Source organism: Gadus morhua, chromosome 20, assembly GCF_902167405.1.
Source record: "Gadus morhua chromosome 20, gadMor3.0, whole genome shotgun sequence".
Taxonomy (NCBI): domain Eukaryota; kingdom Metazoa; phylum Chordata; class Actinopteri; order Gadiformes; family Gadidae; genus Gadus; species Gadus morhua.
In genome coordinates this window covers 4139206-4242954 of record NC_044067.1, presented here as the reverse complement: position 1 = coordinate 4242954, position 103749 = coordinate 4139206, and the positions used below count along the sequence as shown (strand labels likewise).

The 103749-nt window shown below is 49.2% G+C and overlaps 6 protein-coding genes across 6 annotated transcripts in view; 3 read left to right on the top strand and 3 right to left on the bottom strand.

The window, feature by feature from the left end:
• Window positions 1–6243: 6243 nt before the first annotated feature.
• Window positions 6244–9181, bottom strand: tmem41aa (transmembrane protein 41aa). Its single transcript, XM_030342700.1, has 5 exons — window positions 8885–9181; window positions 8437–8587; window positions 7933–8094; window positions 7305–7443; window positions 6244–7134 (listed from the first exon to the last, which is right to left on the bottom strand). Exons 1-5 carry the CDS (start codon window positions 9145–9147, stop codon window positions 6914–6916), a joined length of 936 nt encoding a protein of 311 aa, XP_030198560.1. The 5' UTR covers window positions 9148–9181; the 3' UTR covers window positions 6244–6913.
• A 1176-nt stretch (window positions 9182–10357) lies between these two features.
• rdh1 (retinol dehydrogenase 1) lies at window positions 10358–14888 on the top strand. Its single transcript, XM_030342699.1, has 6 exons — window positions 10358–10625; window positions 11067–11099; window positions 11349–11664; window positions 12601–12859; window positions 13303–13466; window positions 14292–14888. The coding sequence occupies exons 1-6, from the start codon at window positions 10623–10625 to the stop codon at window positions 14507–14509; spliced, it is 993 nt and encodes a 330-aa protein (XP_030198559.1). The 5' UTR covers window positions 10358–10622; the 3' UTR covers window positions 14510–14888.
• lrp2a (low density lipoprotein receptor-related protein 2a) lies at window positions 14889–89611 on the bottom strand. The gene is made up of 78 exons (XM_030342698.1): window positions 89456–89611; window positions 82112–82219; window positions 81618–81740; window positions 81080–81196; window positions 79615–79725; window positions 79344–79457; window positions 78762–78878; window positions 77621–77764; window positions 76993–77112; window positions 76402–76530; window positions 75290–75459; window positions 73513–73736; window positions 72839–73045; window positions 71979–72181; window positions 71470–71610; window positions 70588–70791; window positions 69210–69402; window positions 68217–68342; window positions 67434–67564; window positions 67058–67195; window positions 66313–66594; window positions 65214–65453; window positions 64755–64874; window positions 64475–64591; window positions 63744–64124; window positions 62669–62917; window positions 61359–61570; window positions 60811–60995; window positions 60074–60302; window positions 59285–59462; window positions 58405–58533; window positions 57037–57203; window positions 56360–56503; window positions 55627–55736; window positions 54804–54981; window positions 53411–53624; window positions 51061–51300; window positions 50456–50644; window positions 49104–50024; window positions 47590–47755; window positions 46943–47101; window positions 46146–46435; window positions 45254–45454; window positions 44214–44456; window positions 43636–43761; window positions 43040–43159; window positions 40690–40821; window positions 40018–40219; window positions 39241–39536; window positions 38086–38752; window positions 37538–37708; window positions 36519–36742; window positions 35730–35907; window positions 34372–34568; window positions 33324–33569; window positions 32368–32496; window positions 29634–29753; window positions 28218–28334; window positions 27494–27610; window positions 27072–27209; window positions 26337–26459; window positions 25651–25779; window positions 25004–25135; window positions 24330–24461; window positions 23778–23921; window positions 23118–23283; window positions 22297–22425; window positions 21606–21826; window positions 20885–21064; window positions 20370–20489; window positions 19431–19521; window positions 18482–18549; window positions 18012–18129; window positions 17119–17239; window positions 16838–16948; window positions 16261–16377; window positions 16087–16158; window positions 14889–15483 (listed from the first exon to the last, which is right to left on the bottom strand). The coding sequence occupies exons 1-78, from the start codon at window positions 89523–89525 to the stop codon at window positions 15307–15309; spliced, it is 13965 nt and encodes a 4654-aa protein (XP_030198558.1). The 5' UTR covers window positions 89526–89611; the 3' UTR covers window positions 14889–15306.
• A 569-nt stretch (window positions 89612–90180) lies between these two features.
• Window positions 90181–92772, top strand: zgc:172182 (coiled-coil domain-containing protein 89). The gene is made up of 6 exons (XM_030343802.1): window positions 90181–90377; window positions 90644–91263; window positions 91347–91477; window positions 91558–91694; window positions 92199–92275; window positions 92401–92772. Exons 1-6 carry the CDS (start codon window positions 90312–90314, stop codon window positions 92582–92584), a joined length of 1215 nt encoding a protein of 404 aa, XP_030199662.1. The 5' UTR covers window positions 90181–90311; the 3' UTR covers window positions 92585–92772.
• On the bottom strand, window positions 92502–98267 carry LOC115533330 (ATP synthase subunit beta, mitochondrial). Its single transcript, XM_030343801.1, has 10 exons — window positions 98072–98267; window positions 97321–97494; window positions 97031–97205; window positions 96347–96468; window positions 95689–95873; window positions 95130–95288; window positions 94895–95017; window positions 94008–94220; window positions 93223–93424; window positions 92502–92986 (listed from the first exon to the last, which is right to left on the bottom strand). The coding sequence occupies exons 1-10, from the start codon at window positions 98175–98177 to the stop codon at window positions 92886–92888; spliced, it is 1560 nt and encodes a 519-aa protein (XP_030199661.1). The 5' UTR covers window positions 98178–98267; the 3' UTR covers window positions 92502–92885.
• A 2350-nt stretch (window positions 98268–100617) lies between these two features.
• Window positions 100618–103749, top strand: part of col28a2a (collagen, type XXVIII, alpha 2a) — a 20526-nt gene continuing 17394 nt past the window's right edge. Inside the window, exons 1-5 of the mRNA XM_030343126.1 lie at window positions 100618–100835; window positions 101169–101315; window positions 102121–102698; window positions 103572–103592; window positions 103683–103742. Of these exons, the coding sequence (XP_030198986.1) occupies window positions 101180–101315; window positions 102121–102698; window positions 103572–103592; window positions 103683–103742 (795 nt within the window). The 5' untranslated portion in view covers window positions 100618–100835; window positions 101169–101179. The remainder of the gene's footprint in view (window positions 100836–101168; window positions 101316–102120; window positions 102699–103571; window positions 103593–103682; window positions 103743–103749) is intronic.

Sequence of the window (103749 nt, the reverse complement as noted above, 5' to 3'; positions counted from 1 at the left end):
CCCCCCCCCCCCCCCCCCCCCTCCCCCCCCCCTCCCCCTCCCCCCTCCCTCCCCCCCCCCCCCCCCCCCCCTCCCCCCCTCTCCCCCTCCCCCCTCCCCCCTCCCCCTCCCCCTCCCTCCCCCCCCCTCCCCCCCCCCAACCCCACCCCCTCCAAGGACTGCCCAGAGGAAGATCCGGGAGATCATCCAGCAGGTGAAGCAGCAGGAGCAGAAGCACCAACAGCAGGGAGTCCCCGCGCCGCCCGCTCACCCCACCAAGTGACCCGGCCTCTGGGGGGCGCTCCAGGGGGCGACCAGCCAATGAATGTAGCCCTCCCGACACACGGACACGGAGACGATCCAATCGAAAGAGAGAGCAACCAGGAAGGAGGAAGGAAGGCCGTGGGGGACACGGCGGGCAGACCAGCAGCACGGGAACAAAACCAAAGAACTTCATTGTGAGGGGACGGACGTGAGCAGAATGCTGAGGGCCGTAGTGTGCACTGCCAGCCAGGGGGGGCGCTGATATATACTTATACGTTAAAAAAAAAAAAATACAAAAAAAAACAGAAAGGATAATAAAAAATAAGAATAATAGTAATAATAATGTTGATGATGATGGGGGGTGATAATATGGAGAATTGGACATCTTTACAGTTAAATTCATTAAAAGAGGAAAAAAAAACGACAAAAACAATCAAAGAAACTTTGAAAAGAAAATTGACTTCGCCCTATTTAACGTTATTCCCGTTAGTCGGACTAACATAGGCCTAACAGACAGCCGAGAGCAGTGCAGACCGCATTAACACGAGCACGCTGTGATGGACGTGTTTGGGTGTAGGGAGAGCCGGTGGTAGCAGCAGACGCTTAACTCACAGGCTGTGTGATGCTCAGATCGCAAGAGCGAGCAAGTCATCTTTGTGGTATCATCGCAGCGTAGGGACGTATACTGATACACATGGACGGTGTGCACTGTCGTTTTCTCTCGTGGAATAACCCAACGGATGACAGGTCCGTACTTTCATTTGCGTTTCCAGAGACGAGGTGGCAGCAGAGCTCACCGTCACACTGGTTGAGATTTTTTTTAGACATCAAATTTAACTGAAACCGGAGATTGGTTCTAAGTCTTTTGAAAACAAGCCTGTGTGTGTGTGTGTGCCAACGCAAAGGATAACATCCCTTGGAAATGTTTCTTACAGTTTATATCAGATGACTTCACTTATAATAAGCTCTCTCATTTCTTCCATTTCCTTACTTTTTCTATGCTTTCACTTTCTCATCACTCTCTCACCTCTTTCTCTCTCTCTTCCTCACTCTCTCTCTCTCTCTCTCTCTCTCTCTCTCTCTCTCTCTCTCTCTCTCTCTCTCTCTCTCTCTCCCCCCCCCTCTCTCTCTCTCTCTCTCTCTCTCTCTCTCTCTCTCTCTCTCACTCTCTCTTTCTCTATCACCTGGCATGTTGTTTTTGACTCAAACAAATGGAGTTCATGAATAATCTTATCTGCAGCCTTTTGGAGTTGAACCGACTGCCACGTTTACCAGAGAGGTTTTAAACACACAAGAGGAATTTTTATTATTTTAATTTTTATTGTACTATTTACCAATGAACTAGTCTCCCTTTCCGTGTGCATTAGACTGTATATACATTCATGCTTGATGTCCTGGACTAAAAAAGAAAAAGAAAAAGAAAGACAATTATTATTATTATTAAGAAAAAATGTGGTTCTAAGTAACATTCAAAAAAGAAACCGATGGATAAAAAATACTGACGTCTTAAAAAAAAAAAAAAAACACGCGTGACACCCGTGTTCTGGAATGTGCACCCACCATACGTTCTGCCTTAAGTGAGCGTTCGGACCAGCTCGGGGGGGGGGGGTTGGGGGGGGGGGGGGGGGGGGGGGGGGTTACATCCAGGCTCACCCTGCTCTGAGCGAGAGCGAGGAAGAGGAGCACAACAAAAACAAAGGGTCGGGTGGGGGGGGCTGGGTATCACGAGGGGGGCACTCGATAACCTGTGGCACACACACACACACACACACACACACGATGGCATCTGTGTATGGCTCTGACCCTCCCTCGGAGTAGGGAGCGTTCTGACAGGCGTGACAGCTGTGAATGTACAATATGCAGCCTTTTAGAAAATCACCACCATGCCCTGTCCCTGGTGCTGGGTCGGGGGCACACCCGAATGTTCTCACTCTCGCTCTCGCTCTCTAAGTTTCTCTTGCTCTCTCTCTCTCTATATATATATATATATATCACTATATCACTATATCTCTCTCTCCTTCTCTCATTCTCTCTCTCTCTCTCTCTCTCTCCCCCTCTCCCTCTCTCCCTCTCTCCCTCTCTCCCTCTCTCCCTCTCTCCGTCTCCTTCTCCCTCTCTCTCTCCCTCTCCCTCTCCCTCTCCCTCTCCCTCTCTCTCTCTCTCTCTCTCTCTCTCTCTCTCCCTCTCTCTCTCTCTCTCTCTCTCTCTCTCTCTCTCTCTCTCTCTCCCCCCCTCTCTCTCTCTCTCTCTCTCTCGATCTCCCTCTCGCTCGCTCTGCCTCGGTGCTCTCCGTAGCCCACTGACCCGCTGCTGTGCACCTGTGGCCCTGCCGGGGGCGAGTCCCTGCTCGCCCCCCCCTGGAGAGCACGGAAGCTTGTTGCCTTATTTGACCCCCGCCGCTCCGCCGCCGCCGCCACCTAGCTCACCTTCCAGACGCTAAAGGTTAAACCGCCAACACGCACAGCTTCCTCCCGAGTGTGTATGTGTGTGTGTGTGTGTGTGTGTGTGCGCGTGTGTGTGCGCGCGTGCATGCATGTATGTCTGTGTGTGTGTGTATATATATAAAAAAAAAAAAGAGAGAGTAATATTTATGAATCTATTTTTTTCCTATTTTGTGATGAGAGCTATTGATAAGAAACTTTATTTCTCAGTGGGACACTGCCATATTACTTTGAAGGGAAGTGTTTTATTCTTGAAAAACTAGACTATGAATAATAATGTCATGAAACCTGAAAAAGAAAAGGAATAGGCGATCAATAAGTGAACCAAGGCGTTACTTTGGTCCGGATGTGAGCAGTGTGCACGTCAGTATTATGATCTACCTCAGGCCTCAGGGCACCTCAGTCCAATCTTTCATTTCCCCTTTTACCAACATTTTGTATGCCTTGTAAACCTACCGTTTTTTATTTTTTATTTTTAAATAAAAAGAAGAACAAGAGAAAAAAGATTTACAGCAAACTTTTACGCTCTTCAGGTCCAGCTCAAAGCGAGAGGGGGCAAAAAACAACAACAACAGGTCTTTAAACTTCTGTACACCGCAGCGAAGGTCTGGACGCCATTCCACCTCCTGCAGACCAGGTCTGAGAAGATTCAGATTTCTTAGTCAAATTCAATAACGAATGAAAAAGGAATGAAGACAGGATCGAAGGGGTCAACTTGCCCGAAGTGGTTATGAATTTGAATGTTGTGTGCTGATTTCATCATCGACAAAGAAAAGGACATTACAAACAGAACCAAACATAAATACGATTGAAACGGTATTAAATCTGTACCTCCAGTATTCCTAATTGTGCATCCAGGTTTTTTTTTTTTGTGTTAAAAAAGAAAGAAAGTGTATTCACTTGTTTTAAAAAAAAAAAGAAGGAATTTTGTAAAACGCCCGAATCAATCTTACCAGCTCTGTTTTATATCAACATACTCGGGGTGGAATTCAAAACAAACGATTTTAAATTTGTAAAAATACAAAAACGACAGGACTCTTGAACATGAAGTTATACCTTAGTCTTCTGTGTAGAATGTAGATCAACTAGTCATTGAAATGTCACTGTGTACGACAAGTTAATGTATATGTGAAAACATGTATCACACATGTATGTATGTGTCGTTTTCTTGTCTCTCTCTCTCTCTCTCTCTCTCTCTCTCTCTCTCTCTCTCTCTCTCTCTCTCTCTCTCTCTCTCTTATTACCTAACACTTAACCAATCAAACCCGCGTTGTGAGAGATGGCTGGAGGCCCTTTTTAGCGCGTCTCGGCTTCTTTCAAGAATGGGGACTTTCCCGCCGTTTTCATTTCTTTTGTGCTGTACATTTCTTTTTTTTGTGGAATTACCTCTGAGAAACCAAGGCTGACTTTAGTGACTAAAAACTAAAACAAATGTAGGGGAGGGGGGTTTAAATAAATGAACAATAGTGAAAGTTAGTGTTTTGTCTTTGACGTCTTTTTAACTATTACGCTTGTGTTGATTTAAGAAGGCGGACATCATGTTTTCTCCGCTGTCAGCAGAAGAGTTGGAATGCTTGTCCATGTGACCACAGGAAGAGTAGTTCATGAAAACAAAACAACAAAATCGCAAAACACAACGGACCCCAGCGTGAGGCCATTTTGGCGACCCCCCCTCCCCAACACACACACTGCGACTAGAGGTGTTCACTGGACCCCGGACAGAACACTCGTAGCCCTATCTTTTCAGTAACACTATTGCAGTACACTGCCACCGTACTGCAGCGTGCGTCGGGGCAGATCACTGCTTTGAACGCACCGTTGTGACCTTGTGACTCACACTTAGTCACTGTGATAGTGAGACACCCGCTCCACCGTTTTGTACACAATTGGACATGTTTTTGAGGCAAGAGGAAGGACACGTTGTTCTTGTTTTCTGTTCTTTCTTCTCCAGACCTCGGACTTATCCGCGTTCGTGCCGCTGTGTCTAGGGCTTGAGGTTTGCTTTGCTATGACTCCAGGGATTTGGGGTGGTGGATCACTGCGGTTCGGTGAACAGCGCATCCAGTCTTAACCAGAACTGCCCGTCTGTCACTGTAGGCAGAGGTACTGCAGAGAAATCTGTACCAGTATTGTGTAGATGGAACTTGATAAGAATCTCCGAGGATAGGCGTTGATAAGTTTCATAAAGTGTCCTAGATTATGTGTCTAAGTAGCATAATACCTGACTGCAGCAATTTGACGTCGCTTGGGAGTTTAACTATACATTTTGCCATATACCTTCGTGGTTGGCCAGTTTGTTTCTCACTTATTCTTATTCATCTGGTAATTTAGTTCTGTCGTCATCCACATAAACCAGATAGAGTGGTTGTGTGGAGAAATAGCTTGAAAACTTTGCTTTTATATCCATTCCCTTAAAATCATCTATCCTAATAGTGAAGTTGTGAAAGCATAGCTTGCATTTCTAACATTCGCAGAGGAAGCAGTATGGCATAAAAAAAAGAAAAAAAAGAATGAGTGACATTAAAACAGTAGATGACGCCACAGTTGACAAACTATATAGACTAGCCAGGGTCTGACAAAGGCTGGAAAAGCTTGTGTGTGGGTGTGTGTGTGTTTGTCTTAGAATGTTAACAGGAAGCAAGGGCATTAAACAACAGTCTAAAACGATCGAGGCATGGATTTGCTGAAAACCGATACAGTACATTCTAGTCAGATGTTTGCAGAACTTCAACAGTGTTTTCAATTCTATGTTGTTTGCTCATCAATAAATAAAAAAAAACACAAACTCCAGCAACATATTGATAATCCTAGTTTCACATTCTGTGAATTCTGGTTGAGTCATTTCGAAACTGCATTCCACCAATGGAAATCTTCCTTTGTTCTGTGGATGGGTGAAGGAAACACCCTCCGGGCCTGCATTTCCCATAAGTCAGCAGGTCTAGAAACACCTTGACGTGATTGGTGATTTTTGTGTTGGGCAGAACCTTAAAGCTCCATGTTATCCAGCTTCATGGTCCCGTGTATTTCTGCTCACTGTCATGCTGTTTTTGAGTTGAGTGCACTGTATCGCTGACCAACCTGCATCTGAGCAATAAAGAGTATTTAAAAAAGACAAAAGCAAAAAAAAAAAAACTTGACTCCTCTTGATTGCTTTTGAAGTTTTCTGAAGTCTTTTTCAAACCAGAAAAACTGCCGGGGAGTAGAAGCCGACCGTTTGGTCCTGTGATTAACCTCGACGGCATGCGTGTCTCCGGAAGAATCCACACATGACTCACCGTCTTCAGACAGGTTGTAGCCTGCTCAGTGTGACAGCATCCACATTGGACGCAACCTACTCACTACGTTGCTTCATCAAATAATTTATAAGTGTCGAAACATACCCCTCCAACCACAACTCAATCAACCAAGGGATTATTTCTCTCTAAATCAATTCTGTCTGAACTTTTTGGTTTCAAGCATTGGCCGCAGTGAAGATATTTATGTATTGCATTCTAACTTTAGATACACGAATCGTGGAGCAACGCAAACAAATTTAGACCAATAGTATTTTTTCATAAGGTTGGCAGTTTGAATAATTTATTGCAAAAACAAACAAGTTGAACAGAAGTACTTAGAAAATCTGTGAAATTTATTTGTGGATTAACAGTTGCAAGAGTGTTACCTGATATGCAAAACTGTAAAGCTCTTGAAATCCTTTACACAAACTAATTAAAACCAACTTAAACATAATCATCATCAATAATATGTACAATACATAAATACATCGATGTACATACCTGAGGTAGTGATTTAAACATTTGTTAAATTTGTACAGGCACTTGAAATGTTAGCCTGTAGGATTTTACAGCTTGGCATGACAAATAATTGGCAGTTTATTACAGCTTTGCTGTAGCAGCTTCCTCTTTTGCATTCACATTTAACCTTACATTCATACATGAACCTAATCAAACCTTCAAATAGACAAAAACATTTTTTGATTCACCCGAGAATATTCCATACAGACACATTCATCCCTCACCAGAATATGATAAAAGTCCCTGGGATTTAATCAGACTTTCAAAAATTCTAAATAGAAAATTAAATCCCTTCCTAAAACCAAATGTTCCAGACCCTCCCATAAGCCCAAGCCCCTCCACCACGGTGTTCCACCAGGCCGTAGACTCACCTCGATTAACACTCCCTCATTCTGATGAGGTAACGACAGTTCTTATCCCCGCCCCCTTCCGGCCTCACTGGGCCTTCTTATTGGCCGGGAGGTCTTGGGGCCCAGCGGGCTCTGCTTTGAGCCGACTCTGGCTGTATCGGCGGATCAGGGCTCCGGGGAGCAGGGCCATGCAGGCGATCGCCAGCAGTTGGAGCAGACGCTGCCAGGAGAAGAGGTCGTCCAGGGAGGACACCTCGGACAGCATGGCGCCCGTCTGCACGCAGATGAAGTTGTACGGCAGGAGGCCTGCGGACGCCGAGGGGAAACACGGCAACGCCGCGGGGACGGTGTTTAGAGTCGGACCACAACAAACACGCTAGACGTGGAACACGAGGACCCGGGGGCCTCATCTCATGGGGAGGGACCGGGCGGATCTGTGTGAGCGACGTTGAAGTGACTAGTAACGGGGATCTCACCGATGAAGACGGAGCAGAAGAAGTAGACCACGGGGATGTTGACGATGGGGGCGCACATGTTTAGAAACCAGTTGGGCGTCATGGGGAAGAACCTCAGGAAGAGCAGGAAGAAGAACAGGCAGTCCTTGTTCTCCTCCACCTGGGGAATTTCAAAAATACGATTACGAACCATAAACCTGTTTTACAGGGAGCAAGTCACAACAAATTTGTCGGTTGCCCAATAAACTGACAGTCGCAACAGGGCACTAGAGGGATCAGATAGAGGTGTGCAATGTAATCGTGTCTCTAGACAATGGGCTAGTTCGCATTTTAGACAGTAGATGGTGGCATATGGCTCAGGAGGTAGAGAGGGTCGGCTGGTGACCAGAAGATTGCTAGTTTAATCCTCAGCTCCTAGCTGTCGAGGTGTCCCTGTGCAAGACACCACACCTTAACTGCTCCCGACGGGCTGGCTGTCGCCCTGCATGGCTGAGACAGCCGTCGGTATGGGAATGGGTGTGAATGTGTGCATGGATGGGTGAATGTAAGGTTACGTCGTAAAGCGCTTTGAGTGGCCACTGGTTAGAAAAGCTGCTACATAAATGTGCTCAGTTTCCATTTGCGGCAGAGGACCCCCGACCCAACCTACCTTCTTCTGGAGCAGGGACACCTTGTCAGGGAACAGGCCGATGATGTGCTGCTTCCCGAAGGCTTGGGAGAGCAGATAGCACACGGTTGAGCCCGCAGTGGTCAGGACACAGGCCAGCAGCAGGCCCTGATACGGTCCAAATATAGCCCCCGCGAGAATGTTCTGCACGGCGACACAAGAGAAGGTGTGAGCGTGCGCGTCAGCGAGCATCCATCTGATTGTCCCCGTTTAATGGATCTATGAGATTAGTTATTAATAAGTCAAGCAGAGGTACGATATAATAGACACACAATTTTTGAAAGTTGACAATTCCACAATGCCTACACACAATATTTACACTTATTTTAAACCCTATGTCATGACGAAATTATCCAATGCCTTGCTTGATACGATAGCAGAATGAAAGAAATAAAACAACATTATAGGACGTTGATGCGGTCTTGCCTGTACTGCGTCCACAACACTACTCAGTTATAAAACACAAGGCCACAACAGCCTCCTCACCAGGAACGATGATCCTGGGATGGCAAAGGACTGCTTGTACAGGTAGGCACTGGAAAACAGAAGGACAAGGTACCCCGTATGCTCCTTCTTGTAGTACTGAAGAAGCTCAGCCATCTCCCTCAGTTCCTTCAAGTCTGAAGGGAACTTCAACCTGTCAAGACAGGCATACCTTTGTACTCGACGTGTTATCACTGCATATGTTTATTTTCAGTCTATTCTACATTAATGTAGCCTGGTTATATGTCTATGAACGGCTCACAGTTTAGGATATTAGATCCACCATGTATTTACATGGCTGATGGCTTGTAATATGCCTGGTGGCAGGCCAATATTACACATTTTATGATTGTCGATTAAGAATCTGGCAATAGTCTACGAATGGCACACACATAACTTGTCATGCCCACTTGCATCTGCGGAATAGTGAGCATGAGGATGCTTCTTCTACCTGCTGTGCTCCTCTTCGCTGACAGATGACAGCTCAGGGTCTCCTGTTGTCTTCACACTCTCCCCTCGGACATCGGAAGAAGTTACACGTCGGGGCCCGACGGGAAGATACGTGGACAACAAATACAGATATAACGTAGCTGCACCAATGACGAAGACCAATCCAACTATGGACCGCATAGTTGGTTCTTTCGCGCACAACAAAGAGAGATACTTCGGGGTAGTCGAAATGCTAGACGGCGGAACGAAGTGTTGTTGTATCATGCGAAGGGGGGGTGGGAATGGTGGTCGTACCAAGCGGTTGCACGGAAGTGACGTAAGGGCACAACGGGGTTTCGTTAGGGGTTGAAACTTCTAGGTCCACAGTAAAAACATAACCTGCGTTTCAATATCCATGCTACCATACTATTAATTCTGACAGATTTTTTTTTAGTATGTCGCAATAATGCATAGTATGGAAAAGTATGCTTAAAAAACACTCCAGGATGTACCATATTCGGGGTTACATTTTGCAGTATGCAAGCCAGCAGGTTCTTTAGGCTGTTCTGCCCATAGATGGTTCTGCCCCATAATCCTATGCGCATGCGCACTAGAAGATGCGCGCGTGCTAATCAGTGGAATCACCTGAAGTACTGGTATGTCCTATTTGTGTGCAACCTGTCTGCAACAGTGCAGACTTTGTAAGGGTAGCTGCAGTATATACTAGTAAAAAGATAAACTACGCGATTTTGGAAAGACCAAATCAAAACAATCAGATCTAGGCCTATTACTTAATAAAACATGTAATTTTATATTTAATGTTTGATTAACATTGAACCTTAAATAGATTCAATACCTTAACACGTTCTTACTTTTCATTATCTCCATCATAATAACTTTCCCTCCGCTTTTTACCAACAACGTAAACGCAAACCTGCAGTGTCATACATAACGTAACGATTTTAAACTTGAAATGAATTCTCCTGTAGGCCTACAGGGACTTTAGGCATAGGCCTACCTTCTACAAATATATTGAATACCACAAATAACCTGTTTATACTCTTCAAAAATGACTTCTCTTGCGGGTTTTGGCATTGTTGTATTAAACCAACATGTTCTTGAAATTTAATTCAAGTCAATCTATTTCAGTCCCCTATAGGCCTACGTGTTGACGTCTATGGAATCAAAACAAGGCAAGAAAACATTGATAAGGTAAGGTAAATATTTTAAATACAAATAACGAAGTTGAAATAGCTGCACTTACTTAATTTGCAATTGTAAAACGTTTGTGTTAAAAATATTTTTTTTCCTCTCACTTTGGCAATTTTGTAAATCGGGCAGGACTAGCGGAGGTGGTGTTACGGTATCGTATTTCTCAAACTTTGGAAATAATTCCGGTAATGGCTTGTACTGAACTTCACAGGCAAGACGCATATCCGCTACTTAGCCAGGCAATAACTACCACGCCCACTCCGCTAACCCCACCCCCACGTCAAAAGAGGCGACAGAGTGAAAAAGCCTGTCATACCTGTCTAAAGTGTGAGTCCTGCCTTCATTGCTTGCAGCCATTGTAAAATCCAGTGAATGTCTTTGATTGGACGTGCCAAAACCACGTCCTCAGTATACTGCGCAATCTTGGAAGTATTTCACAAATGTTTGATGGCTTACTGTAGAGTCGGCAAGAGCTGAGTGAAGTTTGAATAAGTAAGCATCATATATGATTTTCCTTCTCTTACGGGACGCTACCATCGAGCCCAGCTATGGTATGTATCAATACAAACAGTGGTTGGATTTTTGCTTGTTATTGGTGAAACAAAATGCCATCTAAAAATCTCTGATCTCTGTTTCTGCGTGTAAGCCTACTTGAATGCAATTTAATGTATTTAATGTACAACTATTTAGCAAATGCATTGTCGGATAACATTAGGGCGAATTTGTATTGTAAAGAGTTTATCATTAAACTTTTCACAAATGGAAACTATTTTTGCAGATAATCGTTTTTTAAGTTTATTTATATTATATCATTTTGATCTATAGGTTTTAAGTGTACATAAGATTGGCTTAATGTTTGACCCATATTGATAAGTTGATTAAAAGGAAAATGATGAAGATTTACTTTCTGAATGCGTTGAACCAAATTGAATACTCTGCAGTGCAAGTATCAAAGGCCTTGTTCATTAATGTATCAAGTTTTTTCTCAACAGGATGCTTCCAATGTATTCATGCCTTGTTGTGAGGTAAGCCATCCAAATTTGAATCTCTTGACATATTTCAGTGTTGAGGCTACATCGGTCTATACTGTCTGCTATTATCATTATAAAGCAGGTTTATAGAAATAGCTCGACATTGGTCTATACCGTAAATAGCCAGTAGATGTCGCCATCTTACAGCTGTGTTAAAAAACGTTCATGGTTATTGAATTTTTTTTTTTTTTTTTAAATGAGCGCAACAAACACACTAAATATCCTTATCTTTCTGTCCTATAGGGATATTTGGCCTTAATATGCGCTGTAATTTCTATCGTTTTTATCGGCTGGTTCATCCGAGACTCCCTCAAGCTCGACAGCTTCCATACCAAGCATGTGTTCATCACCGGCTGCGACAGCGGCTTCGGGAACCTGCTGGCCAAAAGTCTGGACCGTAAGGGCTTCAACGTGATAGCCGCGTGTCTGACGGAGCAGGGCGCCTCGCAGCTCTCCTCCGGGGCCTCCCGCAGACTCAAGACGGTGCTGCTCGACGTCACCAACGCCGAGAGTGTCCGCCGCGCCGGGGAGTTTGTGAGCGCCGAGGTCGGCGAGCGAGGTGAGGACGGGACCCCCGGTTGGCACCAGTCTGTGTAGCCAGATTGGGTCAGACTTATAAAGTGAACCAGCGTGATGAGTGATGGGAGGAGGTAGACGGGGCACCAAGTACTAAGCATGTCTCCCCCTGGTCTCTACCCCTCCCTGGCACACTGGCAGTGTTGCCAGATTGGGTGGGACATCTGGCCCAATCTGGCAACACTGTCACCAGTACCAGAATCAGTGCCCATGCCAGTCAGAGTTGGGCACTGGGAGGAACATGCTTACCACTGGGTGCCCTGATTACCTCCTCCTATCACACAACATGCTGGTTTACTTTATAAAAGTCCCCTAGTTGCTCTACAACCACTGTTAACCAAGGCCTGCAGCAGGTTATTGCTTTTATAGAACCGTTAGGACAGATACAGTCAACTACTAGATTGAATAAAAAAGGTTGCCAAGCAACAGAGGCTGGCCTGATTGGGTCACGCTTAATACAAAAAAATTGTGTGCGTGTGTGTTAATAGGGCACTTTACAACAGCTTCGAGCCCAAGCACAACCATCTAGTTTTATAGCTTTCTTCTTCTTTTACAAGGCTGCTGGGAGAATCTAGTTCCCCACAGATGGAGAGTGTACAAACCTTCTTCAGTGCGCCTTAAATGAGAAGCTTTCATCCTCTAGTCGGCCTACTACTGAACAAGACTTCACTGTAGGGAAACCGTCAAATCTTTAAAGATAAAACAACGATTTGAAGGATAACAGGGCTAATATTAGGCCTATAGATTTGAAAATTGCCGATGTGTTTCTACCCCACTAAGGTAGAACATTGTACAATTTAAATCACAACTAGAACGAAGCGACAGAGCGTGGCTAATAGGAGCCTATGATGTTGTCCACTCGATGGGAGTATATCACCGTTTGAACCGTGATGATGGTGGGGGCCCGCCTCCCCGCTAGGTCTGTGGGGGCTGGTGAACAACGCGGGGCGGTCGCTGCCCCTCGGGCCCACGGACTGGCTGCAGCTGGCGGACTTCACTAAGGTGCTGGACGTCAACCTGACGGCCGTGATCGGCGTGACGCTGGAGCTCCTGCCCCTGCTGAAGAGGGCCCGCGGCAGGGTGGTGAACGTGGCCAGCGTCCTGGGGAGAGTGGCCATCCTGGGAGGGGGCTACTCCATCTCCAAGTACGGAGTGGAGTGCTTCTCCGACATCCTCAGGTATGGGTCAAGAAGGATCTTTTTTTTTTTTGGGGGGGGTTTCTGATCGGGCACTTTATTCATTCATGCAAATTAATTGTTTAGTTAATTAAAAAAAAACGGCTTTGAACTTTAATTCTTAGACCCAATCCCATTTCTACCCCTTACCCCTTCAAAACAAGGGGGAGGGGTAAGGGGAAGGGGTAGAAATGGGATTGGGCCTTAGTCTCCAAGTAGTACAGCGTAGAGACCTGGGTTTTATATTTGAGCATGTACACCACCTTGCATCATGGAGGTGTTTTGGTCAATGTGTTTTGTTCTATCGTGTCTATAATCAAATTAATACATGTGACTTAAAATTGCCGATACCGCAGCAAGCATCTCACTAAAATTTGTCTCTTTTTTTTGGTACGTATTCTTAAATATTGCACGCTAAAATATCTTAAATACTCTGCTCCTCCCAGAATGGAGATGTCCCACTTTGGCATCAAAGTGTCGATCCTGGAGCCAGGCTTCTTCCAGACCGCCGTCACCCGCCACGACCTCATGGAGGAGAACCTCCGAGCTCTGTGGGACCGCCTTCCCCAGGACGTCCGGGAAGCCTACGGGCCCAAATACGTTGAACAATGTAAGGACGTGTTGTTTCTGCCCCAAAGGTTACGATGCTTCAGAGACTTCATTCGTTTCTTTCCTCTCTGCTATTATGATTTATTTATTTTTTAAAGCAAAAAAAAGTACCGGCACTATAAAAGACTCAGTTCTGATTCCTGGAGCACAGTACCAAGTACACAGTACCCCAACATGTACAGAATCAGAATTCATGCCAACATTTTTGTTGGTATGAACACTTGTTTTATCATAAGAGTCATCCTGATGTATTTTTATTTGGGGGGTTGCCCCGGGCCGGGTCAGTAGTCTGCAGACAGGTGTCCCCTGTCCCGAGACCGTTCCCCTGGCCCGGGACCGTTCCCCTGTCCCGGGACCGTTCCCCTGTCCCGGGACCGTTCCCCTCTGTCCCGGCAGCGTTCCCCTGTCCCGGGACCGTTCTCCTGTCCCGAGACCGTTACCCTGGCCCGGGACCGTTCCCCTGTCCCGAGACCGTTCCCCTGTCCCGGGACCGTTCCCCTGTCCCGAGACCGTTCCCCTGTCCCGGGAGCGTTCCCCTCTGTCCCGGGAGCGTGTTCCCCTGTCCCGGCAGCGTTCCCCTGTCCCGGGAGCGTTCCTTATCGGCCTTCCTGGGGTCGTTTGATAAAGACCAATCTCCTTCAACCTGACCTGCATGTCGGGCCCAAGGGGGAGCAGTCCTTCATCGGCTCAAACACATTTATATTTTTTCTCACACTTGCTTGTGCAGCACTTAGAATTTATGACTGTTCACCAACTCGCTTGTAAGCCCCTTTTGGACGAGTGCGTCTGCTAAACGACTGGGCTGCTTCCCTCCGATGTGCTTCAGATCTGAAGTACCAGAAGTTCAACCTGTGGCTGATGTGCAGCCCAGACCTCACCAAGGTGACCAGCCGCATGGAGCACGCCCTGACGGCTCGATATCCCCGGACCCGCTACGCCGTGGGCTGGGACGCGCGGACCTTCTGGCTCCCGCTGTCCTACTGTCCGACCGTGGTGGCAGACTTCTTCCTCGTCCGGCTGTTCCCGACCCCGAGAGCTGTCTGAGTGGGTACACCCCTTCCTGCGCGGAAGGCTTCTGAATAACGCAATCAAAGCACGGATAAACATTGTCTAGGAGTTAGCCATTGTTTCATGATTTATTACTGAAAAACAACCTCCCCGGCTGAAATATCAAAGTCAGCAAAGAAGAAATGAGTTTGATCATGCTCAAGTTTCCTCAAAGTAGGCCTACCATACTCTGTTATGAAGACCTATGGTGGTAGGTCGCTCGAAATGGACAACCTTTTGTCATATTTCGTACTGTCTATTAACTAAAATGAGGTATATTATACGTGAAAGATTAAGGAATGATACTTTTTGTTCAATGAAAAATATATAATAATGCAATTTTAATAAGCTATCATGATTAAACTATACAACACAATATTGTTTCATTTTGCTGGTGTAGCTTTATTCAGAAGATCATCTATTTCAAAATGCCAGATATTGACAGAATCTTACTTTTTCAAATTTACAAATATACAACATATTCAAAAACATTTCTATAAGCAGCGTCAGTGCAAAGATATACATATAGTACATCAAAATTAAAAAATAATCACTCAAACAATTGGCGTGAGAGACTTTCGGAAGGCATTGTCAAAAAAAAACGACTCCTTTGATGTATGCTATAGATCGCGTGTGTGTGTATAGATCTCTTAAACAATCTATATCGTAGATCGTATATATATCCGAAACGATCCATCGTACGTCTCTTAATCTCTACATATCGGAGGTTTGTACACAGGCTGCATAAAAAAATAAATTCTGTGCAAAGTGTGTGTTTGTAATCTCGAAGGGGTCTAGGCTTCGCTGTCCTCTTTGACGAGGTTTGCCGTGTCTTTGAAAGTGTCTTCTGTTGGGGAGAAGGCGGTGGAACGATCCTTCTTCTGGGGCTTGACCGGAGGAGCGAACGGGGACGGCTCTGATGTACTGGCTTCGCCCACACTGCTGTCTGAAGGCCCTTTATCATCCTTCATCTGAAAAACATTGAAACGTTCATTTACATATCAGTATGGAGATTTTTAGTATGGTATATATATTTTGCATCAAATTGAAAGTATATGGCTGTAATACTCGTAAAAATATATTGGTTTGTGATCATGTCAAAAGTAGGGATCGACCGATACAGATTTTTTAGGGCCGATACGATACCGATATTTTTTCATCAGCCATAGCCGATACGCCGATACGCCGATACCGATATTTAGAGCCGATACTACTTTTTTTTTTTTTTTTTTTTTTTGCTCCCTCAATCATAAAAATTACACTGATAACAAATGTTACAAGTCTCAATTAAAAAAAAGGAACATTTATTGAACTTCAATATAAAAAACTATATTTAACAAATAGTAAAAACAGGTGAGGTAGAACTAGTAAAAAAAAAAAAAAAAAAAAATTGGCGAAAAAAATATCGGCGAAAATCGGCCGCATATCGGCCGATACCGATACCCGTAAAGACCGCGAATATCGGCCGATAATATCGGCCGACCGATATATCGGTCGATCCCTAGTCAAAAGGTGCACAAAAAATAATTTTATTTTATCTTTTTCTCCAAAGGATGTATATACTTTCTCTTTACCTCGGAATAGCCTGGATTTTCAAAAGTCGTGCTTGGCTTCAACTTTCTTTTGAAGAAGCTCCACTTGGACTCCTGGGGGAAAAAAAAAGAATCCCAGATTTAGACCCTGAGCTCCGGCTGGTGGTTGTCTCGTTAATAACCAAGGTGCTTGTAGATGGGGATGGAGGGTCTAACCGGAGCCGATGGGTCGCTTGCAGGGGTGGTCTTCACCACCGCTGCCCCCTGGTCTATGTTGAAGGCGGGGTTCGCAAAGTTGTTTGCCAGCTGCTCTCCGCTTATGTTGACGGTCACCTGGGAAACCAAAGAACGCACCGTGAGCCACGATGACATTGGTCCAGTGGTCGAGATGCTGGACCCTCACACCAAAAGGTTCCGGGTACAAACCCTGACGTTGGAATCCGAAAGGTTCTGGTTTCAAACCTCGATGTCGGCGTCCAAAAGGTTCTAATCCTGACTTTGGTGTCAAAAAGGTTCTGGGTTCTGAACCTGAGGTTCACATCAACAAGGTTCTGGGTTCTGAACCTGAGGTTCACATCAATTAGGTTCTGGGTTCTAAACCTGAGGTTTGCATTGAAACGGTCTTCTTTGTTTTTAGGGTACATATCCAACACTAGGGTTCACGTACCCCTGGTTGGGCCTCAGCAGTGGCTTGGAGGCTTACCCGTGTGAGACCCTCCTGTGTGAGGCCCTCCTGTGTGAGGCACTCTTGTGTGAGACCCTCCTGTGTGAGGCCTGCCCGTGTGACGCGTACCTGTGTGGCGTGTATGACGGCGGGATCCCCGGCCAGTCCAGGGGGCGTGGCGTACAGGGGGTTCTCGAACGTGATTGGCTTCCCCCCCGCCTCCATGGCGAAGTTCTCATCCTGCGTAGGGATCACACACGACGAGGAGAGGGGGGTCAGCCGGGAGGTTCAGCCAATCACAGAGGGGACGTGTGTGTGTGTGTGTGTGTGTGTGTGTGTGTGTGTGTGTGTGTGTGTGTGTGTGTGTGTGTGTGTGTGTGTGTGTGTGTGTGTGTGTGTGTGTGTGTCACCATCTGCATGGCGGTGTCGATGAAGGACACTCCCAGGTTGGAGGGCCCCAGGTTCACGTTGTCGCCCGACCGGAACGTCACGCCGTTGCCCGTGTCGCCGGACTTCACCAGGCTGCTCAGGCTGTTGCAACGCGGCCAGGGAGGAGGAGGAGGATGGTCAGGTGGACGATTGGGAGGAGGAAGAGCATGATGAGGAGGCAGAGGATGATATTAGCCGGGGTGTACCCATGCTGCCTTGCGCGCGATTTCATTTCACGCTGCTAGGCAGCCTGGATTCCATGGACCCGATTTTCGCCTGAGATAGGGAACCAATCACAGAACGGGGAGGGACGGCAAGACGATGACGACGTCTATGCGACACACCGAAGCTTGTAGTTTACGGATCCAAAATGGCAGCAGACGCGTTACCCTCGATGCAGCCATAGATGGTGTTCTAAGTAGTTTAGAACGCAAGTTTATTTTGAAAAAATAGCAACTTTCGGTGTTAAACTCTTTCATTACCAAGAAGGATGTCTTTGCCCTGCTACCAACAGGCTTTGATTGGCTATGAGCTACGTAAAGACTCATATGATAGACATTCGTAGCGCCCAATAAATGGCTCTGGGCAATCGTAAACCACGCCTCAAATACGAGAAAATGAATGTGTGGTTCCCAGACCTCATCTCAATGTAGCTTGAGATGAGCCAGGCTAGGATGATATGCTTGGATGAGGCAGAAATTCCTAATTCCTACCCTAAAAGCCTCTTACTGTTGCGTAAGGTTGATGGCTTAATAAGAGCTAGGGCAGGCAGAGTATCATAAATAATACAATGAAATGACCATTTGTATTTAAATAAAAAAAGGAAAAGGAAGTGAGTTTGAGAGGACAAGGAAGTGAACAGGAAGTTGCTTACCTTGGTAACTTGGGCATGGGGGGCATGAGGGAGCCGGTTCGCTTGTAGTTGAGGAAGAGTCCTGCGACCAAGCCACCAGACGCCACGATGACGATGACAGTCAGCAGCACTGCTGTAGCTGGGAGGAAATGCTTCACTGTGAGGTGGTGATGATGACTCAACATTACTCTGTGTTCCTGCTGGAGGAGCCAATTCATTCACTTCATGACCTCTGGATCACCCATTAACTTTCTGAAGCATTAATAAAGAAAATTGCCGCTTCAGATGCTTAGTGGAGCATGCTTGCACAAAAACCCTATTGCTGAGTGTCTCCCTAAGGTCAAGAGTTCAATAACATAGGCTATAAATACTAACTAGTTATACTGCTAACAGTCAGTCATTCACATGTCCCACCAGAGATCCAGCAGGACTTCCTGCCTTTTGTACTATAACATTATATCGTGTGCGTGAGTCAGACTAAAGAGCAGTACCTGTTCCGGCAGGGGCCACCCGAGACTTCCCCAGGTCACAGTTGTTGCCGGTGTAGCCAGGCGGACATCTAGACGACAGAACAAAAACAATACAGTATCTTTTACACCGATGGTTGAGAAGTCCCACATTATGACCGCGTCTCTCTCCTCCGGACCAGGGAGAAGTGGAGCTACGTGTAGAAGCGTTTGTCTTTAACGAACCGCACCATGTATCTCTGGGTACATTTATTAACGCGGTGAACGTACATCTGTAAAGGACGCTGGTGAACTCGTGTTCCCGTCCTCCCTTTCATCTTTATTCACTATGAACTAGATTTCACTCCTGTTTCGGGCCTCTCACATTATAAGTACTGAATAACGACTATTATTCAGCGCACAGATAATGCAGCAGTCCATCATCCAAGTACACCGTCCAAGCATCGACATAACTTGACAATTAAGGACATGCTGCAAGACGTAGTACAGGTATACAAGTTATACAAGTTATATTGGTTTAAATGTGATGACTCCCCTCTGGTGGTTAACACCTGCTATTGCATGCATAACCTCTGATTGGCTGACCCTGGTTACCCGGGGTCACCTGCTGATTGAGCTTCGATGTGACACACCTGCGCTCCGCTAATTGAACTCTGACACACCTTTCACAAAGGGATCGTCCTAAGATTAACACAGCTGTCCCTCACAATACTAAATATGCATCTGCACATTTTTTTGATCCAGGGTGTGGGCAACAGACTGAAAGCAGTGAGGTCGTACCACGAAAGCGGCAGATCCATAATAAGTGTTATGAGTGACAGCTGTGTTTATCCTATGACGAGGTGCTGATGAAGGGGGCGTGTCCAGTGGAGCCGGCGACCCCAGATTGAACACAAAGGCTGACGGCGTTGTTTTGAAGGCGGGGTCAAAGGTCAGGGGTCGGAGGTCTGGTCACCCCGTGGCTGAGACTCACTTGCACGTGGGTAGCCCCCCCTCGACGGTGTAGCACGTCCCCCCGTTCCTGCAGCGGCAGGCCGGCGGCATCGGGACTGGAGGCACGGTGGCTGGAGGGGGAGGAGCCACGACAACCGTCACACACCGTACAGCACGCACACACACACACACACCGTACAGAGCACACACACACCGTACAGAGCACACACACACACACACCGTACAGAGCACACACACACACACACACACACACACACACACACACACACACACACACACACACACACACACACACACACACACACACACACACACACACACACACACCGCACCGTACAACACACACACACACACCGTACAACACACACACACACACGCACCGTACAACACACACACACCCGCACCGTACAACACACACACACACACACACACACACACACACACACACACACACACACACACACACACACACACACACACACACACACACACACCGCACCGTGACACACACACACACACACACACCGTACAACACACACACACACGCACCGTACAACACACACACACACACACACACACACACACACACACACACACACACACACACACACACACACACACTCATCTGACCACAGCCATGCATCCCGGTCGTCTTGACGCAGGACTGCAGTTACCACGGTTACCTCACCTCACCTTTATTTTCATGTTGATATTATTTTATTTTATTATGATTCTTTCTTATCTACATTTCTGTGCTTTTCTTTTGTAAGCATCGTAATCGTCCAGTTTGCACTTTGTTCGATATAGCGTCTTTTATGTTTCATTTAATATAATATCCAATTTAATATAAAAGAAACATGAGACAATGGGGAAATCAATGTAATAAAACAATCTTTAAATAAAACAAAAAAATTCCCGAGGCATAGGGGAACAGCAAGGCGGTTCCACTCAAGCGTACCTGCGTCGCACTTGGTGGGGTCGGAGACGGACATGGAGGAGCCCTCAGGACAGGCACAGGTGAAGCCGCCCGGACGCAGCAGACACAGGTGGCTGCACGTGTCCCTGCACGGGTTCACCACTGGGGGGAGAGGGCGCGCTGGTCAACACCTGGGACCCCTGATCCAAACCCTGACCCTTAACCCTGACCCTTAACCCTGACCCATCACCATGACCCTTAACCCTGACCCATACTCTGACCCCAAACCCTGAATCCTAACCCAGAAACCCAACCCTAACCCAAACTCTGACCCCTAATCCCTACCCCAAAAAACATAAAAGGATATCATTTTATAAATAAGGGTATTGATCAAAATAAAATGAATCAATCCAAAATGAATGAAAGAAGGGAATAGACGATGGGGTGAGATGGTTGTCATACAACGTGGGCTCGTGCAGTCCTTAGAGACTAACTATGAAGACGGTCCCATCAGTTCTAACCTGACCGGCGTGGTGGCCCAGGACCCGTCCGCTCACCTGAGTGGTTGTGCCGGTGCTCCTGGTAGACGCGGACCTGGGTCAGCCAGGGGTTGATGGTCAGAACCTTGACTTTGTTCCCGCTCCCAAACTTGTCCATCTTCCACACCTCGCCCCTCTCCTTGGTGGTCCAGTAGACGTGGCCCTCGAACACGTCCAGGCTGTACGGGTTCCCGATGTCTGGAGCCAGGGAAACGTTGCGGTCGGCGTGTTAACAGCAGGACGGTTATCCAAAAAACAAAGAAGTGTGCAACACTTGCGTTTCACACACACACGAGGCGCTCGCATGGTTGGGTCTCATTGGCGGGCCAAATTCTCTGGGCTGGCAAGGCAGAGAAGGGGCAGATGGCATCTCCCCTTATGACGTTTTTTCAAAGGCGGAGCAGAATTCCTAGGGCTCGTTTTACACCCAACAAAATATCTAGCTACTGGAGGTAGGTAGGCTAGGGGAACTCATATTAATGTCAGAAAACCTCAGAAAGTGAAATTTTCATGCCATGGGATCTTTAAGAACGGGGAATGGGTTAACCTAGTGATTGTTATGCTTGGCACTTGGTTCTATGAACATCCTTACTGTACCGACAGCGATATATTGTTTCTCTTAAGTCGCTTTGGATAAAAGCGTCTGCTACATGCCCTGAATGTAAACGTAAATGGCGTATATTTAAATAATTTCTGATATCCGCTCTTATTTTGAAACACCGTTAGATCGCCCCCTTACCTCCTGAAACGAGGACCTTCCTGTCGGCGCCGTCCGGCCTCATGGAGCCGATGACGTTCTCCTTGGAGTCGCACCAGTAGAGCCGGTCCCCGTTCAGGTAGTCCACGGTGAGGCCGGTGGGCCAGCCCAGGTCCCCCTCCAGCAGGGTCTGCCGGTGCCGGCCGTCCATCCAGGCAGACTCGATCCGGGGTCTCCGGCCCCAGTCCGTCCAGTACATGGTGCTGTCCGTCCACACACAGAGCCCCTCGTTACACACAGATCAGTCAGACTGGACCGGAGGCAAGGGAACAGGAGCAGGGGGGACTTCTGTGGCTCGGTGTGTGAACCGGAAGGTGCCAGGGATTGAACTACAAGGTTGCCAGCTAGGAGGAGCCGGGGATTGAACTAGCAACCTTCCGGTTACCAGCCAACCCGCTCAGCTAGGAGGAGCCAGGGATTGAACTAGCAACCTTCCGGTTGCTAGTTCAATCCCTGGCTCCTCCTAGCTGAGCGTCGCGGCGTCCCTGACCGAGACACCTCCCCCTAACTGCCTCCAACGAGCTGGCTGTCGCCTTAAACGGTTAACACCGCCGTCGGCGTGTGAATGTGTGCATGAATGCGAGGCAATATTTGTAAAAAACGCTTTTGAGTGGCCACCGGATAGAAAAGCGCTGTATGTAAATGCAGTCCGTTGACCATTGACTCCTCTTACCCGAGTGAAGGATTGACCACGATGGCGGCTGGCTGGTCGAGGTCGGTATAGATCAACCACTTCCTGTATCGGCCGTCTAACTCGGCCACTTCGATCCGATTGGTCCCCGCGTCCGTCCAGTAAATGTGTCTGGGAGGGAACGGGACACAGAGTTGTAGACGATGGACGGAATAGTATTGGACTCATGTATTGTTGTCGCTGTTTCACTCAACTTTATCAGACTATTTTGCACGAAATATATTGTTTGCAATAGTACTTTGTATTTTTATTGTATTTTTTATTATTTTAGGGATATTTTATCCTCTGTTTTTCCACTGCTGCTGAGCTGTTGCAACAGACAGATTTACCCTACCAGGGATTAATAAAGATGCATCTAATCGAATATAAAATGCGTCAGAAATACAATTTGATTCGGGTTTCTAAAATTGCAACATTGTGTCCTGAATCCCGAAGCTTTTCTCTGCACAATGTCCACTTTAATCAACCAGCACTTGTCATGTCCACGTCAGGTTTATTTCTGTCAACATGTTTTTCTGTGTTAAATGCGGGAAGAGGGTTTATCTGTTATCTGTTGTATATGTGGGAAAATAGTTTATTTGTTATCCGTGTGCCGCACAGTGTTGCTACACTGTGTTGTGTATTCTGCCCTGAAACCAACTTGACTGTGTGAAATCAATTATCCCCTTTGGGACAATAAAGAAACTAACTAACTAACTAACTAACTAACTTGGGACTGTTCCTGCAGCGACTCTAACTGGGATGCATTTGGCTCCTGCCCGGGTGGTCTCAGGTCCGGGAGCAGTTCTCCCGGGGGGTCTTACCCAGTGATCCAGTCCACGGCCAGGCCCTCGGGGTCGGTCACGTAGCGCAGGTTCAGGTCCACCTCCTTCACGGGGTTGTTCCCGTCGTCGCTGAGGGTGGTCATGGACGCCCGCTTGATGGAGCCAAACTGGGTGCCGCGGCCCCGGACCGTCCAGTACACCACGCCTGGAGGACACGCGACGAATGGATGGATGAAGGAACATTTGAATGAAATACTACAAATACTTTACAAAATACACATACCAAATATCTATTTTCATGATTCTCCTTTGCAGTGAAAATCTATGAGGAGATGATAGCATATGATGATGATATCAATTAAAAATAGTACTTGGCATTGTGTAGCGTCTTATCCAAGCTATCTTTGTTGTATACGGGGAATGGGTTAATCTAGAGATTGTAAGTGCTTGGCCCTTGTTTCTATTAACATCCTTACTCTACAGACAGCGATATATAACCTTGGCCGAAGGGAGATGTGCACGCAAAGTTTGGCGCTTGTATCACAATTTGAACGATTTTTTCACCTATCTGCTGCACTAATATTGTTTCTCTTTCTTCTGAAGCATTCACTTATTTTTCGTCGCTTTAAAATGAAGGCGTCTTATCAACTCCCTAAATGTGATTGTTAATGTTATTGCGGGAGGGGGGAGGGGCCTTACTCAGTCCCTCCCCCTGGGGGTCCCACAGGTAGTCCAGGGCCTGGATGTGCTCTGCGTGGTCCAGGTAGTCCGAGTACTGCTCCGAGGACAGGTTGAAGCGCCGGATGCGGACGTTGTCGGGCAGCAGCAGCACCGGAGGGTTTCCTACCAACACAAACATTACCAGACAGACTGATTACAAGAGGACTTACCAACAGCTAGAACGACAAACGACAGAAATAAATAGACTCGGGAGTGTGTGTGTGTGCGTGCGTGCGTGTCTTTGTGTGTGTGTGTGTGTGAGTGTGTTTAGTTCAGTGTTTGTGTGTGTGTGCATGCGTCTGTATGTACGTGTGTGTGTGCGTGCTCGCTCACTTGCGTGCGTGCGTTTTTGAAGGTTCGATTCCGACAGGCTATGCTAAGAATGCATGCGCTCCTTTTTATCAATGTATAATGTTTTATTCACAGCGTACCGGAAAACAACAAAACTGTGTGAAGTTGGTGGAAGTTGGTTGTGTGGGCTGTAGAGTCATACTCTATCATTCTATGATATCTATTGTCTGGTTGTGTTACCTTGAGCGGCGCACTCCTGGCCGCGGGGCTGCCCCACCGAGGTGAACCCCGGGGCACAGAAGCAGCCGTAGCTCCCCTTGGTGTTGCTGCAGGCCTGGGGGCACGTCCCGAACACCGCACACTCATCCACGTCTGGGGAGTGGGGGGCCGAGGGGAGAGGACGCAAGGAGAGAGGAGGCCAGGAGAGAGGAGACAAGCAGAGAGGACACAAGGAGAGAGGACAGAAGCAGAGAGAGCACAAGAAGAGAGGAAACAAGGACACAAGTTCACACGAGGACGATAACATTAGGAATGTTGCTTTGGCCTACAAAGTAACCCTATATCACACATCAACATGCACACACACACGCACAGGATGCTATCTAGCATTGATAGACACACACACACACACAGAGGATGCTATCTCGCCAAGCCAGCCAGACAAATACAGACGCACACACATTCACACACACCGACACACACATAAACACACCGACACGACACACAAACACACACACACACACACACACACACGAATCGATACTATCTCACAGAGCCAGCCAGCCAGCCAGACACAGCTCACACACACAGACAAAGACAAAGACAAAGACAAAGATAAAGACAAAGACACACACACACACACACACACACACACACACACATACACACACACACACACACACACAGGTGTGTACCTTGGCAGGTGTTCCGGTCGGAGGGGGAGGATTGGTACCCGGGTCTGCAGGAGCACAGGAAGCCCCCGCCCGTCACGTCGGTGCAGTTGTGCTCACAGAGGTCCTCAGAGCAGGAGCGGGCGCTGCCGTTGACTGAGGAGGTGCAGCAATGCATTGTGGGTTACACAATGGTAGTAGACGATGTCATGTATTTCTCACATATCAATCCGATTTTATATTCACATTCGTATATTATTTATTAAGTTTTCTTACGTTGTTAGTTGTATTCATTTTTAGTAAGTACGTCATCCCATTAGCAGCCTCTAGTGCCTGGAGTTGTTACTACAGGTAAAGCTTTAAACGTTTCCGACAGCTGTCTGAATTTAAGTAATATGAATATATAATAGCTGCAGTAAAATAGCTCCATAATTCAGGTTAAACAAAAAAGAAATATTAAAATATGTTTTTATTGCATTATGAATAATGGTATAATTCCCCAAGACCCCATTATCCATTTACACAAGCAGCATGACTTTGTGATTCTACTCCCAGTTAATTATGTAAATCAGCAATTCAAGAAGAATAAATCATAAAAAATAAAAACACAAATGCACCCCCATGGACACGCTTCCTATTTTGTTGTTAAAATCATCTCCTCATCATCTTACCGCAGCCCAGCTCGTCTGATTGGTCACCACAGTCATCGTAGTCATCACACACGTACTGCTGGGGGACGCACTGGCCGTTCCCGCACTTATACTGGTCCTCCGAGCACGGCCCGGGGGTGGGCTCCCGGCCTGGGGGGGGGGGGGGTGGGGGGGAGAGAGGGGAACCGATGAGACACGTGTTGCCGTGGTGACGGTCATGACAGAATAGATGGGGGGGTTGTATGAACCCATCCCAGGCAGAGAGGAAAAGGGATGGAGAGGAGAGTGAATGCCGACCTGGATGGATGTGGCAGTGTCTCGGAGTACGTGTTAACAGGTACTGATCTTTAAAGATGTCTGAATACATATTTATACATCAGCAAATTGTAATATGGTCTTAGATCTAAGAGGGTCTAAGATGGTTGTTCACTCAACACCCTCCCTGTGCCATGCTTTCAGAACACACTCAATGCTTGTATACTCTTTACTGTACCGACAGCGATATATTGTGTCTCTTTCTGCTGACAAATGTACTAAGTGTAAGTCGCTTTGGATAAAAGACTCATTAAATGCCCTAAATGTAACTGTCTAAATGTAAATGCTTGTCACACGTATATTGACCATGGAGTAATGACGGCTGTTGAGTATTAATGAGTATGTAATGAGTGAGTTTGGGTATTGAGCATTGGGAGAGTGCATCTGCTCACAGTTCTCCGGCTTCTCGTCGCTGCCGTCGCCGCAGTCGTCCACTGTGTTGCAGAGCTCGTGGCTGTACACGCAGCGGTTGTTGTCGCAGCGGAACCGGAAGGCCCCTTCACACGGGATGTCCACTGGGGGTGGGGGGGGGGGATCGCTAGGGTTACCCTGTGCAATGTGGCCTGGTCGCCAAGACTTAATCTTGTTGCTTGCTTCAGTTGACAATGAGTGGATCAATTAAAAATCCCAAATTCATGCAGCAGTACTGGTTGTTTTTTATAAACTGTGGTGTGTGTTTATGTGTGTGTGAGTGTGTGCGTGTGTGTGTCTTTGTGTGCGTGTGTGTGCATGCACGTGTGTTTGTGTGTGTGTGTTTGTGCGTGCATGGGTTCTTATATATGTGTGTGTGAATGTGTGTGTGCGTGCGTGTTTGTGTGTCTCTTCGTATGTGCTTGTATGTGTGTGCGTGTGTGTGCGTGTACATGTATGTGCGTGTGTGTGTGTCTCTTCGTATGTGCGGGTTGTGCGTGTGTGTGTGCGTGTGTGTGTGTGTCTCTTCGTATGTGCGTATGTGTGCGTGTGCGTGTGTGTGTGTGTGTCTCTTCGTATGTTTGTATGTGTGTGAGTTTGTGTGCGTGCCTGCGTGTGCAGGCATGAGCGTGCGTGCGTGCGTGTGTGCGTGTCTGCATGCATGTGTGTGTGTATGTGCATTTATATGTGTGTGTGTGTGCAAGTGTGTATCTTACAGCACAGGTGGAGCTCCTCGTCTGAGTTGTCTCCACAGTCATCGTCTCCGTCACACTTCCAGTGGTTCTGGACGCACACGTGGTTCTGGCACTCGAACAGGAAGGGCGGGCAGTAGGTGCCGTTGGGGAAGCGTGTCGCTGGGGAGACACACACGCAGGAATATTGTCCGTCATCTTCATCACAACAGTGTGTGTGAATGAATAACTCAGGGAGGTTTTTTTCTGGCCCTTTAGGGGGGCTAGGGTGCGGGGGGTCTTATAAATATATGGCCTGTTAAGCCCTTTCAGAATGTACCCTTTGATTAAGGGCTAAACAAATACAATGTAATTGTATTTTATTGAATGTGATCAGAAGTCCATCCATGTTTGAATCGTGCGGCGACAGAAACAGAAAGCTGCTTGGGCTCCGGTCCTCGACTTACGACAGCCGCTCTCGTCGGTGTAGTCCACGCAGTCCGCGTTCCCGTCGCACTTGAAGCGCTCGGCAACGCAGTGGCCGCTGCCGCACTGGAAGTAGCCGGGCTGGCAGGTCCTCAGCTCTGTTACCATGACGACACGAGGACACAAACACAAACGACACTCGATGAGCGGCGAGCGGCCCCCTGATGTTCCACCGGTTAATACTGGAATCAATTCCTATCCGAAGCTTTGTCCATTACGCTTTGGTACCAAAACAAACATACATAGTGATCCTGTTGGTCTATACCGGGTTCTTATTCATTTCATTTCATTGATTTATTGTAAGGACAGTACATTTCTGTAAATGTGCCAGTTTTAGCCAGCAGGCTAATTTTCGACTGAAGTCCTTTGGCAAGATATTAAGCTAGGCACAGGATGGCTGAAAAGTAAACATATTAAAGAAAACACACAGCAACAGATAGCAACAGTATAACATGAGGCCAATAGACTCCTTTAAAACACATTAAATACAATCATTATTCAAACCACCATGGGTTAGACATGAGAGCTACAAAAATACATAGCAGTTCAGTTCAGTTCAGTTGTTTACACTCATAGTATTGTAGTAGTGTTGTGTTGTTGGTTACTTCTTGGCTCAGCGAGGCCTTGGAGTAGCTGACACGGGGCCAGACCCCCCCGGGGGGAGGGGGGGGGGGGGGGGCCGACACACAGAGAGCCAACACTCACCGCAGTCCCTTTCATCCGAGTTGTCCTTGCAGTCGTTGTCATGGTCGCAGACCCAGCGGTTGGGAATGCAGTGCAGATTATCACAACGGAACTCGCTCTCCGTGCACACGCGCGGGGCTGGGCGCGGGAAACACGGGAGGAGGAGGAGGAGGAGGAGGAGGAGGAGGAGGAGAAGAAGAAGAAGAAGAAGAAGAAGAAGAAGAAGAAGAAGAAGAAGAAGAAGAAGAAGAAGAAGAAGAAGAAGAAGAAGAAGAAGAAGAAGAAGAAGAAGAAGAAGAAGAAGAAGAAGAAGAAGAAGAAGAAGAAGCTCACGTTAGTTAACTTTTTTTGTTTGGAGTAAGAGTTAGGGAGGGAGGTTAAACATCTGTCTATCGGTTTTGGGGAAAACCTAATAAAAATATAACAGGTAAAAACATTGGCAAGACTTTTCTAAACATATCCGGTAAAAAAACGATCTATAGGGCTGGAAAAAAATCCAGTATTTATTTATTGATGTCGAGTCCCTACGCAACCGTGCTATTGACAATACGTAGCCTCACTAGAACGGAGGTTTACAGCTTTAAAATGACATCATCCTCAGGGCACACACACACACACACACACACAAACACAGACGGCAATTTATTGGCCCCGCGGTATCTTGGCAGGCCCCGAGGCCGTAACCACGGAAACGGCGTCAGCGTTCCCGACGGAGCAGCGCTGTGATTTAGTCCCGGGGCCCTCAGACGGGTTTAAGCTCTCCTGGAGGGCAGCGGGGTGACCCCCCCCTCCCCCCCCCCCTAGACTCCCCCGAGGACGGAGGCCCGGCTCCTGATAACACCGCCCGTCACCGGCCCGCACCGCCGCGAACGGCTGATGGCTCTCTCTAACGCTATCGGACCAGGCGATAGCCGGCCTCTTCTCCTGCACATCAGAGCAGCTCATTCATCTAAGGGGGGGGGGGGGGGGGGGGCTGAGATCCCATCCCATCATTCTGCCTGACCGCACGAGGAAAACTATTAGGGCCACTGAGTTTGAAGTCAGTATTCAGAGAATAATGGCTAAATTCAGACTTTAATCTCACAGGCTAAAGAAGGGTCATTCCTGTAGAGAACCAGGGTCAGTGAGTCACTTTGCGTCGCACAGGACGGGAACCAAACGCTGACCGAAGAAGTCGGATGTTACCACCGTTTCCTTGTTTGTTCGAGGGGGCTGCATGTGGTTCTTCTAGTTATGAATTTAAAGTCAGAATTCTGAGACTAAAGTCAGGATTTTTTTTTTGCATTTCTGGACGTTGAAGACGGACTGGAAAGCAGGTTAAAGGAGAGAACTGACTTATATACCAAAGGAAAATATTCCAGCACCGACGATGTGCAACTAGTTTGTGGTTCTCAGGAACCAGGTAGGATTATGCGGGATGGAGGGCTTCAGACTCACTGCAGCCATGCTCGTCCGAGTTGTCCCCGCAGTCATCGGCTCCGTCACACCTCCACCGGAGAGGCAAGCACTGGTGGTTGTCACAGCGGAAGTCTCCGAGAGGGTCACAGGTCATCTCGTCTGGAGAGAGACAGAGACAGAGACAGGGAGACCGAGAGAGGGAGAGGGAGAGAAAGAGAAAGAGAAAGAGAGAAAGAGAAAAAGGACAGTTAGCATGAAAGGATGCCATGGCTGGTCTGAGGAGCTGTATTTGCAGAATGAACTGTATTATCACTGAATTGAAATCGGTAAGATACCATTACCACATCATCAATAACTGCATCGTTTCAAAGTTTCTTGTATTTAAGGGTTAAAGCAGTAAAACATTTTTATAGGGAGGCATTTTAGAATGAAGTATCAATCTGATTACAAAGTTGAATACAGCAGACATTACACATGTAAACGTAATCTGAAGTGAACCTGTTTCTCCTCTTCTCATTCAAACATTTAGTCATCTCACAGGAGATGAAGAGGGAGGAGGAGGAGAAGGAGAAGGAGGGAGAGTGAGAGACACCCCGGCATGTCTCTGATGGATGGCCAAACAAGTGGTGTGACTCCATGGGATAAGACCGCTGAGCGGGGATGAGGTTGAAGTGAGGGAGTGGAAGTGTGAGGAGGGGAGGAGAGGGGATGAGACGGGAGGAGAGCTGTCTCCACCACCCGATGCCGGGGTCGTGAGGAGGAGGAGGAGAGGGGAAGAGAGGAGAGGAGAAGAGGAGAGGGGCAGAGAGGAGAGGAGAGGGGAAGAGAGGAGAGGAGAAGAGGAGAGGGGAAGAGAGGAGAGGAGAGGGGAAGAGACGGGAGGAGAGCTGTCTCCACCACCCGATGCCGGGGTCGTGAGGAGGAGGAGGAGAGGGGAAGAGAGGAGAGGAGAAGAGGAGAGGGGCAGAGAGGAGAGGAGAGCCGTCTCCACCCACCAGTGCTGTGTGCGTGAGGAGGAGAGAGAAAAGAAGAGAAGAGGGTAAGAGAGGAGAGGGTAAGAGGGGAGAGAAGAGGAGAGGAGATGAGAGGAGAGGGTAAGAGGGGAGAGGAGAGGAGAGGAGAGAGGGTAAGAGAGGAGAGGGTAAGAGAGGAGAGGAGAGGAGAGGAGAGAGGGTAAGAGAGGAGAGGGTAAGAGAGGAGAGGAGAGAGGGTAAGAGAGGAGAGGGTAAGAGGGGAGAGGAGAGGAGAGGAGAGGGTAAGAGGGGAGAGGAGAGGAGAGGAGAGGAGAGGATAGGATAGGAGAGGAGAGGCGAGGAGAGGAGAGGAGAGAGGGTAAGAGAGGAGAGGGCAAGAGGGGAGAGGAGAGGAGAGGAGAGGAGAGGAGAGGAGAGAGGGGAAGAGAGATAGAACCAGCGGCCCCTCTGGCCCCGCGGGCTACATTCTGAAACAACCAGACCAGCTCCCATCTCCCCTCCTGTACAGAGCGGAGTCTGATGGAGCTGATAAGACTTGGGGGAGGACGAGTTGGTGTGTATGTGTGTGTGTGTGTGTGTGTGTGTGTTTGGTGTGTGTGTTTGGTGTGTGTGTGTGTGTGTGTGTGTGTGTGTGTGTGTGTGTGTGTGTGTGTGTGTGTGCGTGTGCGTGTGCGTGTGAGAAAGAGAGTCTGTGAGTGTGTGACGTGTATGTGTGTGTCTGTGACGTGTTTGATTTCCGATTTTTTTTTGTCTGAATAAACATGGTAAACACACACACAGACACGCGCACACACACGCGCACACACACACACACACACACACACACACACACACACACACACACACACACACACACACACACACACACACACACACCGTGACCCATGCACCCGGACAGCCCATAAATCTGCAGAGCTCTCAGGGAGAGTGCAGCGGGGGAAGGGTAATGAGGGCACCTCCCTGACCGACAGCGTAACCCCCCCTTGAGGAGGAGACAGGGGGGAGATAATGACCCTTCACTCAGGTCAGCACGAGACACAGCACGGAGATATAGGCCGAGGTTCCCATGTTTTTAACTCTAACCCGTCCAGTGTGTGATAGTTTGATAGTTCCAAATTGAGAGTCATTTAGCAGACTTTTAATTTGATTAAAAAAAGATTGCATGTAGATAAACTTTTTTTTTGTGTTTTGTTTGGTTCAACATGTTTTCTTTGAAACCCTTTCAGCTCATCCCTTTGTCCTGCGTTTTGGTCGGTTTCCCGTTGTGTTCTCTGCGAGAGTTAATTGGATAATTGGTTAATCAGTTGGGTGTCGTTAGGGGGTTGGCCTCAGCAGATGGCGGCTGGTCCATCTCAGCGACGTTCTGTGTGTCTGTTCGAGGTAGTGCGAGCTGAGGCTGAACTGCGGCGCTCTGAGGGGTGGCCGTTCTAGGCGGTCAGCTCAGACCCGTCCTGCTCAAGACCTGCAGGAACACTGCAGAGCTTAACGATGGAGAACCAACCCCCAAACGATCACTAGAGCCGCCGCCCTCGGGATCCAGCCACAGAACCACGCACACACACACACACACACACACGCACGCACGCACGCACGCACGCACGCTCACTGTGTGTGTGTGTGTGTGTGCTCAGTACATTTGTGCGCGTGTGAGTGTGTGTACATGTGTGCGTGTGTTTGTGCTCTGTACCTGTGTGTGTGTGTGCTCTGTACATTTGTGTGTGTGCATGTGTGTGTGTGCTCTGTACATTTGTGCGTGTGTGTGAGTGTGTGTGCATGTGTGTGTGTGCGTGTGCGCTCACCACAGCCCTGCTCGTCGCTGGCGTCCCGGCAGTCGTCGTGCCCGTTGCACACGGCCCACAGCGGCACACAGCGGTAGTTGGTCCGGCAGTCGAACTCCGTGTGGTTGTCACAGCGATAGGCGGGACCCACTGGGGGGGGGGGGGGGGGGGGGGGGGGGGGGGGGGGGGGGGGGGGGGGGGGGGGGTGGGGGGGGGGGGGGGGGGACACAACGTCAATACAGGAGGACGTCACGGCTCAAAGGGGATGTTACTGCCTCATCAATGTTTAATGTGTGTGTGTGTGAGTAAATGTGAAAGCTCTCTGTGGATCATGGGTATGTCTCATCCTATACTCTACACTCTCTATACTATATAATGTGTGTTATGTGCCTGTGTGTTGTCTGTGTGTATGTGTGTGTTTTTTTGTGCCCTGTAATTGTTCCTGTGTGTGTGTTTGCTCTGTGTGTGCGTGTGTGTGCTCTTTATGTGTGTCTTTGTGTGTGCTCCCTATATATGTGTGTGTGTGTGTGTGTGTGTGTTCTCTGTGTGTGTGTGTGTGTGTGTGTGTGTGTGTGTGTGTGTGTGTGTGTGTGTGTGGGTGTGGGTGTGTGTGTGTGTGTGTGTGTTTGTGTGTGTGTGTGTTCTCTGTATGTGTGTGTGTGTGTGTTCTCTCCGTGTGTGTGTGTGTGTGTGTGTTCTCTGTGTGTGGTTGTGTGTGTGTGTGTGTGTGTGTGTGTGTTCTCTGTGTGTGTGTGTGTGTGTGTGTGTGTGTGTGTGTGTGTGTGTTCTCTGTGTGTGTGTGTGTGTGTGTGTGTGTGTTCTCTGTGTGTGTGTGTGTGTGTGTTCTCTGTGTGTGTGTGTGTGTGTGTGTGTGTGTGTGTGTGTGTGTGTGTGTGTGTGTGTGTGTGTGTGTTCTCTGTGGGTGTGTGTGTGTGTGTTCTCTGTGTGTGTGTGTGCTCAGCCCCCCCGGTCCTTACTGCACTCCTCCAGCGGCTCGTCCGAGTTGTCCCCGCAGTCGTCGTCGGCGTCGCAGCGCCAGCTCTGCGGGACGCAGCGCCCGTTGAGGCACTTGAACTGCCCGGGCCGGCAGGTCCTGCTGGCGCAGTGGGCGGGCTCCTCGTCCGACCCGTCGCCGCAGTCGTCCTCGCCGTCGCACTGCCACGCCTCCGGGACGCAGCGCTTGTTACCGCACTGCCACTGGTGGCCCTCGCACTGGTGGGTGGCTGGTGGGAGGGACATTCACGGAGGTCCATATTTATCTCCATATATATGTTTGCTTATAAAAAACTGACATATATGTTTTAGGGCTGTCAAGCGATTAAAATATTTAATCACGATTAATCGCATTAATGCCATAGTTAACTCACGATTAATCGCGATTAATCTTATTTATTTTTTCTATGCTAAATATCCCTTGAATTCTTCGTCCCATTAATTTTTCTCATTTTAATGCTCTTATCAACATGGAGAAGTGCATACGGCTTGCCTTGTGCAAATGTTTTTTTATTGATAACAACATTGGCATATACTGATCAAAACAGGACGGTACAAAAAAAAAGCCTATGATGCAATTAAACGATGAACATACAAAGATATGCCTTGAACATAGCAGTCAGGCTCCTGCTTCTTTGTTTTGAGCCCAAAAAAAATAAATAAAAAAAAGGTTTTTTTTAAAAAATAATATCTGCGTTAATCGCGCGTTAAAAAAAATAACGCCGATAAAGTTGTTTTGCGTTAACGTCGTTAATAACGCGTTTAACTGACAGCTCTAAAATATATATGTTCATAGATATTCATCTATATGTTGTATATGAACGAACATGCTTAGGAAAGCCAATTTCCCATTCTGAAAGAGTTGCTATTTAGTACCAGGTGATCTCTATTCTGAGAGAGGCCGTGCCAATAGACGTCTATCGCCGTTCATCTGTACCAATCAGAAGCAGCCAATTGCATACGTTGAGTGTGGTGCTGTGGTTGTGGTTGGATTAAAAATAAAAGAACAACTGTATCCCAACGGTCACCCACCACACAACACGGGGTCCTCGTCAGAGCCGTCGGGGCAGTCCTGGTTGGTGTTGCACAGGTAGTGGGAGCTGGTGCAGTTCCCGTCGCTGCACTGGAACTGCCCCAGTCTGCAGTGGCGGCTGGGGCAGGTGGACGGCTCGTCGGACCCGTCCCTGCAGTCCCTCTGGCCGTCACACCGCCACCAGATGGGGACACACCTGAGACACACACAGGTACAGTCACACCTGCACCAGATGGGACACACCTGAGACACACACAGATACAGTCACACCTCATCCAGATGGGGACACACCTGAGACACACACAGGTACAGTCACACCTGCGCCAGATGGGATACACCTGAGACACACACAGGTACAGTCACACCTCATCCAGATGGGGACACACCTGAGACACACACAGGTACAGTCACACCGCCACCAGATGGGGACACACCTGAGACACACACAGGTACAGTCACACCTGCACCAGATGGGGACACACCTAAGACACACACAGGTACAGTCACACCTGCACCAGATGGGGACACACCTGAGACACACACAGGTACAGTCACACCTCATCCAGATGGGGACACACCTGAGACACACACAGGTACAGTCACACCTGCACCAGATGGGATACACCTGAGACACACACAGGTACAGTCACACCTCATCCAGATGGGGACACACCTGAGACACACACAGGTACAGTCACACCTCCACCAGATGGGATCACACCTGAGACACACACAGGTACAGTCACACCTGCGCCAGATGGGATGCACCTGAGACACACACAGGTACAGTCACACCTCATCCAGATGGGGACACACCTGAGACACACACAGGTACAGTCACACCTGCGCCAGATGGGACACACCTGAGACACACACAGATACAGTCACACCTGCACCAGATGGGACACACCTGAGACACACACAGATACAGTCACACCTGCACCAGATGGGACACACCTGAGACACACACAGATACAGTCACACCTGCACCAGATGGGACACACCTGAGACAGACACAGATACAGTCACACCTCATCCAGATGGAATACACCTGAGAGATACACAAGGAGATACAGTCCAGCCTCCGCCAGATGGGATACACCTGACAGACACACAGCGTAGATAACGAGGGCATTCCGGGGCTTGTGTCACAATGAGAATTGTGGGTCAAGATTGTGCATTCAGTCTGCAACAAAGACTAAATAAAAAGACATATATTTAAATCAAACGTGTTCAGTGTGTGTGCTACACTGTCCACACAACCAAGGCACTGGTGACTCACAACAACACACTTTAAAACCCCCGGAGAGAACTCCACAGAGAGAGCTCTGCCAGGAGACTTCAGCGTAAAACCCACCGCTCGTTGTCAGCACATCTGTACTGGGTGCTGCTGCACATGGGCAGACAGCGGGCCACGCCCCCTATCTGCATGGCCAGGAAGTGGTCCGGGCACTCGCAGGTGTGGCTCCGCCCCCCGCTGCCGATCAGACACAGGTGCGAACAGCCGCCGTTGTTTACCGCGCAGGGATTGGTCACTGTGAGAGAGAGGGGGTGTCACACTCGTCACTCAAATAACAAGGCAGCCATTGTCCGGCAGGAGAGAGAGACACTTCAGGGAGATGGAGGAGGCAGGAAGGACCAGGATATAAGCGGCAGATAAGCATCTCACTACCGCTGGTGTTGAACAGATAAGCATCTCACTACCGCTGGTGTTGAACAGATAAGCATCTCACTACCGCTGGTGTTGAACAGATAAGGGGAATTCTTTCCTGGTTGTCTCTGAAGTTTGCACGGGATGACGCCGCTATACATAGAGACTGTGTTTAGTTTACTGACATGTCAAGACCTGGTGCGAATAAGGAGAAGCCTCTCTGAATTACCTCACACTAAACCTAAAGACCAAAAAATGCTTGAGGTACTGGCAAAATGGTCTGTGTTTGTGTCGTCATAAGTTGCTCTGCCGTGAAATAACATGCCTATCCACTGGGGAAAAATAGGTGTGAAAGACTAGGTGACTATTTATTCCATTGTTATGTACTGTTGTATTTAGATTGTTGTTGCTGTCATTTATAAGTGTGAAAAATAAAGAATAAGCCTGTCTGTGTCAGGACCACAGACCGACGAACCAATAGGAGACGGGTCGTACCAATGGGCTGCCGGTAGGGGTGGCACACGTGGATGTCGAAGGGCCGGTGGGTGGTGTTGACCAGCGTCTGCCGCCCGGAGCCGTCGTACTTGTTGCCCTTCTCCACCGTGCGGGTGTTCCAGTCCGTCCAGTACACCGTCTCCTCGAACACCGTCAGGGCGAAGGGGTGGGGCAGGATGCCGTCGTACACCGTGTGGCGGTGCCGGCCCTGCAGGTCCGAGTACCTGGAGGCGTTTGAGGCGCTTTAGTCACTTCCATTTGGTATGTGGAGCCCATCACAGGGCTATACACATGCAGCACCATATGCTTTCACTATATTTAGAACCCAACTTATTCCAGCTTAATTATTAGTTAGACACAAATTTGTCTTACAATTTCAAAAAATGCAACACATTCGCTCAATATGTGTTAAAAAACGTAGTACACCACAGAGGATCCATTGATTATTTAAATAATTAAATAAATACTAATAATCAGATCACACAGGGCATCACAGAGCACGTGTTATGACCTCCTCTGAACCTTAACCCTCCAAAAACGAAGGAAATACTCACGTCCTATCGAGGAAGACTCAGGACTCACTTGTTCAGAGTTCACCCATACTCATAGCATAGCTTCCCCCCTTAAACCCCTACCCCCCCCACCACAACCCTCTGACACACTTATTGTATGTTGTACATCCTGGCACTTAAATATAGGACTTAGCATCTTATAGCATCTTATCCTATCTCTGTTGTATAAGGGTAATGGGTTAGCCTTGCGATTGTTAGTGCTTGCCACTTGGTTCTATGAACATCCTTACTGTACCAAAAGCGATATATTGTTTCTATTCCTTCTGATAAATGTTCTTATTGTACATCGCTTCGGATCAAAGCGTCTGCTAAATGCCTGAAATGTCAATGTGAATGTAAGGAAGGAAGGAGGAAGGAACGCAGAGTGAGGGGGAGAAGGGTCATGGCTGCTCTGATGAGGTTAAGGGGGTTCGGCCTGACTGCAGGGGCGGAGAGAGAGGGACTCACTCGATGTAGTTGAGGTGAGCGTCGGACCAGTACAGCATGTCGTTGGTGTAGTCGATGGTCAGGCCGTTGGGCCACTCGATCTTAGTGGTGATGACGGCCGCCTTGTCCGTGCCGTCCATCCCCACGCGACCGATGAACGCCTTTCTGCCCCAGTCGGTCCAGAACACGTAGCTGACACACACATACACAGATAATAGATACAGTTTCATTGGGACAATCAATGATCATGTGTCTCGAGGGAACATTATGAACTCTAATGTAGGTACATTTACTGAATAAAATTTGAATAAATAAAATTAACATTTTCTTCTGACAAACATACTTTTTGGGATAAAAGCGTCTGCAAAACCCCCAAAATGTAAACGTGAATGTAAATTAAATTACACAAAAATTAAATTACATTTGATCTTCTGCTCAATTTGACTGAATGTTACTAATCTCTCCTGAATTGAATTAAATTGATCCTAATCCAACCTCTCTCCCCCATCCCCTCTCCAACCCTCACCCCCTCCAGGCGCCCTCCCCCCCCCTCCCAGCGCCCCACTCACCCGTAGCGGGGGTGCAGTGCGATGGCGCGCGGGTTCTCGAAGCACCACGTGTTGTTGTCGTCCACGCAGTGCTCCGCCAGCCGCTTCACGAAGCGTCCGTCCAGCTCCGACACCTGCAGGCAGTCCAGCACGCTGTCCAGCCAGTACAGCTTCCGGCCCGCCCAGTCCACCGCCAGCCCCTCCCCGTGCACCACCCCGCTGACCACCGCCTCGCGCCCGCTGCCGTCGAAGTGCATCCTCTCGATCACCCTGCGGCTCACGTCCACCCAGTACAGCCGGCGCTCCACGCGGTCGTAGTCCAGCGCCACCGCGCTGCTCAGCCCCTGCAGGATCAGGGAGTAGGCGCCCCCGTCCGTCGACAGGTTCCTCAGGTAGTAGCGGTTGCTGAAGACCAGGTAGGGGGCGACGTCGCTGTTCTGGCGGCAGGTGCGGCCGTCGGGCTCGCGCAGGTAGCCCGGCGCGCACTTGCACACGTAGGCGCCCAGCGTGTTCTCGCACCGCTGGCCGCACACGCCCGGCGTCTCGGCGCACTCGTCCACGTCGTCGCACGACCGGCGGTCCGACATGAGGCGGTAGCCATGGCGGCAGGCGCACAGGAAGCTGGTGGGCGTGTCGGTGCAGTTGTGGTCGCAGTGGTGGACGCCGGGGTCGGTGCACTCGTCGACGCCTGTGGAAGGGGGGGGGGGCAGGGAAATGAGCGTCAGAGGAGACGAGTTGAGGACTTTCAGCTGTAGATATGAACCGTAACAATGAGGGATGTAATGTCCCTTCAAAAGAGAAGCACCAACTTATTCATGTTTAATCGTGAATTAGTCCCAGATTTGTCTGAAAACGGATACAGATGCAACACATCAAGCTAAACATATGTTCAAAACTCAAAATACAACAGAGTATCCGATTTATATTTAAATATATCAAAACAGAGTCCTCCCTGCATTCCCCCGGCCAACCTGTAGGGGGCGCATGGCGCTCAGGCGATCACAGAGAGCCAGACTCAGCTGGTGTCAGGGGAGGCTAGACAGAGACATACTCTTGATAAAGTCCCACTCTTTCAAGGAATCTATCCCCACAACCACCACCTCCACCTCCAGCACCATCATCTCCAACTCCACCACCACCTCCACCCCCTCCACCTCCTCCCCCTCCACCACTCACCGCAGCCCTTCTCGTCGCTGTTGTCGGAGCAGTCGTCGCGGCGGTCGCACACGGCGCTCAGGGGGACGCAGTGGCCGTTCTCGCAGCCGAAGCGCCCGGGGGCGCAGGTGGGCGCCGGCGTGCGGCACAGGTGCTCCAGCTCGTCCGACGCGTCGCCGCAGTCGTTGTCGCCGTCGCACAGGAAGTCGTGGGCGACGCAGCGTCCGTTCTGGCAGGTGAACTGGCCCTGCTGGCAGGGCTGGTAGGCGCAGGCGCGCTCGTCGCTGCCGTCGCCGCAGTCGTTGCGCCGGTCGCACCTGCGGGACGGAGACGGAGGCGGGGCGGTCATCGTACCGCGGGGTCATGTGACTCAGAGATCACATGACCCCCCCCGAGGGAGTAACGGGTCTTATGGGGACGGTTCGTTGGTCAACGATGCTTATCGCCATGGAGACACCGGCCGTTTTGACTCACGGTGTGTCTCATGAAATAAGGTTTGGATCTTCAGTCAAAGTCAAGTGAAGGTGTTATGTGTGTATTTATATGTATTTATATACATTTAAATGGATATGTATGTTCAGTAAAACGTCATTATTCTGTGAAATTAAATTCTCAAAACAAGGCAAGGGTCATCCATGTAGCAAAACACAAATAGTAGAAAAACTAGTCTGGGTATGAAATGTAATATAATTCATATTTTTTTATAGTTAAAATGGTGCAAATTCTACACTAAGTGTTCGCCTTAAAGCACGCCTCCTCTTATGGCTCGAGAGGATATTATGGTCTGGCCTGTCCGACCTGTAGGAGCTGCGGATGCAGAGGCCGTTGGTGCAGCCGAACTCGTCCTCGCCGCAGTCGCGCCGCGTGCAGTTCTGGTGCTCGTCCAGCGCGTCGCTGCAGTCCGCCTCGCCGTCGCACACCCAGTCCCGCGGCACGCAGGGGCGCTGCGGCGGACGGTTGTTCACGCAGCTGAACTCCGTCTGGGTGCAGCTGCGGTTCACTGCGGACGCACGGGGAGGGGGGGGGGGGGGGGGGGGGGGGTGAATCAGGTGTGTGTTTGCCACTCGGACGATTCTCTCTTTGACGATGCTCGGGGGGGCGGGGGGGCGATGGGGGGACATGACGCAAGGTTCTGGATCCCTGTCCCGGGAGGCAGGAAGCCAAGCAGAGGGGCAGGAGGTGGGTGGGGGAGGGGGCCGGTGGGGGCGGGGGGGGGGGGGGCACCCCACCGGCCCCACAAAGCACCGAGTGATGCAGGAGAAATCAGGAATGTTGGCTGCAAGGCCGGCGTGGAGAACCTTCTGCAGGAACCAAAGATGCTCTCTCTCTCTCTCTCTCTCTCTCTCTCTCTCTCTCTCTCTCTCTCTCTCTCTCTCTCTCTCTCTCTCTCTCTCTCTCTCTCTCTCTCTCTCTCTCTCTCTCTCTCTCTCTCTCTCTCTCTCTCTCTCTCTCTCTCTCTCTCTCTCGTACCACAGTTGTGTCTCTGGTCCTCGTCGCTCAGGTCCCCGCAGTCGTTGTCACCGTCGCAGATCCAGGAGGCGGCGATGCAGCGGCCGTCGTCACAGCGGAACTGCTCCGGGCTGCAGGTCCGCACCAGCGTGGCTGTAGGGGGACACACAACGTCATCAGACCGACGCACAACACAACGTCATCAGACCGACGCACAACACGACGTCATCAGACCAACGCACAACACAACGTCATCAGACCAACGCACAACATGACGTCATCAGACCGACGCACAACATGACGTCATCAGACCAACGCACAACACGACGTCATCAGACCAACGCACAATACGACGACATCAGACCGACGCACAACATGTCGTCATCAGACCAACGCACAACACGATGTCATCAGACCGACGCGCAACACATGACGTCATCAGACCAACGCACAAAATGACGTCATCAGACCAACGCACATCACATGACGTCATCAGACCAACGCACAACACATGACGTCATCAGACCAACGCACAACATACCCACACACAACGCGAGAGAACCCAACGCACAACAGACCCACACACAACGCGAGAGGACACAACGTCATCAGACCAAAGCACAACAGACCCACACACAACGCGAGAGAACACAACGTCATCAGACCAACGCACAACACAACGTCATCAGACCAACGCACCACATGACGTCATCAGACCCGACGCACAACAGACCCACACACAACGCGAGAGAACACAACGTCATCAGACCAACGCACAACATGTCGTCATCAGACCAACGCACAACACGATGTCATCAGACCGACGCGCAACACATGACGTCATCAGACCAACGCACAACACATGACGTCATCAGACCAACGCACAACATACCCACACACAACGCGAGAGAACCCAACGTCATCAGACCAACGCACAACAGACCCACAGACAACGTGAGAAAACACAATGTCATCAGACCGACGCACCACACAGGAGAACACAACGTTATCAGACCAACGCACCACATGACGTCATCAGACCAACGCACAACACGACGTCATCAGACCGACGCGCAACACGAGGTCATCAGACCAACGCACAACACATGACGTCATCAGACCAACGCACAACACGTGGCGTCATCAGACCAAAGCACAACACAACATCATCAGACCAACACACAACACAACGTCATCACACCAACGTACAACATGACGTCATCAGACCAACGCACAACACAACATCATCAGACCAACGCACAACACGACGTCATCACACCAACGTACAACACGCACCCTGGCTCTGACCCGGGGACCATAACGTAAGATCTGCAGACTACAAAGCAGGCCTTCGGAGACCTGGGGTTGGACCCCCCCCCCCCCCCCCCCCTGCCCCCTCAGTGTTTTGATAGTTTCCTGAATGACATCCCAGACCCGGGTTACGTCACCGGCCGGCCTGAGGGATCGTCATGGCAACGCCAGATTCCCCTGCATGGTGAACGGGACAAAGGGAGCGGGGCGAGCCTCACTCACCCCGGGGGGGGGGGGGGGGGGGGGGGGGGGACAAAGGAGAAGGGGGGGAGGGGCTGTTTGGCACAGGAGGAGGAGAGGAGACTCGGGGTGGGGCTGGAGGGGGGAGGGATGAGCTGGGGGCTTGGTGGTGGGGTTGGGGGGTCTGAGGGTGAGGGGGTGAGTACTCTGGGCGGGGCGGGGCTGGGGGTGGGGGGGATGAGGGGGTGAGGGAGCGGGGGTCCGGGGTGGGGGGGGGTTAAGGGCTGGTTGTGATGGGTGTCACCACGGAGGAATGTGGCAGACAATAGGAGGCCTGGCAGACCACCGTACCAACAAAGCCGCTACACCGGCGGACCCCCCATCCTACACCCATCCCCCCCCCCCCCCCATCCTACACCCATCCCCCTCCCCCCATCCTACACCCACCCCCCCCCCCCCCCCCCCCCCCCCCCCCCACCCCACAGACACCCCACCCTCCCAGCAAGACATCACTCATGCTGCTCCAAAGAAGTGGGGAGGTGCACAGATGCAGACGCACACACCCATTTAGAGACCCCCACAGCTGATAATAGAGAAGGGGAGGGGGGGGGGGGTAGTGGTGGACAAAGAGGGACTGTCGTCACCATCATCATCATCACCATCATCATCATCACCATCATCATCAGTGACACAGAGAGAGAGACAATGACAAAGAGAGACAGACAGACAGAGACATAAAGACAGAGACCAATAGAGTGAGAGAGAAACAGAAACACAGAGAGAGAGAGAGAGAGAGAGAGAGAGAGAGAGAGAGAGAGAGAGAGAGAGAGAGAGAGAGAGAGAGAGAGAGAGAGAGAAAGCGGGGGCGTGCGACACTCACTGCAAGAGGAGGGTTCATCAGAGCCGTCTGCACAGTCTCTCCCCCCGTCGCAGTACCAGTGGGACGGGATGCAGCGGCCGCCCTCACACCGGAACTCAGTCCCCGAGCAGGTGGACGTAACTGGAGGGGAGGGAGGGAGGGAGGGAGGGAGGGAGGGAGAGAGGGGGGAGAGAGGGAGGGAGGTAGGAGAGAGGGGGGAGAGAGGGAGGGAGGGAGGAGAGAGGGGGGAGAGAGGGGGGGGAGAGGGAGGGGGGAGGGGAGGGGGAAAGAGGATGGAGAGGGGGAGGGAAGGAGGGAGAGAGAGAGGGAGGGATTGAGAACACATCAGGTCACTTTGCTTTGGTACGGCTACAGAAGTCTCAAAGCAGGCTTGGGGTGGAAAGACTTAACACTATTTATCCTGTTTCAAAAACTCTTTCAAGGTGTATCCTAATTGTTTTAGTACTGAAAAGCTTCTGCTATGGTGAATTGTTTTCACAGATCTTTGATCTGGAATACGGATTAATGGCACTTGTGCTACGGAGACAAGTGTGTAACAGGTGTGTGCGTCCGCGCGTGTGTGCGTGTGTGTGCGTTTGTGTGTGTGTGAGACGTACTACAGTGTGTGGTGCTCTCGTCGCTCATGTCCCCACAGTCGTTGTCCCCGTCGCACAGGTAGGAGCGCGGGATGCAGATGTTGGTGGTCTCACACTTGGTGTGGTCAGGGGGACAGGTCCTATCGGCTGGGGACACAGAGCGCAACACCATGTTACTAACAGGACTAACATGTTTACTCACAGGTTTGTGTTGTTCTGCACGATTGTATGGCCTAACAACAGAAACACACACAACAACAACAACACACATCACAACAACAACAAAAATACACACAACGAAACCACCTCGACCACAATGAACACAACAAAAATACACAACAAAACTAGCTCAACAACAATAAACACAAAAGAAAAAACCACAACAACAAAACTACAACATACGCAACAACAACACAACAATAACAAAACACACACCAACAACACAACAATAACAAAACACACACCAACAACACAACAATACACACAACAACAAAACACACACCAACAACACAAAAATACACACAACAACAAAACACACAACAACAAACATCAACAACAACAGAACAACAACAACAACAACAACAAACAGGGGGACCCACGGCAGTTCTGCTCGTCCGAGCTGCCGTTGTCGTAGCAGTTGTTGACGCCGTTGCACACAAAGTCGTGGGAGACGCAGCGGCCGTTGTTGCAGGCGAACTCGGTGTCGGCGCTGCAGGGCCTGAACTGGCACGCCGTCTCGTCGCTGCCGTCGCCGCAGTCGTCGTAGTGGTCGCAGCGGTAGTGGTACGGCACGCAGCGGCCGTTAGCGCAGGTGAACACCGTGGGCTCGCAGGTGTGGAACGCTGTCGGCCAATCGGAAGGAAGGAGAGAGAAGGTGTTGACACAGGGCGGTTTTGGATGAAAGGCGTGGCGGGGTGTTAGGGTACACCGTCGCACGTTTGATACCGAGGATTCTGGCGTTACCTGATAGGTCGATAAACGCCGCCATTTGTGGGGCTGCGTTTGAAGTATAAAGACAGTGATTGGTTGGTTAGTAACGAGGTCGGTTAACGAGCGGGAAACAGCAGAATGAGAGGAGAGAACATCCGATCAATGAGGAGGAACACACCGAGAACTCGGTAATCACCCTTGGATCCTGCATCCGTGTGTTAGAGCGGGAGAAACGAAAACAGGAGGAAAGGTTAGTGTTGTTAAGGTGGAGAACATGGAATCAGAGGGGAAAAGACAGAACCGTATACTGGCAACCAGAGGATCGATGATCAAGACACAAGGCGAAATGAAAGGGCTGATATTATGCCACCAGGTCTGAGTGTGATAAGTCATCACCAGCCGTTTGAAAATCTGCCTTTTCCTGTGCCTTAGGGACAGGGTTGGGGCAACGGTTGGCATTATATCACCCCTTTAAAGACGGACGGTACATGGAAAGAAAAACACAGGAAGAAGAGAAGAGATAACATCAGTTCGTCAAGTCAAGTCAAGTCATATTTTCTTTTCATAAATATATGGCCTGTCACGCCCTTCGAGACTGTAATTATGATTAAGGGCTATAGAAACTGACTTGACTGGACCAGAGGTGACATGATGGGACTGTGGACACAAGCGGTCCTACGCATGGTGGTCCGGACGCCGGTCCCCCTACCACAGACTCTCTCCAGCTCGTCGCTGCCGTCGCCACAGTCGTTGTCGTTGTCACACTTCCACTGGGCGCGGATGCAGCGGCCGTTCATGCAGGCGAACTGACCGGCCAGGCAGTGCGTCCCGTTGTCAGGGATACAGTGCTTGTTGTCGGCCAGGTACCAGCGGCCCTCGGACGGGCACTGGCACTCGGCGCCGTTGGGCCCTGGGGGAGAGCCGACCGAACGGGGAGAGGGAGAGGGAGGATGAGAGACCGTGAGAGAGACCGAGGGAGACATGGAATGGAATGACACCGACTCAGCTACGCAACAGCATCGCTTTGGCTGTTCCGAGGAAACCTTTTAGACCGGACTTTGGGTTTGAACATTCTACACAACAGGCATCAGTGCCAACCGTGAAGTATCTGAACCACTGTTTTAGATAAAAATTGAAAAAAAAAGCCTAACTGGGGTACTGTAACCTGGAGTATTGAGTGTTGAGCTGTTTGTAGGCTACCTGTGTTACAGATGTGTTAGACTCTATGTAGTGTACCTGGGGTACAGATGTGTTAGACTCTGTGTAGTGTACCTGGGGTACAGATGTGTTAGACTCTGTGTAGTGTACCTGGGGTACAGATGTGTTAGACTCTGTGTAGTGTACCTGGGGTACAGATGTGTTAGACTCTATGTAGTGCACATTGGGTACAGATGTTTTAGACTCTATGTAGTGCACATTGGGTACAGATGTTTTAGACTCTATGTAGTGGACCTGGGGTACAGATGTTTTAGACTCTATGTAGTGCACATTGGGTACAGATGTTTTAGACTCTATGTAGTGCACATTGGGTACAGATGTTTGAGACTCTATGTAGAGTACCTGGGGTCCAGATGTGTACTCTGTTAGGCTGTGTAGCCTACCTGGGGTACAGATGTGGCTGCAGCCCCCGTTGAACTGCTGACAGGGGCTGTCACACCGCTGCTGCTTCCTGCCGGCCAGCACCTGGATGTCCATTGGCCGCGTCGGAAGGTTCTGGACCATCACCGTCTGGCCCGAGCCGTCGTGCTTGTTGGCGCGGTAGACGCTGCGCGTGTTCCAGTCCGTCCAGTAGATGTGCTGGTCAAACATGGTCATGGCGAACGGGTAGATGGCCGTGCTGACGATGACCTCGCGGTTGTCCCCCGTGAGCGATGAGCGCTCGATCTTCTGTCTGATGGGGGAAGAGGAGCGCGTTAAACAGATAGTTAGCTTTAGCGTTAGCATCGGACAAAAGATGCTGCTATTTGGTAGAGCCCAACTGATACTGGAATTTGTGTTTCAAAAAAATACAGATATCTATATGTATGCCGATATTTCAAATGTTGATATATCGGCCGTCTATCGATAAATATTGAAATATCGTCCGCTATTCAATGTATAGAGAACGTGGTATCCTGGGGGTAGAACAGCACTTTGGGATTTGATGCTCACCCTCCAGAAATGCCTCGGGCGACAGCAACATCACATTAAAACCTTTAATGCGAGCTACTAACCTTTATTACGATTTATAATAGGGTAATTACATTATAAATCAACACCATTTCATATCAGTTCATATATTTGCAAAGAAATATCTGAGACCGATATATCCGTGATAGGCAAAAAGCCGATATATACATAGGTCTGCTATTTGGTGTGTTTTTCGTTCGTACAAGGTCCGTCTTCTCTAAGGTCTTACAGGCTGGCGTCGGCCCAGTACAGCCGCTGCTCCTCGTAGTCCAGGGTCAGGCCGTTGGGCCACACCAGGCTGCTGTTCACGATGTCCGTCCGGAAGTTACCGCCCAGCGTCGCCCGCTCGATCTTCGCGTTGGTCCCCCAATCGGTCCAATACATGTACCTGTGAAGGAGCAACAACCTTTAACACCCTGTTTGATAACCATAACGCAAATGGTAAAGGGACTGCATTTATAGAGTGCGTTTCTAACCAGTGGCCACTCAAAGCGCTTTACAATAATGCCTAACTTTCACCCATTCATGCACACATTCACACACCGACGGCGGTGTCAAACATGCAAGGCGACAGCCAGCTCGTCGGGAGCAGTCGGGGTGAGGTGCCTTGCTCAGGGACACATCGACACTCTAGCTAGGAGGAGCCGGTGATTGAACTAGCAACCTTCCGGTTACCAGCTAGGAGGAGCCGGGGATCGAACTAGCGACCTTCCGGTAACCAGCCTTCCCGCTCTACCTCCTGAGCCACATGCCGCCCGTCTATGCTACTCTCACGGCTGAGCTTCATAACACTGGCGGATCAGAGAGACACGTGTTGCCATGTCAACCGAGAAGATGATAGACGGTGGTGTATTGATGACGGTGTGATGGGCTCACCCTCTGCAGGGGTCTAGCATGATGGCGCGAGGGCGGGTCACGCGCGCGACCACCGTCCTCTGGGAGCCGTCCGCCGCCATGGAGCTGATGCTCTGGTTGACGTAGTCGCTGAAGTAGATCCTCCCGTTGATCCAATCGTAGGCAATCCCGTCCGGAGCGCCGAGGTCTGGTCATGGAAATACAAACATAGAATCATTGGCGTTGGGATAACGACTACACTGTGCGTAGAAACGTAAGGGTTGAGGGTGTGTCGTGGATGGCTGGTTCAAGCAGCCTCACCTGGCCCGAGACAGACTGATTAGACTGTGAGGCTGGGTGAGGCTGCACACCTGTTGTGCATTGAGTAATGAGAGAGCACAGGTAAAGCCAGCCGTCACCCTGACACACTCAGGCCACGTTTATACGTAGCAGGGTATTTATGTAAACGAATATTTCCCCCCCTCCGTTTTAAAAAATAACATTGTGCATCGTTTTCAAAAAAGTTGTCTTTTACATCAAAACACATAAATACGCCGTTGAGCGCCATTATAACTATGCCAAACCTATGGGCGGCAGTGTAGGGAGAAGGATAAAGCCATGCAAGCCAATCAGAATCCTCAGAATCAACAACAACGAATAACACGTTTTTAGAAATGATCGTTTTCTGCGATAAAAACAGTGTTTTCGTGTAAATGAGAGGCCAAACCACGTGGAAATATCTGCGTTTTTCCTTCGTGTAAACGGGGCCTCAGGCGATCTCGTGCATGGCAGCATGGATCACCTGCTGAATGTATTCATCGTACTCAAACCCTGCAAGGGTTTGAGTACTACGTTTCAGTACTACGTCTGGGTCTGCGGTATGTTAGTGGGTTTTCTCCGTCCAAATTTTCTGCGTCCAATCAGCGAAAAGAGGGAGTGGCTGAGAACAATGACGTTAAAGTCAGCTCTCGTTGACGGACATCTTCACACACTTCACGGTGTTTGGTTTGTTTACAGCCTGCGCGCAACGTGAATCCCAGCCAAACATTAGCGATTGGTTATGGCAGATCCAGAGTGGCACTGGGCAGATCCAATAGTTTTAAACTTCAACACACACCCGCCTTCAAGTGAGTTAAAGGGGACCTATCATACCACCAGGTGTGAGTGTGATTAGCCATTACAAGGAGTTTTCAAAATGTGCAGCATTGTGACATCACAGGTGGGCGTGTCCACCTAGATGTGTGACGGATAGATGAGCAACGTTTACTTCAGTCCACTGGGTAGGCTGGTAGACTGATCTATCCAGTACACATCTAGGTGGACACGCCCACCTGTGATGTCCCGATGCTGCACATTTTCAAACCTGCTTGTAATGGCTAATCACACCCTGGTGGTATGATATGCCCCCTTTAACGTTTGTCTATTGAGTAGGTCCAGACTCTCTGTGCAAATGAAATGAAGTACGAGAGCCTGGTAGGACCAGGCTAGGGAAGCAACGGACACCGCTACAATAAGCATCTCTTCATGACAACACAACAGCGGACATCGGCGCGTACCTGAGGCCACCACGACGGGCGGGGCGTCGGGGGACGCCAGGCTGACGTAGCTGATCCTGCTGACCCCCACGCCGGAGCTCTGCGTGAAGTAGATCCTGCGGTCCGTGAGGTCGAAGTCCAGCGCCACCGAGGTGCGGGGCACGGCCACGGCGGGGAAGGGCGGGGCGTGGTCGTCGGGGTCCAGCCTCAGGCTCTGCACCGCGGCCTCGGTGGTGAACACCAGGTAGTCGTCCCGGGAGACGGCGCAGCCCCGGCCGTCGGCGCCCAGGTCCCCGAAGGCGCAGCCGCACCTCTTCCCCGGGGACCCCGGCAGGGCGAAGCAGAGGTGGGCGCAGCCGCCGTTGTCCTCCATGCAGGGGTTGTGGCCCAGCTGCTGGGCCGAGGCGGGCTGGGCGCGCCCGTCGAAGACTGCCACGTCCCGCAGCATGTTGACGTTGTCCCGGAGGACGGCGGGCGGGTCGGTGGCGCCGGGCTCCTTGCTGGCACGGAACACCTTCTTGAGGTTGCGGTCCACCCAGATGATGCTGCCCTCGAACACGGCGATGCCGTAGGGCGTGGGGTAGCGGCCGCCGAAGCGGACGACCTCAGCGTCGCCGCCCTGGGGGCTGACGCGGGCGATCATGTCCAGCGAGTCGTCCACCCAGTACACGTAGCCGCTCTGCCGGTCCAGGGCCAGCCCCCGGGGGGTCACGATGCCGGACGACACCAGCACGGTGCGGTTGGTGCCGTCGAGGAGGGCGCGCTCGATCTTGGGGGTCTGGCCGTAGTCGGCCCAGAAGAGGAAGCGGTTCCGGGGGTCCACCACGATGTGGCGCGGCATGTCCACCGTGGTCTTCAGCAGCACCCGGCGGAAGGTGGTGTTGAGGTGGAGCACCTCCACGTAGGTCTCCATCAGGAAGGCGTTGGTGAAGTAAAGGTTCCCTGGAGATGAGGTCTGGTTAGGTTGCTGGGTAAACTCCAAGCTCACGCTTAATGAATCACTAAATGGACTCAATGGCCACCCTGAATTAATCTCTAAATGGACTCTATGGCATGGCCAGAGTTAATTTCGTGATTCATAAGCATGGTGAAAAATAATCATCAAATATATCTAATCTAACATATACGGTGAGCAGAACCATAGGTAATTGAAGGGCAATGATGACTAAAAGTTAAACAATATCATTGATGATTTTAGGCTGAATATGTAAAAGTCGTTGCCATAAACATGTGTATACTGGGAGCATCACTAAAAACATGCAAAATTTGTCTTGACATTAATTACTGTTCCTTTGTCGACATTCCCAGTTGAGGAAAAACGAGCAGAAACCGGTTTCCAGTCCCCATGAGAACATATATATTCCTTCTGTTACCTGAAGCCCAGTCGACGGCGATGCCTCGTATCCCGTTGCGTCCGATCCCCGTGGTGACGACCCCGTCGAACCCGGAGCCGTCGGGCTTGATGCGTCGCACGCCGTTCTGCGACGCCACGGTGCTGCTGAAGTCGCACCAGTAGATGAAGCCCGAGGCCATGTGCACGTCGATGTGCAGGGCGTTGCGACCTGCGAGGCACACGCAGCGCGCTTAGAGACAGTGTAGCATCGCGACAGAGCCACACACAGGGGTCTGGTCTGTTGTGTTCTTTGGGACCGGTGCATGATCTTTGAGGATGACTTCAACTTTTACAAGAACGCTTTTGAACAGGGGAAACCTTAACTCACAAACAACATGTCCCTCACACTTATCTGTCAGGATTCTTTGACAGCAAACCTCCTGAGTGTTATAGCGAGATGATTAAGAGAGTTAGAAGGACTCGGGAGGGGGAGAGAGAGACAGAGAGAGTCGACAGAGAGAGTCGACGGAGATATGGAGAGAGAGAGAGAGAGAGAGAGAGAGAGAGAGAGAGAGAGAGAGAGAGAGAGAGAGAGAGAGAGAGAGAGAGAGAGAGAGAGAGAGAGACACCTCCTACAGCACCCACCTCTCCCGGCTACAGGCACCATGGTCTCTGAGTGGTCCTCCCCTTCCAGGCTGAAGCCCTTGATGGCCGACAGCGTGGAGATGACGGCGTACGACTGGTAGGGGGCGCACGTCCGGTTGTCGGCGTTGAGTTTGAAACCCGTGGCACAGGCGCAGCTGTACAGGCCCCCGGGCCGCGGCAGGCAGAGTTGCTCGCACGCGCCCACGTTGTTGCTGCAGCCGTTGGACGTCCCTGCAGAAGCTGAGCCATGGGAGAGAAAAGTGATGACGCGGAAATAGTTTATTTACATGCATTCTTTTTTGTTTTGGTCTTGGTCTCGATTTTTTGATTTTGTATATTTTAGATTTCGTGACACATGGTTTATTTTCTGAGTTAAATATGTAATGGGTCCAAAAGTACCTACATAGCTGGGTCTGATTGCGTGTGTGTTTGGGAACTCCTGATTTAGCTCATGGACACATTAGCGGACTTACAGTGAATTAGGAGTCATGGCATTAAGGATCAGGTAGGGGTTAGACAGAACAGGGGCAGGTACGGTTCAAGAGAGTACTCTCTCTCTCTAATGTGCGTTACACTCTCCTATGGTACTCACTCTCTATGACGCCTCACTCTCCTGGATACTCACTCTCTATGACGCCTCACTCTCCTGGGTCCTCACTCTCTCTATGACGCCTCACTCTCCTGGGTACTCACTCTCTCTCTATGACGCCTCACTCTCCTGGGTTCTCACTCTCTCTCTATGACGCCTCACTCTCCTGGGTTCTCACTCTCTCTATGACGCCTCACTCTCCTGGGTACTCACTCTCTCTCTATGACGCCTCACTCTCCTGGGTTCTCACTCTCTCTCTATGACACCTCACTCTCCTGGGTCTTCACTCTCTCTCTATGACGCCTCACTCTCCTGGGTTCTCACTCTCTCTCTATGACGCCTCACTCTCCTGGGTCTTCACTCTCTCTCTATGACACCTCACTCTCATGGGTACTCACTCTCCCTATGACGCCTCACTCTCCTGGGTACTCACTCTCTATGGTACTCACTCTCTCTCTATGACACCTCACTCTCCTGGGTACTCACTCTCTCTCTATGACGCCTCACTCTCCTGGGTTCAAACTCTCTCTATGACGCCTCACTCTCCTGGGTACTCACTCTCTCTCTTTGACGCCTCACTCTCCTGGGTTCTCACTCTCTCTCTATGACGCCTCACTCTCCTGGGTCTTCACTCTCTCTCTATGACGCCTCACTCTCCTGGGTTCTCACTCTCTCTATGACGCCTCACTCTCCTGGGTACTCACTCTCTCTCTATGACGCCTCACTCTCCTGGGTTCTCACTCTCTCTCTATGACGCCTCACTCTCCTGGGTCTTCACTCTCTCTCTATGACGCCTCACTCTCCTGGGTTCTCACTCTCTCTCTATGACGCCTCACTCTCCTGGGTCTTCACTCTCTCTCTATGACGCCTCACTCTCCTGGGTTCTCACTCTCTCTATGACGCCTCACTCTCCTGGGTTCTCACTCTCTCTCTATGACGCCTCACTCTCCTGGGTCTTCACTCTCTCTCTATGACGCCTCACTCTCCTGGGTTCTCACTCTCTCTCTATGACGCCTCACTCTCCTGGGTTCTCACTCTCTATGGTTCTCACTCTCTCCCTATGAAGCCTCACTCTCCTGGGTACTCACTCTCTCTCTATGATGCCTCACTCTCCTGGGTTCTCACTCTCTATGGTTCTCACTCTCTCCCTATGAAGCCTCACTCTCCTGGGTACTCACTCTCCCTATGACGCCTCACTCTCCTGGGTACTCACTCTCTCTCTATGACGCCTCACTCTCCTGGGTTCTCACTCTCTCTCTATGACGCCTCACTCTCCTGGGTACTCAGTCTCTATGGTTCTCACTCTCTCCCTATGAAGCCTCACTCTCCTGAGTACTCACTCTCTCTCTATGACGCCTCACTCTCCTGGGTACTCACTCTCTCTATGACACTACACTCTCCTGGGTACTCAGTCTCTATGGTTCTCACTCTCTCCCTATGAAGCCTCACTCTCCTGGGTACTCACTCTCTCTATGACACTACACTCTCCTGGGTACTCACTCTCTCTCTATGACGCCTCACTCTCCTGGGTTCTCACTCTCTCTCTATGACACTACACTCTCCTGGGTACTCACTCTCCCTATGACGCCTCACTCTCCTGGGTTCTCACTCTCTCTCTATGACGCCTCACTCTCCTGGGTACTCACTCTCTCTCTCTATGACGCCTCACTCTCCTGGGTACTCACTCTCTCTCTCTATGACGCCTCACTCTCCTGGGTACTCACTCTCTCCCTATGACGCCTCACTCTCCTGGGTACTCACTCTCTCGATGGTGCACCTTCAGCCCCCTCAGCCCCGACACGTTGTCCCTGAGCACCACCTTGTTGCCGCCCGAGGCCTTGTCCACGCGCTCGATCACCTCGAAGTCGCGGTCGGTGAAGTACAGGTAGTTCTCGTGGACGGCCACGCCCCACGGGTGGGACAGGCCCGTCACCATGGTGATGCGGTTAGTGCCGTCCGGGTCCCCGCGTTCGATCTGTCGGGGGGGGGGGGGGGGGGGACAGACGGATATTGTTAGGACTCAACGTTTGATTATTTATTGGTCAATCATGACAAACAAAAAGTATTCTACAATTCAGATTTTTTTATTATACTGAGATGATTATACCGCGATAAATGGAAAAATACACCAAAAATATATGTCATATCATGGTACACATATGACTCAGTTTGAGTAGGCTTAGTAAGATAAATAATAGACTCTGTCTATTTCTTCTGACAAATGTACTTGTATCGCAAGACGCTTTGGATAAAAGCGTCTGCTAAATGCCCTAACTGTAAATGTAAATCACTCTCTCTCTATGACGCCTCACTCTCATGGGTACTCACTCTCTCTCTATGACGCCTCACTCTCCTGGGTACTCACTCTCTATGGTACTCACTCTCTCTCTATGACGCCTCACTCTCCTGGGTACTCACTCTCTCTATGACGCCTCACTCTCCTGGGTCCTCACTCTCTCTCTATGACGCCTCAATCTCCTGGGTACTCACTCTCTCCCTATGACGCCTCAATCTCCTGGGTACTCACTCTCCCTATGACGCCTCACTCTCATGGGTTCTCACTCTCTATGGTTCTCACTCTCTATGACGCCTCACTCTCCTGGGTCCTCACTCTCTCTCTATGACGCCTCACTCTCCTGGGTTCTCACTCTCTCTCTATGACGCCTCACTCTCCTGGGTTCTCACTCTCTCTATGACGCCTCACTCTCAGATTTTTCAGATTTTTTTATTATACTGAGATGATTATACCGCGATAAATGGAAAAATATACCAAAAATATATGTCATATCATGGTACACATGTGACTCAGTTTGAGTAGGCTTAGTAAGATAAATAATAGACTCTGTCTATTTCTTCTGACAAATGTACTTGTATCGCAAGACGCTTTGGATAAAAGCGTCTGCTAAATGCCCTAACTGTAAATGTAAATGTGATGCAATTGTTAAAAAGATATTTATACAGTACACAAAATGTACATTCAATTAAAAGTAAACCAAATGACCATAGAAGGTATAAAAGAAGAGCTATGATCTTTGTAAAGCATGCGACGGTTTTATCATAGATATTTTGCCTGTTACGCCCTTTGAGGCTGTAATGGTGATTAAGGCCTTAACAAATAGAATAGAATAGAGTTGAGTAGAGGAGCGGGCCCCACCAGGCCGGTGCCGGTGACCGCCCAGTACAGCTTGTTCTCCTGCAGGTCCAGCGTCAGGAACTCCACGTGCTCCAGGCCGGTGGTGAACAGCACCACGGGGTTGGAGCCGTCCATGTCCGCCGCCGCCACCTTGGAGGGGATGCCGCTCTCCGTCCCCTGGTCGGTCCAGTACAGCCTCCTGACGGACGCACACAGCACGCCCACGTTAGGCCACGTGGACCTATCAAAGGCTAGGTATCCCAGAGGAGACACCAGCCAGTCAGAGCTGTGCTCTGGTGAGGACTTTAGGAAAGGTACAGCATTATATGCTGTTTTACTGTTTAACCGTTTTTTAGCAGCCATTTTTCTCGAAAGGGAAATAGTGCATTCAGATACCTGTTATTCAGGAGAAGGCGGGGGGGGGGGGGGGGGTCTACAGGTAAGTTGCGGACGTTGGGCATTGAACCCTGCACCTTTCATTGAGTTGGTCGTACACATTAGTTGTAGTCATTACACTATCCTGCCCCCAAATGCAACAGTAGCTTCCTAATTGTACTGTAAAAATATCTAATATTTGTATGTTGTTTTTTAGAATTTTCCTGAGAAAACGTTTCCTCTAACTGGAGAGGTTAGTACGAGACAACAGGGCATTGATGCGTCATTCCACGCTGACTCGACTGGCGAGAGAGAGTCCTTCTTCTAACCCTAGTGAGAAATCCCGTGCACTCTGTGCACGGGAGGTCTGGGATACTGAGGGGGGTCAGGGTTAACCAGGCAGTCCCAGGTAGGGAGAGTGGGGGGTGGTCCGCCGTTCCAGGCCAGCTCCCTGGTTAATGGAGCTTACCCACGGGTTGGGTCCACTGCGATCCCGACGGGCGTGCCAGCGCCCGTCGGGAGGCCGTTGTTTGTGATGAGGGTCTTCCGGTACTGGATCTCCCCTCTCAGCTTCAGAACCTGCTCGGGCATGAAGGGAAACCAAGGGAACCGGCATAGGAAGGGAGGGTATGAAGACACAGGCCGGCTAATGGAGAAGCCCTGCTATGTCCGATGTAAACGCACACACTATGCAGCTTTACAGGGCTTTAATATCATTGTGCGTTTCCAAGATCAAAAACAAATAGGCTTAAAAACAGTTTCTACCCCAGAGCTGTTATTTCTCTAAATAATGCAGAATTATAAATTATTGCATTATCATACCAATCTGACATTTAAAATTGGCTGACATTTTAAAATATATATATTTGTTCTAGTTCTTTTACATTCTACATATATTTTTTAAAAATATCCCTTTTTCTCATTTAGATTTGTTTTAAAAAGCACTTATTTTGAGAGCCTCTACCCCAATTTCGTTGCACTTTGTGCAATGACAATAAAGAGATTCTGATTCTGATTCTGATTCTGAAATATTAATATTAACTTCAAGACACAAAAAGTAAAGATTCAAGTGTCACAGGTTAGATGTGTGCAATGTGGTAAACTATGTGTTTTGTTAATCATAATTTCGTATTACATTTTATCAGACATCTCTTGTGTTTGTGTCTGCTTCAACGGACAGTCTTAGCGGGGGGGTCCCTCACCTCGATGGACTGGACGGACGGGTTGGTGTAGTAGAGGTTCTCAGAGATCCAGTCCAGGGCCAGACCTACAGGAGATCCCAGGATGGCTGCAGGGGCAAACTCTGTCCTGTTGGTCCCGTCAGACCTCACTCTGTGGATCTCCCCCTGGAGACACAGTCGGAGAGACCCCTGAATGTATTGTTCCTCTGCAGAGTCGGGTAAGGATCCATCAACGCTTAAATGCGTCGTTACTATCAGAACTATTTCATGATACATCAAATCAAATGTACCAAATAAATATCAAAAAGTAGAAAGAAACTCCTGAGAGAAACTGGTTATTCCTAAGGAATAAAATGCACATTAGGACTCAAAGTTTGATTATCTATTAGTCAATCATGCCAAAACATGAATCTATCGTTGTTTGGTGCTCCACACAATTTGAGGTATTGTACAATTCCGACTCGACTTTCTAATAATCCTGAGGAGCGATAAAAGCGAATAAATGTGTAACATGGAAAAATACCAAACACTATCTTTAATATCATGGTAGAATGTCACTCATTTTGAGTAGGCACTGCATAAATAAATACAATTGTTAAAAATAACTATATGCGCACACACACACATGCACAATCCGTCTGAGTTTCGTTTTCACCCTATTCTAGTTCTCCGTGGGTCTGCGAGTGGTCGGGACTTACTGGGTGCTCCACCCAGTAGACGGTGTGGTCGCTGTGGTCAAAGTCCACGTCGTAGCCGTTGTGCAGGCCCGCCACGGGGACCATGGCGTCGTTGCTCTTGTCGTCCGGGTTCAGGGAGATGCCGTAGATGATGCTGTCCCTCACCACCACTAGGAAGGGGTCTTCCACTGCAACCCAGACACACACACACGTCACGTTACACGGGTGAGACAGGGAGTACTGGGGTTCTCAAACTTTGGGGCGCGAGATGTTACTGGGCGGACAGCAAGTGACTAAGGGAATGGTGTCATGGCCACAGTTTTTATTAAATAGCTTCATAAAATATATATTTGTGTGCCTTGTCTGTTTGTGTCTTGGGACTGTTGCCCATGTTATTGTTGAGAACTAATCCACGTGTAATGACTCCAATAAACCCTTGTTACAGACATCTTCAGGCTTCAGGGTGAGGCATGAACCTTCCTCAGATGTGTCTCAGAGCTCTAGAGAACAGCGTTTGGATGACACATCCTGAACCGGAAGTGACTCTGACATGCAGATCCCTTCTAGAACAATGCTCTCTCTCTCAGACGTGGATTCAGCACTAGAACCCTTGTCGCATGTTCTATCTCTGTCTCTCAGTAACGGTCGTTTGTTTGACCCAGGAGGACAGAGCAGAGCGGTCCACTGTGAGATACAGGGTCGCCTGGGGTGATTCTGGGTCAATGTGTGTCAACGTGATTAGCTCGGCCATCAAAGGTTATAAATACATGGGAGCCCAGGGAGGGATTCTCAGTCTGAGATAAGGACTGGCCTGGGGGGTAACAGAATGCGTTCTGCTTGGCTTGGAGGCGGTGAAACTGGAGAAAGGTTCAGCCGCTGGCCCAACAGAGACTTTAGATTAAAGGTCCATTGTCTCCCGGGAACCTTGAGAGGTTTGTGTGGTTCTTTCTACTTAGCAGCGGGAACTAAAGCCGAATCAAACCGTTCAACGGTGAGTGAGTCTACTATGTGACCACCAAACCAAGCTCATTCACGTTTCACTTAATCGACTCATTAACATACAGTTAAAAACACCTCAAAAACAAAACGGAAACAATCGCCGTTCTTTGAGATCGGATAACACTTAAATGGCCTTCCACCGCGCCAGTGTCAGACTGGGTCACCTGTCAGCAACTGTTTCTTATAATGTGTTGGTCCTTGTACTTTAAGTTTGTTCATGTAAATATTTAAATTGGTAAAATGTTAAAAGTCGTGCTCCCTGTTGAAGGGAGGCCTGGGTGTTACTTCCTAGATCAAGCTTCCCCCTCTGACCCCCGCTTCCTCTCTCATCACCCTGGGGGGCGGGGGCGGGGGGGGGGGGGGGGTTCCAGGGCGCGGGGGGGGGGCTACCTCGGGCACAGGTGACGTGGTCGGCGGCCAGCGTCCAGCCGGAGGGGCAGGCGCAGGCGTAGAAGGACGGCCCCACAGCCGACAGGAGGCAGATGTGAGTGCAGGGGCTTCCCGCGCAGTGGTTAACACCTGCAGGAGGCACACACACAGACACGCACACAGACACAGACACACACACACACACAGACAGACACACACACACAGACAGACACACACACAGACAGACACGCAGACACACAGACAGACACACACACACAGACAGACACGCACACACACACAGACAGACACACACACACACACACACAGACATGCACACACACAGACACACACACAAAGACAGACACGCACACACACAGACAGACACACACACACAGACACGCAGACAGACGCACACACAGACAGACAGACATGCACACACACACACACACACATTCACACAGACAGACACGCACACACACACACATTCACACAGACACACAGACAGACACGCACACACACACACACAGACACACACACAAAGACAGACACGCACACACACACATTCACACAGACACACAGACAAACACGCACACACACACACAACCAGACACACACACAAAGACAGACACGCACACACACACATTCACACAGACACACAGACAGACACGCGCACACACATTCACAGACACACAGACACAGACACAGACACAGACACACACACACACAGAACACATCCCCAGTTAGTATCCATCCCTAGGATTGATTGTAAATGCTTGTATTTACATCCCTTGTCCCTCTTCTCAACACTTGACCAAGTGTTGTTCCAGTGTACAAGCGGACCTCACTGTACTCTAACTCGCGAGCTAAGGATGCGTGACGCGGCCCGGTTCCCTGCCCCTACCTGCGGGTTGCCGGGCTGGGTGCACTGCCACCAGGCCCATGGGCTGAGGCAGGTTGTAGAGCATCACTGTCTGGTTCTCCCCATGCCACTTGTGGGCTCGGATCACTCGGTTGACGTATCTGTCGGTCCAATACACAAAATCCTCAAAAATGGTAATTGCGTGGGGATGTTGCAGTACCTTTTCATAGAGAGCAGCAGAAGAAAAGAAGCACATTTCACTCATTACAGTCCCGGCCAAACAAGATCACGTTAAAAACATACTGTTCATGTGCCTAATCGTTGGTATATACTAGAGCTGTCAGTTAAACGCGTTATTAACGGCGTTAACGCAAACCAATTTTAACGGCGTTCATTTTTTTGACGCACGATTAACGCAAATTAAATTATTAAAATTATTATTATTTTTTTTTTTTTGGGCTCAAAACAAAGAAGCAGTACCCTGACTGCTATGTTCAAGGCATATCTTTGTATGTTAAATTGCATTATAGGCTTTTTTTTTTAACCATCCTGTTTTGATCAGTATATGCCAATGTTGTTATCAATAAAAAAACATTTGCACAAGGCAAGCTGATGCACTTCTCCATGTTGATAAGAGCAGTAAAATTAGAAAAATTAATGGGACAAAGAATTCAAGGGATATTTAGCATATAGAAAAAAAAAATACGATTAATCGCGAGTTAACTATGGCATTAATGTGATTAATCGTGATTAAATATTTTAATCGCTTGACAGCCCTAGTATATACTGATGCAGTGTTGTGTGATGAGACGGGGTCTGTGGCGCACTCACCAGATCACTGGCCAGGACTTGCTTCCTGTGGTTGCCGTCGTAGTCGCAGTAGTCGATGAAGTCCAAGTATGCGTCGGCAAAGTACAGCAGGCTGTTGGGGTAGTCGATGGTGAGGCCGTTGGGCCAGTACAGCTTGGTGCTCACGATGCTGAGACGCAGCTTCCCGTCCATGCTGGCTCGCTCGATGGTCGGGTTCCGGCCCCAGTCCGTCCAGAACATGAGGTGGGCACTGCGGTGAGACGAGCCCGGTCAGTCCATTTGCACAGCGCCTTTAAAGACAACCGCTGACCACTGACGACAACGGCGCTGCAGTAAACCCACGTCTTTAAGATCGCTTTCACCACATAACCTCTTTCCCTTCTCCCCCCTTCCTCCTTTTTTTTTATCTTTGTACTTATAAACGTTCTTATTCAATGATTTCATTTTTGGGTTCACTCTGTAAAGCGTCTTTGAGTATTTAGAAAAGCAATATATAAATTGGATGTATGATTATAACACAGCTTAGGTCAATGAATACCGCAGTGAGAACCACGATTCACAGCGTTAAATAAAAGAACAGGCAGACAATAAAAAACAGAACAGTCAATGAAAGACATTGCATGCTGTAAATAGGATAGAACACAATACAATAGAACACAATAGAACCACCAGAGCTTGACTGTTAGCCCTCGCTGCCTGCCAAAAACGTAAATAAAGCCCACACACGGTGAAGCACAGAATGGACACCAATCCCCGACCTTTCTCTGGGGTCCAGCACCAGGCCTCGGGGGTTGGTGACGTTCTGGCTGACCAGCACTGCGCGGTGGGTCCCGTCCAGCTTGGACACCTCGACGGTCTCCAGCACGTAGTCGGTCCAGTACAGGTTGCGGCCCACCCAGTCCACGGCCAGGCTCTCTGTCACCGTCACCCCGCTGTCAAATATCTGTCCGTGAGAGACTTGTTCTCAGTGACCTTCACACAGATGGGTTTGTGGTGTGTGGTGCTCAGAGGGAAACGCTGCGTAATGACATCCGTTCAGAGTGGAACGCTACTTTTATGTTCGGGTATTGAACTCGCAACTGAAATATACTGGGTTCGATCCCCGATGTCCACAACCTGTAGGCGTACTTGAACAAGATGAGAAATTAATGAGAATGAATGAATGAATAGGAGAAGAAGAAGAAGAAGAAGAAGAAGAAGAAGAAGAAGAAGAAGAAGAAGAAGAAGAAGAAGAAGAAGAAGAAGAAGAAGAAGAAAGTAACATTATAGTAATAAAAAGGTCTGTGCTTTGTTAACCGTGACTCACCACGGTCCTGTCGCTGCCGTTCCGGTTGGCGCTCCAGATCCGGTCCTGGCTCGTGTCGGACCAGAACACGCGGTCGCTGACCGAGTCCCAGTCCAGCGCCACGATGTTGCGCCCGTCCCGGACCAGCGAGGCGATGACGTTGGGCTGGCTGCTGATGTCGTCCTGGACGATCTGGTTGCGGCTGGCCACCAGCAGGAAGGCCTGGCGGGAGTCTGCCAAAGGGGAAACCCCCAAACATCCACTTTCAAATTAAAAGCGCCGGTCGCGTGTTCCGCATCGCCCCGGGCAACGATACGACAACAAGGCAGATCGGGATCGATAAGAGACGCTACTTGAGTCGCCGTGGCGGCGGGCGCGGAATGTGCTGCGTGTTTATCTGAATAAATGGCGCTATTGTGTTACGGGGGGCTGTCAACGAGGTTATCTGCGGGCTAGGGGGGCTCATGTAGGGCCACGCTCCCCACAAAACAGCCCCTTTGTGGCCGATAATGTCCTAATTACGCCAGCGACAGCCAGTGACTGACATAAATGTTATTTGTCTTATCTCGGGGAAATCAGAGCAGTGTGGAGAGAGAGAGAGAACGGGGGGGGAGGGGCCGGTGGGGGGGGCGGGGGGTCCGGGGGGGGGGGAGAAAGGAATGTGTCAGGGGGGAATTCTCGGGGGGCCCTCTGTGGTTATTCAAGCCAACCGCTTACACCCCGCATGGCTAAAAGATGGCCAAGGAGGTGCGCTGGGGGTCGACCGCACCCCCGTCCGCGTCTTTCATGTCCCGGGCGGTAATGGGACAGCATGTCAGCATGGCATCATCATCATCATCATCATCATCATCGCATTAACTTGTTATGTTATTATTTATCCTGTCCTTTGGGTGCACGGTAACAGAATACATTGATGAAGAGATGTCCCAGGGCCACCACGGCCGTTCAAACACTTTGGCAACCAGCGCACTCACACACTGACCGCCATGCCGGCGATGCAACCCTACAGCCAGCCTTTCAGGGGAGGCAGAAGATAGAGAACCCGGGAGGATTTGGGCTATTATGCTTCAACCTCTAGTCGAGCTCGCCTCCTACCTTCCTGAGTAAAGGTAGAGTTATGGTAGGACGTCGATGCAACGCAAGGCGCTTTACAGACCCGTTACGTCCTTGCGGAACCCTCCTTGCGTCCAGCGCAAGGGCCTGACGCGCGCCTCCCAAAAATGTCACGGTTCACGACTGTGTCGGAGCGTCTGCGTGGTCATTGCGTTGCATCGACGTGGAACCAAAAGCCTTTACTGCCCAGGATTCAGCCTCAGCGTCCCCCCCCTCACCTGAGGCCTTGCAGGTGCGCTGGTCCCCCTCCAGGGTGTAGCCGTCCAGACAGCTGCAGCGGAACGAGCCTCTCTCGTTGAAGCAGCTCTGGCTGCACAGGCCGGGCGGGTCGCACTCGTCCAGGTCCTCGCACGTCTTGGAGTCGTTGCTCAGCTGGTAGCCCAGGGGGCAGGTGCACTGGGCCCCGAAAGGGCCCTGGATACACCCGTGGGTGCAGCCGGCGTTGTTGTCCGAGCAGCTCTCCTGGTCTGAGGAGAGGAGAGGGGAGGATGAGTTACAAGGTGGAGAGGACTGTGTGTGAAAAGCACAGGTCTTTAATGACCTGGATGGCATTGCTTATCTTTGTTATATATCACGGTCGGTAAACATCGTATTAGCTGTAACTAAACTAGGAAATTAAGTTTGCTACAGGGTTATTAATTTATCATTCAAATATACAATTCCAAAGTATTACTGTGGAACTGCAGGTTGAAGACTACTGCATGTTAACAAGCTCAATTTCAGCCTTAACCATCCTATGCCAACTACTTTCTATCATTATCTGCAGATCAAGTAAGAACAACAGTGCTTCTATCAGTACTAAATCAGGCTCTGGGTGAGAGGAGGGGTAATCAAGGCTAGGTAGGAGAGCTTAGTGGATGATTGAGGTTGTGTTCCTACCTGGTAAAGGCTCGTCTGAGAGCAGAAAGGAGGGGAGGAGAGGGAGAATCACAGATCATTGTCAGGTTATTACAGGGCAAATCAAGCACACACGCACACACAGACATGGCCGATTTTGAAGAAACAAGTGAAACACACATTCAAGACAAAACAAGACAAAACAGTACATGTTTCTGGTGTGAAATTGTGTGTGTAATTAATCTGGAAACAATTAGAGAGCAATCATCGAATCAATGAAAGCGAACGTCATAAAGTCAAATCACATCGTCTGTTCAATTGAGAAGTTTACAGCATTGAGTGAGACACAGGACAACGACACAAAACGTGTGCGGTGCGATTTCAACCCGACCACGGTCAAGGAGGTCGAGGCGTCTGCCCCGGGCCCACGGGCCGGAAGCGGGACGGGACACTTACTGCAGAGGGGCGACTCGTCCGCGCCGTTGGGGCAGTCGGGCGTGTTGTCGCAGACCCGGGTCAGGTTGACGCACACGCTGTGCCCCGGGCACTGCCACTGCCAGCCGGGGCAGCGGAAGGCCGGCGTGGGGCATTCGCGCTCGTCGCTCATGTCCCGGCAGTCGTTGTCGCCGTCGCAGAGCCAGCTGAGCAGCACGCAGTTGCCGTTGTCGCAGCGGTGGAGGGCGGCGGGGCAGGTGCGTGGCGGGCAGGCGTGGTGCTCGTCCGAGCCGTCCTCGCAGTCGGGGTGGCCGTCGCACTCCCAGGTGGCCGGCACGCAGCCCCCGTCCGCCTGGCACTGGAACTCCGTCTCGTGGTGGCACATGCCGGGAGGCCGCGTGGCTGGGGGGGGGGGGGAGGTCAGAGGTCAGGGGTCAGGGGTCAGGGGTCAGCGATGAGGACGCTAAAGCGCTCCTGAACTTTGTTTTTTTATCCGGTACGCAAGAGAGTTTGAGTCCCGGACAAAAGGTTCTGGGTTCGATTCCTGCACCGTAATCTGTGCGCATCCTAGAGCAAATTGATTAACTTGCTCTAGTTTCAAAATAACATGTATCTAAAACATGAAACGTACACATTAGAATCAAACCTTAGATGACAGTATCTGCTTGATAACCAAACACAAAAGGTATAAAAGTAATCGGTATGCGTTATAATCACAATACGAGTGGCTGGTAAAAATCGTCATGACTTACGACAGCCGGCCTCGTCGGAGCGGTCGTTGCAGTCGGAGACCCCGTCGCAGCGGTAGAACGAGTTGACGCACTGGTGGCCGTTGGCACACTTGAACTCGCCGGCCGTGCAGTTGTAGACTGAAGCAGGAGGGAAACAAGGCGGTCAGTGGTGAGCTCCACAGCTTCACAGATGGATGTCAATGGTTGAACGATCCCTCCGATATCTTTCAGTGAAGCTCAGCTACGAAGATCAGCTAACTTCTCAGATCTTTCTACTATTCCCAAAATAAAAGCCCCTTACGACAGTTCTTTTCGTCGGCCCCGTCCACGCAGTCCCTGTCCCCGTCGCAGACGTAGAGGGGGGCGATGCACCGGTGGTCCGGACACTGGAACTGCTCGGGGTGGCACGTGGTCGACAGGTCTGTCAACACAAGCAACGGTCAGAGGCTAATCTGGTACATTATAATATGTCATAGTTAAAATACAAAGGACAGGTGTAAGGGTCTTTGCCTCCCTTCCCTACCGGTAGCCTTACTATCAACTGGACAAGCTCTACCACGGATTAATGAAAAATACCGTTATGCTAACGGTAAGCTAGCTCTTCGTTCCTTCTCTTCTTTGTTTATTTATTATTAATAGATGACAAAGCCTTTTCAGGTACTGAAACATGTATAGCATATAGTATGTGTAGTATAAATATATATAAAGTAAGGTTACAGTTGAACCGCTAATGCTAACGCTAATTCCCCCGCAAACTCACTGCAGCCGGCCTCGTCCGAGCCGTCGCCGCAGTCGTTGTCCGTGTCGCAGCGCCAGGTGAGCGGCACGCAGCGGTGGTTCCCGCAGGTGAAGTGCCCCGCGGGGCAGGTGCCGGGCGTCTGGGTGGGGCAGCCCCGCTCGTCGCTGCCGTCGAAGCAGTCGCTGTGACCGTCGCAGCGCCAGCGCGCCGGGACGCACTGCCGGCTGGCGCAGGTGAAGGCGGACGGGGAGCAGGTGGTGTCTGGAACGGGGGAGACAGGCGTTCAGGTCGGGTCAGTTCAGTTCAGTTCAGTAACTTCAATTCACTTCACTTCACTTCACTTCACTTCATCTCAGTCTACTTTACTTTACTTTCAATCAATCAATTTTATTTGTATAGCCCTTAATCCCAGGTCCAGTCTCAAAGGGCTTAACAGGCCGTATATTTATGACACCCTCCTGACCCTAGCCCCCAGTGGGCAAGAGGCCATGACGAGGCGAACTCACCTGTTCAAACTCGCACACAACGTCTAACTGATCACTGTTCTGATTGTTTGTTTGTTTTGTTTTGTCTTGTTTTTGTTTTATTTATTTTTTATTTATTATGTTTATTTATTTGTTTATTTTTTTTCCACAATGTCTTTTATTTATGATGACTATATGCTCTGTAAGGTGACCTTGGGTGTCTTGAAAGGCGCCTCTAAATTAAATGTATTATTATTTTATTATGACTACTGTCAGCCCCTTTTGGCAGTTGTGTCTGGAACCGAGGAGAGGTGTGTTCAATTCAATTCAATGACATTACATTATATTATATTTGTCTAGTTTTTAATAACAGGTCCAGTCTCAAAGGGCTTAACAGGCCGTATATCTATGAGACCCTCCCTGACCCTAGCCCCCGAGAGGACGAGAAAAAACTCCCTTAATTAGCAAGGGAGGAACGCAGAGTGCGGGTTCCTTCTTTCAGAGTGGGGGATGATCAGCGACGCAATGGGTGCCCTAATTGACATAAATACATTCATAGTGTACAGATTGTCCGCCGCGGTTGATGTATTCCATTCACTGTGCGGACCGATAGCAACAACAACAACAACGACGACACAAACAAAAAGCTTGTTTACTCTGAAGGCCGCAGCCGGACTCGTCGCTGTCGTCGTGGCAGTCGTCCACGCCGTCGCACCGGTAGCCGCTGGGCACGCATCTGCCGTTGAGGCAGGAGAAGGCGTTGGCGCCGCACTGCAGCGCGGGGGGCTCGTTGGAGGGGTCCTCCAGGCAGGCCTGCTGGTCGGGCGCCAGCCTCATGCCGTAGGGACAGCCACACACGCGGCCCGAGTCCGGCGCCGGGAAGCAGAAGTGGCTGCAGTCCCCGTTGGGGTTGGTCGCCCGGTCGCAGAGGTTGGAACCTGAGGAGGGGCGGGATAATTAGAGGGAGAGAGGAGGGAGGGGGGGGGTGATGGACGGGTGGGAGGGCTGCCACCCGCGGATACAGGTGAGTGAGCTCGTGATGGAGAGAGGGAGAGGGAGAGGGAGAGAGAGAGAGAGAGAGAGAGAGAGAGAGAGAGAGAGAGAGAGAGAGAGAGAGAGAGAGAGAGAGAGAGAGAGAGAGAGAGAGAGAGAGAGAGAGAGAGAGAGAGAGAGAGACCGAAAGAAAAATATAGTGAAAGAGAGCGAAAGATGGTGAGAGAGATAGAGAGAGAGAGCTAAGGAGAAAGATAATGAAAGAGAGAGTTACAGAGAGGGAGAGAGTGACAGAAAGAGAAAGATGGTGAGGGAGAGAGAGAGATAGAGAAAGAGAATGAGAGTGAAAATGAGAAAGAGAGTTAATGAACAAGTGAGTGGGAGAGAGAGAGAGAGAGGGCCACTGACCGGTCTGCGTGAGGGAGTTGAAGGACTTGACGTGCATGATGTGGCTGATGCCCCTCCGGATCACCACCAGCTCCCCGCCGTCCGACTTCCGCACCCTCACGATGCCGCCCAGGCGCCAGTCGGTGAAGTATGCATAGTCTGGGGGGGAGGGGGGGGGGAAGGGACACTTTAGCCTTAACGACTCTCGTCCCTCATCGCCCAACGCTATCGGGGGCTCCGATGTCAGCAACTCCGTCGTCGCCGCCACCCCCCAAACCCAAACCCCAAATCACCGACGCGTGACGCGGGGTTCGACAATGACTCGTACTAATGAAACGCGAGCGGCGGGGACACTCATGCGGACCGCGGGACAATGGGGGCGAGCCGCGCTGAATACCTTCGAAGATGGTGAGGCCGAAGGGGTGGGACATCTGGGCGACGCGGCCCAGAGACTGACGGCTCCGCCCGTCGAAGCCGCTGTGCTCGATTTTGTCGAAGAAGGCATCGACCCAGTAGAGACGATTGGCACTGGAGGGAGAGAGGGAGGGAGGGAGAGGGGGAGGGAGGGAGGGAGAGAGAGAGGGAGGGTGGAGGGAGGGAGGGAGAGAGGGAGGGTGGGAGGGAGGGAGGGAGAGAGGGAGGGAGGGGGGAGGGAGAGGGGGAGAGGGAGGGAGAGAGGGGGGGGGGGAGAGGGAGGGGGGAGGGAGGGAGAGAGGGAGGGGGGAGGGAAGGAGAGAGGAAGGGAGGGAGAGGGGGAGGATGGGAGAAAGGGAGAGAAGGAGGGAGGGAGAGGGGGAGGGAAGGAGAGAGGGGGGCAGTAGAGAGGGATGGAAGGAGGGAGAGGGGGAGAGGGAGTGAGTGAGAGAGGGGGTGAGGGAGGGAGAGGGGGAGGGAGAACGGACAAATTAATGAATGACTTCAGAGTATTTGATTGATCAGACTAATCCCCTCCATTAATAGACTCAAGGCCCCTGAAGAATGACCAACAAAGTGATGTTATCCCAATCATGATCCCCTACACCCAACCTCCCACAAGCACGTAATTGCGGCAATAACATAATGAAATCCTTGGATGTTAACATTCATATATATAAATAAAGCTGAACTAAATTTGAACTTAATGACAGTGACGCCTGAGGGATACGGACGGGTTTCTGGGAGTCCAGAACACGGGGCTTACCTCCAGTCGATGGCCAGTCCGTTGGGCCAGCCCAGGGTGGTGTTGACAATGGAGAGAGCATGTGATCCATCACACCATGCCCTCATAATCTTAGCCGGACGATACCAGTCTGTCCAGAAAATATACCTGTGGGGAAACACAGACAATGGGATTGTTTATCATCGCTGGTCAGTGTTGTTCTACATGTTTCTTAGATAGATACAATTTCCAACTTTTGCTGAAGATAGACAGAGAATTCTGCTAAGCAGCACTGCTTTCTATGTCCTTTTCCCGGCTAAAGCAGCTACTTAGTGTTCACCACAATACCGACCTTCACTCTGGACTAATCTGGGCTGTTGGACCAAGAGTTCTTACGACTTTGTAGCAATTGGAAATAACCTGTTCTAAATACGGACTGCGCTTGTCAGCTTGGGGGGGGGTTTGTGTGGGAACACTTTATGAATGGTCTGAGTATTACCGTACTAATTCAATACGGAAACCATCAGGTGGGAAGGGGCCAGTTTAGCTCACATTTAGCTTGTTGTCTCCAAACAGGATGATATCTTTAGGGATATGACGATATGATTACAACATCATTATTGAATCAATTGATTCTGCACCAGACACAATACTAATTTACACTTTCTGACACGGCAGAGTGATTGTGGCTAGACACATGAGAGAGATGGAGGGAGGGAGGGAGAGAGGGAGGGAGGGAGGGGGGAGAGAGGGAGACAGAGGGAGGGAGGGAGAGAGAGAGAGAGAGACAGGATGGAGGGAGAGAGGGAGTGAGGGAGGGGGGAGAGATGGAGGGAGAGAGGGAGGGGGGAGTGAGGGAGGGATGGAGGGAGATAGAGGGAGGGAGTGAGGGAGAGAGAGAGGGAGACAGAATGGAGGGAAGGAGGGAGGGAGGGAGGGAGGGAGGTATGAATCACCCAGCCTGTTTCATTCATCCGTAAGAGGACCCCGTGGTTCCTCCAGGGGGTATCAGGGGGGTAATGAGGGGGTATTTACCCCAGGACGGGATGCACCACGATGGACCTGGGGTTGTTCAGGTTGCGTACGATGGCCCTCCTGGACTTGTCGGCGAGCCTCATCACTGATATGCTCCTGTAGCGCGGGTCCGTCCAGTACAGGTTCTTAGAGATCCAATCGTAGGCCAGGTCCTCCACTCCTTCCACCCGATTGGCTGCCAGTATCTCCCGGCCTGTGGGGATCAAAGCGACGGGGCCGGAGTTAAACTCGCCCAGATGAAAGAGGAACACATTTAAATAAATAGAACGTCAGCTTGCATTTTCCCCCCGCGTAGTCAACGACAACCGGAGCTGGCCCCTAAAACAACTGGACCAATCAGAGCCGCTGATATTCCTTTCTTGTGGGAGGGGGAACGACCATGTTTGTGTTATGTACTTCCTTGTTTCTTTGGTTCTGGGAGAAGTTGCATAAATAGGAGATGAAATGTTTGTGTGTTTGTGAATTTGTGAGTGTTGGTGAGATAGTGGTGTTCCGCATGACTTTGACCTGTTGATGAGTTGATCTCCTCTCTGCTGACTGTGCTGAGTTCCCTCCTCCCCCCTCCCCTCTCCTCCCTTCCCCTCCCCCCTCCCACCGGTATCAGTAAGCCTTATCAACCCCCCACCTCCAGCACCTCTTACTCCCACAATAAGCTGCATTGAATCACATGGCAGAGCTCTCTCCTGGGAAGAAGGTTTACACTCTGCGACGTAAACACAAAAAATATCTTCGGTCATGATAGTCCATGGTACGAGATTACGGCTGGGATTATCATATTGTGGTTCTGTAAGTATTCAGGGTCACGGTGTACAAAACACCCCCTGTCATGCCCTAACAGAGATGGCGCAGGCATCGCTAGATGAGATGGAAAGTAGAAGAGATGTCCTCAAACTGCTTGTAAACATCGGTGTGTGTGTGTATTCAGCCTACTGGGTTTCTAAAGGCCATGGTGTATGTAGATATTCTATGGTTGTGGGTCTAGATGTATAATTTCTTAGGTTGTGGCTTCAGGTGTCAATAGTCTATGGTTTTGGGTCTAGGTGAAGATTTTCTATGGTTGTGGGTCTAGATGTAGATATTCTAGGGTTGTGGATCTAGATGTAGATATTCTATTGTTGTGGGTCTAGATGTAGATATTCTAGGGTTGTGGATCTAGATGTAGATATTCTTTTGTTGTGGGTCTAGATGTAGATATTCTATGATTGTAGGTCTAGATGTAGATATTCTATTTCTGTGGGTTCTAGGTGTAAATATTCTATGCTTGTAGTTCTAGGTGTAGATATTCTATGGTTACTCAGACCCCTAATGCTGCCCCTCAAAGCCATACACTGGAGGTCACCCACTGGAGGTCACCCCCGCCGATGTGAAAGGTCCTTACCAGTGCCGTCCACGTTCTGCTTGTAGATGATGTCCTTGGACGTGTCCGAGAAGAAGATGGCGTCGTCGGCGGAGCTGTAGTCCACCCCCACGAAGTAGGACGGGGGGCCGGTGATGGGCAGGATGATGTCCTCCTGGGTGGACAGGTTGAAGGGGATGCCCCGGACGGACAGCTGGCTGGAGAACAGCAGGAACTGACGCACACCTGGGGAGGGCATCCAGAAGACCCAGATCATCCATGACATCCGATCCAGACAATCCAGAAACATCCACAACATCTGATCCAGATCACCCCATCAATAACATTTAGAAAATCCATAACATCCAGATCATCTATCACATCTGATCCAGACCATCCATAACATCCACATCATCCCTCACATCCACATCATCTATCACATCTGATCCAGACCATCCAGATCATCCCTAACATCCAGATCATCTATCACATCTGTTCCAGACCATCCATGACATCCAGAAGACCCATAACATCCAGAAGATCAAGATCATCCATAACATCCTGAAGACCCATAACATCCAGAAGATCAAGATCATCCATAACATCCTGAAGACCCATAACATCCAGAAGATCAAGATCATCCATAACATCCTGAAGACCCATAACATCCAGAAGATCAAGATCATCCATAACATCCTGAAGACCCATAACATCCAGAAGATCAAGATCATCCATAACATCCTGAAGACCCATAACATCCAGAAGATCAAGATCATCCATAACATCCTGAAGACCCATAACATCCGTACCATCCAGATCATCCCGATGACCCATAACATCCAGGAGATCCATAAACTCCAGATCATCCTGATCACTCTTCAAGCCTGTATTTATAGAGTCACGGTCCTAACGTGCTTCTCTTACCGACGCATCTCTTCCCGTCGGCGTGCAGGTCGAAGCCCATGCGACATTTGCAGCGGTAGCCGAGTCCCCCGTTGTCACTCCTGTGGCTCAGGACGCAGATCTGCTCACATCCTCCTCGGCCCAAACCGCAGGGATTCGATACTAGGGATGCAAAAAACAAAAATAACATTTGACCAAAACAGAAAAAAAGCACTATTTTCCATACAAACCTCAGGGAAACTGGAGGCAAATATACTACAGTGGTCCTGCGTCACTGGTTGAGAATTTGTTAACACTGCCATGGTAAGGGGTTCAATTCCCGCTGAAGGCACCCATGCTGAGAATGTATGCGCTCAAATTAATGTTGGCTTCAACCAAATGGCATCGATTTATATCCATAATTGAGATGATCTCTTGCCAAATGTTGGTCGATCTTAATCTCTATTTTAATGAAGGACAGTCAATGAATGGTTAACTAGGAAGCCAATGAAAACAGATACTTGGTTTATAAATGGAGCAGTTCAGCTTACCATAGGGCTGATTCAGGCTGTGAATGACTGCTAATCCGTGCGGGATCTGAGATGTGGTGTAGACAACTTGAGGATTTCTGTCATTGAATTTGTTGGCTTTCATCACGGCCATCTTGGTCCAGTCCGTGTAATAAACGTTGTGTTCGAACAGAGAGAGGCCAAAGGGATGCGGGATGAGAGATCCTCCATGAACCACCGTTTTACTGAAAGAAGGGGAAAGGAAAATAAGAGGTAATGTTATAAGTAGGGCTGGGTAAAAAAAAATATTTAATCGATTTTGGATAGATTTCATTAAAATTTTGCAATATCAATTCAAAGGGCATGTGATCGATTTTCTTTTCTTTCTTTTTTTGCCTTAATGAAATTTGCAGTGATGGAATGTTGTAGTTCAAGTATACTTTTACTTGCAATTCCTTTCTAATTTCAAAATTGCACTTTTGAGACTTGAAAAAAGTTTTGTTTACAGCTCAAGTTTAAACTGTCCAATTTACAAGTTTGCACTTAAAACCTGTTGTTTAAGGTGAAGAGAATATCGAAAGTATATTTGTATTTTGTAACACAGTTGAGCCATTTTAATTATTTAAGAGCAGATTGAATCGAATGGAATCGATTAGTGATTAATCGATTTAGAAGCTTATGAATGGAAATGGGATCGATTTAGGAAATTGGCCACGATACCCAGCCCTAGTTATAAGTACAGAGAACTTGATTGACAGGTTGATGCAACCGCCAACGGTGGTCGCCCCGTTTCAAATCATTCTCGCTGTCATTCATCCATTTAATTACACACAGAAGTCAAAGTGCAAGATTAAAAGAAATGCAAGAGAGACAGTCTTTGTGTTTCTGAGGTGTCTCTGTACCGATGGAGCCCGTCATAGGTGGCGGTTTCCAGGTAGTCGTATAGGCTGTCCACCCAGTAGACGCGCTGGGCAGGGATGTCCACGGTAATCCCAGCCGGCCAGCCCAGTTTGCTGCGGATGATCCCGTAGCGGTTGCTGCCGTCCATGTAGGCGCGCTCCAGACCCGGCTCCCCGTTCACCGCCTCCCAGTCCGAGAAGAACATGAAGCTGGGGGAGAAATGCCAAAAATGTAGCGGGTAAAAAAAATGTAATCTCTTGCGCATTTCCTCTTTCAAACGTGCTCTTCACAGACCTGTGCCCTGAGAAGGATTACGCTTTGATACTCAAAACCACAGATTATTTTTTTTAAGGTTGGGGGCGGGGGGGGGGGGGGGGGGGAGAGGGGGAAGGAATATTACCTCCGTAATTGAACATTCATTTATGCTTAGCAATTTAACTGCAGCCATCTGGCACTGCCTGACCCCCCCTGCCTGACCCATCGCCCGAAACGATACTATTGGATTACAATGAGGGTCATCACTTTGCTCCACACTAATCCAGCCTGGGCAATCTGCTCATCTCACACACACACACACACACACACACACACACACACACACCGCCTTTATCCGGCGCCGTCGGAGCGTGGAGCAGATACTGTACACACTGGGGGGGCTGTCGGGAGGCGCTCTTACCCAACGGTGGGGTCCAGGGCGATCCCCCGGGGTTTGCCCAGGTTCTCCGTGATCAGCGTGAGCCGGTTCTGGCCGTCGAAGTCGGCCACGTCGATGCGGCTGACGCTGGACTCGACCACGTAGAGCTTGTTGTTCACCCAGTCCACCGCCAGGTCCTCCGGGTTGTCCACCGACACGTTCAGGACCACCTCGAAGTTGGAGCCGTCCAGGTCCACCGAGAACACCTGCCAAACACAGCGTCGTTTGGCGCCAGGGTATCGAGTTCATGCCATAGCGTCCTTACTGTACCGACAGCGGCATATCGTTTCTCTTTCTTTCTTTTTTTTATGATTTATTTTTGTATTTTTATGCTGTATTATAGATTGAGATAGACAGGAAGATATGGGAGATAGAAGGGAGGACATTGAGGCCCAATCCCATTTCTACCCCTTACCCCTTCCCCTTACCCCTCCCCCTTGTTTTGAAGGGGTAAAGGGAAGGGGTAAGGGGTAGAAATGGGATTGGGCCTAAGCAAAAGACCATGGGCTGGAACTCGAAACCGGGACACTGTGATCAGGACTGAGCCTTAATGGTACTGTTTCTCTTTCTTCTGCCAAATGTACATAATGCAAGTCACTTTGGATAAAAGCGTTTGCTAAATGCCATAAATGTATATGGAATAGCGGACGGGGGATGGAACGGTTAAATGTGTTGCCATTGACAACATCGACGCGACACCGTTCCGCCCGGCTGGGTTGGACTGAGCTCCTTTAGGGTGGCGATAGGAAGGGTTTGCTCAATGCGCTGGCACTTCTCAGACGCCACTAATACCTCAGGCTTGAAGCCTTGGCAGGGCCCCGGCCAGTGCCCCTTACAGCTCAGCGTATTTTGGAACTCTACCCACGCGTCTAAAAAGCAGGATTTTCTACTGACCTGGTTAAAGAGAAATCGAATCTGGGAAAATGGCCCTGGCAGTTTACCCCCGCTGGTTACATTCACATGCCCCTTTTGCCACTGGCCTACTTTTAATCCGCTGACATGCCACCATTAAGGTGGCTGATGTGTAGATACCGGGGTCTCTGGCGTCTCGGCCCAGCGGCTGCGGTTCAGACCGCCGGGAGGCCGAGGTGAAGACTGACGACCGAAGCCCAACGGTCAAAGAATGCATATAAACCCAATCAGCCGTCTGGAATCAAACACTGCCCATTACTTAGGGCAAGCTTGGGTTACAAAAATTGCACCCTGGTATGTGAGCGTCGTACAAGCATATCAGAAGGGGTTTCAAGATTAGGCAATTTGGATTCCAGGAACCTTTCCCCCCTTCCTTCATTATGTCCCAGTCTCAGGGGAGCCGGCATCTCTCTCTCTCTCTCTCTCTCTCTCCTCTCTCGCTCTGTTTCTCGCTCACTCTCTGTCTGTCTCTTCATTGAAGTGTCAACAGCGTTGCTGATTTCAATTGATAACTAAAGTCATTTTTGGCCCTCCTGAGAACAGTGAGTAGATTCATGCTCAGTGCGTCAATGGACTACACTCCAGTAGTGAGGTATGTTCAGTGGCCAAAAGTGTCTGAGTTCGATCCCCAATGTCTGCAGTTTACCTGCAGACACCCTTGAGCATCCTGGAACCTATACCTGCTCCTTAAGGCATCTTAAATCACTTAAAGCAAGTCGCTTCTGACAAAATTAATAAAGTCCCACTGGGTAGCATTGGGCCCCGCTCAGTCAGCAGAGGGAGAGTTCCAGAATTGCTTCTAGTAGCAGGTAAATCGGACCAACTGGGACGTGAGTCGAGTTCCTACCTTGTTCTGGATGGTGTCGGTCCAGAAGATCCGGCGCAGGAGGTAGTGGTAGTCCACGCCCACGGCCGCGCCTCGGTTCTGGGAGTGGATCAGCGTGCGCAGGTTGTTCCCGTGGAGGTCTCCTATGAGCAGGTCTCGGCCGTCGGAGAAGACCAGAGAGGGGACTCCGGCTACAGGGGGACAACATCGGGACGTCACACGTGTTACAAATCGGTCACGCAACGTAGAGCTTCACATTCTCTCCATCACCTTTCTGTATTCAGTGTACATTTACATTTAGGCCATTAAGCAGACACTTTTGGTCCTTCATTCATTCACATTTATACATCGGATTCAACCTTGCAAGACGAAAGCCAGCTTGTCGGGAGCAGACAGAGTTAGGTTTCTCGCTCAGAGACACCACGACAAACAGGTAGGTGGAGCCGGGGATCGAACGAGCAGCCTTCCGTTTGGAAGTCAACCGATCATGCATCACTTTTATCCACCGTGTTGTGCAGTTAATTCAGATACAGGTCATGAAAGAGGCGGTAGGTTCTCGGATACTTTACTCCAACAACTGTGTTCAATGCTTCAGCAGGTCGGACGCTGAGCACAACCCAGAAGGATGCCCAAGTCTGAGTTAGGACCACTGAGCCGGGGGTGTACTGTATTTGTCGCTGACGACGGACTCTCTCCTGGCTACCAGGCCCACGCTAGGAGGCAGAGAGGTCTGCCTCTCGGTCAACACTCATTCTCCGCTCCACAAAGGCCAGAGACGGACTGAAACAACACTGGGTGTGAAACAGAGGCTCTCAAAGTAGAGCGGATGTTGGGTGGCATGCACAAATACACACACAGAGACAGACGCACACACACAGACACACGCATACACACACAGACGCAGACGCGTGCAGACACACGCATACACACATAGACACACACACACACATGCAGACACAATCATGCACACGCACACAAACTTACACATGCATGCACACATACACAAACAAGCATATATAAATATATTTAAGATTTTAATATTTATATATATATTTAAATGAATATATTCAATCATTTCCATTCAATCATTTCCAAGACTAATGATATATATATGTATATATTATGGGCCTCACAGGAGACGTTGGCTCTGCAGTATCGGTGCTGCTCCAGGACGTAGTCGGCCCGACAGCTGCAGCGGTGGCTGCCCACGCGGTCCTCACACAGCTGGTCACACACCCCCCACATGGAGCAGTCATCGAAGTCTGGAGGAGGAGGAGGAGGAGGAGGAGGAAGAGGAGGAGGAGGAGGAAGAGGAGAACAACAACAAGAACAAGGGGACGACGAAGAAGAGGATGAGGAAGAGGAAGAGAAAGGATATCAAGAGGAAGAAGAAGAGGAGGTAGAAGAAGATGAGGAAGAGGAAGAGAAAAGGGAAGAAGAGGAGTAAGTAAGAGAGGAAGAAAGAATAATCTCATTTTTAGACCTGTTTTGTGTTGTGTTTGTTACTGAGGTTTATGCTTAAATTATATATTATTAAATAAATATTTAATCATCTAATAAATCATCTTCCATACATTTGCATTACTGCACACCCACTTGATATCCTAACCTTAGAGTTTGACCCTGTTTTAGATGTTTCTGGCCGTGTTTGAATGAGACAGAGAAGGAGCTGTGAGTGTCTGAATGAAGTGTGTGTGGTGGCGAGGACTCAGGATCCAACGCACCCACGCAGGAGCGGCTGTCGTTGCCGTTGACGACGTAGCCTGACGGACAGGAGCAGACCCCGCCCTCAGGAGACGCATGGCAGCGGTACTCACAGCTGAGAGACGCACACCTCCAGATACCTGACACGCACACACACACACACACACAAACCCAGGCAGAAAGACACACACACAAGCGCACCACACATACACATACACACACACACACAAACCCAGACAGAAAGACACACACACACACACACACACACAAACAAACCCAGGCAGAAAGACACACACACAAGCGCACACACACACAAACCCAGGCAGAAAGACACACACAGAAGCGCATACACAAAGGAATATTTACACTTTATTAAAGATGATATCCATCTATTTTTTTCAAACAATTGAACAGACATGCAGACAGACAGACAGACAGACAGACAGACAGACAGACATGCGGCCAGACAAACAGACAGACAGAGGGATAAGCCGTCAGACAGACAGGCAGACAGACAGACGGATAAGCCGTCAGATAGAAAGGCAGACAGACAGACAGACATGCGGCCAGACAAACAGACAGACAGACAGACAGACAGACAGACAGACAGACAGACAGACAGACAGACAGACAGACAGTTGTACTGACTGCAGTTGCGTCCGGCGGTGGTGTTGGTCTCGTCCTCTCCGTAGGGGCAGTGTGCGGAGCCATCACACAGCTGGTCCGTGGGGATGCACTGGCCTGACGAGGGACACGCCCACTCCCCGGGGTAGCACTCCTGGGGCACGTTGTCTGCACACAGGAGTGGGCAGAGTGAGCAGGGTCAGCAGAGTGAGACATGAGGTGGGGTCACTGGGAAATGTCAAGCATGATCGCTATGGCATTTCAAATATGAGCAGTATGACAAAACATGGGCAAACTTAAATACCACACACTTTGGTCAACAGTGGTCAACAATGGGTATGTGTGTGTGTGTGTGTGTTTGTGTGTGTGTGTGTGTGTGTGTGTGTGTGTGTGTGTGTGTGTGTGTGTGTGTGTGTGTGTGTGTGTGTGCGTGCGTGCGTGGGTGCGTGTGTGTGTGTGTGTGTGTGCGTGGGTGCGTGTGTGTGTGTGTGAGACTAACACACACAAGTGATATCTCTCAGAGGAATGCAGTGCAGAACTCACTGCTGTGAGTGCGGCCTACACAAACTACTGTCCCCTTAAATCATCGTGGAGGGTGGCAGAACATTGGGGGGGGGGGCTGTGTGTGGGGGCTTTGAGGGCTTTGGGGGGTCCCGGGGCCCTTCTTTTAAAAACACACACACGCTCTTCTCGCTGCGTGGAGGAATTCTAAAGCGCCGTCTAGAGGGCTGGGCCGCGCTCTGCCACAAAGGGGCGTCTGAATAACACACTCAGGCGGAGGGCAGAGGTAGCGCCCTGCTAGCCCAGAGCTAGCCCGGAGCCTGGTAATGCGAGGCTAACTCCTTCACTAGCACAGTGTCCTTCATGACAAGTGGTGTACGGTATTACCCAAAGTAGCAAACAATGCCCCGAGTGCATTCGTCCTTAGAACCGGCGACCCTGCCGACAGCGTTGCCAGATTGGGCCCCGATTTCCCTGCCCAATCTGGCAACCCTGGCTGCAGCGTTGCCAGCTTGGGCGGGAAATCGTAACAACACTGCCCGTGCCGGAAGAAATCTGAGGGGAACAGATCCTGTGTTTCTGGGTCCCGCAGCGTTTAAAAGCCTCGGAACACCGAACGCCTAGAGTGTGTTTGCAATTGAAGTGTTTCGAAACAAAGTCGTACCGCAGCCTCTCTCGTCGGCGTTGTCTTCGCAGTCGTCCTCCCCGTCACATAGCCACACCTGGTGGATACAGCGGCCGCTGGGGCAGCTGAAGTAGCTTCCTCTGCAGGTGGGGTACGCTGCCAAGGGGAGAGGCAAAGGAGAGGACTTCCAGAGTTTAGAGTGCCTCTCGCAACAGCAGCGACGGTATCCAAGACAGAGATCAACAGGGATCAGAATGAGAGAACTGGACAAAGTGGGGGAGAGGAGGGGGAAAGGAGGGGAGAGGAAAAGAGGGGAGGGAGAGGAGGGGAAAGGGGAAGGGAGAGGAGGGGGGAGAGAATAGGGAAAGAGAGGTAGGGAGAGGGGGGAGGGGAGAGGACGAGAGGAGAGGAGCGGAGAGGTGGGGAGGGAAGTGGAGTGGGGAGGAGAGGAGCGGAGACGAGAGGTGGGGAGAGGACCAAAGTAGCAAAGGGGAGTGAAGGGAAACAAAGAGGAGACAGTGGAGAGGAGAGAAGGGCAGAGGGGAGGAGATATAGGAGCGGAGGGGACAACAGAGGAGAGGAACGGAGGGGAGGGCGAGGGGGCAGAGAAACGTTACATACTGCAGTTCTGCTCGTCACTCCTGTCCCCACAGTCGTCGTCGTGGTCGCAGACGTATCTCTGCGGCACGCACTCTTCGTTGCGACAGGCAAACTGTCCGGTACTGCAGTGCTGCGCTACAAAGTGACAGAGGACAGGAAGACAGGAGGACAGAGGGAACCATCATTCCCCCAAAAATGCACCACACTATGGGGAACATTGTAGCCGAGAGCAACCCGGCCTTGGGGGCTTGTGGAAGTGTTTGTAGCAGAGGTTTCCGCTGTGTCCTCTTACTGCAATTGGCCTCGTCAGACCCGTCCCGGCAGTCGGCCACCTGGTTACAGCGCTGGGTGCGGTTGTAGCACGCTCCGTTAGCGCACCTCAGCTCCGTGCACTGCGGGTAGTCTGGAACACAGAGCAGTGAGCGGGGCCTCAGTGTTAGCAGACGCTGACTCAACATACAGTAGCCTCGATCCACTTGGTTCTCAAATGCGGTGCTTTAAATATTCGCTGTTGGTTAGAGAGAGAGGGCCGGACTATCAGATACAGGGGTTCAGCGCTCCATCAGACTCCTGATGGAAGGATATCTGTTTCCATTATACGTAGTTTCGTAACATGTTAAAGATATTACTTTGTCAAATTGTCGATCAAAAAACTATTTTTTTTATTCTCCTTGCTTTGATGCTGTTCTTCTTGTGATGTTGTTATTCTTGTCATAGAGAGAGAGAGAGAGAGAGAGAGAGAGAGAGAGAGAGAGAGAGAGAGAGAGAGAGAGAGAGAGAGAGAGAGAGAGAGAGAGAAATATATAGAGATATATAGAGATATTATTATTTCTTCACATATTCCCGAGGTAGACTGTAGCGTAGACTATGGAGATTGAAACCATTACCTTCTGGCTGGGTGACCATCACCCCATAACCATTAGATCAACCCGGCCGTTTGCCGATTCAAACTACACTCCACCTCGCTAATAGGAGCATTAGCGTTCGGGGTCTGCTCCTTCACGTGAAACAGTGGGTAACCGAATATTTCATACATTTCTACATGACTGGCATTTCTGTGAGCTGTGGGTCATTAGTTTAGAACAGGAAACTGTGCAATGTCATAGCTAAGACCCTGGCAAAGAACGGCACAAAGGGTCATTCTTAGTGGTAACATCCCAGAACATGTGCCAAGCTAATGCGGAGGATAAGGGACGTTTACCATTAACACCAGTAACAGCCACAGCATTCTTTATGAAATTGTGAGATTACCGTAGTGTACTCAGTTGTGCAGCCACCATGTCCGCACAATAACCAAATAGCAGCTGAACCTCAGCTGGACTAATCCACAAAGGAATCTGCAATCAACCTCTGACAACAAGAAGTATATTGTGGCCCGTTCTGTCAGTCAGCGAGCCTCTTAATCTTAACAAATTGATTAAAATGCCAGAGGAGAGAGAGGGGCAGCGAGAGAGACATAGAGGGGGGAGAGAGAGAGGAAGCAAGAGAGAGAGAGAGAGAGAGAGAGAGAGAGAGAGAGAGAGAGAGAGAGAGAGAGTGATTGGGAGGGAAAGGGGAGGGGGGTAAGAGAGAGAGGGAGGGAGAGAAAGGGAGGGGGAGAGAGAGCAAGAGCAACCGAAAGAGAGAAAGGGAGTGAGAAGAGAGAGTGAGACAGACGGAGCGAGAGAGAGAGAGAGAGCGAGAGGGGGAGCGAGAGAGAGAGAGAGAGGGGGAGAGAGCAAGAGAGAGAAAGAGAAAAGCAAAGGAGGAGAACTCACGGCATCCTCTTTCGTCCGATCCGTCTGAGCAGTCCGGCAGCAAGTCGCAGCGGTATTCATTGGGGACACACGCTCCGTTGCCGCACCTAAACTGTCCGCTGGTGCACGTCCGCTCGGCTGGAGACGGAGAGAGAGCCACACGGGACCTGCTGTTTACTGTTTAGCACTCGCGACTTATGGAGAGTTCAGAGAAGCCTTGTTATGGAGCAGGAGGCCGGGACTGGCCCTCTAGGTAAGCTGTTGAAGCTAGGGAATCGAACCCAGAACCTTTGCCCCCCCCCCCCCCCCCTCTTGAAGCAAAACTTGATGGTGGATGTTGAGTTTTTAGGGGCTGTTGAATATAATTCCATTTCTTACACAGAAATGAGGGAGTTCATGCATTATGAAAGTCTCTGAGGTGGATAGTGTGTGCCTTACTGCTCCCACCAACCTCTTACTGCTACCACTTCCTGCTCACGCATCACCACAAGTCAATCGTCAACGGTTACAACATCTACAGCACGTTAACTGGCCCGCCCGGGGAAGGGGCCACACTCACGGCAGTGCTGTCGCTCGTCCGAGCCATCCTCGCAGTCCTCCTCGTCGTCACACACCCACACGTCCGGGACGCACTCGCCGTCGCTCAGACACTTGAAGTGGCTCTGGGCGCAGGTCACCTGAGCTGTGGGAGCAGAGACCGCAGCGGGTCGCAAGGTCATTCAGCGGGTCGCAAGGTCATTCAGCGGGTCGCACGTTGGCTCCCGGTTCAGGTGTAATGTCCATATCCAGATGGTCGCGTCCGATATTCAATCCCATGTTGACCAAAGCAGGGTAGAACTGTTTTAGTGCTATTTAATATTTTGTTTACTTAAATTTTTTGTCACAAATCCGTCTCTACATTAGGCATATTTTATATTATTTTTCCCTAGTATTATATTTAAATAAAATATTATGAATCACATGCAATGCAATCATTTATAAATGGTGGGAACGAACGTGAAGGACAGAATCAACGCATCCCAGTGCATTTGTGCGTTCGACCGGTAGACTCACGACAGTCCTGCTCGTCCGAGTCGTCCACGCAGTCCGACGTCCCGTCGCAGTGCCAGTCGCCCGGGATGCACCGCCCCGTCCCGCAGCGGTACTGGCCCAGCTCGCATCCTGCACGACCACAACAACACACCGCAATCAGAACGACCGGCGACAGGACAGCGTTCAGGTCTCACCCCCCCACCCACACACTTTGAGCTGTGCTAACTTTTAAATCCATTTTTAAAACCAACTTAAAAACAGAAGCCTAGACACACCGGGATCTAAAAAAGAAACGGGAGTCAATGTTTAAAGTACGTGGATGGGGTCAACCTGTTATTGACATATCTACGTCCGCAGTGCAGACAACAACAACCACAGCATGAGTTGTGCAATCGACCAACAGCAGTGTTTTGATGACGTCTTGCCCCAAGAGGTTCTCGCGGTTGCTCTGACGCACACGGGTCGCCTTGATGAGGCGTGCTGCTCACAGCATCGACGCGCCGCGGAGACGCGCGTGCCAGCCGGCCCCCCCCTCTGACAGTTACACAACCCACTCCCCTGCACACACACCCCCTCCACCCCCCGCACTCATCCCAGGGCGGCTTTGATGTTCACACTGGAGCGGCACACGTTCAGATAAGGAACCCCCCCTTCTGGCTTTCCTGAATTTCTACGAGGAGGGCTGGTGGTGGTGGTGGTGGTGGTGGTGGTGGTGGTGGTGGTGGTGGAGGTGAAGGTGGTGGTGGTGGTCAAAGAGGTTATTTGGGTGGTGGTGGAGATGGAGGTGCTTCTGGTGAGAGAGGTGGTGTTGGGGGTGCTGGAGGGGATTGGGGCAGTTGGGGCGGCGGGTGGAGGAGTTGGTTTGGATGTTGGTGTTGGTGGTTATGGTGGAGGTGATTGGGGCGGAGGGTGGTGGTGGTGGTGGTGGTGTTGGTGGAGGCTGGAGATCGACCGTGGGTGAGGTGGTGGGCGGGTGCGGAGAGGGAGGCATAGTTCAGTGACAGAGTGCTCCGTCAGACCCGTCCGACTTGGAATGTGCAAAATCTGACGGTCTCTCTCTGACAGACTGATTCATAGCACACGCTGGTCCTGGTCAGAAAAGTAATTGAAATAAATCGTGGTACTGGGTGGTACCGCAGCCCTTTCAACCCAAATACTTCACCGAGGGGAGATGCAAGGTGATGGTGGTTGGTGGTGCAGGCATGCTAGGGGTCGGTGGTCTATCTCTTCCTTGTCTTATCCATTAACCCCCCCCCCCCACACTCACACACACACACACACACACACAGACGTGCAGACACACACTCACACACTTAAGCTTTCTCCACAGGGAAAATAAACAGCTTACTATCAAACACAGCAAACACATCAACTCAGTGGTCTCCCGATTTTAAGAAGGCGAATCCGCAAAGACAATACAGTGGTACCGTATTCACACTCCGTATTCTAACTTTATATTCAAATATATTTATTTATTTTTGAAGTTGGATAAAATAACCGGTATTTCAGCATTTCCATTTAAAAACTAAAAATGAAGACATTTTTATCCGATTTCACATTATAAATATAGTGTAGTAGAAATAAGGTATACAGTATTCAAATACAGTATTCAAACCCTTGTTTAACATAAGGTCATGGCTGATCGATGCATAAAAGACAACTCCTGAAAACTGAATGACTAAAGACTAAAGAATAAAGAGAGCAAAGACCCCAGACCTAGGAACAGATCCCTGGGGTAATCTTAGCCCTTGATGAATGACGTGTTAGTGAGAAGTGAGCGGGCCGAGTCAGAAGTGAATCATTTGCTTTATGTAATGTCATGTCCGAGATGGCTTACGACCACGTCAGGGTCAGTGCCTACGCCGCTGCGCTAAAAGCCTGGCAGCCAGGTTCACACTCGAGGCCGTGCGTCGGCTGAATCAGCCAAAGCAGAACTGCACCTCTCTCCACACCGTCGCTGCCAAACCGGGCATCGGATTTAACTCGTTCGGCAGCTATCTGGGAGGCAAACCTTTTCTCCTGCTCGGCTTACTAATGATTAAATTGCTCCCTGTCAGCTCAAAGGGAGCCTTTGTTTTCAAGGCGATCCACCGAATGGTTTTAGCCTCATCTGTAGCGTGGTCGTGAGGACCAACGGGGGACACACAGGGACCCACTCATGGGACGCATGGGGGACACAGCGAAGGAAGGCTGGAGCAGTGTGGACACTTGGGGGAAACAGTGTTGGCCCTTGGGGGACATGGCTAAGGCATGGTTGAGCAGTGGGGACACTCTGGGGCCACATGAGGAACATATGGGGTCTACAGTGAAGGAACGGTGGAGCAGTGTGGACCCTTGGGGAAGACTTTGGGTCTAACCCAGGGGACAGATTGGGGACACATGGGGTCTACAGGAAAGGGACGGGGTGTTCGTGTTCACAAGCAGCAATAAGGACGGTTCAGCAAGCGGAATTCTTCCTATTTAAAGTCATCTTTGTGTAATCTGAGCATCCAAACTTTTAATTAAAACGAGAATTAATTAATTAATTTAGATTTACATTGACGTTTTATTTCAACAAATTTCGTTCAGAATTGGCAAGAAGAAAGACTATACAGTGACAAACAAAATAGCCCACATTGCTTGGAGGAAATTTAATAGATTCACAACGTAGCAAGATTGTGAAAATTGCGATATTATCTGCCCTCTTCTTTTTTTAAACGTGCTTTAACTAGTCTAATGAACAGATTAAATTCATACGAACAAACGGTTATTAATTCAGAATTCACACAGGGTGACCACATGAAACTGAAGAACTCAGAAGCAAATACCACCCTTAACCAGAGACCACCGAGCCGTGCCAGCCGTGGTGACAGCCACCCGGAGGGGGAACCTTCAACAGAACCACCTTGTGTTCCGTCGGCGCTTGAAACACTTTATCCATTCTGTGACTTTGTGTAAATGCCTGTCCCACCTCGGGACAAAGGCCAGATTTGACTCGCTCTCAATCCATACCAGAAAAGGTAGTTAGTATTAGTGGACTTAGGCCTTTAAAAACACAAGCCTGCCATTAAGATTAAGACGTCTTAGCACTGGTGCCTTTTGTCGCTGCTGTCTTTGTGTTGTTATTGTTGTTTTGCCGATTTTTTTCCCTTTGCCTGTTTGCTTGCCCGCGTCCTTTCTAATTAGCCAACTTAAACCCACAGCAGGACAGAAGCCCACGCTATCCGGGCGAGATAAGGACACCCTATTACCGACTAACAAAGAGGAGCACCCGAGGAATTTTCATTAGAAAGAAGCTTCTCACCGCTCAGCACCCCACGGGGGAAACTACAATGCCACAAAAGAGCTGCCAGCTGGGTTGTTACCTCATAACTAGAAGTTTCCCCCCGGTCCCTTAGGGAAATAAAAGCCAGATAGAACGCATGCAGTAAGAGGATACAGTAGGCTACTTCCAGTCTGAGGAGGGCATAAGCCTCCGCAAACATTGGTGTACCACGCCAAAAAAAAAAGGAAAGCTCTGCGGACGGACGGCCCCAGAACAGCTCTGTTCCTCGTCGCCCACACACAGAAGGCCCTCGGGGGGCCCTTGGGGGCCCTTGGGGAACGTGCTCTGGCTGTCATTAATTAACCGCCTTGTTTTGGTGCTGCCCGTCGCATTCTCTTTGACCGAGCGGTCCAGAAGGCGGCCGCTGGCAGCGGGGAGCGCCGAGCCTGTCTGCGCCGTCGGAGCGGAGTGCTGCTGGCCGTTTCATATGGAAATCGACGCGACGGAACGCAGTCAATTGCCAAACAACTGACTTTGGCTCTTACCGCTGCACACGGGAGGGAGACAAACAAAACCGAATGGGGGTTATTTTGGCAGAGGCACAAGCGCGTTAAAGGGGGAGGCACGGCGGGACGGTGAGTGTGGGGGGGGTCTAGGGAGACATGTATTCTTGTAAAGAACACTCATCAGTAAAATTTTGATAAATGTTTTAACAACTATACAGGTCTGCTGAATGAATGGAGCTCGCCTACGGCAATTAAGGAGGCCATTCAGCTGCCTAATGTTTCCGTGGATACTAAAACAGTGCACACTGCACACAGTGGCAGCGCTCCATCCCCTGTGTCACCGAGACTGGAACCTAGACCCGGAGAGCCGCGGGAAAAAAAAAAGAGAAAAGGATCGGAGCAGAGTTGTTTTTTTTCTGCCAAGTGTGCTCACTTGTGCTCCCCTCCTTTCTAATGCAGGCTTTAGGGTCCTATACCGGAAAGGCCTTTCCCTTAGCATGTGGGAGGTGGCGCAGTCCCATGTTGGCACCATGTTCCTAATGGAGGACAACACGATTTAACGAAGAAAAGGACGATTTGTTTATTTCGTAATAATGCACAGTGTAAGTTGTCAACATGTTGTCAACATGCAGTTCATGTGTCATATATTAATAAAATGAATAACTTCTATGTCAGGGTTTTTCTGGGTTCAATGTTTCCGGTGTAAGACTGCGTTAACTAAGTATTTAATTTCAGGAGAGTTGCAGATTCTCTGCGTAATAATTATGGGGCAGAAGCACACAGAACAGCAGAAATATATCAAGAAGGGTCATGGGACGAACCAAGCATGTCTGGGGTCAGTGATCAGCATGGTCTTTTTCTCTAGGTGGGCACTTCCTATGATATTAGTCCAGTCAGGGCGCACGCTGCCATGTTTAGTTATTTTCTTGCCGATGCAGGCACGCCATGTGACATCCTCAGTGTTGAAGTTAAGAAAGCTCTGACCCAAATAGTGGACAAAAGGTGAGTGATTCCTCACGCAATGTTCAATCTGCAGCCTGCAGTCCAACACATGGGGAAAATATGTCTTGAAAGTAAAAAAATAATTCTTCCAATATTTGGTGAATAAACACAGACAATAACTAACTACTAAATTACATTTTTTGGGTTACTTGATTCGATTTTTCACTTGATTTTAAGTGTAACAACATATATTACAGTATGTTATTGTTCACGACTTAAAGTTTGCTGTTGATTGTAATTCTCTGAAAGAGATATATAAGATAAGCTAGGCCGAAAGCATATTACCATGAGTTGGTTGTTCACGATTCCTCAAGTAGGCTTACATTTATAAGAGTACTGTGTGTGTTATTTATCCAGAGTGTTGAGTTGTAGTAAAATGTTTCACTCCACAACATTTAAAAGACACTTCTTCATCTTCTAGCTGGCTTTGAACTCACCGGTCAACTTTAAAGAATGGCAGATGCCCATTCTTTAAAGTTGACACACAGCCATCGTGAGGAAAAACTGCTCATTGAGAAGGGGCAAGAACTTCTGTAAAACAGAAGACTGTGCTCGTTCAGAGGATGCACAGAAGCACCGGTCGCATTAACAGCAGAGGTGAAATTCTCTCCTCCAAGTCTTGGCATCAACATCTTATTAATCAATCACCAACCGGTGGTTAATCGGCTGATTAGGTGCTAAATAAGCCGACAGGGCCACACTCCCCCAAAACCGTGTTCCCCGTGCTGCTAACACTGTTTATTAACTACACAGTATTCTGTCACGGCAGCACTTCTTAATAATGGGTTTGGATCAGGGCATCTGCACTTTGATTTTTGCCCGATAATTGGTCATTATAGTAACCTGTTAATAATAGTGCTGACAAGCGATTAAAATATTTAATCGTGATTAATCGCATTAATGTAATAGTTAACTCACGATTAATCGCGAGTAATCGCGATTAATCGCATATTTTCTTCTATGCTAAACATCCCTTGATTTCTTTGTCCCATTGATTTTTCTCATTTTAATGCTCTTATCATCATGGAGAAGTGCATCGGCTTGCCTTGTGCAAATGTTTTTTAATTGATAACAACATTGGCATATACTGATCAAAACAGGACGATACAAAAAAAAAATACAAAGTGCAAAGGTAAACTAGGACTCAGCCTATAGTGCAATTAAACAATGAACATACAAACATACTGCCTTGAACATAGCAGTCAGGCTACTGCTTCTTTGTTTTGAGCCAAAGAATAAAAAATAAGAAAAAAATAAAAATAAATGCGTTAATCGCGCGATAAAAAATTAACGCCGTTAAAATTGGTTTGCATTAACGCCGTTAATAACACGTTTAACTGACAGCACTAGTTAATAACAATAACAAACAACCCAGAGTGATCTGCATGAATAACGATGAGGTTGCTGAGGTGTTAAAATCTCCAACTTCTCCACACTGTGTGTAGGGTACACTGTGTGTAGGGTAGCCTATATGAGGTTAAATAAAACACAAAGTACTTAAAAAAAGTAACTTTTTCAGATGTTTTCTTTATTAGTTTTGATTGTTTTGATAGATACTTGAGTCTGCTAAAATACAGCGGTTAACAAAGTTGCAAGTGGGTTGGTTCTGTCAACAGATATATAGCCTATTCTTTCCCTTCAGGTCAGAGCTGTTGCTTAGGTAGAAACCGGTGCTTTCCACGGCAGCTGCAGTGTAATTAGTTGCTTGATTCACGGTAAGGAGCTTACATACTAAAGGGTTGAGCAAAAAGAAAGCAGATTACATTTGGAGACACAGGAACGAGGCAGGCTACAACTGTAGCAGACCTGACAAACGGCTGACAAAAATAACACCAGTTCCCATGTCTCTCCTATAAAGTGTAAATAAAATCTCTCTCGATGAATAATAATGTAGGGCTCATCACCGCGGGTGATTTGCACCCTGATAAGAGCATTCCTCTGAACGAGGTTTGTACCAGCAGCAGAGCTTTCAGTGCTCAGTTAGTCACATGCTCTCTTCTGTTACCTAGCAACAGTAAAGCTCAGGCAAAAGTTCTCCGAGAGAACTTCCAATCTGCCTCGCGCTAACCTTTTACACACACACAAACACACACATGCACGCAGGCGCACGCATACACACAAACACACACGCGCGCGCACACACACACACACACACACACACACACACACACACACACACACACACACACACACAAACACAAACACACACAGACACACACTTCGCTAAGACACTTTGATCCCTAATCAATATTGTTTTTTGTTTACTAACTAATCTATTAAGTCTTCTGTGACTCAGATCTAATTGACGGGTCATTTAGATATAAGTAGATACATTAATTACTATTAAACATAAATCGAATTGGAATTCCTTAATGAATCCCGCGGAAGGCTAAGAAACATCAAATTAATGTAAATGAATATGAAGTTCAGTTATATTGAAGGTCTCCCTGGGAATCAGCCGGTGTTTTTTCAATTTGGCTTTGAGCAACAAGTGATGAGCAGCAAGTGGAATGCGAGTCACTGGATGAAGCTAAACAGAAGTGTAAAATCCACCTGTTACTGCACCACCTAAACACACCATCAAAGAACAATAAATGAATGAAATGAACTCACCTTGGGAATGGCACTTAGATACACAAAACAGCAGGCCGATAGAGAGTTGTATGAGTAGTGTTCTCCACATTGTGTCCCGGCTGTGCCTTCCAGCTCCGCCTGAAGCCGAGCAGATGGAAGAGCTCTTGGGACTGGGATGCGGGTGCCTTCCTCTCGCTTTCTTGTCCGGCTAGGAGTTGATGAAAAGGGGCGTGGACAAAGTCCAAGACATCCCCACCCACCCCCATCCTGGCCCTCAGGATAAATCCCGTACTTAGGCCCAGGAATCTGCATAATGCTATAGCCCCGGCTGCGCGTGACTCTGTTCCTCCCCGAGTTGTTGATAATTCGTGCTTTAATTCGGCTGACTCGTCATCACTGATTGTCTAGGTTCATATTTCGTAATAACAGGCCTAAATTATGCACTAAAGACATGGAAGACTATTAGAAATTGGTTATAAAGTAAATATTGAGCCAAATAAATATTATTAAACTATTAATATAATTAATTTAAACTAAAAACTTCAAAAAGAAAAAGTCCACAACGTGTATGTATTGAAAGCTTTCCAAAGTAAAGTGCGTGTAAAAAGTCCTCGTTATAATTAGCCTACTTGTTGTCGAAGTAGACACGATGGAGGACCGCGTGGTGAACTCGCCCAATGAGAAGCACGACAGCGCGACCGTGTGGAGCTACGGCGTCCAGCACCCACCTCCATACGGACCGACGACACCTACAGGTCACACCGCGGACGTAACCGTACGGGGTCCGGTTGCCATGGGCAACGCCGCAGTTCAGCAGCAACTGAAACTTTCTTGTATCCGAATGCGACCTTGAAGTCTGAGATCTTCTTGTGGTCTTCACTGCGGTACTTTGAGTATGGTCTCCCCGCACAGAAACCCGAAAGATCTCATACAGATGATCAGGAGCACCAACGAGGCTCAGGTAGGCTACTGCTGTGCACAACAAAAGTTTAAGTTTTTTTTACTAGTTTATTTACAATATTGCTGAGAAATTAAACACCGTTTCCTTTCAGTTTTTCTAAGAAAGTGGGAAAATGTGTCTCTGAATAAATAATGAATTGTGTTTGATTTTTCCTATCTTGCCTCATTAAATCGCATGCAATGTTAGATTGCAACGATACCCTGGAAAAATATATTATCTTACATTTTGTTTTACCATTGATTGCTTACACAATATGTCTTACACAGAACATGGATGATATGCACAAGTGTTTGGGGAGAACTTCACCGGAGGACCAGACCGAGTTGGGGCCGCTGTGGGCCCGGGAGAAGGACCAGACCGAAGTGGTGACGCTGAGGTCCCTGGTAGATGGGCAGACCGATATGGGGCCGCTGCGGTCCCGGGTGAAGGACCAGACCGAGCTGGGGCCTCTTCGGTCCCGGGTGGAGGAGCAGTCCGAGGTGGGGCCGCTGCAGGCCCGGGTGGAGGAGCAGTCCGGGCTGATTGGGGTGTTAAAGCAGAGGTCCGACCAGGCGCGTCTCCGCTGCCAGGCGCTGCAGAAGGTCAACGAGGAGCTGGAGGCTCGAGGGGCAGCTGGTCAGAAAGAGCTGGACTCGGAGAGGGCGAGGGTAAGGCTGTTGGAGAAGAGGTTTAACGACCTGGCCGTGAACCATCAAGGGATTGTCGTGTTCAAAGATGACTATAAAAGACACAACTTCCAGCTTTTAGAGGAAAACAAACTTTTAAGGTCAGAGAATGAGGCGCTCTTTTCACAGAAATTACTTGATCAAGAGACTCTAATAGGTAAACTGCGACAAGATATTCACCTGAATGAAGAGAAACACGAAGATATGGAAAAGAACTTAAGGTGATTGCAGCCGTTCTCTGATACGTAGTTCCGTGTGTAGCATTTGCAGGACACTTAAACACCATTATTTTCAACATTTCAAGGGACCAAGAAGCTGGATGGAAGGCAAAGATGTTAAAACAGAAATACCTTACACAATGGCAGGAAGCAGCACAGTTAAAAAGACTTCATGACACCCAGGACAGTCTTAAATCAGCAGAGGATATGTGTAAAGGTGAGTATAGACTTCTTCAATATCCATTGGTCATTATTGTATAATATATAATTTTTTTAAGTTGCATCGTGTTTGGTCAGATCTGAAGCACCAGCTACAAGAGGCAGCAGATGGACGTGCTTTGATGGAGACCGAAATGAAGCAGAAGATAAACAGCCTCTGTGCAGAAAAAGACATCTTCATAAATCTGTCGGTCGAAAGAGGAAAAGTCTTACAGGTAGGATGAAATATATTCCACGTGCGGTCTCGTACCGAAAACTGTTTGCCGTGTGTGGGAGCGCTCACCGCCTGCTGTAGCGCCCAGTTTATATTTTTATGCAGCTGCTTTAATCTGGATCAAACTGTCATAACGGGCAAATACACATGACTTTATGGCCACGGTAAGAGCAAAGATACCTCCCAGATTAATCACAATTATTTGTGAATTAAGTGTTTTAGCGCAGGTATGGCGTTTACGAGATAGGCTATATACAGTACTTTCCAATGTAGGGGTTCCGTAAGTAATATCCTGTATGTATATTATTGAATGTTCTGAATGAAGAAATTATGTATTTTTAAATTAAGGATTGCTTTTGCCTGAAAATAACCTGATTTAATTCATGAGGGTTATACTTATGATTATAGAACACCCAGTCCTTTTTACCAGTTAAAAAATCTTATAAGGGCAGAAAAGTGAAAAGTGATGCAGCGCCTCACTTACTACTGAAATTTGATATTGCAGGAAATGCAAGAGAAAATTCAGCAGTTGGAGATTAAGTTGGAAGAAGTGGAAAAGTTGAAGACCAGAGCAGAGAACAGGTATTCGACTTGTGCTGCAGGATTGGTCTTTGATAACCAACAAATCTTAATGGAGTTTGTAGCAAAACCTTAATCGAAATTATAATTGAGAAACCAATCGTTTATTGTGTGCACCTCTGCTTCAGGTTCCAGCAGGAAGCAGAAGCGGTCAACATTAACGTGAAGGTTATGAATCTCCAACGTGCTCTCGATGAAGCAGTGAAGAAAAACGAGAAGGCCAGAGAGGTTGGTTACAACAGAACAACTTTACTGTTTTATCAAGGAAATATATTGTATAGCCTTGAAAGCATGTGTGTGATTATTCCATAGAACTTTGAAGCCTACAAAGACCACAGCGCCCACCTACTCACCCGGGAAAAAGAGCTAAATGCACAGCTTCGCAACACGTTTGGTTGAACAACGATGCTTCAGCAATGACGCGACTGATCAACAATAATGAAAATCGTTGTTCGTTGCAACTAAACATTTAAATATGGGAAAAATAAAAATTAAAAAAAGACCAAAGATACAATATATCGTTTCTTTATTCCTTCGACAACTTTAACATTTTTCTTGGGGACAAGATGCTGCAGACACATCATAGAGAACTGTACAAACAGGAGCGAGCGCTTTAGGACCCGTGCTCCTTTTCCAATCTCGCTGCCTTCTCGATCACCTCCTCGATGGCTCCCACCATGTAGAACGCCTGCTCGGGGAGAGCGTCGTACTCGCCTGGGGAACAAAAGGAACACGTGAATACATTTCCCGAAAATGACTTCCATCCATACAGGGCTGAACGATTGATCCAATTCAAACCAACATCACAATGTAGTAGAACAAATGTTTACAAAATATCATTTTTTTGGGGGAGGGAGATTGGTTGCTGTTACTGACAGATCAGTAAGATTCAGATTTCGATTTCGTTTTCACACACACACACACACACACGTGATCTCAGTGCATCTCACCATCGAGGATGGACTGGAAGCCTTTGATCGTCTCCTTCAGGGGCACCAGCTTGCCCGCGTGGCCGGTGAAGACCTCTGCGACCTGGAATGGCTGGGACAGGAAACGCTGGATCTTACGGGCGCGGGCTACCGTCAACTTGTCCTCCTCAGACAACTCATCCATTCCCAGGATGGCGATGATGTCCTGCAGAGACTTGTAATCCTGAATGGGAGAGAGGGTGGGGGAGGTTACAGAAGGCCCAGGTGGAACAGTATCCAACGCCAGGTCATGTAGCGGACGCCTTATCTAGAGCCACTTGCAGTAAACACAGATTCATGTCAGCAAGGGGTAAATAGCGGCAGGCTGCAGGGATCGCATCAGGTCTAACGACAAGGTAGAATATATGTAGGTACTAGGCAATATAGAATTAGGGACTAGGTAAACTAGATTTAGGGGCCAGGTAGAATAGGTAGACTCCATTTAGGGACTAGGTAGACTCCATTTAGGGTCTAGGTAGACTGCATTTAGGGTCTAGGTAGACTCCATTAAGGGACTAGGTAGACTCCATTAAGGGACTAGGTAGACTCCATTAAGGGACTAGGTAGACTCCATTAAGGGACTAGGTAGACTAGATTTAGGGATTTGGTAGAATAGGTGTTATAGATTTAGGGACTAGGTAGAGTAGGTGGTATAGATTTAGGGACCAGGTAGACTCGATTTAGGGACTAGGTAGAGTAGGTGGTATAGATTTAGGGACTAGGTAGACTAGATTTAGGGACTAGGTAGAATAGACTTGGGGACAAACCTGGAGGATCTTCTGCACTCCACGAGCGACGTCGTAATGCTCAGCTCCGACGATGTTGGGGTCCATGATACGGGAGGTGGAATCCAGGGGGTCCACGGCGGGGTAGATACCCAGCTCAGCGATGGCACGGGACAGCACGGTGGTGGCGTCCAAGTGAGCGAAGGTGGTGGCGGGGGCGGGATCTGTCAAGTCGTCAGCGGGGACATAGATGGCCTGGAGGACATCACAGGATACGTTAGTTCAAGATTCAAGACGGTTCGTTGCCCTGTGCACAACCTTTACAGCAGCAGGCACTGGCAAGGAAATTCTTTAAGTCTCGGGCTCCTACAACTATGCAATATAAAATAAATAGTGTAAGAGAAACACAAACTGGATATGGAGTTATTAGAATAATATTAACATAATAGCTGTAAACGAAATTGAATACTGGGCATGAATTAATTACAATAAAAATATAATAATAATAATATGTAACGATGTAGAAGAGTTGAGGGGTTATGTAAAATAGATATCTGGTCATCTCTTATTTTCTATTGCAACAATGTACAGTTTCATCACTTTGGTACAAACCTATGGTATAAATAAATAAACAAACTTGAACTTTAACCAACACCATGTACTTTTCCGATTACGGCTCGATAAGCTAGCCCTTAGCTATAATTCATCGTCTTAATAGTTTACTCTTTTGAATGATGTCAAGAACAGAATCTAAGCTGCTAAGCAAGCCGAGAACACCAGAATGTTTTCAGAATGATATCATAATTGCCAATAAGCACTGCCGTTTGTAGTTTCTACATGATTCAAATCCCAGTAGAAAAGTGATGGTTCAATCCGGGTAGGAATGACTACAGCTGCTCCGAGGTGTCCCAACATGCCGGGACGTTTACCTGGACAGAGGTGATGGAGCCCTTCTTGGTGGTGGTGATTCTCTCCTGCATGGTTCCCATGTCTGTGGCCAGGGTTGGCTGGTAGCCCACAGCGGAGGGGATACGACCCAGAAGGGCGGACACCTGAAGTACAGAGAGACATCGGAGCTCAGTGTCACAGTTGGCGAAACCTTAGACTTCCATGTCAAATGTACCGATCGAGGAGGTACGATGCTCGGTGCGAGTTGATGCTGACCTCTGACCCCGCCTGGGTGAACCTGAAGATGTTGTCGATGAAGAGGAGCACGTCCTGACCCTCCTGGTCACGGAAGTACTCTGCGACGGACAGACCGGTGAGGGCCACGCGGGCGCGGGCGCCTGGGGGCTCGTTCATCTGACCGTACACCAGCGCCACCTGGAAACACCGGAACACGCCTTGTTAGTTACCGTCCGGCGTTCACATTAACGAGGGCCCACAAGGCCAACCCGAGGGGGATGATGAAGGGCTAGGGCTGCTCGATTATGGAACATGTCATAATCACGATTATTTTGGTCAACATTGAAATCCGATTATTATCAGGATTATACATGATGCATTTATTCAGCATTTCTCAATAACACTTTGTCAATGAGAAAAAAAACACACAATGATAAAATAGAAAAAATTATGTATCCATCTTTTCTGCCACTTCTATAAGATAAAAAAAGTTTCGAATCGATTATTGGTCAAACGATCGTTTGGAGATCGTTTGACCAAGAAAATGAAAATGGCGATTAAAATGTGATTAATTGCACAGTCCTACGAAGGGCCTCACCTTGGAGGTGTCGTCCTTGAGGTTGATGACTCCAGACTCAATCATCTCGTGGTACAAGTCGTTACCCTCACGGGTACGCTCGCCCACGCCGGCGAACACCGAGTAACCACCGTGGGCCTTGGCCACGTTGTTGATCAGCTCCATGATCAACACGGTCTTACCTACTCCGGCACCACCAAACAGACCTGAGGAGACAAACGAACACAGATGAGACGTGGACATTAGGGATTAAACAACCAATTGGTATGGAATAAACCAAGTGACAACAAGGGGAGGGGGGGGGGCAACCTCAACTGGCCAGCAACCTCAACTTCGCCGCATCACCAAAGTGGTTTATTCCATGTCGACCACCACGACCAACTGTGTTTCGATATTAGTTACTCTAATCTATAACTACATGGTTATTGTTTTTTTATCGACTTTATATAACTCAAAAAAATAATAATTGCCCCTGGCGCACTTAGCGTATCTTTTTTGTGTTGTCAAGGAGCCATCAGGCGGATGGTTGCATTGGACTGTAGTTGTTCAAATTGGATCTGTAGCGCAGTTACTCAGAACCGTTAGAAAAGGCAAAAGGTGTCTGATTGCACACCCATGTGACGTCATCAACCAATCAGGATCGAGTGTGTCTCAAGGCCCCAGTATCACATCAACTGACCGATCTTGCCCCCCTTGGCGTAGGGAGCCAGCAGATCCACGACCTTGATGCCGGTGACCAGGATCTCCTGCTCCACGCTCATGTCTGTGAACTCTGGGGCCTCAGCGTGGATAGGGGCGGTCCTGCAGGGCAAAGACACTCGTTAGTACCACGCTAATTAAAACAGAGTGCAGTACTATCCATTATACACCGGGCTGGGTGAGAATCCTCTAGTATTGTATGATCAGATTATTTACAACTTTATTAATAATCCCTCGTAGGAGAAATGTGTTTGTTGCAACAGCCCATCAGCAGTTTAGAAACACGGGATAAAAATACAAAGTACTAATGCAAACAAAAATAGACGCCAAGGTAAATGCTAAACTAAATGCTAAAGCAAGGACAAGACAAGACAAACAACAAACAAACCAGAATGTATAAACTATATGAATTATAAATTATTAGTGTTAGGTTTGTAGTTCCATGTGGTACTTCCTAGCACTTAAAGATAGTACTTGGCATAGTGTAGAACCGTATCCTAGCTGTCTTTGTTATACAGTGACATGTGTAAACCCAGTTATTGTTAGTGCTTGGCACTATGACATCCTTACTGTACCGACAGCGATATATTGATTCTCTTTCTTCTGACAAATGTACTTAATGCAAGTCACTTTGGCTAAACGAGCTCAGTGTAAATGTACTCACTGCTTGGTGCTGATCGGACCCCTCTCGTCGATGGGCTCTCCGATGACATTCATGATCCGGCCTAGGGTCTCGGGGCCCACGGGGATCCTGATGGGAGCACCGGTGTCCAGGACCCGCTGCCCGCGGACCAGACCCTCGGTACCGTCCATGGCGATGGTGCGGACGGTGTTCTCCCCTTTGAAAACGAGAACCCCATGTCATTCACCGAAACCGTTGTTAAAGCCTAGGAGTTAACGGTTAACAGTATAGGGGTAACCTTGAACTGACTAAATCCAAAACAAACAACGCACCAAGATGCTGAGCCACCTCCAGGACCAGCCTGCTCTCTCGCCCGGCCACCTCCAGGGCGTTCAGGATGGGGGGCAGGCCTTCGTCGAACTGGACGTCCACCACAGCGCCGATGACGGCAACGATGCGGCCGTTGGCGATGATGGCCTCGGCGGCAGGGGCAACATAGCTCCTCTCTGTGAAGGACAAGCGCCGGAGGATCAGATTATTCTGCTGAAAAATACAGGGAAGTCGAGGCGTCTGGTCTCAGGGTTGAATCGGATTATAGGTCATTAACATAAAATCATATCCAAATCGGGGACCCGAATCTGGATACATAAGCCGTATTGGTCAAATAACGTCATTCCGTTTTAAAATATAGTGTTAAATTTAAAAGAGACGGGTGTCACTGAACGCTTAAACAGAGCAGACCTTGACGCGTGGTTGAACCATTTGCGTGCAGACTATTGACAAGTCGCTCTTAGCTGCGTAGCTAACAGCTAAAGTTACTGAGGTCACCGAGTAGGACGTCAGAAATAAACCGTCAACGCAGGAACCAGTTAATGCAAAACGAAGGAATACCAATGGAGTTTCATCCACGTTTAAACACGGATTCCTTATACAAAATACGCCCGTACTCGCAGATGAATGAGACGGTGAAGGTTGTCGAGGCCTGTGGCCCGGCGTGCAGCCGCCGCAGCTGCCAATGTCAAGTCCCCGGAATCGGTCTTCGTTAACTCTGACAACCCCCAAACATAAATTTCGATTACTTACGTGAATAAAGGGTAGCATTTCTGCCCGTGAGGTGTTTGAGGGTGTTGACCTGGGGATTGAAAGCCCGAAGGGCCCCTGTGCAGCAGCGTCCCACAGCACCCAACATGTTTAAGATGGCTGAAGGTCTTGAATGGAACGACTGTCTGCTGTGTTGTACTGTGCAGTGCTGGGACGGCGCATGCGCAGCTTATTGTGCTCTCCTTCCCTTTGCCGCTAGAGGGCGGAAGATGCCCACATACATTTATGCCACCAAAATACCCATTCTTTTGACCTTGTCATGGCCAACCTCAGCAACGGGAAAAAGGACACAAGGCCATTATAAGGAGGCAAGCTCAGTAAATCACTGTAGGTTATCGGTTGTTTAAATCTAGATATTATCCATATATGCAAATATTTATATTTGCATATGTTTTAGTATTTGCCACATGAACTAACATATTTTGACTTTTATTATTTGCCATGGAACATTCAACAAGGCCAATATTTCAAAAGTATAGGATTTGGTTGAGATGCAGTTTTGTTGAAATTATGTATTCATCCTGACAGCTATCAATAAATCAAATGCTCTGACAAAGAACATTTAGAAATCTGGTTTCTTTGGCTGTCGCAGGCTTGGAATAAGCCATCCAATCATTTCATTCGGCCTGAATGAAATTATGGGATGGCCTACCTGCATGTCGACCTATCTCCTGGCCACCTGCGCACACTCCGTGCCCGTTCATTCACTGCGCATGAGTCTTCCACAGGTCAGGCCGACCTATCCTGAAGCTAGCTAGCTGGTCATGTGTTTTGGGGGAGTGGCTTCAGAGGGAGGCCAGAAGGGGGGGGGGGGGGGGGGGGGGGGCTGCTTCATAAAGTAGCTCACTCTGTCTGGTTCCTCCAAGTTGCCTACCCTACCTTTAATGTGATCCGGAGACGGCATTAAAGGTCATCATTGTGTGGTCTTGCTCAGCCATCACTCATTGCAACATTCCTTTGTGTCAGAGAGTCTCTCCTCTAAGTGGCTGTTAGCCCCGAGGTTCTGGAATATGGGGGCTCCCCCCCCCCCACCAAACCCAAACCGGTCTCCTCAGGACCGGCCCCGGCCTGCACCAGCACCGCCAGCAGGGTCAGATGTCAGAGGTCAACACCTTGTGGACCTTTGACTGCATCCCTTATTTTTTTGCAGAACACCTACTTATTGACTTACTTTCCTTTTAATTGGTTTGTAGAGCAACGGCCTCTGACCAAATTCCTGTTCATGGGAAACAGGTTGACTATTTATACATTAATAAAAAATACACGCATTGGTCGGACACAATACAACTCTCCGGTCAAATGTCTTGACAAGAATTGTTGGGCGTGCTTGTCAGTGGCTCGCAACTTATTGATGCCTCTTGCAATGTCTTGGAAACGACAGCTGTGAAATGCAGCTGCGAAGAACGGCTACTTCATCACAGTATACAAAGCTTTAAAACAATTAGCCAACGGACTAGATTTGCCGTCACCTCCAGTACCCCAATGTGCTGCTGAAGAATAACATCATATGTTCGTTGTTTTTATACTCCTGTCCGAAAGGGAGTATTGTTGAAAGAAATATCTTTCATTTGTGGACGATCTATCAAGGAATATACCAGGGTTTTCCCATTAAAGGGATATTCTAATTAATGAATGCATCAAATAATCACCCCACCCTAATGTAATATCAAAATGCTTCTGTTAATCACTGAAGGAACTCTCTAGTGTTCTTTGATTTATCTCACGTATCTTAACTCTCTAAGCCTTTCGGAGTCTCTTAATTTTTCCTGTTACCTGAGAATTCCTTCCACCACCGTATCATCTAGCTGGTAATTTATGTCCTAAGGCCAGAGGAGACTCAAGGTCTTTGAATGAACACAACCCCTGCAAGAGGTCAAGCAGCCTAAATAATTAAAATCCTTAAAAAGGGTTCCCTTAAAAAAGAAAATCCCTGCAAAAAACAGAGGACACGAAGGATTCTAGGTTTCTATTCTATGACACTTAAGTAATTTATAGGTCACACCCTTTCTTTGATCTATTGTTTTAAAGTGCTTTTATAATTGTGTTGTGTATTTGACTCATAGTCACGGTTGATAGAAGTAGTATTAACAGTGGTAGTTCTGGTAGAACCAACACATTAGCTTTATATCCCTCGCAGAATTGACTTCTGATTAGACAGGTCACCTGTCAAAGCGCAGGTCATCAAAGAAAGGTGAAATAACCATAATTCATCACGCACTAAGCACTATGCACTATGCACCTCCAAGTCCTTTAGTCTAACATCTGACCACTTCTCTTCCACAGAACACAACACTATTGCGTTTACATTCATCGGGCTGTTCTGAGTCGATCGGTGTCAATATTCACCGTGATCTGTAGTGTATTTCCTCTGCGTTCATCTCAGTCCGCAAATTTCACGGGGCACGAATCAACCCACATCTCAGTGGAGATGTAAATCAACACCAGCCCCCTTCTCTTGCCCGGGGCTGGAGCCTGGGCCCGGGACTGGCCCCCCTCAGCTCCCTCCTCACGTATAAAGCAGTAGGAGGGCCCGGCTCTGGGGACACTCTCTCTCCACTCCCTGGACTGGCTGCTTCTGCTGCTGCTGCTTCTGCTTCTGCTGCAGAGGAACCAATGAGCTGACTTCAGCCCAACAGTCCCCCACCACTGCTGCTCAACACATGGGACCTGCTCAGATGTCAGCGTTCTGATCTCGGATCAGAGTAGGGTTGAGAGGTTTACTGAGTTCTCAACAGATTTTCAAACGGTGAGTGCAAAGATATGATGTTCTTTTCCGTGCATGTATTTCATCTTCATCATGTGGATTTTTAAAACGTTAAATTTTTTTAATGAACTGTTTTAATGAAGTGGTTTGCCAGGATAATAATAATAATAATAATAAATGAAATTTATATAGCGCTTAATATGGTACTCTAAGACGCTTTACATATTGCACTATCAAAACGATGTAAGACAGACTAGGAATAAAAGAAAAACAGAGGTTTTTGTTACTGTTTTTGTTGTTAGGATGATTGTGTTGTGGCATTGGGAGTTTGATCTATTCTCTTGTTTCTTTTGTGTTTTTTTGATTCTCTTGCAGTTGGAGTCGTGATGTGCCACACCGGGATATGGGCAGTGCTCCTCATGGCACTGACAAGTGCTTTGGCCCAAGAATATTTTGAAGACAGAGAAGTGAAGCGGAAATCCAAAGACTTCTCGCACTCAAAGAGTCTTCATGATGGAGAAGGTAGGAAGATATCAGAAGGAATCAGACTATCAATGTTAACAACTTTAATCACTTTAATGGAGAGGATCAGCTGCATGCTTTTGTAGAAGATCAGCTGACTTCTCTATAATTCCCCCAAAATGATGTCTGTTGGCTTTGGCTGAGCTTAGATGTTAATGACCTACTGAATCAAAACAGGATATCAGTCTCTGTTGGGCAACATGACCTATTCAAGTCATGTGTCCTTTAAAGTAAATTCAGAATTGGTTTGAGTTTGAAACCGCACAACTGCTGATACAAAACCAAACAATGTCCTCACAATGATGTCTCCTTGCATCAAACAACACACAAACACAAACACACTAACACTCACATACCCACACACACTCACTCACTCACTCACTCACTCACTCACTCACTCACTCATTCTCACACACACACACACACACACACACACACACACACACACACACACACACACACACACACACACACACACACACACACACACACGCACACACGCACACACGCACACACACCCCCCCAACACTCATTTTCTCCCTCACTCACTCACTCACTCATTCATTCTCACACACACACACACACACATACACACACACACACACACACACACACACACACACACGCACACGCACACCCATCCACACACCCCTACGCCCACCCTCCAACACAAACACACCCATCCACGCACACACACACACACACACACACACACACACACACACACACACACACACACACACACACACACACACACACACACACACACACACACACACACACACCCACGCCCACCCACCCACAGCGTCGGTGGACGAGGACTGCGGCCTGGAGCTGTCCTTCCTGCTGGACAGCTCGGAGAGCGCCAAGGAGAACCACGAGCAGGAGAAGAGCTTCGCCATGGACGTGGTGGACCGCCTGCAGGGCCTCCGCCTGCAGAGCGGCCGCGCGCTCAGCACGCGGGTGGCGCTGCTGCAGTACAGCAGCCACGTCATCACCGAGCAGACCTTCAAGCAGTGGCGCGGCGCCGAGGACTTCCGGGCCCGCATCACCCCCATCGTGTACATCGGCCACGGCACCTACACCACCTACGCCATCACCAACATGACCCAGATCTACCTGGACGAGAGCAGCGCCAAGGGCAGCGTCAAGGTGGCCATGCTGCTCACCGACGGCCTCTCCCACCCCCGCAACCCCGACATCTTCTCGGCCGTGGCCGACGCCAAGAACCAGGGCGTGCGCTTCTTCACGCTGGGCATCACGCGCACGGCCAACGAGCCCGCCAACGTGGCGCAGCTCCGGCTGCTGGCCAGCGCCCCGGTGTCTCGGTACCTCCACAACCTGCAGGACGCCGACGTCATGGACAAAGTGCTCCGAGTGATCGTAAGTACGGCTCCACCGGTGGGGAAGAACCGGGCGGGGGGAGGCATGCGGCTTCAGGAGGTAGAGCGGGGTCGGCTGGTAACCGGAAGGTTGCTAGTTCGATCTCCGGTTCCTCCTAGCGGAGTGTCGAGGTGTCCCTGAGCGAGACGCCTCACCCTGGCTGCTCCAGACCAGCTGGCTGTCAACCTTGCATGGTTGATCTCCGCCATCCGCAGCGCAATCATTGTGTATAAAAGGGGCGATGTGTGCGTTTAGGTTCAGTATGCACGTGTTCTGAGTTTACCTGTGAATGGGCGTGGTCACATTTTTGGGCAGCGACGGAACGGAGGCCGTGTCGTGTAGATACAAGCGCGAGAACGTCCATGACAGCCGGAGATTAGCAGTGTGTGCGTCCGAGCTCCTCTGTTGTGTAGAGATGGGGGAGAGACGTCTGCCTCTCTTGAGTAGTAAGGGCAGATATAGGCCCGCTCAGGGATTTGGTCAACATACGTTCAGATGAATGCCGTCGTGTTTGTGGGGATTACCAGGAGGCCTCCTGTCACATTCCTCCCAGTTGAAAGGTTCAGCTCCCGATCCGTGATCCGCTACTGGTTTAGAGCGTTCGTTGACGTTGTTTCTGTTTTAGTCAACCAAAGCATTTCCACATAAGCGCTTATCAAGACAATGTTGGTTTCGATTTCATGTGTTCACAGCTGAGATCAGAAGTCTCTTAAATGACACGTTCAGCGCTCAGTTTCTCTAAAATAAGTATTTTATTAATATCGTCACAATAATCAACAATGAAATAAAATCGTTAACAATAAAACCGTTATCGTTGCAACAAAAAAAAGCGTTGTTGTTAATCTAATCCAATGTGTTTGTGGTCTTCCACAGACGGACTTGGCCAATGAGGGGGTGAGTAGTGCTACACTCACACAGATAGTGATACACAGTATGTGTGCTGGTGTGTAACCATGTGAAGCTCACCCTGTGTGTTCTGTGCAGTGCCCTCTAGCGCAGATCTGCGCCTGTGACAAAGGAGAGAGAGGACCGGCAGGCCCGGCGGTAGGTC

What these genes read in the sequence shown, in the direction of transcription:
- tmem41aa (XM_030342700.1), bottom strand. Translation starts at nt 9,147, where the DNA reads ATGATACAACAACACTTCGTTCCGCCGTCTAGCATTTCGACTACCCCG. An exon ending in TCCCAGGATCATCGTTCCTG is followed by an intron (nt 8,095 to 8,436) that starts GTGAGGAGGCTG and finishes GTCGCCGTGCAG; the next exon opens with AACATTCTCGCGGGGGCTAT. An exon ending in CTTCTGCTCCGTCTTCATCG is followed by an intron (nt 7,135 to 7,304) that starts GTGAGATCCCCG and finishes CGGCGTCCGCAG; the next exon opens with GCCTCCTGCCGTACAACTTC.
- rdh1 (XM_030342699.1), top strand. An exon ending in TATTCATGCCTTGTTGTGAG is followed by an intron (nt 11,100 to 11,348) that starts GTAAGCCATCCA and finishes TCTGTCCTATAG; the next exon opens with GGATATTTGGCCTTAATATG. An exon ending in GCCCAAATACGTTGAACAAT is followed by an intron (nt 13,467 to 14,291) that starts GTAAGGACGTGT and finishes GATGTGCTTCAG; the next exon opens with ATCTGAAGTACCAGAAGTTC.
- lrp2a (XM_030342698.1), bottom strand. Translation starts at nt 89,525, where the DNA reads ATGTGGAGAACACTACTCATACAACTCTCTATCGGCCTGCTGTTTTGT. An exon ending in GTCTGACGAGGCCAATTGCA is followed by an intron (nt 79,458 to 79,614) that starts GTAAGAGGACAC and finishes GTCACTTTGTAG; the next exon opens with CGCAGCACTGCAGTACCGGA. An exon ending in TCTACTGGGTGGAGCACCCA is followed by an intron (nt 56,504 to 57,036) that starts GTAAGTCCCGAC and finishes CTGTGTCTCCAG; the next exon opens with GGGGAGATCCACAGAGTGAG.
- zgc:172182 (XM_030343802.1), top strand. Translation starts at nt 90,312, where the DNA reads ATGGTCTCCCCGCACAGAAACCCGAAAGATCTCATACAGATGATCAGG. An exon ending in GATATGGAAAAGAACTTAAG is followed by an intron (nt 91,264 to 91,346) that starts GTGATTGCAGCC and finishes CAACATTTCAAG; the next exon opens with GGACCAAGAAGCTGGATGGA. An exon ending in AGCAGAGGATATGTGTAAAG is followed by an intron (nt 91,478 to 91,557) that starts GTGAGTATAGAC and finishes GTGTTTGGTCAG; the next exon opens with ATCTGAAGCACCAGCTACAA.
- LOC115533330 (XM_030343801.1), bottom strand. Translation starts at nt 98,177, where the DNA reads ATGTTGGGTGCTGTGGGACGCTGCTGCACAGGGGCCCTTCGGGCTTTC. An exon ending in GGAGGTGGCTCAGCATCTTG is followed by an intron (nt 97,206 to 97,320) that starts GTGCGTTGTTTG and finishes TCGTTTTCAAAG; the next exon opens with GGGAGAACACCGTCCGCACC. An exon ending in TCACCCAGGCGGGGTCAGAG is followed by an intron (nt 95,018 to 95,129) that starts GTCAGCATCAAC and finishes TCTGTACTTCAG; the next exon opens with GTGTCCGCCCTTCTGGGTCG.